This window comes from Oncorhynchus keta, chromosome 34, assembly GCF_023373465.1.
Source record: "Oncorhynchus keta strain PuntledgeMale-10-30-2019 chromosome 34, Oket_V2, whole genome shotgun sequence".
In the NCBI taxonomy this organism is placed as follows: Eukaryota; Metazoa; Chordata; class Actinopteri; order Salmoniformes; family Salmonidae; genus Oncorhynchus; species Oncorhynchus keta.
Window position 1 is genome coordinate 32,807,735 of NC_068454.1, and position 125,201 is coordinate 32,932,935.

Here is a 125,201-nt window from a genome sequence, read left to right on the forward strand (position 1 = left end):
GTTGCTGATAATGGGCCTCTTTACGCCTATGTAGATATTCCATTAAAAATTAGCCGTTTCCAGCTACAATAGTCATTTACAACATTAACAATGTTTACTCTGTATTTCTGATCAATTATGTTATTTTAATGGACAAAAAGTGTTTTTCTTTCAAAAACAAGGACATTTCTAAGTGACCCCAAACTTTTAACTGGTTCTGTATAATATCTGTATTGAACATCACATTTACACTATCACTAGCTATCACTCTCCTTTAGTGAAGGCTAGTTATAGTGTCTCACTGGTCTGCTCTCTTTAGAAAGTCCAGCCTCATGCCCTAGCTGTGGACCTGGGCTGTGGGACAGGTCAGAACTCACGCCTGATGGCCCCACACTTCCAGGAAGTGGTGGGCATCGACATTAGCGAGTGCCAACTGGAGGAGGCCAGGGCAGTGACAGGGTTCAACAACATCACCTACAGGTATTTGAATGTGTCTATGTGTGTGTTTAACCTTGCTATCCGTTTGAGGTCCAAAAGTCCTCACAAGGATATGTGGTCCTTCTGTGGCTCAGTTGGTAGAGCATGGCGCTTGTAACGCCAGGGTAGTGGGTTCGATTCCTGGGACCACCCATACGTAGAATGTATGCACACATGACTGTAAGTCGCTTTGGATAAAAGCGTCAGCTAAATGGCATATATATATTATATTATATTACAAGGATAGTAAAACAAGGAAAATGTGACAAGTGGGGACATTTTGCCATTCCCCATACATTAAGAAAAACTGCTATTTTAGAGTTTGGTTAGGGTTAGAATTAGGGTTTAGGGATAATATGATTTTGAATGGGAATAAATGTTTTGGTCCACACTTGGCTCGTAAAACCAATGTATGTTGTTTAAAGATAACAGTGATGACAATCTGCAGAGACGGTCAATTACACACAGGACAAAGGTCAGCAGGAGCTTCCCACTTCCATAGGCCCCTAGTTAATATGTTAGTTTATGTAGAAATCCTCAATGTTTGGTGCTGTGTCTTAATACTTACTATACAGGAAAGGGACAGCTGAGGAGCTGCCGTTTCCGGATGCTTCTGTGGACCTACTGACTGCAGCCTCAGCGGCCCATTGGTTTGACCAGCAGCGGTTCCTCTTGGAGGCAGGCCGGGTCCTGAAGCCTTGCGGCTGCATGGCTCTGCTTGGCTTTGCTGATAACTTCAGACTCCATTACGGCTCATGTGGGGACAGACTCACTGACATCTGTGATGAGGTGAAAAACACAGAACTAGAATGCCATTCTATTTTTATGGGGACAAACCAATGCCACTTAATCTGTTTAGTGTGTCATGTTTATTTTCATTGGGTACTAGGTACAATAGTTGTTATCATCTACAGTATGCTTACAAAATGTTTGTTAGTTTCCTGACTGAGATTTGACTTTGCTATCCCCAGTTCAAGAAGGTGCTGTTACCATACACCAGCACACAGGTAGCCGTGTCCAACACCAAACTAAAGGAGCTTTACACTGCTATCCCCTTCCCTGACAAAGAGAGGTAACTCATACAGCCTCTGTGAGAACCCAGTAGAACAGCCTGTTAAATATATACACATACATACACAGAAGTAATGTACTCGCATCTAGTGACTCAGGTGGTCAAAATCAAATGTTGTACTCAATAAACTGCAGGAGTATTCAATATTATGACTTACTTGACTTAAACCTCTTGGCCCCCCTGGGTAAATAGGGCATCCACTATGACTCTCCTCTCAATTCAACAGTGTGTGGGTATCTGTTCTTCTTTCAGAATTGAGTGTATCCCACTGAAGCAGCAGATCTCAGTGAGGAACATAGTGGGCTTCATGGAGTCCTTCTCCATGTACCAGGCCTTCCAGAGGGCCGAGCCTGATGCTGCCACCGCACTGCTGCAGAGAACACTTGACAGGTAACAACCCTGATCAATCAACGGATGACTGAATGACTGAATCAACCAATTACTGATTGGAATGGATGAATTAATGAACTAATGAGCTAATTAACAAATTAACCTGGTGGAGTCGCTTGATAAACCGGTGTGTCGGTCTAAGTTGCATAACAAAAAAAATCCCCATCAAAATCTGTCAGTTTACGCTAGAGATACGCATCCGCAAGTGTCACACTTCTGCATCTGCAGTGAAAGGTAACAGAGCTAGAGCCGTGTTTGTCAGACCATGAGACATCCCGAAAATCATCTGTAGCGTCCGAACAGTTTGACCTACAAACTATTGACCATTGTACCACTCTCATGAACACAATGGTGTTCTCTTCTTTGCTCTACGATCCCCACAAGTGCCAGGAGTCTCGTCTGAAGTCCGTACCGTCGATGTGCTAAATTCTGTTTGGTAACGTCCAGACCATTTGGGCTACAATCTAATGGACGCCCACAAGTGTCACGGGACTGGTCTGAAGGTAACCAGTACCGGTTGAAAAAACGGATGGAAGTGTGCAGGTAGTTTTGTGCCTACCCCAAAAAAGGGGTTAATTAAATATGTGTAAAAAATATATTTCCAGAGTTTTTAAATTTATTGTATTATTATTATTATTATGTTTTTTTGTATTTTACACACTTTTCCCCGTCTCATCGCTGCAACTCCCCAATGGGCTCAGGAGGCGAAGGTCGGGTCACACGTCCTCTGCAACATGACCCGCCAAACCGCATTTCCTTACAATCTCCCGCTTAAACCGGAAGCACCAATGTGTTGATGGAAACACTGTTCAACTGACGACCGAGATCCGGGAGGCCGCCTCCAGCCTTAGACCGATGTGCCACTCGGGAGGCCCCATACCTGAGTTTTTATTTATTTATATCTCCTAGATTTAGGACAGACACTTCAAAACCTTGTTTCTTCTGATACATTTTGACAGTCCTTTTAGCCATTTATGAATGTGTTATTCAATGTGTTATTCAATGCATTTCTATCGGCTTTAGTAGTCATTTTCCAAAATAAATACTTCAAAAAATCATATATATATTTTTTTTATACCTAAAGGGGTCCTAAAATTCTCAATCAAATAGCTAAATGATCCATAGGTATGACCAATTTAAAACAATGCCATCTGTCAGTCTTAGACTAAAGATTAAATGAACAAAAAAAATATGTGTGAGGAAATGAACAAATAATCAAAATAATTCATTCTATTTACTTGTATGCCACTTTTATGGTCCATCCCACATGGAATTATTTTATCAAATATATTGACGTCATATTGCAGGTTTCTGAAGGAGATGGGAGTCACATCACCAGACACACTCATGGAAGTGACGCTGGAGTATTTCTGTGTCCTGGCGTCTAAACCGGAGTGAACACTCTTTACAGTGGGAATGTGTTTGTGTGTAGACAGATGTTTCTTAAGCTTGTATCAATCATGTTTAAGGTGTTGATAAGTAGTCTTCTGTTCACATAAGATGTCATTGAAGTCCCTTTGGTTGTCTCTTTTATGCATTGTACTGTAGAGCAAACTATTAGCCTTAGTCACATCATTATAAAAATGCTTGCCACATTTAGTATCTTCCTTGGCTGAGATTGACAATAAAATGTGTCTGTAGACACAATTGTAACTTTTGAATATGATTTAACTTCAGGGCCGTATCAAGTGTCTCAGAGTAATATTAGGGGTGTGGATTTTAGGATCAGTTTTTCCTTTTAGATCACAATGAAAAATATAATATGGACAAGGGGGTATCTGATCCAAGATTAGCACTCCTAATCTGAGACAATTGAAATTTACGCAGCCCAATTCTGATCTTTTTTCTTCACTAATTGGTCTTTTGACCAGGTCTGAAAAAGATGTGGTTGTGATTGGTAAAAATATCAGAATTGGGCTGACTGTCTAAACGCAGCCATACGGCCGCAGATGGTTTTGTTGCTTTCTTTTTAATATGCTGTATGCATGGGTTCAACCCAATTCATTACATTATACCAACTGAAAGACCTTGGGTCGGTTCTTGGACCAGTCCTTCAGATATTGTAATAATAATATATGCCATTTAGCAGACGCTTTTATCCAAAGCGACTTACAGTCATGTGTGCATACATTCTACGTATGGGTGGTCCCGGGAATCGAACCCACTACCCTGGCGTTACAAGCGCCATGCTCTACCAACTGTGCTACAGAAGGACCATATTGTCTGTTTATAATTAACTATTTTAGTGAGCTGGTAGGAGTAGTGCAGCTCAGTACAAAGCCTATTGTTGTTGATCTATGGCTTAGTGATCAGTTGGAATAGGGTTTTTATCTGAGGAAGGAAACTGAACTCATCAGGCTTTTGTATTTTCTCACATCAATCACAACAGAGAAAACACCCTTTGGGGAAACAAGGTTCTGATCCCTCCCTCTCCCATCTCCAGGGGACTTCTTATTGGTTCTAACACACCACACAGCTCTCTTTGAACCCATGTAACCCTGGCTCCCTTCATAAACATCCTCATTAGCAAACCCACATTCCTTATGAAGCCGCTGCACCGCCCCTTTCTCTATCTCTCTCATATTAGCATGGCCAAGCACCTAGTGGTTTCCCTGAACTGGCCCTGTGAGGTAAGGGAATCTCCTGATCACATTCTTTAATGTGGCCTCCACACCCCAGTGAGAAAGAGTTTTCCTGAATTTAAAAAAAAAACTTATGAATAGCACGTCTATTTCTGGGTTGGAGAACACCTTTTGTATTCCTGTTGTTTTTTCCTGTAGTACAGCTCAGTGGCATGGCCAATCGTCTGTAAGGAGCATGAAGGTAAGGAGCATGCTGCCTCCTACTGGAAATAAAGTTTGTGTCCTTCCTGAAGAAAAGGTAGGATCAGTTGTGTGTATTCTTCCCCCAAAAATGTACCTAGAAAAAAATCTAAATATAGAATAATGTATCTTTCGCCTCGGTTTCATAATTTTCCTTCAATTCGCTAGAGGATGAATGAATCTCACAGAAGAAAGACTCCGAGCGGGCGAAACAGCGTCCCCTGTCTCTACATGTGAATTGTCCTGCTGAAGGAAAGGGAAGCGAGGTTGGATTTGTCGTATTTTTCAAATCGCATTGAGGGCATACGTCAATGACAGAAACAATTTGAATTGTTGCATCTCGTTGTGTTACTGTTCTTCAGTGTCTCGCTAGCTAGCTAAATTTGGGCCTTTCCAAAATTAGTTATGGATGTAGATAGGGATTTGGACTTGTGGTTTTACTTAATTCTCCGTACTGGCCAATGATTTATAACGACGATTCTGAACTAAACATGAATTCATACATTGTTGTACTACTGACTTGAGAGGATGGAAGTTCAATATGTAGCTCGGCGTAGAAGGCTAACGTTAACTAGCTAATGTTGCCCATTGATGGAAGATAGGCTAGCGAGCAAGCATTTAGCCAGGTAGCCTAGGATAACAAAAAACCTAAATATTGTATTGTATGACATAGTGATAGACCGTTTCGTCAACATGAGAGGTGGATTGCATTGGCGTTTCTCTACATGTAACCATATTCGGCTTACGTTCATTTGACCAAATAGTTGATGGTATCTTTTAGTTGTCACTGTATTAGACTTGGCAGAGATGATTTGATGTTGAAATGGTGCTGGCATACAAGAGGCATCTCCTGTTTTCTTTGCGACTTTCGGTAATTGTGGTTCTAAATCAATAGTTGTTTAGTGGTCCGAAAACGGCGGAAACATTAACTTGCTTGACCATGCTGTAGGTCATGCAATATTCTTTGTGGACTTCACCGGACTGAGGTTGGTATCCGGTTTTGTGATAAAACAAAGGTGTAGTTGAATTTATTCTGCCACTGTTTTGTCTCCGCCTTTAGGCCACCAAGGTAAATGACAGTTTCAGGTTGGATATGCGACAGATATTCGCCTATAGTTTTCCTTATGTCCACCAACAAGCAGTTAGGGACCATCAACATAGTGACAAATCACATTTTTCACATTTCAATAGCTCTTTAACCATTACTCCAAACACTTTCAAAACTGGTTGTAGCTTACCCGATGGCATAGACACACATTGTACACCCTTTAGTTTGTCCATTGTTTTTGAATTTTTTTAAATCTCACATGGTTTTACATTAATTTTTCAAAATGTAGAATTTCAATAGCTCCTTGGTCATCTGACCTAGTGACATCCAACAAGGTTCAGAATGTCCACTCAGTGGGCCTACACATTGTTCTTCCTTTATTTTTTCCTTTTTCATCTCACGTGGTTTTACTTGAATTTTTCAACATTTTACAATAGCTCCTTGGTCATGTGACCTAATGTCCGCCGACTACTCTTCTATATTGCACACTCTTGTTTGTGTACTGTAAAATCACGCGGTGTAACGTACATTTTTCATAGTTTCGAATTTGCAATAGCTCCTTGGTCATGTCAATTACACACCTAAGAAGCGTGCAGTGGATATACACCCATATTGCATAACATCTAGTCATGTATCTTCTATATTGTTGTACATTAATATTAGTTTGACAATTAGGGGGTTCAGTCCAGTGTTGTTTACCCTTTTCTTTAATATTTATCTACAATAAATGGTAGTTCTAAGTACTTATGTTTAACAATAGGAGAGCGACAGATATCTCCTTTCGTCGTTAATATCAACCATAAAGGAAAAGGGCAAAGTACGAGAGTCATGCTATTAATTGTCCAAAGCAGGGATGGAGAGTGAGGTAGGCTGGTCAATACATATACTGAACATGTAACCACAGTAATGGTGGCCAGTAAAACAATGAATATTGACAAATTAAACATTGTAGAACTTTAATCTTTTCCAACATGTCAACAGACACTTAACTTCAAGTGTTGGTTATTACTGCATTGTCGGAACTAGAAGCACAAGCATTTCGCTACACTCGCATTAACATCTGCTAACCATGTGTATGTGACAAATAAAATTTGATTTGATTTGAAATAAGTATGAAACATTTCACCGTGTTAACTTTCTCTTTATCCCTGGTTGATGTACATTTCAGAGCCTCTTCAGTGTGGATGGGGTATAGCATACATTAACCCTGGTTGATGTACATTTCAGAGCCTCTTCAGTGTGGATGGGGTATAGCATACATTAACCCTGGTTGATGTACATTTCAGAGCCTCTTCAGTGTGGATGGGGTATAGCATACATTAACCCTGGTTGATGTACATTTCAGAGCCTCTTCAGTGTGGATGGGGTATAGCATACATTAACCCTGGTTGATGTACATTTCAGAGCCTCTTCAGTGTGGATGGGGTATAGCATACATTAACCCTGGTTGATGTACATTTCAGAGCCTCTTCAGTGTGGATGGGGTATAGCATACATTAACCCTGGTTGATGTACATTTCAGAGCCTCTTCAGTGTGGATGGGGTATAGCATACATTAACCCTGGTTGATGTACATTTCAGAGCCTCTTCAGTGTGGATGGGGTATAGCATACATTAACCCTAGTTGATGTACATTTCAGAGCCTCTTCAGTGTGGATGGGGTATAGCATACATTAACCCTGGTTGATGTACATTTCAGAGCCTCTTCAGTGTGGATGGGGTATAGCATACATTAACCCTGGTTGATGTACATTTCAGAGCCTCTTCAGTGTGGATGGGGTATAGCATACATTAACCCTGGTTGATGTACATTTCAGAGCCTCTTCAGTGTGGATGGGGTATAGCATACATTAACCCTGGTTGATGTACATTTCAGAGCCTCTTCAGTGTGGATGGGGTATAGCATACATTAACCCTGGTTGATGTACATTTCAGAGCCTCTTCAGTGTGGATGGGGTATAGCATACATTAACCCTGGTTGATGTACATTTCAGAGCCTCTTCAGTGTGGATGGGGTATAGCATACATTAACCCTGGTTGATGTACATTTCAGAGCCTCTTCAGTGTGGATGGGGTATAGCATACATTAACCCTGGTTGATGTACATTTCAGAGCCTCTTCAGTGTGGATGGGGTATAGCATACATTAACCCTGGTTGATGTACATTTCAGAGCCTCTTCAGTGTGGATGGGGTATAGCATACATTAACCCTGGTTGATGTACATTTCAGAGCCTCTTCAGTGTGGATGGGGTATAGCATACATTAACCCTGGTTGATGTACATTTCAGAGCCTCTTCAGTGTGGATGGGGTATAGCATACATTAACCCTGGTTGATGTACATTCCAGAGCCTCTTCAGTGTGGATGGGGTATAGCATACATTAACCCTGGTTGATGTACATTCCAGAGCCTCTTCAGTGTGGATGGGGTATAGCATACATTAACCCTGGTTGATGTACATTTCAGAGCCTCTTCAGTGTGGATGGGGTATAGCATACATTAACCCTGGTTGATTTTCAACAACAAAGACTGCACTTCCAGTTTGTGTTCTTTACTCTGTTGAACTCTTTTGTCTTCATTCCTAGTTACAGCACATGGAACCTCAGTTGGCATGCAAAACAAAGTGTAACACGTTATAAATAATATCAATGCAGTATGACGAATTAGCCATCCATTGTGTTATATCATAAATTGCCATACATGCTGTCACTGTTGTCAAAAGATTTTAAACATATTAAATAAAGTTACTAACCCAGTCAGTCTTTGGGCCACATCCAGGTTCTTTATCAGTGGGCCACATCCAGGTTCTTTATCAGTGGGCCACATCCAGGTTCTTTATCAGTGGCACACATGAAGCAGTTGTTGGCTTTGTTGAACTCTGAAATCATAGGCATGAACTGAACATATGGCTCTCCCACACATCTACATCAAAATAAAGAATTTACATTCACTTTGAATTAAATGTCATTACCAGACATTTTTAGTATATCCTCAGCAATTTCTTTTCGCAGTTGCTCTGTGTGTTTTTGAAGGTTCTATATCAATTTGGGAGGGGATGTTGGGGAAGTTCTGTGCAACTTCCTTGGCCATCTACACCACAAAATAAAATATAGTTTTTTAAAAACCTAATTCTCTCATAACAGCTAACCATTCATTATTGAAAATATAACTTTCAAACCTGCATTATAAAGACCCCACAGCTGAAAGTGTCCTGCTGCATGGTGTGAGTTATTTCCCCTCATTTATACTTTATGTCCACCCAGTCGTCTTTTCCATGGCAGGATCTTCTCATTTTGAAGTATTCTCTTTTTTATGTCAAAATAATGTGATTATGATTAGTTATAGGTGAATGAATACACAAGCCAGATTTGAATGCTGTTTTCCTTCATTTGTTTAACACTATAATCTAGTAGTAATTTATTAGTAGAGGTCATTTCCTTTATGCCCCATTCTACACACAGCCTAAATTATAGGCACTGAACCATTTACAGGACAATAAAAGTAGCATATAGGATCCAACCCTATCACAGAGTGAATAAATGTACAGTCGTGGCCAAAAGTTTTGAGAATGAGATTAATTTTAACAAAGTCTGCTGCCTCAGTTTGTATGATGGCAATTTCCATATACTCCAGAATGTTATGAAGAGTGATCAGATGAATTGCAATTAATTGCAAAGTCCCTCTTTGCCATGCAAATGAACTGAATCCCCCAAAAACATTTCCACTGCATTTCAGCCCTGCCACAAAAGGACCAGCTGACATCATGTCAGTGATTCTCTCGTTAACACAGGTGTGAGTGTTGACGAGGACAAGGCTGGAGATCCCTCTGTCATGCTGATTGAGTTCGAATAACAGACTGGAAGCTTCAAAAGGAGGGTGGTGCTTGGAATCATTGTTCTTCCTCTGTCAATCATGGTTACCTGCAAGGAAACACGTGCCATCATCATTGCTTTGCACAAAAAGGGCTTCACAGGCAAGGATATTGCTGCCAGTAAAGATTGCACCTAAATCAACCATTTATCAGATCATCAAGAACTTCAAGGAGAGCGGTTCAATTGTTGTGAAGAAGGCTGCAGGGCACTCAAGAAAGTCCAGCAAGCGCCAGGACCGTCTCCTAAAGTTGATTCAGCTGTGGGATCGGGGCACCACTAGTACAGAGCTTGCTCGGGAATGGCAGCAGGCAGGTGTGAGTGCATCTGCATGCACAGTGAGGCGAAGACTTTTGGAGGATGGCCTTGTGTCAAGAAGGGCAGCAAAGAAGCCACTTCTCTCCAGGAAAAACATCAGGGACAGACTGATATTCTGCAAAAGGTACAGGGATTGGACTGCTGAGGACCGGGGTAATGTCATTTTTTCTGATGAATCCCCTTTCCGATTGTTTGGGGCATCTGGAAAAAAAGAAGACAAGAGAAGACAAGGTGAGCGCTACCATCAGTCCTGTGTCATGCCAACAGTAAAGCATCCTGAGACCATTCATGTGTGGGGTTGCTTCTCAGCCAAGGGAGTGGGCTCACTCACAATTTTGCCTAAGAACACAGCCATGAATAAAGAATGGTACCAACACATCCACCAAGAGAAACTTTTCCCAACCATCCAGGAACATTTTGGTGATGAACAATGCCTTTTCCATCATGATGGAGCACCTTGCCATAAGGCAAAAGTAATAACTAAGTGGCTCGGGGGAACACAACATCAATATTTTGGGTCCATGGCCAGGAAACTCCCCAGACATTAATCCCATTGAGAATTTGTGGTCAATCCTCAAGAGGCTGTTGGACAAACAAAACTCCACAATTCTGACAAACTCCAAGCATTGATTATGCAAGAATGGGCTGCCATCAGTCAGGATGTGGCCCAGAAGTTAATTGACAGCATGCCAGGGCAGATTGCAGAGGTCTTGAAAAAGAAGGTTCAACACTGCAAATATTGACTTTTTTCATCAACTTCATGTAATTGTCATTTAAAGCCTTTGACACTTATGAAATGCTTGTAATTATACTTCAGTATTCCATAGTAACATCCGACAAAAATATCTAAAGACACTGAAGCAGCAAACTTTGTGGAAGTTAATATTTGTGTCATTCTCAACTTTTGGCCACGACTGTAGAGCGTTTGTAGACTTTAAGAAAAATAAATTAAGTGACAGTTTCATCAGTACATGCTTAAAGAAAGTCATATCACAAAGATCACAGATGACAGTGCCCACCAAATCTATGACAATAGAGAATGAATTGTAAGCACCAAAGTGTGTTTGTCAAAATAATATCTGAAAATGTCAGTTGTTGAACATAACACTTCTATTTACAATAGCAATTTATGATATATGCAGTTGAGGAATATAACATGTACCAACACTACATGTAGGACGGATATAAGACATTCCCACATACAGTGTTTTAAAAATATATTTTTATTTCACCTTTATTCAACCAGGTAAGCCAGTTGAGAACAAGTTCTCATTTACAACTGCAACCTGGCCTAGATAAGGCAAAGCAGTAACACAAACAACACAGAGTTACACATGGAATAAACAAATGTACAGTAGGTGCTGCTATGGTGACCAGTGAGCTGAGATAAGGCAGGGCTTTACCTAGCAAGGACTTATAGATGACCTGGAGCCAGAGGGTTTGGCAACGAATATGAAGCGAAGGCAAGCCAACAAGAGCATACAGGTCGCAGTGGTGGATAGTATTTGGGGCTTTGTTGACGAAAAGGATGGCACTGTGATAGACTGCATCCAATTTGTTGAGTAGAGTGTTGGAGGCTATTTTGTAAATGACATCGCCGAAGTCAAGGATCGTCAGTTTTACGAGGGTATGTTTGCCAGCATGAGTGAAGGATGCCTTGTGAAATAGGAATCCGATTCTAGATTTAATTTTGGATTGGAGATGCTTAATGTGAGTCTGGAAGGAGAGTTTACAGTCTAATCAGACACCTAGGTAATTGTAGTTGTCCACATATTCTAAGTCAGAACTGTCCAGAGTAGTGATGCTATGCAGGTGGGCAGATGCGGGCTGCGATCGGTTGAAAAGCATGCATTTAGTTTTACTTGCATTTAAGAGCAGTTGGAGGCCACGGAAGGAGAGTTGTATGGCATTGAAGCTCGTTTGGAGGTTAGTTAACACAGTGTGCAAAGAAGGGCCAGAAGTATACAGAATGGTGTCGTTTGCGTAGAGGTGGATCAGAGAATCACCAGCCGCAAGAGCTACATCATTGATGTATACAGAGAAGAGAGTCGGCCCAAGAATTGAACCCTGTGGCATCCCCATAGAGACTGGCAGAGGTCTGGACAACAGGCCCTTCTATTTGACACACTGAACTCTATCTGAGAAGTAGTTGGTGAACCAGGCGAGACAGTCATTTGAAAAACCAAGGCAGTTCCTTCTGCCGATAAGAATACTGTGATTGACAGAGTCGAAAACCTTGGCCAGGTCGATGGATAAGGCTTCACAGTATTGTCTTTTGTCGATGGCGATTATGATATCGTTTAAGACCTTGAGCGTGGCTGAGGTGCACGCACGACCAGCTTGGAAACCAGATTGCATAGCAGAGAAGGTACGGTGGGATTCGAAATAGTCGGTGATCTGTTTGTTAACTTGGCTTTCGAATACCTTAGAAAGGCAGGTTAGGATAGATATACAGTGGGGCAAAAATGATTTAGTCAGCCACCAATTGTGAAAGTTCTCCCACTTAAAAAAATGAGAGGCCTGTAATTTTCATCATAGGTACACTTCACCTATGACAGACAAAATGAGAAAAAAAAATCCAGAAAATCACATTGTAGGATTTTTAATGAATTTATTTGAAAATTATGGTGGAAAATAAGTATTTGATCAATAACAAAAGTTTATCTCAATACTTTGTTATATACCCTTTGTTGGCAATGACAGAGGTCAACTGTTTTCTGTAAGTCTTCACAAGGTTTTCACACCCTGTTGCTGGTAATTTAGCCCATTCCTCCATGCAGATCTCCTCTAGAGCAGTGATGTTTTGGGGCTGTTACTGGGCAGCACGGACTTAAGCAGGGGGACAAGTACTGGCTTAAGCAGGGGGACACGTCTGGCACTGCAGGATTTGAGTCCCTGGCGGCAGAGTGTGTTACTGATGGTAGGCTTTGTTATTTTGGTCCCAGCTCTCTGCAGGTCATTCACTAGGTCCCCCCGTGTGGTTCCGGGATTTTTGCTCACCGTTCTTGTGATCATTTGGACCCCACGGGGTGAGATCTTGCGTGGAGCCCCAGATCGAGGGAGATTATCAGTGGTTTTGTATGTCTTCCATTTCCTAATAATTGCTCCCACAGTTGATTTCTTCAAACCAAGCTGCTTACCTATTGCAGATTCAGTCTTCCCAGCCTGGTGCAGGTCTACAATTTTGTTTCTGGTGTCCTTTGACAGCTCTTTGGTCTTGGCCATAGTGGAGTTTGAAGTGTGACTGTTTGAGGTTGTGGACAGGTGTCTTTTATACTGATAACAAGTTCAAACAGGTGCCATTGATACAGGTAACGAGTGGAGGACAGAGGAGCCTCTTAAAGAAGAAGTTACAGGTCTGTGAGAGCCAGAAATCTTGCTTGTTTGTAGGTGACCAAATACTTATTTTCCACCATAATTTGCAAATTAATTAATAAAAAATCCTACAATGCGATTTTCTGGATTTTTTTTCTCATTTTGTCTGTCGTAGTTGAAGTGTACCTATGATGAAAATTACAGGCCTCTCTCATCTTTTTAAGTGGGAAAACTTGCACAATTGGTGGCTGACTAAATACTTTTTTGCCTCACTGTAGGTCTGTAATAGTTTGGGTCTAGAGTGTCTCCCCCTTTGAAGAGGGGGATGACCGCGGCAGCTTTCCAATCTTTGGGGATCTCAGACGATATGAAAGAGAGGTTGAACAGGCTAGTAATAGGGGTTGCAACAATTGCGGCGGATCATTTTAGAAAGAGAGGGTCCAGATTGTCTAGCCCAGCTGATTTGTAGGGGTCCAGATTTAGCATCTTTCAGAACATCAGCTATCTGGATTTGGGTGAAGGAGAAATGGGGGAGGTTTGGGCAAGTTGCTGTGGGGGGGTGCAGAGCTGTTGACTGGGGTAGGGGTAGCCAGGTGGAATCCAAGCCCAGCCTTAGAAAAATGCTTATTTAAATTGTCGATAATCATAGATTTATCGATGGTGACTGTGTTTCCTAGCCTCAGTGCAGTGGGCAGCTGGGAGGAGGTGCTCTTATTCTCTATGGACTTTAGTGTCCCAGAACTTTTTGGAGTTTGTGCTACAGGATGTACATTTCTTTTGAAAAAGCTAGCCTTAGCTTTCCTAACTGCCTGTGTATATTGGTTCCTAACTTCCCTGAAAAGTTGCATATCACGGGGGCTATTCGATGCTAATGCAGTACATCACAGGATGTTTTTGTGCTGGTCAAGGGCAGTCAGGTCTGGAGTGAACCAAGAGCTATATCTGTTCCTGGTTCTACATTTTTTTTAATGGGGCATGCTTATTTAAGATGGTAAGGAAAGCACTTTTAAAGAGCAACCAGGCATCCTCTACTGACGGAATGAGGTCAATATCTTTCCAGGATACCCGGGCCAGGTCGATTAGAAAGGCCTGCTCACTGAAGTGTTTTATGGAGCGTTTGACTGTGATGAGGGGTGGTCGTTTGACCGCGGACCCATTACTGACGCAGGCAATGAGGCAGTGGTCGCTGAGATCCTGGTTGAAGACAGCAGAGGTGTATTTAGAGGACAGGTTGGTCAGGATGATATCTATGAGGGTGCCCAAGTTTACGAATTTTGGGGTTGTACCTGGTAGGTTCCATGATCATTTTGGTGAGATTGAGGGCATCTAGCTTAGATTGTAGGACAGCCGGGATGTTAAGCATATCCCAGTTTAGGTCACCTAACAGTACAAACTCAGAAGATAAATGGGGGGCAATTAATTCACATATGGTGTCCAGGCCGCAGCTGGGGGCTGAGGGGGTCTGTAACAAGCGGCAACAGTGAGAGACTTATTTCTGGAAAGGTGGATTTTTAAAAGTAGAAGCTCAAACTGTTTGGGCACATGTTCATGTTTAATGTTCTGAGGCTGGTTCTCCATAGTGACGGGACAAAGGAATTTGTCTGTGGCCTGAGATTTACCAGGGGCGTGGGGGGCCATAAAACCCCCCACATCTTCAGACCCCTAGATCTCTCCTCTGTTGGAGTTGAGAGATAATCTGTAGGGTAGTGGTCTCCTATAACCTGACCTGATCAAGACAGTCATGACCCACCTGAAGCTGATTAAACAGCATGATCATTACAGAGGTGCACCTTGTGCTGGGGACAATAAAAATGCCAAACTAAAATGTGCCGTTTTGTCACAATGCCACAGATGTTCCAAGTTTTGAGGGAGCGTGCAATTGGCATGCTGACTGCAGGAATCTCCATCAGAGCTGTTACCACAGACCACGTGTAACCCTACCTGATGAAACTGAGGAGGTCTGTATTTTGTGAGGAAAAACTCATTCTGATTGGCTGGGCCAAGCTCCCAAGTGGGTGGGTCTCTGCCCTTCCAAGAGCACCCATGGCTGCACCCCTGCCCAGTCATGTGAAATCCATAGATTACGGCCTAATGAATTTATTTAGATTGACTGATTTCTGGATTTCTTTCCTGTAACTCAGTAAAGAAATTGAAAATGTTGCGTTTGTATTTTTGTTCAGTAAAGTTACAATGGCAAAAATTATTGCAATACATTACAATACCAGACAAAAGTTTGGATACACCTAATAATTCCAGGGTTTTTCTTTATTTTTTACTATTTTCTACATTGTAGAATAATAGTGAAGACATCACAACTATGAAATAACGCATATGGAATCATGTAGTAACCAAAAAAGTGTTAAACAAATAAAAATATATTTTAGATTGTTCAAAGTAGCCACCCATTGCCTTGACAGCTTTGCACAGTCTTGGCATTCTCTCATCCAGCTGAGTCACCTGAAATGCATTTCAATTAACAGGTGTGCCTTGTTAATTTGTGGAACATCTTTCCTTCTTAATGCATTTGAGCCAATCAGTTGTGTTGTGACGAGGTAGGAGTGGTATACAGAAGATAGCCCTATTTGGTAAAAGGCCAAGTCCATATTGTGGCAAGAACAGCTCAATTATGCAAATAGAAACTACAGTCCATCATTACTTTAAGACATGGTCAGTCAATCCAGAAAATTTCAAGAAGTGCAGTTTCAAAAACCATCAAGTGCTATGATGAAACTGGATCTCATGAGGACCGCCACAGGAAAGGAAGACCCAGTGTTACCTCTGCTGCAGAGGATGAATGCATTAGAGTTACCAGCCTCAGAAATTGTATACCAAATAAATGCTTCATGGAGCTCAGGTAACAGACACATATCAACATCAACTGTTCAGAGGAATCAGGCCTTTATGGTTGAATTGCTGCAAAGAAACCACTACTAAAGGACTCATAACAATGGACATTAAACCAGTGTTTTTTTTATCAGTGATTTACTTCGAATTCAAGGCACAATTAACCAGCATGGCTGTTTTGATGTCTTCACTATTATTCTACAATGTAGACAATAGTAAACATAAAGAAAAACCCTTGAATGAGGAGGTGTCCAAACTGTGGACTGATACTGTACATCAATGCATGTTTCATTCCTGCGTTTACATTTTTTTGCTGCAGAAAAAGATGGTCTATTGACATTCTCATGCCTTTACAAATGTGTGCATGTACTAACAATGTCACATACATGTGTATGACGTTGATGTGTCCTGTTTGACAGAGGGGCATGCAGGCCTTTGACCTGGCAGTAGAAGTAGGCTGTGGGTCGGGTCAGGGAACTGTGCTCATGGCCTCCTCACTTCTCCTTGGTGTTGGGGACCGACGTGATCCCTGCCCAACTGCCCTGGAGCATGTAACCGCCCCTAACATCTCCTACAGGTCAGAGTCGCCGCCCCTAACATCTCCTACAGGTCAGAGTCACCGCCCCTAACATCTCCTACAGGTCAGAGTCACCGCCCCTAACATCTCCTACAGGTCAGAGTCACCGCCCCTAACATCTCTTACAGGTCAGAGTCACCGCCCCTAACATCTCTTACAGGTCAGAGTCACCGCCCCTAACATCTCCTACAGGTCAGAGTCACCGCCCCTAACATCTCTTACAGGTCAGAGTCACCGCCCCTAACATCTCCTACAGGTCAGAGTCACCGCCCCTAACATCTCCTACAGGTCAGAGTCACCGCCCCTAACATCTCCTACAGGTCAGAGTCACCACCCCTAACATCTCTTACAGGTCAGAGCCATCGCCCCTAACATCTCTTACAGGTCAGAGCCAACCCCAGAGGGGAGAGGAGAAAGGTGGACTGGACCTGAGGAGTCAGGTAATAATTATTTTTAGGCCTACTAGACTTGTAGGTACACAATAATTTTATTCAGTGTGAAATTGACATGGATTTACCAATACCGTCTGAGGGGTGGTCAAAACCACAGTGTGATGGGGACTGTAGGGTTAAAGTCCTTTCTTGATGGGGACACGGTGAAATTAGGCCAACAGCCAAGCTGGACAATGGGACTCTTGTCTGCTCAGACTTGTGCATGTTTCCCTCTGGTGACCACATAAAGCTACAACTTCCAATACTATTCTGGAACAGTGCCATCTGAAATACATCTCAGGAACCAAACCAAATCACAAAGTTGTCTGCAAATGCTGGCCTGGTTCCCAATCGGTTTGTGCTCTTTTGCCAAGTCCTATTGTGAACTACTAAAGAAAGTCCCAGAGGAGACCAGGAGACTGTCCACAGACGTCACCCACAGGTTGGTCCCTCACAACTTAACCTCCCAATGCCTTGTTGATGCTGGTTGTGCTGTTATATTAACTTTTATATTTCGTAATTGTGTAAAAATATCAAGGTGTCAGTTAACATGATATCACAGAAACAAGAGGACATTGGGCCTCAAAGCAGAGGGAATAGTATGTACAGGGAAAAGTACCTAGCATAGCACTTTCAGTCTCTAGAGGTTTTGCTTCGTGGATACAAGCTTGTTTAGATGACTTTCCAGCATGGGTTTTCATTTTGCGTGTGTGTGTGTGTGTGTGTGTTTATGCCTCTGTATAGGAGGGTGAAGTCAATCACACAATTCTCTATTTACAATTGCTATATTCCAATGATGCAGTGTCTTTAACTTCAAAATATTGTCATGACATTTTATTGTTGCCATTATTGAATGTGTCTTTTTGCGTCTGCTTCCATGCCATTTGTATAGCTGCTACCTGCGCTCGAATAATCTCTCCTGAACAGATCCCCTTTTACATAATCACATGCAATTATATGAGATTTTAGTTCTGGGTGTTTCAAATTAGCACTCTACTGACTATGGTGCCGTTCCAACTATGGTCACTAGAGGTCAGTGTTTAATCACAGTGATCTACAGTAGCGACACAACCTCTGAAAGTGGCATGTTTTCCCCCCACACACACAGACTGCCTTGGAGAAGTATATGTCCACATATTCAGATTATGAGCCAGATCATACCATTACTTTCCACGTCGTTGCATTTGATAAGCATTAATGGAGTTTCTGTGGGGCCAAGTGAAGATGCGCTGACCTAGAGAAACAGAATAGTCTGTGGTTTGTATTAGCTCTACATATCAAATATCCTAGTGATTCATTTAATTTTTTTATTTTTTTAAATCACAAAATATGTGAATTCCGCTAGAGAGGTATTGTAATCTGAAATAATGTGGCACCAGGTGATATAATCATAGTAATATTTAATGGCAATATAAATGTTTCTTTACCCAAGTATACATTACTGTCACGTTCTGACCATCGTTCGTGTGTGTTTTCCTTGTTTTAGTGTTGGTCAGGACGTGAGCTGGGTGGGCATTCTATGTTGTGTGTGTCGGGTTTGTCTATTTCTATGTTTGGCCTGATATGGTTCTCAATCAGAGGCAGGTGTTAGTCATTGTCTCTGATTGGGAACCATATTTAGGTAGCCTCTCTTTATTAAAGATGCACAAAACTAACCACGCTGCATTTTGGTCCGCCTCTCCTTCCCCAGAAGAAAACGTTACAATTACATTGATCTCCCATGACACTAGTGTCAACTTTCCCCAAGGCAGAGGAGCTGGTCAATTCAAGGTTTTATTGGTGCTCTATCCATTACCTGCGATAACAATACATATGTATTTTCCATATTGTGTGATATGCATAAAGTCTACATTTTTCTTGACATATAACATTTGTTTAATTGAAAACAATTCTATAACAAGGTTAAATGAAATATCATACACCCTCAATGTTTTCTGCAGGATATATATGATAATCCACTGTGAATATCAGATGAATAACTACAGTATGCATCTACAGCAGACAGACGCTTTGTGATTGATTTCCATTTCGGAAAGATGCTCGCTCAATGGCTTCACAAAAGGTGCTATGTTGCAAGCCCACCTCAAGGCTGTATACTAATTACTATCATTCTCAGTAGTAGAGAGATATCAGTGGCAAATGGTAGTGCAGTAAAACAAGTTTTACTATTCAGTGTGATAACGCAGACCCTGTACAGCACTATTACAGTGGGGAGAACAAGAATTTGATACACTGCCGATTTTGCAGGTTTTCCTACTTACAAATCATGTAGAGGTCTGTCATTTAAAAAAAAAAATCATAGGTACACTTCAACTGTGAGAGACGGAATCTAAAACAAAAATTCAGAAAATCACATTGTTTGATTTTTAAGTAATTAATTAGCATTTTATTGCATGACATAAGTATTTGATCACCTACCAACCAGTAATAATTCCGTCTCTCACAGACCTGTTAGTTTTTCTTTAAGAATCCCTCCTGTTCTCCAATCATTACCTGTATTAACTGCACCTGTTTGAACTCGTTACCTGTATAAAAGACACCTGTCCACACACTCAATCAAACAGACGCCAACCTCTCCACAATGGCCAAGACCAGAGAGCTGTGTAAGGACATCAGGGCTAAAATTGTAGACCTGCACAAGGCTGGGATGGGCTACAGGACAATAGGCAAGCAGCTTGGTGGAAAGCCAACAACTTGGTGCAATTATTAGAAAATGGAAGAAGTTCAAGATGATGGTCAATCACCCTTGGTCTGGGGATCCATGCAAGATCTCACCTCGTGGGGCATCAATGATCATGAGGAATGTGAGGGATCAGCCCAGAACTACACGGCAGGACCTGGTCAATGACCTGAAGAGAGCTGGGAACACAGTCTCAAAGAAAACCATTAGTAACGCACTACGCCGTCATGGATTAAAATCCTGCAGCGCACGCAAGGTCCCCCTGCTCAAGCCAGCGCATGTCCAGGCCCGTCTGAAGTTTGCCAATGACCATCTGGATGATTCAGAGGAGGAATGGGAGAAGGTAATGTGGTCTGATGAGACAAAACTAGAACTTTTTGGTCTAAACACCACTCGCCGTGTTTGGAGGAAGAAGAAGGATGAGTACAACCCCAAGAACACCATTCCAACCGTGAAGCATGGAGGTGGAAACATCATTCTTTGAGGGTGCTTTTCTGCAAAGGGGACAGGACGACTGCACCATATTGAGGGGAGGATGGATGGGGCCATTTATCGCAAGATCCTTTCCTCAGTAAGCGCATTGAAGATTGGTCGTGGCTGGGTCTTCCAGCATGACAACAACCCAAAGCACACCGCCCGGGCAACTAAGGAGTGGCTCCATAAGAAGCATCTCAAGGTCCTGGAGTGGCCTAGCCAGTCTCCAGACCTGAACCCAATAGAAAATCTTTGGAGGGAGCTGAAAGTCTGTATTGCCCAGCGACAGCCCTGAATCCTGAAGGATCTGGAGAAGGTCTGTATGGAGGAGTGGGCCAAAATCCTTGCTGGAGTGTGTGCAAACCTGGTCAAGAACTACAGGAAACGTATGATCTCTGTAATTGCAAACAAAGGTTTCTGTACCAAATATTAAGTTCTGCTTCTCTGATGTGTTAAATACTTGCAAAATACTTGCAAAAAACCTGCAAAATCAGCAGTGTATCAAATAATTGTTTTCCCCGCTGTACTTCTCAGGCTACCTATGTTACTTTCTATTGTTGTAGCTAGCCAGTTAGTGAATCTGTCTGTGTTAGCCATGTGTTCTGACTCTGATCCTGTATGACACTATCCACAGATGCCCAAAAGTGACAGACCTCTAGTCTTCTTCAACTGGGTCATATGAGTCTGTCAGGCCTCTGGTAAAGCCTGGTCCTAGACCATTAGATACAGTCCACGTCCTGAAGTTATGACCATGATCTTATATGACACACAGGTTTTACTCTGGTCCTAGACCAGTAGACTACGGTCCTCATCAGGTTGTCACAACATAATCTTGTATGACAGACAGCTGTCACTCTTCTAAAGGGCTGTCCTGTCCCCTGTTAGTGGAAACACTGTCTAGCGAACACAATGAAAACTGTGACACATATCAGCCAAATTTGCAGTAGGGGTCTGTCTACACCCAGATCTCACCTTATCGTCATACCCTTTTCCTAAGCAACATTGGCCTATATAGTGCCTATCTTAATATTCTGTAAACTGAATCCTGGCAGGGAGGAAGAGGCAAGAGAGAGTGCTGGTGACTTTCATTTGTAGCAGGAAATGATGTTGGCTGCAGTGTTGACTGACTGACTGGTTGGCTTGTTTCTAATCTAACTTGGGTCAAATCCACATTGGGGTGTAAATATTAAATTGTTTTCCCCTGCCTGCCAGTATCACAGTGTGTTGAAATGTCACAATGGTGGTCTGACCAGCATAAATACCATAGGCAAACACAGTTTGACAAAATACTGTTTTTGATTGCCTATTAAGTTAGAGTTTTTGGTTCATGACTGATGACACTGACTGTATAAAAAATAAGTTTCCATGCCTGTTATCATCATTTCAAAATGAAAAGACTGCAAATACTCAATAGCAGAAATGCAATGAGTTTTTTTCCTTTCACCATCTGAAAACAAGCTTTGCCCTCTGTCCTGTTCTATAATTCATTCTTAGGATGAAAACAGTTTGTATTTTTGCAGAGGTTTTATTTGTTTAGCTTATGCTTTTTATTAATTCAGTGAATACAATTTCCTCAGACCCGAAATGCAATAAAAATAATCCATCATTGGATATATTTGATTTAAAAGTCGGTCACCTTCTCTTTTCAATGGCTCAGCCTGGGTTCCTTTTTTTCTTTATTCAAACATGGCGTTGTCCATTGTTATATGCTCATATCATCTGTTCATTCCCTTTGAGATATTTTTTTATGATACAAAATCATGGAAAGTCTCTCACAGCTCTGTATTATCACCAATATAAATAGGGATGAATGAAGATCTCTCTGTGTGTATAAGCCTGCATGTGTGTATCTGTATGATAAGATGTAGAGAGAGAGAGAGAGAGAGAGGATGTCACGGGAGCTTGTCCTACCTGTATGGGCATAGCGGGGGACATAATTACCTCCATCTGTAGAAACAATCACAGAAGAAACAGTAAATAACATTGCCTTAGGAAAATATGCCTCTCAATACCCCTTGAGTCCATCACAATGTTTGGTAAAATATAGCCAACCAGAACATTCAATAGAAAGTGGGTTCCACTCCTGGAACAAAATAAGCAGCTTGCTGTGCCAGATTTCCACCCCCACAAATCATGGAAAGTGTGTGTGTCTGTGCATGTGTGTGTTTGTGTGTGATATAGGGCAGGGAACAGCAGGTTGTTTCTCATCCATACTTTCTCTCAATAAGGGGGCCAAACTGGGGCAAAAGAGGGATGAACTCCTATCCTTCAGTCCCACATCACTTCTGGAGCCACAGTCACACCAGGGGATAAGAGCGAGTCCAGACCAGGACCAGACCACAGGAGTAATACATGTATAGATACACCCTCAGTTCTGGGACATTTATTGTCATTGGGGCCGCAGAGTCTACAGAATAATGCTGACTCATAAGAACAAAAGTATAATAAATCTGACCCCTAGCCTGCTCTGTGGCTGTATATCGTGGAAGTGGATGGCCATTAATCAGACACTGACTTGTCGTGTTGTTTGAGAGAGAGAGCAGACCCTCATTGTACCAAGACGTATTTGCTTTGTGAGAGAGCCAATTGGCTAGTAGCTCTATCATGGAACTGATGATGACATAGAGGGGAAAGCATTGACATCTCATTCAATGTTGGTGAAAAGATTACGCTTTTAAGAAAATAGATTGAATTGCATTCTTATGTGTTGTTCACAGCAGCAGATTTCAACAAACAAAAAGTATGAGTTCCTCACTTCAGCAATGACTGAAATGCCTGAATACTGCTGAAAACCCCATAGATGCTAAATAGGGATTTTAGAGATAAGAAATACATTGTTTCAGCTACTGCACCGAGGCCCTTCTTATCATTATTCCCAAAGTGTAAACTAAGGGTGGCAGCCTTGCTGAAGAAATAATCCCTTTGGAAAGGGTGGGTAGCTGAAGACCATTGTGTCATTGTTAGAATGAGCGGTTCAGGATTGAGGGATTCTCTGCTGCAGATGCACTATGATATGAAATGCAAAGAGGAACTGGCTGGCCAGCCTCCTGATAACATCTTTCCAATTATAACAGCACTTCTCTCCAACATCTTCGTCTGATTCCAACAAGTGGCAAAAACAACATAGAAAAGCAGTGCTGGCTCGCGAAACTTTTTATTTTAGGTTTATTTGGATCGTGGATTGCTCCTATTCTCTCATGCTCATAATTTCTGAGTTTTTATTTAGCTCTGCTGCCTGTAACATTGGGTAAAACAGAAAAGTTATGACTTGGCATTAACAGACAGTGAAGCCTCATTCATGAGACACCAAATGCTGGCCTTGACAGTCAGAGCAAGAGGGCACTGTTGCTTGGGAATCAGAACTGACATTGGTACGGAAACCCAAACACTCCAAGTCTTGTGTCAGTGTATGTGAATATAGTAGGCTTATGTAGCATTGTGAGGTTTGGGTCATTTCTAGTGTTTAGAAGTTAGCTGAGGCTGTTAGCTTTTGTGAATGGGTGAGGAGAAGCAAGGTTTTTCCCACAATAGTATTTACATTTTCTAATAAAAAAAAGTAAAATGTTATCTCTATTGACTGTTTTGAGGCCACCCACTGGGCGGTCCTGGAGGACAGCGCCGATGACCTGGAAGAGGCAGCGGATACCGTCTCTGAGGACATCCGTTTCTGTGAGGATCTCATTATTCAAAAGAAAGTCAACATCTTCCCCAATAATGAACTGTGGGTAACTTAGGAATTAAAAGAGTTCCTCAACCAGAAAACAAATGTGTTTAAACCAGGTGGCAGGAAAGAGGAAATGAAAAATATTAAGGCAAATCAAAGGCAAAATCAAGTAGTGAAAGGCAGCATACAAAGACAAATTAGAAACCCTTTTCAAGGACAAGGACATTTGGAAAGGCTGGTAAGTGCTACATATCATCACAGGCTACAAACCAAAGAGACATTGTGTGACCGTCGAAAATAACCCTGCTTTTGCAAATCCTTTGAACAGTTTCTATTGTACAGTTGTGGCCAAAAGTTTTGAGAATGACACAAATATTAATTTTCACAAAGTTTGCTGCTTCAGTGTCTTTAGATATTTTTGTCAGATGTTACTATGGAATACTGAAGTATAATTGCAAGCATTTCATAAGTGTCAAAGGCTTTAATTGACAATTACATGAGGTTGATGCAAAGAGTAAATATTTGCAGTGGTGAACCTTGTTTTTCAAGACCTCTGCAATCCGCCCTGACATGCTGTCAATTAACTTCTGGGCCACATCCTGACTGATGGCAGCCCATTCTTGCATAATCAATGCTTGGAGTTTGTCAGAATTTGTGGGGTTTGTTTGTCCAACAGCTTCTTGAGGATTGACCACAAGTTCTCAACGGGATTAAGGTCCTGGCCATGGACCCAAAATATTGATGTTTTGTTCCCCGAGCCACTTAGTTATCACTTTTGCTTTATGGCAAGGTGCTCCATCATGCTGGAAAATGCATTGTTCGTCACCAAACTGTTCCTGGATGGTTGGGAGAAGTTGCTCTCGGAGGATGTGTTGGTACCATTCTTTATTCATGGCTGTGTTCTTAGGCAAAATTGTGAGTGAGCCCACTCCCTTGGCTGAGAAGCAACCCCACACATGAATGGTCTCAGGATGCTTTACTGTTGGCATGACACAGGACTGATGGTAGCGCTCACCTTGTCTTCTCTGGACAAGCTTTTTTCCAGATGCCCCAAACAATCGGAAAGGGGATTCATCAGAGAAAATTACTTTATCCCAGTCCTCAGCAGTCCAATCCCTGTACCTTTTGCAGAATATCAGTTTGTCCCTGATGTTTCTCCTGGAGAGAAGTGGCTTCTTTGCTGCCCTTCTTGACACAAGGCCATCCTCCAAAAGTCTTCGCCTCACACCTGCATGCTGCCATTCCTGAGCAAGCTCTGTACTAGTGGTTCACCGATCCCGCAGCTGAATCAACTTTAGGAGATGGTCCTGGCGCTTGCTGGACTTTCTTAGGCACCCTGAAGCAATTGAATTGCTCTCCTTGAAGTTCTTGATGATCCGATAAATGGTTGATTTGGATGACGGCATGTGTTTCCTTGCAGGTAAACATGGTTGACAGAGGAAGAACAATGATTCCAAGCACCACCCTCCTTTTGTAGCTTCCAATCTGTTATTGGATCTCAATCAGCATGACAGAGTGATCTCCAGCCCTTGTCCTCGTCAATACTCACACCTGTGTTAACAAAATAATCACTGACATATCATGTCAGCTGGTCCTTTTGTGGCAGGGCTGCAATGCAGTGGAAATGTTTTTTTGGGGATTCAATTTATTTGCATGGCAAAGAGGGACTTTGCAATTAATCTGATCACTCTTCTTAGCATTCTGGAGTATATGCAAATTGCCATCATACAAACTGAGGCAGCAGACTTTGTGTCATTCTCTTAATTGTGTCATTCTCAAACTTTTACCCACGGCTGTAGGTTTGACGTGTGATTTTACATCGCAGCAGAAAGTGTCCTTGGACAGTATAGACAGCATACCAGCTGTTGATATACAGATCTCTGTGAATGACGTCAAGCAATACTTTCAACGTGTCAACCCACGATAATCATATGGTACCGACGGCGTCAGCAGAAAGGCACTTCAGGCATGCGCAGACCATCTCGCTTAACTGTTCCAGAAGATGTTCCAGCTGTCACTGAACATATGGCCAATTTACCACAGCTAAGGGTTGTTCTTATTCATCACTCAATGCGGAGTAATATAATAATAATATATGCCATTTAGCAGACGCTTTTATCCCAAAGCGACTTACAGTCATGTGTGCATACATTCTACGTATGGGTGGTCCCGGGAATCGAACCCACTACCCTGGCGTTACAAGCGCCATGCTCTACCAACTGAGCTACAGAAGGACCACGTGCCTGGAAACAGCCCTTAGTGTCATGCCTGCACCCGCTCCCCCTCCTTGGTGCTCGAGGGAGTCAGGCTGCCGATCACTACGCACACCTGTCACCATCATTACTCACATGGGCGCTCATTGGACTCACCTGGACTTCTTCACGTTGTTGATTGCCCTCTCTATATCTGTCTGTTCCTCAGTTTTGTTCCCTGTGTCAGCATTATTGTCGTAATGTTGTTTTGTTCCCCCCATCCAGACGCCGTTCTTGTTTTGTTTGATGTCCGTTTTCCATCACTCCCTGTACTTACTTCTCATCTTCAGCGTCGGTCCTTACACTTAGCCTTGGTATATTTACCATATACCACAAACCCTGAGGTGCCTTATTGCTATTATAAACTGGTTACCAACGTAATTAGAGCAGTACAAATAAATGTTTTGTCATCCCTGTGGTATACGGTCTGATTTACAATGGCTTTCAGACAATCAGCATTCAGGGCTTGAACCAAAGGGTTTGTGATATATGGCCAATATACCACTGCTTAGGGCTGTGTTCTAGCACTCCGCATTGCATTGTGTATAAGAACAGCCCTTAGCCGTGGTATATTGGCCATATACCAAACCTCCTCTGGTCTTATTGCTTAGTTAAAAAAGGCAAATAGCCTAATGAAAATGTTATTAATTGACTTCAATAGCTTGTTTAACACCATCCAACCCCACTTACTGGTGGGGTTTCCTTGTGAACCATACTCAACAAGTAAAGTTTATCTCCGCCTTCTCTACATCTAGAACGGTGAACACGGGAGCCCCTCAAGGTTGTGCACTTTCACCGATACAGTACAGCCTGTACTCAAACGACACAGCCCACACATTTCTTTTAATATACAGATGACACCGCTGTTGTGGGTTTCCTCCACCCAGACCAGGCCTCTGTTCAATGTTTTGACAGAGAAACTGCAAAATGTGTCTAGTGATGCGCAGATAACTTTCTTGAAATAAACGTTAAGAAAACAAAAGAGAAGGAAATTGATTTCAGATTAAACAAAACTCCACTACCCTCTACGAAGATCAATGGGGATTCAGTCAATAGAGTGACCACCTATAAGTACTTGGGAATTGAAATAGACAATAAACTGAAATTAAATGACTGTGCCTTTGCAAAGATGAAGAAATTGCAACAATGTTTTTTTAACACAAACTGAACCATTATAAAGTCGACTGCCATGTCTTACAAATGTTCTATAAATCTGTCCTGCAGGGTTATGAAACCATCTTAGGCCTCACAACCCTCTATCTGAGATACCTTCTGCAGCCCTCATCCTCCACATACAACACCCGTTCTGCCAGTCACATTCTGTTAAAGGTCCCCAAAGCACACACATCCCTGGGTCACTTCTTTTTTCAGTTCTCTGCAGCTAGCGACTGGAACGAGCTGCAAAAAACACTCAAACTGGACTGTTTTATCTCCATCTCTTCATTCAAAGACAAGACTCAATCATGGACACTCTTACGGACAGTTGTGGCTGCTTCGCATGATGTATTGTATTGTCTGTAACCAATAATGTTTGTACCATGTTTTGTGCTGCTACCATGTTGCTGCCATGTTGTGTTGCTACCATGTTGTTGTCATGTTGTGTTGCTACCATGCTGTGTTTTCATGTGTTGCTGCCATCCTATGTTGTTGTCTTAGTCTTCTCTTTATGTAATGTTGTGGTGTCTCTGTTGTCGTGAAATGTGTTTTGTCCTATAATTTTATTACATTTTTTATTTTTAATCCCAGCCCCCATCCCTGCAGGAGGCCTTTTGCCTTTTGGTAGACCGTCATTGTAAATAACTGACTTGCCTAGTTAAATAAAGGTGAAATAAAAACAGAGTGTGCTGTCCTTTGGTCCGATATGCATGTTTTTAAACATGCGAGTGCAAGACCAAGTCAAGCTTCAGCGCTTGATAAGGACAGTGGTAAGGATAATTGGTATAGATCAAGAATCAGCTACCAATCTGTACACAAAACTCATCCTCCTAAAACTTGAAAGCATTTTACAGGACAGTACTCATCATCTTCATTCAAAATTCAGTCACAACAGCAGCCGGACAAGAGGAAAGAGACTTCTTCAAAGTAAATTAAAACGGATAGCTATATAGACTATTTTATTCCAACTGCCATTAGGCTGTGTAATAGATAGTATTTTGGTCCCTCGAGTATACAGTATATTGCACTTTCACTTTAAATGTTTAGCTAAAGCACTTTGAATTAATTATATTGTGTCGTTTCTGTGTTTTCATGTTTTATGCACCGTCTCTTTAAGCATATGAGCATATGTGCTTCAAATGACAACATATTGTGAGATAAAGCCATGATGAACATGCTGGCATATTTTTCCAACAAATAATCACCTTACCATTTAAAAAAACAATAAAATATTGTGTTGTCTACATAACATAATAATGATGTGTTACATATTTTGCCCAACTGTGTTGTCTATTTCATTTTATTTGTCTAGCGGAACACATGTTTTATTTGATATTTGGCCGGACAACAATAACTTAACGGAACAATCCCTGCACTTCCGTTAATGACACCGGCAGCGGAGTTGTTACAACTGATTGTCAGCTTTTTTACATTTCAGTATTAACATTTCTCATTATATATTTGAGAGGTTGTTTGGCGACGGAAATCCAGTTTTAATCTGTCGCTGCAGGTGCAGCAAGAGGCTTGATTCCGAGTGTCGTTGATTATGGTGTAGAGGGAGCGTTTCTCTGAGACAGCAGGTAAACAACGGGGCAGACATTAGCTAGCATGTTCGCCTAGCTTGCTAGCAAGCCAAGTGACATTTCATTCGATAAAAACAATAGCTATATAACTAGATATATATGGTAGAAACATAGCTATCACCCTTAGGTGTGTTTTTATGAATCGCTCCAGTTGTCATCCCAGTCTAACATTGTAACACTGAAAGTTAGTGCATATTTCGATAGCTAACGTTGGCAAGCCAGTTGGTAGCTACGTTTCCTGCTACCTACCTAGGTTTCTAGCGGCTAACGTTAACATCTTAACTACTCTACTATGTTGGTATGTAGCTTACTAAAGTTAGCTAGCTAAACTAAACCCATAGCTAACTAGATTGCGGGAGTGATTAAATAAGTAGCTTCCTAAATATTTACTTGTCTAGCTACCTAGTTAGCTTCATATGTGATGTCATTGCATTTTTAGCACTACAGTAGCTAACTTTAGCTACTACACAGGAAACATTGTATAAAGTTAGCTAGTTAACGTTAGCTAAATGTGTTTACTACACTGATGTCACAACTAATCTTAGTTAACGTTATGTATCAGGGTTTTCTTGCTGTGTTAACTAGCTATGCTTTAGCTATCTGTGCAAGTATCGCCTTCCTTGCTTGCCACACCCTAACTAAGTCCTGAGTTTCACTTATTGTTTATTTGTCAAAAGCATCCTAATCCTGGCATTACATAACTATATGGGGAGTCTTCGCTTGTTGACTGCCTGCCTTGGTGCAGTGCAGCTCTGCCCTGCTTTCATATAGCTGAGAAACTAGTAGCCTGGAGACCCAAAGGTGAATTTTATTGGATTCAACGTCTGACATAAATGAGTGCTAGGAACAGGCAAACGTTTCCTTGCACTATCTCTACAAACCAGAATGTTGAATACAATGATATTTTATCTTACTTTACCTGTTGTCTGTGGTTTCCACGGGAAAGTATAATTCAATCAACTTTTCAAGGTGCTGGTAGTGCTTTCAGATTTCTATCACCTGAAGCTTGTGCAGACCCATTTAAACCTGGCAAGTATCCTTATGTGGCGTGCATGTATTTTCTTCTTTTGCCCATGCTTCAGGTGATAGAAATCTGAAAGCACTGCCAGTACTTTGAAAATTGTATTTCATTCTACTTTCCTGTCGATATATTGTCTCACATTCCTACCTGCAAAAGGACCAACCGGAAAGTAAGTACAATGCAATGAAATTAAGAAATAAAGACACTGGTAGCTGTGCTATGGGAAATTAACAACCAATCTATTGTGAACATGCTGTGGAATTGCTTACATTGTCTGTCTGTTAACATAGCTAGGACAAGTGGCTTTTAAGTTAGGCCTAAATGTAGGCTCTGTGCAGACTGCACTTTGAGCTAGCTTCGTGCCGCAACGAGAGATTTTGATGGGACATTGGGCCGATACAGATCGTTGGCTATGTGTAGATCCAGTTGTATTAGCTTCCATTAATGTGGGTTTTTTCTTTCCTTTTATAGAACCACAAGATTACTTCTTTGTTGTATGTGTGTACAACTGTGTGGTGGTGAGAATAAAACTCTGGATATGGAACATCTGCCTTGTTCTTGCCGGACAACCTGTAGTGAGTCAGAAATGTAGTCAATCAGCATTAAGTCACTAGCAGGTAAGGGAATCTATAGCCAACCGCTCAGATGGCTCCACCAAGCCATTTTTACATGCCCAATGTCCCAACAACAGAATCCCTTGTCGGGGGACAAAGCTACAGTACGTGAGCCTGCCCTGTAGTGCTGGCATGCAGGCAGTGACAGCTGAAGCAGGTGGGGGTCATACTTGGCACATTTCATGGACACACTGATATCTGATACCTAGGCCTCTGTCACTCCTATAAACACAAGCACTCGCTCTACATAGGCACAGGCAGCCTAGTGCGGCAGGGCCTATTCATTTTAAGATTTTGGGAATGATTTTCTGGTTCAGGTGCAGACATCCCAGGCCTGGTGGTTTTTGTTCCTTTTACATTCAGAACAAGGATGATTTGATGGATTGAAACAACTTCATCATAGTCTGGTATAAACTCTGCCTTGAACTTGTTCAAGAACGGACTTGACTGCAGTTCTTAGTGCAGCATGAATGCATGCCGATTCAGACACATTCCTTTGTTTGAAACTGAGTAGGCTAGTCAGTCAGTGATTCTTCAAATCAAGCTGAACTATTTTAATTAACCCGGGTAGTAGTCCTAGCCAAATATGACATCCACTAAGAGAATAACCCTATCAGGATGGCCAGTCTCATAGCGGGCGAATGACTCATACAGAAATGACAAGTTGGTCACTGAGCCGCTGTATTGTTGTGCTTCTGTGCTGCATCACCCCCGACAGTTTGTAGTCTGCTGCCAAGCATTTTGGGGGGATTTCAGCAACACAGCTCCTCAATGGCCCTAAATAACAGTGCATCCAGGTCTGTTGACAGTGTTTTAAACCTGCATCATGCCAACCATCTTCTCATTGTAAGACTGAGCTGACTACTGAGAACACAGTAAACAAGCTGATTAAAGTCAAGAGTCCAAAGGCCCATACAAGCTTCCCTCAATTGATCTAAGCTCGTGGGTGGAGTTGGATTTTTGGAGCATTGGACACCTTTTAGCCCTTTTAAATTATAGGATTCGCATAATATTCGACAAATATAGTACTCAACATCCAATATGGACCAAACTTCTTCCTGCCATTGAGTAAAATGTGTGGTAGCCAATAAAATGGTCCAAAGCCACCCATGGTCCCCCTCACACACCATGCCAATCCCACCCCAACAACCACGACAGTATTATTTCTCTGTATCTGACAAGTCGTTTGGAGCTCCAGCTTGAAGTATAGCTTTTTCATCCTTTGAAGTGTATTCCTCGTGATTTAAATGTTTTTATTTATTTTTATCCCCCCCCCATTAGAGAAATGAGCCATTGAAGTTGCTGACATCATTTACCATAAATCAGTGTGAAAGTGGTTTCCTGTGTTTATTAAATGGATCACAATATTTTCTTTGCAAATTTGTGTAAAAAAAACAACCTTTAAACAGGTCAACATTCACAAAGCCGCTGGGCCAGAGGGATTACCAGGACGTGTACTCAAAGCATGTGAAGACCAACTGTCAGGTGTCTTCACTGACCTTTTCGACTTCTCCCTTACCGAGTCTGTAATACCTACATGTTTCAAGCAGACCACCATAGTCCCTGTGCCCAAGGAAGCGAAGCTAACCTGCCGAAATGACTACCGCCAGTGGCACTCACGTCAGTAGCCATGAAGTGCTTTGAAAGGCTGGTCATGGCTCACATCAACAGCATCCCCCCCAGGACACCTTAGACCCACTCCAATTCGCATACCGCCCCAACAGATCCACAGATGACGCAATCTCAATCACATTCCACACTGCCCTTTCTCACCTGGACAAAAGGAACACCTATGTGAGAATGCTGTTCATTGACTACAGCTCAGCGTTCAACACCATAGTGCCCACTAAGCTAAGGACCCTGGAACTAAACACCTCCCTCTGCAACTGGATCGTGGGATCGTGGACTTCCTGACAGGCCACTCCCAGGTGGTAAGAGTAGGCAACAACACATCTGCCACGTTGATCCTTAACACTGGGGCCCCTCAGGGGTGTGTACTTAGTCCCCGCCTGTATTCCCTATTCACCCACGACTTGGCGTGGCGAAACACGACTCCAACACCATCATTAAGTTTGCTGACGACACAACAGGCCTGATCACCGACAACGATGAGACAACCTATAGGGAGGATGTCGGAGAACTAACTGTCAGTGTGGTGCCAGGACAACAACCTCTTGCTCAATGAGAGCAAGACTACGTAGCTGATCGTAGACTACAGGAAAAGGCTGGCCGAACACACTGTTTTATTTAACACATTTACGTTAAATAATGCAATCGACTTCAATGGCTAATTTCTCCAAACGGGAAATATAACATCACCAACTTCACATGGATTACATTACGAAGGATGACACGGAGACATAACTGATACTGTATACAGGTTGTTGGGGTGGGATTGGTGTGGGGTCCGTTGGCAGCTTTTGATGATTTTATTAGAATCCTCATTGTTGGGAAGAATTAGACCAATGGTCCAAATCGGATGTTGGGTTATATATATATTATATTATATAGATGGATGGATGGATGATTATGTGAGTTCGGTGCGATCAATTAGTTTAATTTCTTTAATTATATTTCAACAAAATAATGTTTCAGGAATGCAAATGTTACTTTTCTAACTACAGTGTAAACTCTTTATTATTTCCTCTTAATTAGCCTGGCTGGGATTAGTCTACTCATTGTGATCAAAGGCGGGAACAGCTGGGAAGTTAATACTACCTCTCCCCTTAATGTTTTTAAGCAGTTATGTCGTTTTCTGTTATGTCTGGGACAAACATGAATTAGACTAGGACGAATCTGGGTCCATAAGGACTGACTTGGGAAATGGTTACTGTTGGTACTTGGTTTGAAAACAACACCTAACCTCTATGCCTTTACCCTAGCCTGCCTCCTGCCCAAGCCACTTGGACATTGCTTACACCTAGCCCATATCCAACTGCACACCTAAAGGGAATGCAAGGTGTAAGTTGTTAGCTAGAGTTGTTCTTTTGGACAACAGTGTTTCTGTTGGCTGAAGGTCAAGTGCTGGTTGGTTGGTCTCTTCTCTGTGGTGGTAGAATGTAGCCTAGGGAAGTGATTGAGGAGAAGTTCAGCCCATTAAAACACACAGAGGAGCTATCAGACATGGTCTTTGTGTTTTAGAGTAATGCTTGAATTAACTCTGACTTAAATGACTAATCACTATTAAACTGTCAAACTCTATGTAGGCTAAGCAACAGCACTGGCGAAAGTACAATGGAAGGTAGCTCCACAAAGAAGTCTTGTTATAACTGAATACCACTGATTTTGTGGTCTCGCATGAGTGTTAACATCAAGTAGCTGACTTGGGTTCTGGCTGCCGGTGGCCAAGCTAAGTGATTTTTGGATTAATTCCGTTAGACTGGCGCAGTGGCACACCTATCAGACATGTTTCACATCACATGTAGTTCCTATCGACAGTGAATGTTGCAGGTGCATGAATAAGTCATCAGGTTATGTGATTGAGCAGCCACTGCTGTTCTCGGCAACTTTGTTGCTGCAGTGGCTTTTGGGGGATGCAGTGACTTTTTGAGTCCCAGGGGTGCTAAGTGTCCCAAGTCCCCTGCAGGCCCAGTGGAAAAGAAGCCACAACTAACACACCCAGCCACACGCTGGTGGGACAAAGGGCTTTGTGGGTAGCAGTTAGCACCTGTACATGCTCTGGCAAGACCTCACTTCATGTAATGTGAACATCAAGCAAAGGGAAGTGTATTCAGGGTTTTGAGTGCTTATTTCGTTCTTTTATTTCTCCTTTCATGTTGTCTATAGCCTACTACTATTATGAATTGGTCATATTTTATTGTAATATCACTACATCCCTGTCTCTTATGCATCATGTCACACACTGATCCACTGCTGTTATTGTGTGTTTTCAAGAGAGAGCGTAGGGTAGCCATGCTGACGTTGGCCAGTAAACTGAAGAGGGACGAGGGAGTGAAGACTGGCAGGGCCCCTGGGGGCCCCTCCGACTCCTCTCACAGGGTCTCTATCAGGGACCGGCTGCTCATCAAAGGTACAACACACATGACCTTCTATAAATGTATCTACCCATCTCCTCCAGTTAGTCTTTTCAGACTTCTAGCATCTGGGTGAACCTAATGCTCTTCTCATGAATTTCAAAGAAATTCAAATCTGTCTGTCTTTCTTTTTTAATCTTTTCATACTGTCTTCAGTTCTTTACATTTTGATCCCTGTATTCCTCTTGCTCACTCTTCTTCTCTATAGTCTCACCATCCCAGTCCCTTAATTGTCTGTCCTTGACCAATCTCCTCTAATTTTATTCCTCAACACTCCATGTTCTGTTTCAAGCTCTGTAGTTCTGCTTTCTTTAAAAATCCATTCAAATTCAAGGTCAGAAGCCCATCTAATGCAAAGGAGAATGGATGTCTTTCTGTTCAGTCACTGTGGATGTTCTTTCATCAGTCTCTTCTCTGTGATTCCTCCAAGTATTGTTTTTTTCTTTCTTTGAGTTACATTAATGGCTTTTATTCTTTTTGTTAATTTCCTGTGTTGGTCAAGACAAATTCCCCCTCAAGGGCAGAAAGAGTTGTCAAATTCTCTCTGTCATTTGAGTTGTCTGTTATGTTTGGATGCTCTTAGCCTACACAGTGCAGAGCCGATACCGTCGCAAGGTCACATTTTACCACTTCCTCTAGAGTTTCCTGAATAGCTAGCTAGAGTCAAACATCTCTGGTTGTGCCTCTCTGTCTCGTGATTGAGGAGGTGGGCTTTGAACGTTAGCAGAACAGGAACACTGTCCGGATGTAGCTTCGTCGTCATCCGCTCCTCTAGACTCCCTGACAGATTCGCATGTGTCCTCCCTCCTCTTTCTCCACCTCCCTCCTTCTCCACCTCTTTGTCTGTAGCTATTACTGTTTTGTGTCTTACCACTGGGGCATAATGTCCAAAGTTTATCCTCTTTTAATCATTCACCCTAACATCCACTGAAGGCAGTTTGCCACAAAGTACACAGTCCAATACTCCCTCTGAGGGAGGGAACATGCTTTTCTTTCTGTAAAGGTGTGGAGCTGAAACTGCGTCAGTCCAATGAATTGAATTGGTGGAAATAGCCCAGTACCCATTCATAATACATATGTAGTACAGACAGTCCATTCACAATTCTGTCATGATTTATTGTTTTAATATTGCTTGCACAGCACTGTATCGAAGCTCCTAAGCTGTACCTAGAGCAAGATAAGTTACTTCTCACCTCAGCACCGGCAGAGATGGTAAGGAAAGGGCAACACAAAAGAGTAACCCCTTCTCTCCCCACAGGACTCCCTAGTGAGGTTGAGGTTACAGTTACTGTACAGTCATCTGAGTTGACCCTTGTATTTATTTACTTTTTTTGCACTGTCTCTATGCACATTCTCAGGGCCCTACACACACACTGACACTCCAACACACATACAAGCACTCATTCCATAATTTGCTCACACACACATAAACTCAGCAAAAAAAGAAACGGCCCCCTTTTTAGGACCCGGTCTTTCAAAGATAATTTGTAAAAATCCAAATAACTTCACACATGCTCATTGTAAAGGGTTTAAACACTGTTTCCCATGCTTGTTCAATGCGCCATAAACAATTAATGAACATGCACCTGTGGAGCGGTCGTTAAGGCACTAACAGCCTACAGACGGTAGGCAATTAAGGTCACAGTTATGAAAACGTAGGACACTAAAGAGGCCTTTCTACCGACTCAGAAAAACACAAAAAGAAAGATGCCCAGGGTCTCTGCTCATCTGCGTGAACGTGCCGTAGGCATGCTGCAAGGAGGCATGAGGACTGCAGATGTGGCCAGGGCAATAAATTGCAATGTCCGAACTGTGACACGCCTAATGGGCTGACCACACCGCATGTGTCGCGTGCGCAAGCGTTTTTTATTTTTTTGTATTTAACCAGGTAGGCAAGTTGAGAACAAGTTCTCATTTACAATTGCGACCTGGCCAAGATAAAGAAAAGCAGTTCGACACATACAACGACACAGAGTTACACATGGAGTAAAACAAACATACAGTCAATAATACAGTATAAACAAGTCTATATACGATGTGAGCAAATGAGGTGAGATAAGGGAGGTAAAGGCAAAAAAAGGCCATGGTGGCAAAGTAAATATAATATAGCAAGTAAAACACTGGAATGGTAGATTTGCAGTGGAAGAATGTGCAAAGTAGAAATAAAAATAATGGGGTGCAAAGGAGCAAAATAAATAAATAGGGAAGGGAAAGAGGTAGTTGTTTGGGCTAAATTATAGGTGGGCTATGTACAGGTACAGTAATATGTGAACTGCTCTGACAGTTGGTGCTTAAAGCTAGTGAGGGAGATAAGTGTTTCCAGTTTCAGAGATTTTTGTAGTTCGTTCCAGTCATTGGCAGCAGAGAACTGGAAGGAGAGGCGTCCAAAGAAATAATTGGTTTTGGGGGTGACCAGAGAGATATAGCTGCTGGAGCGCGTGCTACAGGTGGGTGATGCTATGGTGACCAGCGAGCTGAGATAAGGGGGAACTTTACCTAGCAGGGTCTTGTAGATGACATGGAGCCAGTGGGTTTGGCGACGAGTATGAAGCGAGGGCCAGCCAACGAGAGCATACAGGTCGCAATGGTTGGTAGTATATGGGGGTTTGGTGACAAAACGGATGGCACTGTGATAGACTGCATCCAATTTGTTGAGTAGGGTATTGGAGGCTATTTTGTAAATGACATTGCTGAAGTCGAGGATTGGTAGGATGGTCAGTTTTACAAGGGTATGTTTGGCAGCATGAGTGAAGGATGCTTTGTTGCGAAATAGGAAGCCAATTCTAGATTTAACTTTGGATTGGAGATGTTTGACGTGGGTCTGGAAGGAGAGTTTACAGTCTAACCAGACACCTAGGTATATGTAGTTGTCCACGCATTCTAAGTCAGAGCCGTCCAGAGTAGTGATGTTGGACAGGCGGGCAGGTGCAGGCAGCGATCGGTTGAAGAGCATGCATTTAGTTTTACTTGTATTTAAGAGCAACTGGAGGCCACGGAAGGAGAGTTGTATGGCATTGATGCTTCCCTGGAGGGTTGTTAACACAGTGTCCAAAGAAGGGCCAGAAGTATACAGAATGGTGTTGTCTGTGTAGAGGTGGATCAGAGACTCACCAGCAGCAAGAGTGACATCATTGATGTATACAGAGAAGAGAGTCGGTCCAAGAATTGAATCCTGTGGCACCCCCATAGAGACTGCCGGAGGTCCGGACAGCAGACCCTCCGATTTGACACACTGAACTCTATCAGAGAAGTAGTTGGTGAACCAGGCGAGGCAATCATTTGAGAAACCAAGGCTGTCGAGTCTGCGGTGATTGACAGAGGCGAAAGCCTTGGCCAGATCAATGAATACGGCTGCACAATAATGTTTCTTATCGATGGCGGTTATGATATCGTTTAGGACCTTGAGCGTGGCTGAGGTGCACCCATGACCAGCTCTGAAACCAGATTGCATAGCAGAGAAGGTATGGTGAAATTCGAAATGGTCGGTCATCAATTTGTTGACTTGGCTTTCGAAGACCATAGAAAGGCAGGGTATATAGATATAGGTCTGTAGCAGTATGTCAAGAGTGTCCCCCCCCTTTGAAGAGGGGGATGACCGCAGCTGCTTTCCAATCTTTGGGAATCTCAGACGACACGAAAGAGAGGTTGAACAGGCTAGTAATAGGGGTGGCAACAATTTCGGCAGATAATCTTTAGAAAGAAAGTGTCCAGATTGTCTAGCCCGGCTGATTTGTAGGGGTCCAGATTTTGGTGGTGTGTCGCAGCATCATCGGACTGAGCTTGTTGTCATTGCAGGCCATCTCAATGCTGTGCATTACAGGGAAGACATCCTCCTCCCTCATGTGGTTCCCTTCCTGCAGGCTCATCTAGGCTCATCCTGACATGACCCTCCAGCATTACAATGCCACCAGCCATACTGCTCATTCTGTCAGTGATCTGCTATGGCCAGCGGAGAGCCCGGCACTCAAGAGAGTTCTCCCATTGAGAACGTCTGGAACCTGTTGGATCGGAGGGTGAGGGAGGGCTAGGGCTAGCCCCCCTCCACACAGAAATGTCTGGGAACTTGCAGGTGCCTTGGTAACATCTCACAGCAAGAACGGGCAAATCTGGGGCAGTCCATGAGGAGGAGATGCACTGCAGTACTTAATGCAGCTGGTGGCCACACCAGATACTGACTTACTTTTGATTTGGACCCCCCTTTGTTCAGGGACACATTATTCCATTTCTGTTAGTCACATGTCTCTGGAACTTGTTCAGTTTGTCTCAGTTGTCGAATCTTATGTTCATAGAAATATCTACAGATGTTAGGTTTTCTGAAAATAAGCGCAGTTGACAGTGAGAGGACGTTCCTTTTTTTGATGAGTTTACATTTATACTCAACTTTTCATACAATCATCATATACACTGCTGCTACTCTGTTTATCATACAGTATATACTGATGCCTAGTCACCTCACCACTGTACTGTACATCTCCCTCCATCACTCCAGTGTCCCTGTCCATTGTAATTATGGTTCTGGAACTGACCCTGTATATACTTACTTGTGTTCTTATTTTTATTGCTTGTTTTGTTTTTTCTAATGTTTAGTCCTATATTGATTACTGTATTTTTGGATTTGGAGTTTGCGAGAAGTACACAAGTACAGTGAAATGCCTGTGACATTAACTTGAAACTGTAGACAAACTGACTGTGGTACAAATTATTTGCTGAACTGTCCGCAGGTTTATCAATCATATTGTCTTTGTTTTGATTCATTTACAACCTGATTTATGAGATAATTACTGTAGCTACCATTTCATAATATTTGTTTCAGTCATACATTCAGCCTATGAATGATAAGGTAACTTTTTTTGCAGGGGTGTCTAGTAAGTTTGTAGCATTCCAACAACACAGGGCTGAGAGAGAAGGTAAGGGAGCGTGGGATATGATGTTGTTCCCTTAGGATTTGGTGCACACCACTGACTGCGCTCTCCTAGCTACCCACACAATCAGGATTCTTAGTTTTAGTCTGACGTGTGTCTCTCTCTCTCTCTCTCATATTGCAGAAGTTGCAGAACTTGAAGCCAACCTTCCTAGTAAGTGTATGCAGTGCAACATAAAAAAAGTTGCGGATTCATGTGAATGATGTGTTTGATGTTCCCATGGCTCATTAGTAACTGAAGAGTCAGTTGCAGGCAGCGGTGGATGGCTCGGCTGTAGTGCTCCTGTCTGAACACCAGGGGGAGATTAAGAGCCACTGGAAAATGGATGATGATCATAGACCAGTTACTTCTTACTTTTGTAGCCAAATACAGTGCTCCATTGATATATACACCACCGGTCAAATGTTTTAGAACATCAAAGGGTTTTTCTTTATTTTTACTATTTTCTACATTGTATAATAATAGTAAAGACGTCAAAACTATAAAATAACACATGGAATCATGTAGTAACCAAAAAAGTGTTAAACAAATTCAAATATATTTGAGATTCTTCAAATAGCCATCCTTTGCCTTGATGAAAGCTTTGCACACTCTTGGCGTTCTCTCTCAACCAGCTTCATGAGGTAGTCATCTGGAATGCATTTCAATTAATGTTGCGTCCTATTAAAAGTTAATTTATGGAATTTCTTAATGCGTTTGAGCCAATCAGTTTTGTTGTGACAAAGTAGATAGCCCTATTTGGTAAAAGACTAAGTCTATATAATGGCAAGACATCTCAAATAAGCAAAGAGAAGGTCAGTAATTACAGAAAATTTCAAGAACTTTGAAAGTTTCTTCAAGTGCATCTGCAAAAACCATCAAGCGCTATGATGAAACTGGCTGTCATGAGGACCGCCACAGGAATGGAAGACCCAGAGTTTCCTCTGCTGCAGAGGATACGTTCATTAGAGTTACTAGCCTCAGAAATTGCAGCCCAAATAAATTCTTCAGAGTTCAAGTAACAGACACATCTCAACATCAACTGTTCAGAGAAGACTGTGACACTCAGGCCTTCATGGTTGAATTGCTGCAAAGAAACCACAACTGAAGAGACTTGTTTGGTCCAAGAAACACAATGGACATTAGCCCGGGGAAATGTGTCCTTTGGTCTGGAGTCGAAATTAGACATTTTTGGTTCCAACTGCTGTGTCTTTGTGAGACACTGTGTGGGTGAACGGATGATCTCTGCATATGTGGTTCCCGCTGAAGCATGGAGGAGAAGGTGTGGGGGTGCTTTGCTGGTGACACTGTCAGTGATTTTATTTAGAATTCAAGGTACACTTAACCAGCAGGTTTACCACAGCATTCTGCAGTGATACGCCATCCCATCTGGTTTGGTCCCATTATCATTTGTTTTTCAACAGGACAATGACCCAACACACCTCCGGGCTGTGTAAGGGCTATGTGACCAATAAGGAGAGTGATGGAGTGCTGCGTCAGATGACCTGGCCTCCACAATTCCCAGACCTCAACCAAATTGAGATGGTTTGGGATGAGTCGGACCTCAGAGTGAAGGAAAGGCAGCTAACAAGTGCTCAGCATATGTGGGAACTCCTTCAAGACTGTTGGAAAAGCATTCCAGGTGAAGCTGGTTGAGGGAATGCCAAGAATGCCTTGATGACAGCAGTGCACAAAGGGTGGCAATTTGAAGAATCTCAATTATAAAATTTATTTGGATTTGTTCAATACTTTTGGTTACTACATTATTACATAAGTTATTTGATAGTTTTGATGTCTTCACTATTATTCTACAATGTAGAAAATAGTAAAAATGAAGAAAAACCCTTGAATGAGTAGGTGTTCTAAAATGTTTGACCGGTACTGTGTTATCATAACATAGAGATAACAAAGATAGTGTAGACCAAGATTTATAATGTACACATAGATTAAAAAATAATTAAGATAACTATGTACATTTCCCAGAAAATATCAATTCAAATGTAAATGTTGGCTAATAACAACTGAGAGATATGCCCTTATCCTCTCTCTCCCCACCTTAGGTACGTGTAAAGCCAGCTTCCCTGATGAGAACAAGCTACATCACTTTCAGCTGGCTGTCTCTCCAGGTAAGACCCCACCAGCCCCCATCTCACTAATAGCCAACCTGTGTGTATGTAGACCTACATAAATAACAATTGTATAAAACAAGTGTGCAGTGAGCTAGTTACTAGGATAGTAAGGTATGATAACAGTCTGGAAGCTGTTTCTAATCCCTTCAGTCAACCTTTAGAAGTAGGCTCTTAATAAGTGGCAGCGCTTAAGTAATTGTATTCTCCAAACCGTTGACCTCCTCTGAGAGTTAAACTGGATCAGTGAGGTCAGGAGGTCAAGTCTAAGATGGACTACATCAGCGATTTCTCTAATTGCTGCAGACTGCAGTGCTTTTAAAGGGCATAAACTCCATGCCAGCTGAGTATCACACTGATAAAAATAAAATCATGTGCTGTTCTTTCTGACTATTGTCACCATTATCCAAAGTTGTAGCTCACACCAATGACAAGCTGTACCAGTACAAACTTATTATTGAGTATTCTATAGTCCCCTATTGAGAACTGCTCTCCAGGCAAAAGTTCTGCTTCTCAGGAAGGTAATTGAGAGTCCTGGATCACGTCTGTGACAGCACGTCCTGTTCTAGCCTAAGTGGTTGTTCCCTGTATTTAAATGCAGGCTGTCTCCAGCAGGATGGCAGGCAGGCAGCCATCATTATTCCCCAGGCAGGTCCTGTCTTAGAGCGCTGCCTAGTGCATACCTGCCCTGTATACTGTAGTCTGAAGACGTACTGTTACTGGAGCAGCCTGGAATTATTCATGCCTTAGGAGACTTTGTTCTCCTAACTCTGTGTGTGTGCCTGCTTGTGTGAATTTCATCACGCACACACCCACCCTTCTCCAGGTATGTGCACCTCATTTATTCTCTTGCTAAATGAGCTCAGTTCCTTCCTTTAGCCTTCATAAAGTGCAGTATCAGCAGATTCTCTGATACTGCGCTGTTGGTTGTCACCATTAGAGCAGTGTTGTTCTGGAGTATTCAAAGACAGCCTGTTTGGAGGTCACAGAGGGCAGTGTGGTTTAGCTGGGGAGTGAGTAGTAGGAACTGGGGACAGGATAGCTGTTGTTCTCCCTCTGTGGAGCCAGGAGACTTGGCTATCTGCCCCATGCGTTTAGCCTGCCCTGTCCAGGCTCAGGAGGATGGGCACAGCAACATGCATGTTTAATGCAGTGCATTTGTAATGTTTTGCCACTTTCCTCACATCTGCTGCATTTTTTTTTCTCAGACCTTTTTTGTTTTTAAAGAGAGCCTTTACTATTTCAGTAATATCTCCGTGTCAGCAGGGGGCACCTGTAATGCTCAACTCTGTTAGAGCTTAATCTAGCATGGAGATAGTGGATAGCATCTCATTTCACCAACTGAACTGTTTTAGAACCAAGCTCCTCAATACCTTGCATGGGTTGTAACATTGAGGTGCCTCCATAGTCCCTGTTCGAGGGGTGATTTAACAATTACCTTCATGCTGTACTTTGGTACGACAAGATCCAAAATGTCCCTATGCTGTCAGGCCCGCACTCCTCGAGGTCTATGAAGTTTTTGGTTGAAAAGATTCCGATTGGGAGCACCTAAATAATCTGCTCTGCACAAAGCCCAGGGCTAAGATCATGCAGTGTGAAAAGCCCTCTAATACTAGCTCCTCATTCACAGTCTGTGTCAGTGCCCCAGAGCACGATTGAGAGGACCGCCCAGCCCCAGCAGTTGACTCTCTTTCAATTCACAGCCTGTGGGAATGATAATGGTGATTAATTGCGGAATGACCCGTAGATAAATTATCCTTCGAGTTTCTACTACACAGGTGATTGTTGGCAAAACCCACAGGTTCTCCCGGCTTCTCCCAAGAGAAGAGGTAATGTCATGAATTTGGATGTGGTGTGTTTCGGAGCCACCTCTCTATCACCTCTCTATTTCTGCAGTGCTTTCAGCCAGTCACTCTCAAAAGGCATATTTTATATGCTGAGCAGTCATTTTAGTGTGTGTGCGCGTCTGTTTGTGCACGGGTGCTCTCTGAGCCCTTTTAACGCTGAGTCAAGTGTATTCTCTTCTCTTGAGCCGGCTATTGTATTAACTTACTAAAGGCATGGCTCCCCTGCTCTGGAGTTGACCTCTAATGACCGGTAGAGAGGTGAGTGACTGTCTGGGAGTCTCAGCCTCAGAATTACAGTGCCTAAGGATAGTATTTAGACCCTTTGACCTTTTCCATATTTTGTTAGGTTACAGCCTTATTCTACAATTTAATACATTCCCTCAATCTACATACAATACCTCATAATGACAAAGCAAAAACAGGGTTTTAGACATTTTTGTGAATTTATAATAAACTGAAATATCACATTTGCATAAGTATTCCGACCCTTTATGCAGTACTTTGTTGAAGCACCTTTGGCAGTGACTACATCCTTGAGTATTCTTGGGTATGACACTACAAGCTTGGCACACCTGTATTTGGGGAGTTTCTCCCATTCTTCTCTGCAGATCCTCTCAAGCTCTGTCAGGTTGGATGGGGAGCGTTGCTGCACAGCTATTTTCAGGTCTCTTCAGAGATGTTCAATCAGGTTCAAGTCCGTAGCTCTGGCTGGGCCACTCAAGGATAATCAGAGACTTGCTGCATGCTTAGGGCCATTGTTCTGTTGGAAGGTGAAACGTTGCCTCTGTCTGAGGTCCTGAGCGCTCTGGAGCAGGTTTTCATTAAGTATCTCTCTGTACTTTGCTCCATTCGTCTTTGCCGGCCAGTCCCTGCCGCAGAAAACCATCCCCACAGCATGATGCTGTTTCTTTCAGACGTGACACTTGGCATTCAGGCCAAATAGTTCAATCTTGCTTTCTTCAAACCAGAGAATCTTGTTTCTCATGGTCTGAGAGTCTTTAGGTGCCTTTTGGCAAACTCCAAGCGGGCTGTCATGAGGAATGGCTTTTGTCTGGCCACTCTACCATAACGGCCTGATTGGTGGAGTGCTGCAGAGATGGTTGTTCTTCTGGCAGGTTCTCCCATCTCCACATCGGAACTCTGTAAATCTGTCAGTGACCATCCGGTTCTTGGCCACCTCCCTGACCAAGGCCCTTCTCCCCTGAATGCACACTTTCTAGGAAGAGTCTTGGTGGTTCAAAAGGTATTCCATTTTAAGAATGATGGAGATCACTGTGGTCTTGCGGACCTTCAATGCTGCAGAAATGTTTGGTACCCTTCCCCAGATCTGTGCTTCAAGACAATCTTGTTTCGGAGCTCTACGAACAATTCCTTCGACTTCATGGCTTGGTTTTTCCTCTGACATGCACTGTCAGCTGTGGGACATTATATAGACAGGTGTATGTGCCTTTCCAAATAATTTCCAATCAGTTGAATTTACTACAGATCTCCAATCAAGTAGTAGAAACCTCTCAAGGATGATCAATGGAAACAGTATGCATCGGAGCTCAATTTGAGTCTCATAGCAAAGGTTCTGAATACTTTCTATTTTTTATTATTAATACACTATCCCTACTTTTGTAAATATATATTTAAAAAAAATCTGTTTTCGCTTTTCATTAAGGGGTATTGTGTGTAGATTGCTGTTTTCGCCTGCCATATCAGTTCTGTTATACTCAGACATTATTTTAACAGTTTTAGAAACTTTAGAGTGTTTTCTTTCCAAATCTACCAATTATATGCATATCCTAGCTTCTGGGCCTGACTAACAGGCAGTTTACTTTGGGCATGCTTTTCATCAGGACGTGAAAATACTGCCCCCTACCCAAGAGAGGTTAAAGAAGAAATGTCTTTGTTTCTTGCCGTTTTGAGCCTGTAATCGAACCCACAAATGCAGATGCCTCAGATACTCAAGTAGTCTAAAGGACAGTTTTATTGCTTCTTTAATCAGGACAACAGTTTCAGCTGTGCTAACATAATTGCAAAAGGTTTTTCTAATGATCAATTAGCCTTTTAAAATGATCAACTTGGATTAGCTAATACAACATGACATTGGAACATAGGAGTGATGGTTGCTGATAATGGGCCTCTGTACGCCTATGTAGATATTCCATTAAAAATCATCTGTTTCCAGCTACAATAGTTATTTACAACATTAACAATGTCTACACTGTATTTCTGATCAATTTGGTGTTATTTTAATGGACAAAAGATTTGATTTTCTTTCACAAACAAGGACATTTCTAAGTGACCCCAAACTTTTGAACGGTAATTGAACGGTAATGTACTTACCACACCATCATCTAATTGGACTTTCCTCTATACGTCCATGCTTGTGGTTAAATTACTCTATCATAACATTTTGTCTGTCATATCTAGGGCGGTCATACTTAGTGGCGTGTTGCTTAGGGCACTATCCTAAGTTGATAACTACAGCTGTAAGGCACCAGCTTCGGACAGTCTAGAGGGATGACCTATGGACAGTGGCGTAAACTACTTAAGTAAAAATACTTTCAAGTACTACTTAAGTAGTTTTTTTTGTGGTATCTGTACTTTACTATTTATATTTTTGCCTACTTTTACTTCACTGCATTCCTAAAGAAAATGATATACCTTTTACTCCATACATTTTCCCTGACACCCAAAAGTTCTTGTTACATTTTGACAGGAAAAGGGTCCAATTCACGTACTTATCAAGAGAACATCCCTGGTCATCTGCCGTTGATCTTGTGGACTCACTAAGCACATGCTTCGTTCATAAATTAGATCAGATTTTCCTAATATAAGGATTTTGAAATTGATACTTAAGTATATTTAAAGCCAAATACTTTTAGACTTTTACTCAAGTAGTATTTTACTGGGGTATTTAACTTGAGTCTTTTTCTATTCATTTATCTTTACTTTTACACCAACAACCAAGAGAATGAACTAAAGAGAAAAAAAAACAGAACAGCAAACAACAATGCCAAAAACGACACACAAAAAAGCGAAGGACATCAAGGATAACTAAAATCATAACAGCAATGCCAACTGTATATGTTTGTGTGCATGTCTGGCACATACATGAACAGTGGGGCAAAAAAGTATTTAGTCAGCCACCAATTGTGCAAGTTCTCCAACTTAAAAAGATGAGAGGCCTGTAATTTTCATCATAGGTACACTTAAACTATGACAGACAAAATGAGAAAAGAATTCCAGAAAATCACATTGTAGGATTTTAAATGAATTTATTTGCAAATTATGGTGGAAAATAAGTATTTGGTCACCTACAAACAAGCAAGATTTCTGGCTCTCTCAGACCTGTAACTTCTTCTTTAACCTGTAGTGACACCCCAACCCGTGAACGGGACCGATGTCATCATCTGACACTACTTAGCATAACGCAACGGACATAAATCTTCCTAGAAAATATTCCTATTCATGAAAATCACAAGTGAAATATATTGGAACACAGCTTAGCCTTTTGGTAATCACCCTGTCATCTCAGATTTTCTAAATATGCTTTACAGCCAACGCTAGACAAGCATTTGTGTAAGTTTATCATAGCCTATCATAGCATTATGCCTTGCTAGCAGCAGGCAACCTTGTCATTTGGATAATCCAGAAGAAGATTGGGAGAATGTCATATGGTCAGATGAAACCAAAATATAACTTTTTGGTAAACTCAAATCGTCGTGTTTGGAGGACAACGAATGCTGAGTTGCATCCAAAGAACACCATACCTACTGTGAAGCATGGGGGTGGAAACATGCTTTGGGGCTGTTTTTCTGCAAAGGGACCAGGACGACTGATCCATGTAAAGGAAAGAATGAATGGGGCCATGTATCGTGAGATTTTGAGTGAAAACCTCCTTCCATCAGCAAGGGTATTGAAGATGAAACATGGCTGGGTCTTACAGCATGACAATGATCCCAAACACACCGCCCGGGCAACGAAGGAGTGGCTTCGTAAGAAGCATTTCAAGGTCCTGGAATTGCCTAGCCAGTCTCCAGATCTCAACCCCATAGAAAATCTTTGGAGGGAGTTGAAAGTCCATGTTGCCCAGCAACAGCCCCAAAACATCACTGCTCTAGAGGAGATCTGCATGGAGGAATGGGCCAAAATACCAGCAACATTGTGTGAAAACCTTGTGAAGACTTACAGAAAACGTTTCATTGCAAACAAAGGGTATATAACAAAGTATTGAGAAACTTTTGTTATTGACCAAATACTTATTTTCCACCATAATTTGCAAATAAATTCATTAAAAATCCTACAATGTGATTTTCTGGATTTTTTCTTCTTCTAATTTTGTCTGTCATAGTTGAAGTGTACCTTTGATGAAAATTACAGGTCTCTTCTTTTTAAGTGGGAGAACTTGCACAATTGGTGGCTGACTAAAATATTGTGCACTTTGTACGAGTTGTCAGCAGCTGCGTTGTTTGTAGATTGGCTGTAACCTTTCAACCAAATCTCCTGGTGTTTTTGCTTCAAAATGCTTAGTGACGGTCATGGCCCGCATTTTCCACAGCGTCCACGTGTGGGAACCGTTTCAGTAACTGCGAACTGAGACGAGGATATCTTTGGGCGATATCACACAGTGTTATACTAGTTGGAGTTACCGGGTCAGTGGCGGGACTGAAGCTGTTAGTTTCATTGTTACGGGGTCTGTCGCCCTCAAAGCGTAAAATGTATCATCGGAAGCAGAGTCCACTCTGAACATTGATACTTCGTTTCCTGAGACTGCTGCACTGCTTGCAGAAGTGTCTGAAGGAAGTTCATCTTAGCTACAGTATTGCATGATTCCAATGAGGATGGAAGTTGCTCACTCAGACTGCTTCCTCGAAATCATGAAAATAATAGTCTGAGGTTTGCTGATTTGTATGTGTTGAGATATTGTAATATCAGCTTGAGTCAGATTCTGTACCAAGAGGTATCAAAAAAGTATTTGTCCCCAAGGGTCCTGTTGACAGATACTCCTTGTGGATGACTGTGTTGCAGCAAACATTAGGAGAACACAGTGTGGTCGGTGGAGGCAGCACGGTTACTTGTGACCATAATTGGTTGTTTTTCCAATCAATCAGTGGCACCAAACGATCCATCAAGCCTGCTCAGAGTAGCAGGTGTTCAGTTTTGTGGCTGGTAACATACACAGGGTGAACAAGCGATACGTTTTGGAAGTGTAGTTTCAGCATGAGTCGCTTTGTGAGTGGCAAAGTAGTTTGAGTGAAACCAAAGTTTAGTGAGGTTCACAGCCCTTTTGAGATCATTTTATCCATGTTTGAGAGATGAGTGTTATTGTCGAGCCGAATGAATAGTGCATCACAGGGCTCTACACAATTCTTTCCCCCAAGGAGTACATGTGCTCTTAAATGAAAAAATGTAGGCGCACCCAGAAATTGAGGCGCACAGTGTAAAATGTTAAAGTAACAAAGAATTTATTACATACATATTTATACTGCTTGTGTGTGTGTGCATGTACCAAGGGGCACACATCTATGCAACAGCACATACCACCAAAACCACACATTGACCCATGCCTACTAGTCGCAAAGGATATCAGTTGGCCAGCTGCTTTTGTATGTTTGCCGTCTTGCACGCTAAGAGGTCAGCCAGAGGTCCACAGCAGGAGTGGGATCAAACTCCTCGACTGAAGGTCCCTCCAGGCTGATCCTCATCAGGTCTTCCCTGGTTGAGACCCCAAGGCAGCTTCTTGTCGAATTCTTAATCCGGTTCTGCGCAGAGAAGCCTCGCTCACACTGGACGGCTGAAATGGGCAGCACCAGCATAAGCTGTACCAACTCCAGTATGTTCTAGGGAAAATATGATATCTTTCAATTTCATTTAAACTCTTACCATTTAACTTATCAAAATCAAACATAGAAGGATACCATACATAGCCACTCAGGACTGTTAGCCTGCCTTGTAATCGTGCCTGTAGGGGTCCTTTGTCAACATGGTCTCCCACAGGCCACTGTAGGACTTGTCCTACAGCTCCTGCCACTCAAAGGTGAGAAGGCTGGCCTGGTCGTCTGGCCATGTGTTAGGGTTTAGCACTCTGAAAGACTCCACTGCGGTCTGGACACCCTCATCCTTCAGCAAACCACCAAACCTGGCTTTGAGATCATCCACGCTGATGTTGATGGCCGCCTCCATGTGCTGCTTCAGTTGGGCATTGGTGAGGTCTTTGAAGACTTTCAGATTCCTCTTCAGTGTTATTCCCTTTAACAGAAATGACACACACACACACATAGAGATTCACACCAACACACAATGAAATGTCTGGGCATTTGTCTGTCTTATATATATATATATTTTTTTAAATAAGACTTCTCCACTGCATTTCCCTCCTTCTCCTCGTTGTTCTATTAGGCAACGAATACATTGATTCTCACACTGAGAATATGTCTTAATCATCGATTTTAATCATCGACTTCTCTTGCATCCTAACAAGCTGTCATCCTAACACACCTGGAATCTCCTCTCATCACCCTGCTGCTGAGCAAGCATGGGCTGGATCTTCTCCAGCATGCCTCCTGCTTTTGCCCTAAGCTTTAGTGCTTCCAGTCTGGTCACTGTCTTCCTCGAGTCTGATGTGGCTTGGGGGAGGATCAGGTCATTCCTTTGCAGGGGGATGCTAAGTATAGCTCCTCAAACATGTCTGAAAGAAAATGGCAGAATACACATACTCCATTTCCCGTATTATCTGTGAAGTAGTGAGTAAATAAACTGTCACCTGTTCAATTACTTGATTCTGACAGTTTATTTGAGTCTTGTGGTATTACATTTTCTGTGTAGAACTTACCTCCTTTGCCCGCCCTTGAACTTCCGCTGTTGTTGATGCTACGGCCAGGTGCTCCATGTGCTGCAGAACAACGGAGTACTGGCCTTTGTCAGTGGCACGGTCCTTGTCTTTTCCATGCTGCAGGAACACTTTTTGAGGGCTCTGTAGACATGGGGGATCCAGCAAGTGCCCTTGACGCTAGAGGGTGTGCAAATATCCACACAGCTCTCTCGCCCGAAAACATAGAGCTCTTGTTTGGATTTTCCGCTGAAGTGATACATCTTCCATTTCAGATTCAGAAGATCGTACACGGCAGACACCTTTTGGCTCTTTCTTCTGAAAGTATTGCCAGCCCTAGCCTGTGAAAGTCAGAACAGAATCTTCCAAACAATTCAACCCCCTGTCTCTTGTGCCAGCAGAAAACAATAATTCTGCGGTATTTACCATTCCAGCACTTAGAGCACACACACACACACACACACACACTGTTTAACATTCTCTGCTTGCAAATAAAACTCAATCATAGGTTTGTAACTAATAAATTATCTTTGTGGCATACAGTGGATTGGAATTATATGCCCCCCTGCCTCTCTCTGCAGATGGGCAATTACTCCCCCATTGTGGCCCATGTTCACGGAGGCACCATCTGCCCCGAAGGAGATGCAATTCCTCATCCATGACCATCCAATGAGCAAACAGCACGAAATGCGGCCTTGGTGGCATCCAAAACACCTCGAATGACAACACAAAAAAACTATTCTACAAAAGTATTTCTGACAAACTAAATTCTATCTCCATTACGAATAATGATTCAACTTTACACAAGAATAAAGCCTGTAAAGAGAAACAACTTACCAATGGCATGGGAGTGCTCAAGAGTCTGTCTGACCAGGAGATTGACTGGCTTCCCATCTCCCAACAAGCACATGAAGACAATATCGCATTCGTTGTTGGATGTATCAGTGTCTCCGTCTATTAGAATGGCAAAATGCTTTGCGGCTTTCAGCTTCGCTGACAGGCCCTCTCATTATGTCAGCAATTTTACCAATCATCTCCGCACATCTTCATTGTCATATGTGGGATTAATGTCAACTCCGTTTTTGTGGTCTGATAAGCGGCCCAAATTTGATGAAAGGTTCTTCTTTCGCAATGAAGTATGCAATGTTTATCTTTAATTTCAGATGCCTCCTCTTCTCCTCCTCAGACAGCAGCACTTGCCTTGCTGACACAGTGCCTGATGGTTTCTCCTGTCTCAACAGGGACCGATATCTGTACTGGATATTCCGCTGCGAGATCTTATGTTTTGTTACATTATCTCTTTTCAGATGCGGGTTTCCTGACACGAAGGACTTGCTGCCCGCCTGTTTCTGCCCTCTACAATATTTGCAGAACATGACGTTGTTTTCGAAATCTAGCAATGGTATCATTTTGAGCAAATTCGCATTGAAATCTATATGTTCTCCTTCCGCCAGGCTACAGTGGACGTTGAAGTGACAGCGAGGGTCACGGTAGCTTCGCTAACATTGTTCTCAGCAGCTTAGCTAACATTTTTCTCAGCATCCCTTACGTTAGCTGCCATGTCAACATTAGCCGCCTCAGGTAAACCTTGTGAAGAGGGTTAGTTAGTTAGTTAGTTAGTTGAAACTTGCGAATCCCCCTCGCTGGATTCCTCTTTTTCACTTAAAATAAAATGGGTTCATTTTTATTGATGACTGCACGTTAACTTATAGCCTATACCGATTATTTTTTTTCCAGTGTTCACCTTTCTCTCACTCTGACTGACTGGACTGCGTCATCACAGAACTCTACTGTGGTTGGCGTATACCGCTTGTAAAATGTGGGACTTGTAGTTTTTAAACAATTCGCAGCGGGGGTGGGGGGGGAATCGATTACGGTTGGTTGTAATCTTTACTCACACACTGCTCGTAAAAGCTTTTTCTGGTTCGTGCACATCTATTTTTAGGGCCATATGCAAGTGAAATACTCTCACTGTAGAGCCCTTCATCATGGGTTAAGCAGTCCTCCAGGACTGTTTCCATGTAGCGACTTACAGAGTTGTGTTTTGTGGTCATATTCCCCACAAAGTGGAGGGGTTATTCGCACCAATGTGATGTGCCATTTGTGTTCATGGTGAAAACAGATCGGAGTTTGTGTGGAATTGGCTATAGTGATGTGGTTTACCTTGTGACACATCGTTTGTGTCTATAGTCGAAGCTTGTGGGCTTGTTTCTAGATCGAGTGGGCCCTGGATAGGGTTACGAGTGAGAGCGGGGGTAATTTGATTGTTTACATCCTTGCTAATGGTGTTAATTTCAGCAGACCTTTTGGCTCTTTCTCAAACGTTTTTTTAATCTTCTGTACTTCTCTTAACTTCTAGAGTGCATCGGTTTACGTTTTGATCGTCATTGAACTCTTTGTTACCCATGTGGGTTGTGGGCAGGATCATAGTGACCAGGTTGATTGTAGTGGTAGTCTTTTCACTGGCAATGTTCTTTATAGTTATTTTGACCTCTGTGGTTGTTGGTATCGTGGTTTTGTGGTAGATATCATTGTTGTGCGTCATCACTCCACGCTCCTATCCCTGATGCCGCACCCTCTAACTGGAGTGAGTGCTCCTGCTCAATATTGAAAACCGAGATGTCAGGGCTCTTAGCGCGGCTCACTTTTGATGCCTCAAAAGTTGTTCTCGTCAGCTCTCTGAGTTCTGAGATTGGCAAACCAACGTGGGCTGTAGGGCCCAAGTAGTTAATGAAGTTAGGATACATTTTCTACAGAAACATTTGTTTGAATGGTAATAACTCTTCCATTCCTGTTTCAGTGAGTAGTTTTGCACGATTTGCTGTTGTAGACGGACTAACCATGTCGTTTGTTTCAACAGATAAACCCTGTCAGTACCCGTTGCGTTCAGGTAGCCGTCAAAGGCGTCCTCCATGTTTGCTAAGAACGTATGTGTCGTTTGGCTTCCCTGGAACGGGGTCAAAGGTGCAAAAGTTTTTGATTTTGTCAAGGTGTTCCACGCTAAGAGCGTTTTGGCTTTGTTGGTGACGAGGCGCCATATTACTCTGTGCCGAATGGCCAAGAGGAAAAGACTAGGGACACCTGAGAGAGGTAAAGTCTGAAACCTTCTGTCGTCTTCACTCCTTTGTTTACCGAGCTCAGTTTGCAAACTTGGTTGCTTTGATGGGTAGTCACGCTGTAGCGCGTGACTGTTCTGGAGTTTCTCCAGGTGGTACCTAAGGGTGGTATTCTGCTGAATAGCAGAGTCCAGTTTGGAGCTTAGAGTGCTTATTTTAGACACGCGAGTGTCATACTTGCTCCGTTCGGCCACATACTTAAATGTCATGGTTTGCAGGTAAAAGTCTTGAGTGCGGAGGGAGAGATTCAGTAATGAGATTTCCTCTGCTTGCTGAGATCATTTTGTCTGTATTGGGTTCTCCCATCATTCATTTGGTCAGCAACTTCAAGGAGTTCTGCTGTTTTGTCATCCAACTTGTTCATTGTGTTCATTAAATGATCTTTGGTCTGCAGCATTTGGACTAGAACATTGTTGCTTTGAGTGTTGTTCATCAAAGCATGTTATCAAGTTACACGCCCCTGTTTGTAGCTAACTCATCCATTTTATCTAGTTTGGTGTGGACTTCGTCGGATTTTATTTTGGCTAAATCGAGTTGTTCCTGTAGATGTTCGAGAGTTTGCTTGTTTTTCGTCAAGTTTTAATTTCTTTGTTCCTTTCTTCGGCTAGCAGTATCTTTTCTTTTTCGGCTTTTGTCATTCGTTTCCTGGTTTTCTCCCCCTGTCCCTTCATCTCAACCTTTTCTAGCTTGTGCATCTGCTGTGCACCGCGGTACTGCATCTATGTCAATCTCTGCTGACGACCATACTTCAGGGCTAAACTGGAGATAACTTTTACAAACCTGATGGTTTGTTTTGGATGGCGTTATTTGCATATTATTTCTCTTTTTTTTCACTTATGACGTTGTGATCTAACATTCTCAGCCCTTTGGCAGAGCTTGGGTTTATGTTGCTGCTGAGTTCAGTGACCAATCAATCCATGGGAGAGGGTTCACTTATTAGCAGGGGAATGGGGGACAGCCCCTTTGATGGCTTGATTATGAATTTTTTTACTTTTTGGTTTTGACTCGTTGGAAGCTGCAAAACGATTTAAATAAATGTATAGACGTTAATGACTCATCAATAGTGGATCATTAAAGTAGGAGTTAGACTTCAATGAACTTGCAAATTGAATTGATTTAGCCTATACAGGTATGATTAATCATTAACATTGCTATCTGGGAATTAAACTTTAACCTGAAAGTGTCGCTGTATCTAGGTTAAGATTGACAAGTTTAAAATGTTTCATTGGTTGGAACAAATTAATTGGATCCTTAGCTGAATGATCAACCTGGTAAAAAGGTTTGTTTGGCAATTTAACTTCCTTGTTAAATCGAACGAGACAACAATATCCAATCAGTTGAGATTGGTACGATATTATAAAGTGTAACCAGTTGTTACAGATGTGTGAACTTTTTGCCCCTGAATGCTGAAATCACACGGGATTCCAGAAAAGGCGGGACTTCCGTTGCCCAAAGCGCGTGATTTCCGCTGTAAAGAAAGGCGAATGGCTTCTCTCTGTTCGTTAGCTAATATTCTAATGCAAAGCTAGCCGTTCTTGTACAATAATTTTTAAATCAAGAACAAAAGGGACCCATTCAAAAGGGACCCCTTCAATTTCGGAATGGGGGTTTACTAATGACGTCTCACGTTCGACCCAATCTGCGTTTCTTGCTAGCAATGTTACTGGAACATAAAGAAATACTCGCCGTATCTACTCGCACTCATGAAGTGCGAGAGAGACCAATAATACTTCGTTCCAGACAAACAAATATATCTTGTCAAATTTCCTTAATTAGGCTGGCCATTGTGTCCTAGCTCTGGAAATTAATAATTACCCTACACACTCTGACCCTTTACAACACCGGAGTCAATCTCTCCCTGCTATCTGGGTCGAAAGGAAACTCTCACACTCAACGACAATCCTGCCTACTGCTCTTTTGGTGCATAACGTAATTTGCTACGCAATTCCCGTAGACTGAATTCAACAGTAAGGCCTAATTGTTATTAAAAATACATTTTTAAAAGTCGGAACCTCCTTGCATCTGCAAAACCCAGGCTTTGATCTACCTAGCTTCCGTTAAAGCAATCTCAGATGGATGAGTTAGTACATGCCGGTTTCATGATGTAGTTTACCCTAACGGTGAACCCAAAGTGAGGGGAGATGGCAAAACTGTTCCCTGGCTCATCCCCCTCAACCCCTGTCCCCTGTATTCTTACATCACTGTATATCTCAGTGTCTCTCTTCAGAACTGGGACACTGACAGCTTGGGTTCACTCAATGCTTTGTTCTGGGGTATGTGTAGCCATTATGAGTGGAGACCTTTCCCCATTTGTGCCTGGTTTGATATGAAGCCATTAGCAGAAATCACAATGCTTTTTTATACAGGGGATTAGCTCTAAACAATTGGAGCAACATGCTGGGAGTGCCTTGCCTGAATAGGCCCAGTCCAGTTTGGTGTTCTTATGAGATCATTGTGACGTTGAGCTCTGGGCCCGTATTTACGAAGAACAACTCAGATTAGGAGACACTGCTGATCTAGGATCAGTTTTGCCTATTAGTTTATAACAAACGGAAGGGGGGACCTGATCCCAGATCAGGACTCATCCTACTCTGAGACGCTTTATGAATATGGGCCCTGAAATGAATCACCTTTTTACTACTATATTCATAGTATGACACATTTAGAAACATACAGTACCAGTCAAAAGTTTGGACACACCTACTCATTCCAGGGTTTTTCTTTATTTTTTACTATTTTCTACATTGTAGAATAGTAGTGAAGACATCAAAACTCTGAAATAACACATCGAATCAAGTAGTAACCAAAAAAGTGTTAAACAAATCAAAATATATTTTATATTTGAAAACCTTCAAAGTAGCCACCCTTTGCCTTGACAGCTTTGCACACTTTTGGCATTCTCAACCAGCTTCAAGAGGTTGTCAACTGGAATTATTCTTTGCAAAATTTGAGTTGGGCCATCCGGACCTCAGTGAAGACCGAATACCGTTGGGGGAAATTAGTTTGACACCCCTGCTGTAATGTATGCATGGTCAGAGATGACAAGTCTGAGGAACCCTGGATACATCCCAAATGGCACCCTATTTACAAAGTGCCTCTGGTCACTAGGGAATTGGGCTCCATTTGGAACTCGTATGTAAAGCCTGTCAAATAATAACCTACAGGGGAGTGGACAGAGATCTATTGTGGATAATACAAGGACTCTCCTCTATGTTCCAATGTGATTAGTGTCAGGCATGGACCTGTATGCTGAGCATAACTTTAACACTCAGGGCCAGTGTATGCACGTGTGCTATGTCTAGACTAAAGGGTTGGCATTACCTAATGAATGTGTGTAGCAGAGAAAAAGGTTATCAGTTTATCCTGCTTTAACCCCCCCATGCTACTAGTTGTAATAGTAGCATGCACAAGGTGCAATTTCGAATTTGGAAATGCATGGGCAGTTTTCCTCTTGTTACATTGTCATTCATTGACAGACCTTAGAGAGGTTATAAATAGCTATCAGAAATGTCCGGTTGATCAACTAGCTCATGTTATCTTAAGTTCTAGAAAACCAGCTACAATATATATACAAAAGTATGTGGACTTCCCTTCAAGTTCACAGAATGGGATCGCAGAGTGCTGAAGTGCTTAGTGTGTAAAACAAATATTCTGTCCTCGGGTGCAACATTCACTATCGAGTTCCAAACATCCTCTGGAAGCAACGTCGGCACAATAAATGTTTGTTGGGAGCTTCATGAAATGGGTTTCCATGGCCGCACACAAGCCTAAGATCACCATCCGCAATGCCAAGCGTCTGCTGTAGTTGTGTAAACCTCGCAGCCATTGGACTCTGGAGCAGTAGAAACGCGTTCTCTGGAGTGATGAATCACTCTTCACCATCTGATAGTCTGACGGATGAATTTGGGTTTGGCGGATGCCAGGAAAACGCTACCTGCCCCAATGCATAGTGCCAACCGTAACGTTTGGTGGAGGAGAAATAATGGTCTGGGGCTGTTTTTCATGGTTCGGGCTAGGCCCGTTAGTTCCAGTGAAGGGAAATCTTACTCTACAGCATACAATGGCATTCTAGACAATTCTGTGCTTCCAACTTTGTGGCAACAGTTTGGGGAAGGTCCTTTAAAAATCTAAATGTATTGGTCACATACATGTATTTAGCAGATGTTATTGCAGGTGTAGCAACATGCTTGTGTTCCTAGCTCCAACAGTGCAGTAGTATCTAACAATTCACAACATACACAAATCTAAAAAGTAAAATAAAGGAATGACGAAATATCAAAATTAGGACGAGTAATGTTGGAGTGGCATTAACTAAAATACAGTATAATAGAATGCATTATATAGAAATGAGATGAGTAAAGCAGTATGTAAACAACATTATTAACCTTTTACGGCTGAAATACCGTTAACGGGATCGATTTGACAACAGCCAGTGAAAGTGCAGGGCGCCAAATTCAAACAGAAAACTCATAATTAAAATTCCTCAAACATACAAGTATTATACACCATTTTAAAGATCAACTTGTTGTTAATCCCACCACAGTGTCCGATTTCAAAAAGGCTTTACGACGAAAGCATACCATGCAATTATGTTAGGTCAGTGCCCAGTCACAAAAAACACAGCCATTTTCCAGCCAAAGAGAGGAGTCACAAAAAGCAGAAATAGATTAAATGAATCACTAACCTTAGATCTTCATCAGATGGACTTCATGTTACACAATACGTGTATGTTTTGTTCGATAAAGTTCATATTTATATCCAAAAATCTCAGTTTACATTGGCGCGTTATGTTCAATAATGTTTTGCCTCCAAAACATCCTGTGATTTTGCAGAGAGCCACATCAATTTACAGGAATAATCATCATAAACGTTGATGAAAGATACAAGTGTTATTCATGGAATTAAATATATACTTCTCCTTAATGCAACCGCTGTCAGATTTCAAAAAAAGCTTTACGGCAAAAGCGCACCATGCGATAATATAAGTACAGTGCTCAGCCACCATACAGATACCCGCCATGTTGTGGAGTCAACAGAAGTCAGAAATAGTATTATAAATATTCACTTACCTTTGATGATCTTCATCAGAATGCACACCCAGGAATCCCAGTTCCACAATAAATGTTTGTTTTGTTCGATAAAGTCCATTTATTGTCCAAATACCTCCTTTTTGTTCCCGCGTTTAGTCCAGTAATAGTGTCCACGCCTTGTGCATTTCTAAGTTCAGACGAAAAGTCAGTTCTATTACAGTTTGTAGAAACATGTCAAACGATGAAAAGAATCTTTAGGATGTTTTTATCATAAATCTTCAATGATATTCAAACCGGACAATTCCTTTGTCTTTAGAAATGAAAAGGAACAGAGCTTGCGCGCGTGACTGAACTCGAGGCTTTCTGCCAGACCCCGGATTCAAACAGCTCTTATTCGCTCCCCCTTCACAGTAGAAGCCTGAAACAACGTTCTAAAGACTGTTGGCATCTAGTGGAAGCCTTAGGAAGTGCGATCGGACCAAATTTACACTGTATATTGGATAGGCAATCACTTGAGAAATCTCAGATTTCCCACTTCCTGGTTGTTTTTTTCTCAGATTTTCACCTGCCATATGAGTTATGTTATGCTCTGACATCATTCAAACAGTTTTAGAAACTTCCGAGTGTTTTCTATCCAAATCTACTAATAATATGCATGTCTTGGTTTCTGGGCCTGAGTAGCAGGCGGTTTACTTTGGGCACACTTTTCATCCGGACGTGAAAATAGCGCCCCCAAGCCGTAAGAAGGTAAGTGACTAGTGTTTCATTATTAAAGTGGCCAGTGATTCCATGTCTATGTATATAGGGCAGCAGCCACTAAGGTGCAGGGTTGAGTAACTAGGTGATAGCCAGCTATTGATGGCTATTTAAAAGTCTGATGGCCTTGAGATAGAAGTCTCTCGTCCCAGCTTTGATACACCTGTACTGACCTTGCCTTCTAGATGAAAGCTGGCTGTGGCTCGGGTGGTTGATCTTTTTGGCCTTCCTGTGACATCGGGTGCTGTACAGTGGTTACTCCTTTAAGTAACACTTTAGAGTACTTAAGCATTGAATACATTGCAAGATGAGGGATTCTCACAACAGTAGCTAGGCTATAAAAAGTCTGTCCTGCTACTAGAAATCATTGTATCTACCGTTCCAATTACTTTTAGAGTTTGGGAATTACAAATGTGTGCTTTTTAGTAAAAAAAAATTAAATTTGAGTTACAATCTTTAAATTATTGTTTTATGTAGGATGCTACATTTTTGACCAGTTGCAATTGTAAGTAGGCCTAATAAAAAATGTAATAAACCCTACTTCTATTAGGCTGTTAAGCGCCAGCCAGTTAAGTTATTTTATAAAGGTCTTGGCTCCGAAGAAATAGACTCAATTAAGCCCTCGTGTTGTTTGTAAATTCAAAAGGCACTCGCACATCTGAGCTATCTTTTTTGCAGGTGCATGGCAACAGCCGGATAAGATGAGGAAAAAGAAGGAACCCGCACACTGCTCTTGATCGTGTCACTGATCTTTAATAAGCTTTACGTATCGGTTATGGTCTTTGTCAGAGCTTTTGTGAGTAAAAAAAAAACATGTGCGTCAAATTTGTCATTGGAACCACTCGATATGATTGGTCATATATAAACCTTGGGACCCAAATGCATAATGAGAGCTGTAACTCCCCCTTGTGGTGGTCTGGAGCAATGAATCCGTGACGCTGGGTACCTCTAAGTCCCGCGGTGTAAGCTCACAACTTTTAAAGGAGGAACCTCTGAGGGTCTTGGAGCAGCCACTGGGATAAGTTTGATTGCCTTTGGGGGAACGAACAAAGGATCCAATTTGGGAAAGTCGTAATGCTGGTAAGTTACCATTGCCCTGATATCCAAAAGTTATTTCCGGCTGTATGTAGTAACACAAAATGCATTGTGGTTTAAAAATGTAAGAAATAACACCCCCAAAAAACGAAATACTGCAAAGTTGCTTAGGAGCTAGAAGCAGAGCTTCCATGTGTATCGGCACCATCTTACATCATACTGTTTCAGCATGAAAATGCCCCCATGCACAAAGTGAGGTCCATACAGAAATGCTTTGTCGAGACTGGTGTGGAAGATCTTGACTAGCCTGCACAGAGCCATGACCTCAACCCCATCGAACACCTTTGGGATGAATTGGAACGTTGAGTGCTATCCAGGCCTAATCGCTCAACATAAGTGCCCGACCTCGCAACTGTGGCTGAATGGAAGCAAGTCCCTGCAGCAGTGTTCCGACATCTAGTGGAAGACCTTCCCAGAAGAGTGGAGGCTGTATCAACAAAGGGGGACCAACTCCATATTAATGCCCATGATTTTGGAATGACATACTTTTGATCATGTAGTGGATCTAAATCCACAATTTTCTAATTGTGTTGTATCGCTCAGGCGTCATATTAACACACACAAAACATGGCCAAATGTGTAGAATTGTAGGAAATTCGCTTTAAATCTGCAACATTTTCACTCCTCCCAAAGCAAAATGTGTACAATTGAACTTAACTGAAAATGTTTATTTCTGCCAGTAAGAGGGGCGTGTGGAACTCTTTGGGATCACGTGGTTTGCGAGGTGGGGGATTTATTACTATGCCGATAAATGACCATATCCATCCGGACCTTTACCACCTAGAAAATGTGTGTAACCTGACCTACTAAAATAGGAGTTGAGTACCTCTGATCTATAGGCTAGTACCAGATGTGATGCATCATTAAACCTCTCCACGCCATACGGTTCTTGTTCACAATTTGTTCAAGATTTCACAATTTCCCCATGTTTCCATCAGTGGGTCACCTCTTTGTTGCTGTTATTCAACCATTACTATTTTCTGTCAGAATGATATTCATTGGCTCTTTGTTTTTAATTTAGTGGGTCTGAGGTTCACCTTGAAAGGGAGAGGGGGGGTGCAAGTCAATAGTAGGATGGTGTTCTTAATGTTTGGTACACTCAGTGCATTTTACATTTTTAAAAGTTATTCATGTATAAATTACCAAAGTTACAATAGGTTGCTAAAGATTTTCTGTTAATTACAAAAAATTAACATTATCTTTGGTAAATTACCGGTAGCTTTGCAACCTTAGGAATGGTGAATACAAGGCTGGCTTGCTGATTGAATGTTTACTGGACTTCAGTCAGTCTCTGAGGAGGTAGGATGGGGAAACGAGAAGTTTTTGATGAAGGCTATTGACTGAGGCATTTCGCCTTGAAGCAAAGTCCACAGGAGAGAGGGGAAGAGGGGAAAATGTTTCACAAATTAGTTTCAAACATCAATCAAATGTATTTTTAAAGCCCTTTCTACATCAACAGATGTCGCAAAGTGCTATACATGGAGCACATGCCAGATTTCCTCTACTGGTACGGTCCTTCTGTATGAGCTCTCCACATGGTTACGTCAGTATCGATCAGCATCGAAGACGAAGAGGTGCTAGACAACAGATATTTTGGGAGACTTGCTTAGGCTATTATCCGCTTGATCCAAAACAACTAAGGTTATCTTTCAAGTAAGCTGGGATATAGGAGATAATTGATTTGCAATTATTGTTTGCAAAGCATTGGAAAGCCTCCCTGGTCTTTGGTTGAGTCTGTGTTTGAAATTCACTGCTTGACTGAGGGACCGTACAGATAATTGCATGTGTGGGGTACAGAGATGAAGTAATAAAAACATATTAAACTCTATTATTGCACAAAGAGTGCCACGTATGTGACTTGTTAAGCAAATGTTTACTCCTGAACTTATTTAGTCTTCCACTTTGACATAATTGGGTATTATGCATAGGCCAGTGACAATCTCAATTTAATCCATTTTAAATTCAGGTAGTAACACAACAAAATGTGGAGAAAGTGTAGGCGTGTGAGTACTTTCTGAAGGCATTGTAGGTATCAGCCGTTGCTAGCTTAGTTGCAAATATCTGGATTAGTGGAATAGTGACAAAGCAGTGGACGGAAGCAACTCTGACGGATTACCAGGACGTGTACTCAAAGCATGCGCAGGCCAACTGGCAAGTGTCTTCGCTGACTTTTTCAACCTCTCCCTGACCAAGTTTGTAATACCTACATGTTACAAGCAGACCACAATAGTACCTGTGCCCAAGAAAGTGAAGGTAACCTGCTTCAATGATTACCAAAAGGCTGGTCATGGCTCACATCAATGGCATAATCCTGGATACCCTAGACCCACTCCAATTCGCATACCTCCCCAACACATCCACAGATGACTCAATCGCACTCCACATTGCCCATTCCCACCTGGACAAAAGGAACACCTATGTGAGAGTGCTGTTCATTGACTTTAGCTCAGCATTCAACACCATAGTGCCCACAACACTCATTACTAAGCTAAGGACCTTGGGACTAAACACCTCCCTCTGCAACTGGATCCTGGACTCTCTGACGGGCCGCCCCCCAGGTGGTAAGGGTAGGCAATAACACGTCTGCCACTCTGATCCTCAACACTGGGGCCCCTCAGGGGCGCGTGCTTAGTCCCCTCCTGTACTCCCTGTTCACCTACGATTGCGTGGCCAAACACGACTCGAACACCATAATTAAGTTTGCTGACGACACAACAGTGGTAGGCCTGATTTACCGACAACATTGAGACAGACCTGGCAGTCTCTGACCTCAACCTCTCCCTCAATGTGACCTATACAAAGGAGCTGGTCGTCGATTACAGGAAAAGGCGGGCTGAACAGTCCCCCATTAACATCGGTAAGGCTGTAGTGGAATGGGTCGAGAGTTTCAAGTTCCTTGGTGTCCACATCACCAACGAACTATCATGGTCCAAATGCACCAAGACAGTCGTGAAAAGGGCACGACAATACCTTTTCCCCCTCAGAGGAGACTGAAAATATTCTACAACTGCACCATCGAGAGCATCCTGACCGGTTGCATCACTGCCTGGTATGGCAACTGCTAAGGCGCTACAGAGGGTAGTGCCTGGGACCAAGCTTCCTGCCATCCAGGACCTATACACTAGGCGATGTTAGAGGAAAGCCCAAATAATGGTCAAAGACTTCAGTCACCCTAGTCCTAGACTGTTTTCTCTGCTACCGTACAGCAAGCGGTCCCAGAGCGCCAAGTCTAGGACCGAAAGTCTCCTCAACAGCTTCTACCCCCAAGCCTTCAGACTGCTGAACAATTAATCAAATGGCCACCCAAACTATTTACATTGGTACCAGTACCCCCTGTATATAGCCTCGTTATTGTTATTTTATTGTTACTTTTTTATTTTTTACTTTGTTTTATTTGGTAAATGTTTTCTTAACTCTTTAACTGCATTGTGCGTGAAGGGCTTGTAAGTATGCATTTCACGAAAAAGTCTACACCTGTATTCGGCATAAGTGACATACATTTTTGATTTGATTTACATGTTTTCAAAATGCGTACTGCCTCAAGCTCATTGTAAAGTTGTGTGTGATGCACTGATGAAGTCTGCCTTCCATTGCCTATGTTTTCAATGTTTGTAACAACAGCAGCTCTCGCGCTCTCGCTCTCAAAGACTGTGTGCTGTACGCGTGTTATGAATAAGATGCATAATGAATATACTGTACATGCCCCAATTTAAGTCCACACAATTATGCAAATTATCCTATAGACCGATAAGAACGACCAGTTAAATGTGCAGTACCAGTCAGAAGTTTGGACACACCTACTCATTTAAGTTTCATTTTTTAACATTTTTAAAAACCTGGATAACACTCGCCAGCCCAGCTTCCCTGCCCATCCACCGCTGCCCCCTGGACACTGATTTCTTGGCTACATAGCTGACGCACGCTGGACTGTCCATTAATCACGGTACCCCATTCTGCTTGTTTGTTTATCTGTCGGCCCAGTTGCCTAGTCAACGCCATTTTACCTGCTGTTTGTTGTGCTAGCTGATTAGCCTCGCCTACTGTTTTTAGCTAGCTTTCCCAATTCAACACCTGTGATTACTGTATGCCTCGCTGTATGTCTCTCCCAAATGTCAATATGCCTTGTATACTGTTGTTCAGGTTAGTTATCATTGTTTTAGTTCACAATGGAGCCCCTAGATCCACTCTGCATACCCCTGTTACCTCCTTTGTCCCACCCCCACACATGCGGTGACCTCACCCATTACAACCAGCATGTCCAGAGATACAACCTCTCTCATCATCACCCAGTGCCTGGGCTTACCTCCGCTGTACCCGCACCCCACCATACCCCTGTCTGCGCATTATGCCCTGAATATATTCTACCATGCCCAGAAACCTGCTCCTCTTATCCTCTGCCCCCAACGCTCTAGGCGACCAGTTTTGATAGCCTTTAGCCGCACCCTCATACTACTCCTTCTCTGTTCCGCGGGTGATGTGGAGGTAAACCCAGGCCCTGCATGTCCCCAGGTACCCTCATTTGTTGACTTCTGTGATCGAAAAAAAGTCTTGGTTTTATGCATGTCAACATCAGAAGCCTCCTCCCTAAGTTTGTTTTACTCACTGCTTTAGCACACTCTGCTAACCCTGATGTCCTTGCCGTGTCTGAATCCTGGCTCAGGAAGGCCACCAAAAATTCAGAGATTTCCATACCCAACTATAACATCTTCCGTCAAGATAGAACTGCCAAAGGGGGCGGAGTCGCAGTCTACTGCAGAGATAGCCTGCAAAGTAATGTCATACTTTCCAGGTCCATACCCAAACAGTTTGAACTACTAATTTTGAAAATTACTCTCTCCAGAAACAAGTCTCTCACTGTTGCCGCCTGCTACCGACCCCCGTCAGCTCCCAGCTGTGCCCTGGACACCATTTGTGAATTGATCGCCCCCATCTAGCTTCAGAGTTTGTTCTGTTAGGTGACCTAAACTGGGATATGCTTAACACCCCGGCAGTCCTACAATCTAAGCTAGATGCCCTCAATCTCACTCAAATCATCAAGGAACCCACCAGGTACAACCCTAACTCTGTAAACAAGGGCACCCTCATAGACGTCATCCTGACCAACTGGCCCTCCAAATATACCTCCGCTGTCTTCAACCAGGATCTCAGCGATCACTGCCTCATCGCCTGTATCCGCCACGGAGCCGCAGTCAAACGACCACCCCTCATCACTGTCAAACGCTCCCTAAAACACTTCTGTGAGCAGGCCTTTCTAATCGACCTGGCCCGTGTATCCTGGAAGGACATTGACCTCATCCCGTCAGTTGAGGATGCCTGGTCATTCTTTAAAAGTAACTTCCTCACCATTTTAGATAAGCATGCTCCGTTCAAAAATGCAGAACCAAGAACAGATACAGCCCTTGGTTCACTCCAGACCTGACTGCCCTCGACCAGCACAAAAACATCCTGTGGCGGACTGCAATAGCATCGAATAGCCCCGTGATATGCAACTGTTCAGGGAAGTCAGGAACCAATACACGCAGTCAGTCAGGAAAGCTAAGGCCAGCTTCTTCAGGCAGAAGTTTGCATCCTGTAGCTCCAACTCCAAAAAGTTCTGGGACACTGTGAAGTCCATGGAGAACAAGAGCACCTCCTCCCAGCTGCCCACTGCACTGAGGCTAGGAAACACGGTCTCCACCGATAAATCCATGATTATCGAAAACTTCAATAAGCACTTCTCAACGGCTGGCCATGCCTTCCGCCTGGCTACTCCAACCTCGGCCAACAGCTCCGCCCCCCCCGTAGTTCCTCACCCAAGCCTCTCCAGGTTCTCCTTTACCCAAATCCAGATAGCAGATGTTCTGAAAGAGCTGCAAAACCTGGACCCGTACAAATCAGCTGGGCTTGATAATCTGGACCCGCTATTTCTGAAACTATCTGCCGCCATTGTCGCAACCCCTATTACCAGCCTGTTCAACCTCTCTTTCATATCGTCTGAGATCCCCAAGGATTGGAAAGCTGCCGCAGTCATCCCCTCTTCAAAGGGGGAGACACCCTGGACCCAAACTGCTATAGACCTATATCCATCCTGCCCTGCCTATCTAAGGTCTTCGAAAGCCAAGTCAACAAACAGGTCACTGACCATCTCGAATCCCACCGTACCTTCTCCGCTGTGCAATCTGGTTTCCGAGCCGGTCACGGGTGCACCTCAGCCACACTCAAGGTACTGAATGATATCATAACCGCCATCGATAAAAGACAGTACTGTGCAGCCGTCTTCATCGACCTCGCCAAGGCTTTCGACTCTGTCAATCACCAAATTCTTATCGGCAGACTCAACAGCCTCGGTTTTTCGGATGACTGCCTTGCCTGGTTCACCATTACTTTGCAGACAGAGTTCAGTGTGTCAAATCGGAGGGCATGCTGTCCGGTCCTCTGGCAGTCTCTATGGGGGTGCCACAGGGTTCAATTCTCGGGCCGACTCTTTCTCTGTATATATCAATGATGTTGCTCTTGCTGCGGGCGATTCCCTGATCCACCTCTACGCAGACGACACCATTCTATATACTTTCGGCCCGTCATTGGACACTGTGCTATCCAACCTCCAAACGAGCTTCAATGCCATACAACACTCCTTCCGTGGCCTCCAACTGCTCTTAAACGCGAGTAAAACCAAATGCATGCTTTTCAACCGATCGCTGCCTGCACCCGCATGCCCGACTAGCATCACCACCCTGGATGGTTCCAACCTTGAATATGTGGACATCTATAAGTACCTAGGTGTCTGGCTAGACTGCAAACTCTCCTTCCAGACTCACATCAAACATCTCCAATCAAAAATCAAATCCAGAGTCGGCTTTCTATTCCGCAACAAAGCCTCCTTCACCCACGCTGCCAAGCTTACCCTAGTAAAACTGACTATCCTACCGATCCTCGACTTCGGCGATGTCATCTACAAAATGGCTTCCAACACTCTACTCAGCAAACTGGATGCAGTCTATCACAGTGCCATCCGTTTTGTCACTAAAGCACCTTATACCACCCACCACTGCGACTTGTATGCTCTAGTCGGCTGGCCCTCACTACATATTCGTCGCCAGACCCACTGGCTCCAGGTCATCTACAAGTCCATGCTAGGTAAAGCTCCGCCTTATCTCAGTTCACTGGTCACGATGGCAACACCCATCCGTAGCACGCGCTCCAGCAGGTGTATCTCACTGATCATCCCTAAAGCCAACACCTCATTTGGCCGCCTTTCGTTCCAGTACTCTGCTGCCTGTGACTGGAACGAATTGCAAAAAATCGCTGAAGTTGGAGACTTTTATCTCCCTCACCAACTTCAAACATCAGCTATCCGAGCAGCTAACCGATCGCTGCAGCTGTACATAGTCTATTGGTAAATAGCTCACCCTTTTCACCTACCTCATTCCCATACTGTTTTTATACTGTTTTTATTTATTTACTTTTTTGCTCTTTTGCACACCAATATCTCTACCTGTACATGCCCATCTGATAATTTATCACTCCAGTGTTAATCTGCAAAATTGTATTATTCGCCTACCTCCTCATGCCTTTTGCACACATTGTATATAGACTGCCCATTTTTTTTTCTACTGTGTTATTGACTTGCTAATTGTTTACTCCATGTGTAACTCTGTGTTGTCTGTTCACACTGCTATGCTTTATCTTGGCCAGGTCGCAGTTGCAAATGAGAACTTGTTCTCAACTAGCCTACCTGGTTAAATAAAGGTGAAATAAAAATAAAAAAAAATTTTACCAGGTAAGTTGACTGAGAACACATTCTCATTTGCAGCAATGACCTGGGGAATAGTTACAGGGGAGAGGAGGGGGATGAATGAGCCAATTGTAAACTGGGGATTATTAGGTGACCGTGATGGTTTGAGGGCCAGATTGGGAATTTAGCCAGGACACCGGGGTTAACACCCCTACTCTTACGATAAGTGCCATGGGATCTTTAATGACCTCAGAGTCAGGACACTTGTTTAACTTCCCATCCGAAAGACTGCAGTTAGTAGTTATTTTTGAATATCCCCAAAAATTCTAAAATAAATTGCAACAAAAGGCTGGCATTTTGAGTTTGGGGTGTTAAAAATAATTTATCGACAGGCTTTTGTCTCTGTTGACAATGCTGCCGTACAGGAATGCCTGCCTAACATGAATATTAGACTAGGCCTATATCTCCTTTGTAAAGATAATATTAATGGTAATATTAGGCTACTCTTTATTGTAATATTATATGTTTAGGAGATTTAGCCTATCACCAATTGTTGCTGTGTGGATAGCTCCTCTGGAATGATCTTTCAGTAGTCCACAAGATAAATGAGTTCTTCAATGGCCTCAGTATCAGTCTTTTCCTCTCAACACCTGTTGCTCTATGCAGCCTGTTGCAATATCTAGCTATTTTTAAACCGGAAGAATATGATGGCTCTGGATAGTTAGTCTTGTCCCTGGCCTAACCCCTGATGGAAAGACTGATAATCATGCCCACCATTACTAATTCATCCTATTTTACTATTAGCCACAAGACAGTTGCTCTCCGTTTACACACGTCCATAAAGAATGAAGGCCCTTTGTGTTGCCTGATTAGGTACTGCACTGCCACTAAACACAGTGCATTCAGGAATTATTCAGACCCCTTGACTTTTTCCACATTTTGTTTACGTTACAGCCTTATTCTAAAATGTATTACATTTTAAAAAAATCTTCATTGATCTACATGCAATACCCCATAATGACTTAGTGAAAACAGGGTTTCAGAATTGTATGCAAATTGTGCAAAAACACATACCTTATTTACATAAGTATCCAGACCCTTTGCTATGAGACTCTTAATTGAGCTCTGGTGCATCCTGTTTCCATTGATCATCCTTGAGAGGTTTCTACAACTTGATTGGATTCCACCTGATGTAAATTCTATTAATTGGACATGATCTGGAAAGGCACATCTGTCTATATAAGGTCCCACAGTCGACAGTGCATGTCAAAGCAAAAACCAAGCAAGCCACTGTCGAAGGAATTGTCCGTAGAGCTCCGAGACCGGATGGTGTCGTGGCACAGATCTGGGGAAGGGTATCAAAACATTTCTGCAGCATTGAAGGTCCCCAAGAACACAGTGACCTCCATCATTCTTAAATGGAAGAAGTTTGGAACCACCAAGACTCTTCCTAGAGCTGGCTGCCCGGCCATACTGAGCAATCGGGGGAGAAGGGCCTTGGTCAAGGAGGTAACCAAGAACCCGATGGTCACTCTGAAGGACCTCCAGAGTTCCTCTTTGTTGATGAGAGCACCTTCCAGAAGGAACACCATCTCTGCAGCACTCCACCAATCAGTAGTGTATAGACAGAAGCCACTCCTCAGTAAAAGGCACCGGACAGCTTCTTGGAGTTTGCCAAAAGGCACCTCTTAGACCATGAGAAACAAGATACTCTGGTCTGATGAAACCAACATTGAACTCTTTGGCCTGAATGCCTAAGAGTCACGTCTGGAGGAAACCTGGCACCATCCCTACGGTGAAGCATGCGGTGGGGATGTTTTTCAGCGGCAGGGACTGGGAGACTAGTCAGGATCGAGGGGAAAGATGGAAGGAGCAAAGTACAGAAAGATCCTTGATTTAAAAACCTGCTCCAGAGTGCTCAGGACCTCAAACTGGGGTGAAGGTTCACCTTCCAACAGGACGACGACACTAAACACACAGCCAAGATGACGCAGGAGTGGCTTCGGGACAAGTCTAAATGTCCTTGAGTGGGCCAACCAGAGCCCGGACTTGAACCCATTTGATCATCTCTGGAGATACCTGAAAATAGCTGTGCAGCAACGCTCCCAATCCAGCCTGACAGAGCTTGAGAGGATCTGCAGAGAAGAATGGGAGAAACTCCCCAAATACAGCTTGTAGCGTCATACCTAAGACTTGAGGCTGTAATCGCTGACAAAGATGCTTCAACAAAGTACTGAGTAAAGGTTCTGAATACTTATGTAAATGTGGTATTTCAGGGTTTTTTGTATAAATTTGCAACATTTTCTAAAAACCTGTTTTTGCTTTTGAATTATGGGGTGTTGTGTAGATTGAGGAAAAAAAAGACACAATTGAATCCATTTTAGAATAAGGCTCTAACGTAACAGAATTCGGAAAACTTGAAGGGGTCTGAATACTTTCCGAATACACTATATATCTAGCTTGTGACAGTAGGTGGCTGGTTTGTCCTCGACGTCCTGGTGGACAGAGAGCATTGTGGGACGTCTTGGTTGTTGTTTTTCCATTATGTTAGTCATACTGGCTGGCACTAATCTCAGCTGCTAGTCAAACATGGACATCATCTGAAGATGATATACCTGGGCCATGGTATGATCTTGCATTGCTACACCATTCATGGTCCAAATCCACACTTTAGCCTACTTCAAACCTAGGCTAGATTTCTGCCTCGTAAAAAATGTATTCAGAAGTACTTTGGGTGACACTTTTTTTACTCTTCTAAATGCTAACTCACGGTGCTCAAACTGTGTAATAATTGACCTGTTCTACTTAACGCACAGAGAGATCCCCATCTGGTAGGTGAGGCTAATCGTCCTGCTCTGTCTACCCAAAGAAATATGGTGTGTGAGATAGGAGCCCTAAATATTCCTTCAGTGAGAACCCTCTGCAGTTATTAGGACACAGTAGGCATGGAGAGAGCAGAGAAAAGACCACTGTATTAATATCCCCTGGCCTGCATCTGTGCCATCCTCATTCTCACAGCATTTTGTCTGTCATTATTCAACCCTATGCCAAATAGGCAGATGAGAATATTGTCCTAAATTTGCAAGGGAAATGCAGACATCACGCCAGGAATTGGATTGACTTTTTAACCTCTATGAGATGACTGAGAAAATGTGCTGGAATGTGTAGCTTGGTGTCAACCTAAAGGTGTAAAGGTAAGAAGGGGTTCTTTACCCAGTCGTATCTGTACACATCTGTGTTCTCGCCGTGTTAAAATAGTGTGTGGAAATCAATCTCTCCATCAAACCTGAGCTGTGTGAAGATGTCTGATCGGTGTGGGGACTGGAGAGAGAGAAAGTGGGGTGAGCAGGAGGGAAAACGTTGGAACGGTGTGTGTTTGCCTGTGCGTGCATCGCATGCATGCTGCGAGAGACTAGATCGGCTTTCAGACTTTAGAGCAGGGTCCTTTATGCTCCACAGGCTCAGTAGACAGTCTATTCTCCTGATACTGGTCCAGGCTATAGAAATGTAATAGGCTTTGGGGGCTGATCGCTCGTTCAGGGTATCCGATCCCTCTGGTTCTGCTGCACCCACCCTACATCTCAGTGAAATAGGTTTGAAGGAGCAGGGACAATGGTATCAAGGCTGTGGAATACCTGGACATGGAAAAGTTATGGCATTCAGTGTTCACAAAGGTGATTCAGCGCTCTGTGAAATGCAACAGTGTAGGTTGGTTTTATTTTATATCAAGCAAGTCCCTCTCTGTAGATGCTAATATAAGGAATCGAACAAATACATTGTTGCCAAACATGTAAGAGCATTTCACAGCATCCAAGTGCTAAGTGTCATTAAAAAAAGCTCTTATCTACAATCTTTGACTGCATGGAATCTTCAGTGGAGGCATCTGGTAGGCTTCTACTGGTGTGTGGGAGTGTCAACTGGAAAGGAACATGGCCCTAGACCACGTTCACTTCTGGCATCTTTGCTGTGCCATTTGTGCACTCCTGCACTTTATTACCCCTTGTACCCATGTGCCAGTGCAGCAGGAGGAGGGTTCTCTAGCCGTCATGCCTGCAGCACACTGGCTACCTCTGCCAGGAGATGGCCTGGCGATGCAGCTGCTTTTTTTTTGGCTCCGACTCCCCAGTCAGTGTCTCTGCTCTCTACGCCTACTGGCTCTGACTCATCACGGGTGATGCGGGTGATGGGGTCAGACCTGATGATTTCACAGTGCCTGAAGTTGTTTGTGAACCAGCCAACCTCCATATCCCACAGAAATTGCAGGGAAATCTGCCTTAACCTGAAATTATGGGTCAATTATAGCTTTTTAGAAAACTGTTTAGGTTGAGACACTTCCAGGTTTGAAGATGTTCCAATGGTCGATGCTTTATTATCCAGATAGCTCTGTTATTTCAATGATTTATTTATCCTCCGTAAGGTTGTACACATTCTGAACGCCATATAGCCTAACCAGTGTGTGTGTACGCCTACGCATGCGTGCACTAATAATAGGCTGCACAACATATTAAAAGTCGTTAAAGCAAGTGGCTAATATTTTTTAAGGGCTTAAGATGTGTTTAACAGAGCAGAACCTGTGTTTTCTCAGAAGGGTTCCAATGCTGATTCGTAATGAGTGTGTCTGGTGTCAAGCTGCTGCTAATTAGACCTAGCAGTCCGTTTCCTTCTGCTCGGATCAGGGTTAGGGAGGGAGGGAACAGCTCTGGTTTTATAGCCATCTCTCAATCACAGGTCCATCATGGCTCAGGATCACACAGGATTTTATTGGACGTCATCCCAATTATTGACCTCTTAAGACAACCCTGTGTGCCTAGAGAACAGCTCATTACTGGGACATGGTTGCTCAACCAGTGCGTTAGACTAGATTAACTTGAGCCTGGCCCCGCCATCAAACCTTCCTGCTGATAGACAACACAGGTCCCCCAGGAGACTGCTGGGAATTCCACCGGCTAAACTGCTGCTGCTCACTGTATCTCTCTCTCCTCTTCTTTCTCTCTCGTTCTCGCTCTTTCTCGTTCTCTATCTTTGTCTCTCTCTCGCTCCCTATTTCTCTCGCTCTCTTCATCTACAGATGAAGGCTACTATCAGAGTGGAAAATTCCAGTTTGAAATAAACGTCCCTGAAGCTTACAACATGGTGGTAAGTGGTCATGTCTCATTAGAAATGGTGTGTTTATGTGTTTGTGCGTGCGTGGTGTGGGGTCCGATTGAGGTGCTACTGAGAACAGGTGATGAGGGATGCAGAGGAGGACTCTCCGTTTAGTGGTTTCCATTTCCATTGCTAATTCTTAGTTTAATAACACCCGCACACACACCAGAGGCCTTACAATCATACAGTCCACCTAAGTTAGGACAGTTCAGGGTCATGAAATCATTCCAATCCTCCCTCCCATTTGAATGTCCCCATGGCCAATACATACCAGGGCTGTGTCTGAAATGGCACCCTATTCCCAACATAGTGCACCACCTTTGAGCAGAGCCCTTGTCAATAGGGTTCTCTTTTGGATTTAACGCAAAAGTTCTGTGGAGATTAAACCCTGGTGCTGTGCAGCACTGTGGGTAATTTACACTCTCCCAGTTTGCCTCCCGTCCACAGCTCCATCAGGACAAAGTGAGTACAGGTCCTCTCGGTAAACGGCCTGGCATGGAGTTGTAGGTGGCAGGGATGCAGGGTGAGTTACAGCCCAACACAGAACAGTCTCAGCCTTTAGTTTTCCCTCCATCCCTCCATTCTCTTCCTTGTTTTTAATGCCACCCATCCATCCTGGATGCCGTTTTATCTCACCTCCACACTGCTCGTCTTAATACACAAACACGCGTGCACGCACGCACGCACACACTCCTGTGTGTCATCAGGAACAGTCCAGGCTTTGAATTTACAGCCTGTTTATTCCAAAACCGTACGTTCTTGTGCTTTACAGCCTGTTTCTATTGAAGACCTTACGCTTTGTGCTTTATCTTAATGGTGACTTTGCAGCCTGTTTATACAACAACGCTGTGCTCTGTGCTTTATCTTAATGGAGGCTAATTAGACAGGCAGTAAAGGCTTTGTATGGATTTACCTGCCTTTTATGAGAGCTCATAAACAGCCTGAAAGAGACTCATAAAGAGCATGAGTTTTATTAGTATTTATTAGGCCTAGCCCCTAGATACTCAACACGTGACCATTCTAGCAAACTGGGCCACAGTTTTAAGCAAATATTTTCAATCGATATATTATTTATGCATTTTGAAATGACTTGATCCCAGCCTTTAATAATGAATTTGACTGGTTATTCTAAGCCTTCTCAGGTTGTTGTAAGGTGGTCAACTGAGGAGTTTGATAATGGTGTAAGATGACAGTAGGGTCGGCATTTTAAGGACTGGCCTCATTAGCATTCAATTCTGGTTATCTCAATTCCATTTTGGGACTTCAGACGAAACGTTTGCACTGCACATCACAGGACTTAGTTATTGTCATCTCCGAGTATTGGCATAGCCAACTGGTCACTTTTTCATGAATCTTTCCCTATCTAGTTCACCTTCGTTAGAAAATGGGCAACGGCTGCTTTAGGGAAAAGTAGTGGCTTAATGTTCCCGAGGCCCTTGCCTTTCTCACAGGCTTGACAACCTAACATAAGATAAACAAGATGGAGCAAAAGTTGTGATTTAGCAAGTTATTTCATTCAATGTCTCTCATGGAATATATCATTGTGCACGGTAAAAAAAAAGGCAAGATTTGTGAAATTGACTGGAGCAGAGAGTGGTATTTTAAGAAAAGTAAAGTCCGTTGTGAGCCCAAACACTTCCAAAGTGGTGTTGTCCTCTTATCAAATTGCCTAGCACTCTGTCTTCTAGAAGCCTCTTTGAAGAACTATTGCAGACCGACGCTTCTATTTCTCTCTCTATACAGTGTGTATAACGATGTATTTATCTCTCACGGTGCCACCCTCTTCTCACAGTTTTGAGGAGCACTAATGAGGTCTAAGGCTGACGTATGATCAAATAAACAATGTTAAAGAAGAAGGCACTGCTTTTTTTTTGTGGCGTTTTGTCTTGTTTGTTTTTGTTTTCATGTTTGGTTCAGTCTGGGGGAGAAACTATACAAGGGTTTCTTTTGAAGATTCTCAGCACCATATGAAAGTATGTCTCCTCCTGAGCTATGCTGTGCTTTGTATGTTGGTTTGTGGAGGTTGGTTTTCCTCAGGCAGTATTCCATACTGTCCCAATCAAACCTTGTGATAAAATGGGTCTTAACCTCTTCCTCAGGCTCAAGAGAGAGCTGGCTGGTGGACGAGATTAATCCTAATCTGTTCCATGTTTCTCTCCCCAGCCTCCCAAAGTGAAATGTCAGACCAGAATATGGCACCCCAACATCGCTGAGACGGGGGAGATCTGTTTGAGGTAATGAACTCTTTCTCACATTGCCAAACACTGATTGGCTTTCATCCTCTGTGTGTGTATTTAAAGGATGGCGATTCAGAAGTGGACTACATGGACAGATTCCAAAGTGTGGTTAGTGGACACAGGAGCCCCAGCAGTGGTCAAGCAGTTTTGTGTGTGTGTGTGTGTGTGTGTGTGAGATATATATGCTTGGGCTGGAGAGAGGAAAACATTTACAGGCAGATTTGATGTCTGACTAGTCTCTAGTTATTCTCAGAACCTTGGAGAGCAGCTAATGACCATACAACAAGAGTGCTGCTGTAAAAATGCATCTCTTTATGATAACAAACTGACATCTAGTCATCAGCACATGAAAGGTCAAGAAAAGCAGATATTGTAAGATGCCTGGCTGGCTGACTTTCTTTTGGGATGTCCAATCATTTACAGAGCAATAAATATCACAGGTGAGAATGTCATGGGGGTACAGGTCTGACTGTAGTAGTAGGCTATTTCTATATTGTGATTTCCGACTTGATGATGGAGATTTTGATTTCTTCTGGTTTCTATTTTCCCAGTTTGTTGCGGGAGCACTCCATCGACGGCACTGGCTGGGCCCCTACGAGAACATTAAAGGTGAGTCTCTAATCACTGTATCACCAGCACCTATAGCTCAGACTATCAGTGACCATCTTAATGAACCTCTGTGGTCCCAACGCCCCCACTCTTAAACTAGTAGTGGATCTTTAAATCACCGTTCACCCTCCTACCCCTGCTCTGAGAGGGAGCTGGATACTGCTGCAGGGGGAGGAGAACATGGGAGCCCTAGTCTAAAAGGAGCTTTGTACGTCATAAAAGTATGCAAAGAGTGGAAATTGCCATTCATTGTGGAAGTAGCGATTGCGAAGCGCTTTCAAAATCCCTTACCTGCTTCTTCAGGTTCTTTCTAAGATCTCAACAAGCACAGTGTGTTCTGTAAATTAAGCAGTAACCATGCCATTCTATTTCCCACCTGACTTTCTCATCTCTACTACTGAAAGAACACAGTCTTCTCTTGAAAGGAGGGCACTTTCAATTGTGTGAGAGTTTAATGCCATTAGCCCTAATTTCCAGTTGGTAGACTGCAAAACTGAGAATGTAGGATAAATCTCACTCGGTTTGACCTGGTGAACTTTGCTAAACTTTTCTCTGTTGTGGGGTGTGTGTTATTGAACCAAAGAAACTGTGATTTCTCTGAACGAGGCCCCATTCTACTCTGTGGTGGTGGTCTGCTGCTAACAGGTATTGCTCCTGAGGGAGTTGGCTCACTATGAAGCAGGGCTCCTTGCTTGAAAACCCCAATGGTTTTCCTTTGATAAATGGCACATGCTTGACCCGAGAGCCATGATGTTGAACATGTGCTATGCATTGAACTTGCTTTGCATTTCCAGATAGATTTAAGATCCCTTGTCAAAAAGTCATTGGGTGTTTCAAATTCCAAACCTAAAGTGAGGGTGGAAAAGTATTTGATCCCCTGCTGATTTTGTACGTTTGCCCACTGACAAAGAAATACCGGTCTATAATTTTAATGGTAGGTTTATTTGAACAGTGAGAGACAGAATATCAACAAAGAAATCCAGAAAAACACGTGTCAGAAATGTTATAAATTGATTCGCATTTTAATGTGGGAAATCACTATTTGACCCCCTCTCAATCAGAAAGATTTCTGGCTCCCATGTGTCTTTTATACAGGTAATGAGCTGAGATTAGGAGCACACTCTTAAAGGGAGTGCTCCTAATCTCAGTTTGTTACCTGTATTAAAGACACCTGTCCACAGAAGCAATCAATCAATCAGATTCCAAACTCTGCACCATGGACAAGACCAAAGAGCTCTCCAATGATGACAGGAACAAGATTGTAGACCAACACAAGGCTGGAATGGGCTACAAGACCATCGCCAAGCAGCTTTTTGAGAAGGTGACAACAGTTGGTGCGATTATTTGCAAATGGAAGAAATGCAAAAAACCTGTCAATCTCCCCCGGCCTGGGACTCCATGCAAAATCTCACCTCGTGGAATTGCAATGATCATGAGAAAGGTGAGGAATCAGCCCAGAACTACACGGGAGGATCTTGTCAACGATCTCAAGGCAGCTGGGACCATAGTCACCAAGAAAACAATTGGTAACACATTACGCCGTGAAGGACTGAAATCCTGCAGCGCCCGCAAGGTCCCCCTGCTCAAGAATGCACATATATATGCCCGTCTGAAATTATTCAATGAACATCTGAATGATTCAGAGGACACCTGGGTGAAAGTGTTGTGGTCAGATGAGACCAAAATGGATCTCTTTGGCATCAACTCAACTCGCCGTGTTTGGAGGAGGAGGAATGCTGCCCATGACCCCAAGAAACACCATCATTATGCTTTGGGGGTGTTTCTCTGCTAAGAGGACAGGACAATTTCACTGCATCAAAGGGACGATGGACGGGGCCATGTACCGTCAAATCTTGGGCGAGCACCTCCTTCCCTCAGCCAGGGCTTTGGAAAATGGGTCGAGGATGGGTATTCCAGCATGACAATGACCCAAAACACACGGCCAAGGCAACAAAGGAGTGGCTCAAGAAGAAGCACATTAAGGTCCTGGAGTGGCCAAGCCAGTCTCCGGACCGTAATCCCATAGAAGATCTGTGGAGGGAGCTGAAGGTTCGAGTTGCCAAACGTCAGCCTTAACCTTAATGACTTGGAGAAGATCTGCAAAGAGGAGTGGGACAAAATCCCTCCTGAGATGTGTGCAAACCTGGTGGCCAACTACAAGAAACGTCTGACCTCTGATTGCCAACAAGGGTTTTGCCACCAAGTAATGAGTAATGTTTTGCAGAGGGGTCAAATACTTATTTCCCTCATTAAAATGCAACTTCATTTATAACATTTTTGACATGCATTTTTGTTGTTATTCTGTCTCTCACTGTTCAAATAAACCGACCATTAAAATTATAGACTGATAATTTCTTTGTCAGTGGGCAAACGTACAAAATCAGAAGGGGATCAAATACTTGTTTCCCTCCCTGTAGGCCTATTAAAGATGTGTTAAATCTTTTCATATGACTTATGACCAGCACGTACTGCTTTTTTTACCATTTTCATCTTAATAGTAATATTCTAATATATTTCCAGACAGGAGACAGGGAAGTGACTTTGAAGTCAACCCTGAGGCCTTGATTGTGTCTCACTGGTGTTTCTCTTATCAGAAGCCACTGTGAGTCACAACCCAACCCAACCAATCTCTCTGCGTAGCGCCTACGTCACATCTTCCGTCTCCTCTCTTCCCCTTTGACACACTGAGATACAGTACCACTCGAATGGATTCAGTTTGTAGTGTCACAGCCACTCTATTTAGGCCCTGAGCTCAAAACTATTGATTACATTGACGGCGAGGGAGATGAGGTGACACTTAAAGGCGACAATATGTTGTTGTTGTGCGGTTGCTCATCTCCTAGACGTCACAGTTGCAATACCTTATACCACACACACACACACAGACACAGACACAGACACAGACACACAGGCACACGGAAAGACACACACAGGCACACGGAAACACAGATACAAGCACACACGCACATTCTCCCTGGCTCGCTCATCGTCTTCTGTTTCTGCAATTCAGGTGTAATTAACAGCTCTGATATCCCCATGACGACATCCTCAGGCGGTTCCCTGGCTAACTAACGTCTTACTTAGCTACCGATGACACCCACAGCCAGCCAGGGTCATTTACTGCATGATGACTATTTCAAAAGCCGTTACCGTGGCATGTTTAAAATTCTTATGATATGAAGTTATTCTCATTAGCCTGACTCAGTTCGTTTTTATGCTGTGATAACATCCAGAATAACCGCCAAGCCTAGCTAAGGTGTGTAAGAAGGATAGGACCTGACTTGAGGCAGTGATGTACAGTAACTATTAGAGAGAATAGGATGCACTGGAGGAATACTAACTGTCAGTTCTGAGGAAAAGATTGGAATCATTAGTCTTTAGGAGGAGGTGATTTAAAAGTCAGTCCCTAAAGTGATGGCCATGGTCTGTTTCCTTGCCTGTTCAGGCTCTTTCTACTGGACACCTGTGATTTTGCGTGTCAGTTAGCCAGCCTAGTAATTGAAGTAATCTGCTGCTGTACAAGGTCTGCTTTCCAAATGGCACCCTATTCCTTAAATAGTGTGCTACTTTTGACCAGCGCCTATACAGTGGGGCAAAAGTATTTAGTCAGCCACCAATTGTGCAAGTTCTCCCACTTAAAGAGATGAGAGAGGCCTGTAATTTTCATCATAGGTACACTTCAACTATGACAGACAAAATGAGAAAAAAAATCCAGAAAATCACATTGTAGGATTTTTTTATGAATTTATTTGCAAATTATGGTGGAAAATAAGTATTTGGTCAATAAAGAAAGTTTCTCAATACTTTGTTATATACCCTTTGTTGGCAATGACAGAGGTCAAACGTTTTCTGTAAGTCTTCACAAGGTTTTCACACACACTTGCTGGTATTTTGGCCCATTCCTCCATGCAGATCTCCTCTAGAGCAGTGATGTTTTGGGGCTGTTGCTGGGCAACACGGACTTTCAACCCCCTCCAAAGATTTTCTATGGGGTTGAGATCTGGAGACTGGCTAGGCCACTCCAAGACCTTGAAATACTTCTTACGAAGCCACTCCTTCGTTGCCCGGGCGGTGTGTTTGGGATCATTGTCATGCTGAAAGACCCAGCCACGTTTCATCTTCAATGCCCTTGCTGATGGAAGGAGGTTTTCACTCAAAATCTCACGATACATGGCCCCATTCATTCTTTCCTTTGCACGGATCAGTCGTCCTGGTCCCTTTGCAGAGAACTTGCACAATTAGTGGCTGACTAAATACTTTTTGCCCCACTGTATGTCCTTTAGCGCTCAAAAAGTACTACAATATATAGGGAATAGGGTGCCATTTGGGATGTAGCCTACTTACTATTGGCAGTAGCGAGACCGCAACAGGAAGAGACTGTTGCCGTGTCTGAATACTCATTCTTGTGTTCTAAATAGTAGGCTTTTTGGGTATGAAGAAAATAGAGCTTTCTTTAGGCAATGAACAACTACTCTGATAGAAAACGGCATCGATATTAGTCAGAAACATTTATTCTACTGTCAAAAAATGTACTACAAAGTGTAAATGGGGATCATTTTTGTCACAAGGTCAGTCTCGTCCAAAACAGAGTTTTGTAAGTGAGTTTGTCATGACTTGAGGTTTAGGTTTTGATTTCGACAACGCTCACTTGCCCACTAACACAAGATACACAGCTGTGGTCAATCCACTCTATCCATCCTACCGCAGAACACAGACAGCAAGAGAGACTTCCCAGCAGCGGTTCAGACATCCAGTGCCTTTTAGAAAGTATTCAGACCCCTTAACTTCTTCCACATTTGGTTTTGTTACAGGTTGAATTTTAAATAGATTCAATTCAGATTTTTGGGTCTCTGGCTTACACACAATACCCCATCATTTCAAAGTGGAATTATGATTTTTACAAATTTTCACTAATTAATAGCTGGAATGTCTTGAATCAATCAAGTATTCCACCCCTTTGTTATGGCAAGCCTAAATACATTCAGGAGTAAAAATGTGCCGAACCAGTCACAAAATAAGTTGCATGGACTCTTTGTGCAATAACAGTGTTTAACATTTATTTTTTTATGACAACCTCATCTCTCTACCCCACACATACAATTATCTGTAAGGTCCCTTAGTTGAGCAGTAAATACAGAGAGACTCATCCATGCTTTTATTACAAGCAAAATTGACTACTGTAATGCTCTCCTGTCTGCTCTAAGAAAGCGATTGGGAAAATGCAAAACATACAGAATGCTGCAGCGCGTGTACTGACCAAGACCAGACAGAGAGCACACATTACACAGGTTTTAAGGTCTCTGCACTGACTGCCTGTGAGTTTTAGAATACATTTTAAGATTGTTCTATTGGTTTTTAAATCAATCCACAATTGTGCACCCCAATACATGTCAGATATGCTTTTAAGTTCTGTACACAGTAGGTCCTTCAGGTCCTCTGGCACTGGCCTTTTAACTATCCCAAAGCCCAGGACCATGATGCAGGCTTAAGTTATTATGCCCCCAGTCTCTGGATCAGCCTGCCAGAGAAACGGAGGAAACTGTGGGCATATTTAAGAGATCTTAAAACACATCTTTAACTTTGCTTTTCCTCAGGGTGCTTTTTAGTTCTTCAGTTTGTCATTCTTTTGTTTTTTTAATATCTTAGGTTTGTTGTGTAGAAATATCTCAGCTTTTATTTTCACAATTGTTTTTATTAATTCATTTATTGACATTTAAATATCCCTTTGAGCATGGTGAAGTTGTTAATTTCACTTTGGATGGTGAATCAATACACCCAGTGACAACAAAGATGGACTATTTGCCCCCCCGTACACTGCTGCTACTCTCTGTTGTTATCGTCTTTGCATAGTCAGTTTTAATAACTCAACCTACATGTACATATTACTTCAACTAACCCCTTCTCGCACATTGACTCTGTACCGATACACCCCTGTATATAGTCTCGCTATTGTTATTTTGCTGCTGCTCTTTAATTACTTGCTACTTTTTTATTTCTTATTCTTGTCCATATATTTTTTTGAACTGCATTGTTGGTTAGGGGCTCGTAAGTAAGCATTTCACTGTAAGGTCTACACTTTTTGTATTTGGCGCATGTGACTAATAAAACTTGATTTGAACAAAGATGCAGGCATCTTTCCTAACTTAGTTGACGGAGAGGAAGGAAACCGCTCAGAGATATTCAAGCATAGTGGTGGCTACATCATGTTGTGTGTGATTGTAACCATTAAGGACTGGGGAGTCTTTCAGGATAAAAAAAAAACTTAATGGAGCTAAGCACAGGCAGAGGAAAACCCGGTAGTCTGCTTTCCACCAGACTGGGAGATGAATTTACCTTTCAACAGGACAATAATGTGACTCTACATATAAATTTGGTGTGCAAATTACATTGCGGTGCTAAGTACTCTCAGCCAGCAAATGCTATTTGTGTGTCTGAGCCATCAGCTGCCAGTAGCTGGCCCATCGGAACAAGCTCTCTATTAGCTACCAGTAGCTGGTCCATAGGAACAAGCTGTCTATTAGCTACCAGTAGCTGGCCCATAGGAACAAGCTGTCTATTAGCCGCCAGTAGCTGGCCCATAGGAACAAACTGTCTATTAGCTGTCAGTAAGAGGATTCAGGAGGGCTCTGGATAAATGAGCTAGACACTCCCTCAGCACCTAAGGTGTTGGCAGCTATAATAGATTTTGGTACATCTCATTCTCGCTCGCTCTCGCTCTGTCTTTCTCACAGGGTACACAGACCAAGATGTGAAGGAACTATCCCAGTCCTTTATGTTCCAAAGCTCCTACTCTAGTAAATCATGCAAGTCTATTTAAATGCTGGGAAAGCCTTTTGTTAGCCTGCATAGAATTTCAACTTTGCCTGTGCATATGTTGTTGCGAGTCTCTGACAACGTTGTGTTTATTAGATTCAGTCCCCTCAAAATATTACAGAACAAAATGTCACAGTGAGACTGGGTGAGTGTGATCAGCCTGCGAGATTAGCTAGATGAAAATAACAGGGATGCAATGCTTGCTCCTTTCAAATCTTACATTTTTCAGCTTCAGCCCCCCTCAAGATATTTTTTGGCTCAAAATATCCCAGCACAAAATGTCACAGCGAGACTGGATGAGTGTAATCACCCTCTGAGATTAGCTAGATGAAAATACAAGAAACGCAATGCATGCTGCTTTCCAATCACATATCTTCAATGTGACAAATAGTTCAGATGTCACCCCAAAGTCACACAACACGCCAAAGACAGTGCAGTCGGAAAGTATTCAGACCCCTTGACTTTTTTCCACATTTCTTTACGTTACAGCCTTCTAAAATGTATTAAATAACTGTTTTTTTCCTCCTCAATCTACAGACAATACCCCATAATGACAAAGCGAAAACAGGTTTTTAGAAATGTGCTATATTTACATAAGTATTCAAACCTTTTTGCTTTTGAGCTCAGGTGCATCATCTTTGAGATGTTTCTACAACCTAATTGGATTCCACCTGTTTATTTAAGGTCCCACGGTTGACAGTGCATGTCAGAGCAAAAACCAAACCATGAGGTCGAAGGAATTGTCCGTAGAGCTCCGAGACGACAAGATTGTGTCGAGGCACAGATCTGGGGAAGGATACCAAAACATTTATGCAGCATTGAAGGTCCCCAAAAACACAGTGGCCTCCATAATTCTTAAATGGAAGAAGTTTGGAACCACCAAGACTCTTCCTAGAGCTGGCCGCCCAGCCAAACTGAGCAACCGTAGAGAAAAAGAGCTTTAGTCTGGGAGTTGATCAATGCCAAGTGTCACATCTAGAAGAAAGCTGGCACCATCCATACTGTGAAGCATGGTGATGGCAGCATCATGCTGTGGGGATGTTTTGTCAGCGGCAGGGACTGGGAAACGAGTCAGTATCGAGGGAAAGATGAACCGAGCAAAGTACAGAGAGATCTTCGGGACAAGACTCAATGTCCTTGAGTGGCCCAGCCAGAGCCCTGACAGAGTACCCGATCTAACATCTCTGGAGAGACCTGAAAATGGCTATGCAGCGACGCTGCCCATCCAACCTGACAGAGCTTGAGGGGATCTGCAGAGAAGAATGGGAGAAACTCATTTACATTTACATTTAAGTCATTTAGCAGACGCTCTTATCCAGAGCGACTTACAAATTGGTGCATTCACCTTATGACATCCAGTTGAACAGTCACTTTACAAATAGTGCATCTAAATCTTATGGGGGGGGGGGGAGGATTGGGAAGGGGTGACCTGGCCAAGATAAAGCAAAGTGGTGTGACAAAACAACACAGAGTTACACATAAACAACAACACAGAGTTACACATAAACAAACAACACAGAGTTACACATAAACAAACAACACAGAGTTACACATAAACAAACAACACAGAGTTACACATAAACAAATGTACAGTCAATAACACAAAAGAAAAGAAAAATTAAAAAATCTATGTACAGTGTGTGCAAATGCAGAAGAGTAGGGAGGTAGGCAATAAATAGGCCATAGAGGCAAACTACTTACAAATTAGCATTAATACTGGAGTGACAGATGTGCAGATGATGATGTGCAAGTAGATATACTGGGGTGCAAAAGAGCAAGAGGATAAGTAATAATATGGGGATGAGGTAGTCGGGTGTGCTATTTACAGATTGCAAATACAGGTGTGCCAAGCTCCTAGCTTCATACCCAGGAAGATTTGGGGCTGTTATCGCTGCCAAAGGTGCTTCAACAAAGTACTGAGTAAAGGGGTGGAATACTTATTTAAATGTGATATATATATATATTAGTTTTTGCTTTGTCATTATGGAGTATTGTGTGTCGATTAATGAGGGAAAAATATGATTTCATCCATTTTAGAATAAGGATGTAATGTAATAAAATGTGGAAAAAGTCAAGGGGTCTGAATACTTTGAGTGCACTGCATCCCCTGCTCCATTAAATCTTTAATTCCATGTTTCCTAAAGGCTTTTCATCCAATTTGAACCATCGGTCTGTGCACCGATGGGTCAATTGAGCTTGGAATGAGCGAAACAAAAGAGACTATCATTCAATTCTTATGCGGTGACCCATGGCCAATCAATTGATTCAATCAGTGGAGAGAATGACTCCAGCCTCTGAAAGTCTTCTCTCAAACACAAGGCTATCAACAGTTATCAGTTGTTGTATCCTTGAGCGTTGAGGAAGTCTGGATTTCCTCTCCTGTCCTCTTCCCTCCTTTTCTCTGTCCTGTCTTCCATCCGTGACAAACAATACAGGCCAAAACATGAGTCATTTTGGCACTATGCCATTTTCATTATTTTTCCATTAAATTTCTCATCAGAGGTATGTGAAATTTGAAATGCACGTTTTGAGGTGGGGGGTTCCCTCCAATTTATGCCTTGGACACAAATCGGTATCGGATGAGTCAAAATTATTTGGGTATGAGTTTTAAAAGTGAGATTTACACAGGATAGTTACTTTTAAGGCAGAGCTCAAAGATTTCTTAAACCTGTTCCCAGACTATTGGCTGTGCTCTGCAGACCACAGTTCCTAACCTTGCACGATTACAGACTGAAAAATAGCCCATGGCTCTATCTGCAGGTGTAATTAATTCCATGGTTCCTGTCCTTCGACAGGTGGCCTCTTAGCCTCCTGCTTAATTGGTGTATTGACTAGGGGTGTGAACATTTAAACTGAATTGGGATCTTTAACTTTTAGAGAAAAATCTCTAACCGAAAATAACTTTATTTGTGTATTTTATTTTTTACACAATTAAAATCAGTTTGGTAAACCCAAATATACAACTAACAGGTCCAGATCATCATCATAAAGGGAAAACATTTTTTTAAACAATTTATTTTATTTGACCTTTTATTTAACTAGGCAAGTCAGTTAAGAACAAATTCTTATATTTTCAATGACGGCCTAGGAACAGTGGGTTAACTGCCTTGTTCAGGGGCAAAACGACAGATTTTCACCTTGTTAGCTCGGGGATTCGATCTTGCAACCTTTCAATTATTTGTCCAACGCGCTAACCACTAGGCTACTTTTTTTTTTCTTTCACCTTTATTTAACCAGGTAGGCTAGTTGAGAACAAGTTCTCATTTGCAACTGCGACCTGGCCAAGATAAAGCATAGCAGTGTGAACAGACAACACAGAGTTACACATGGAGTAAACAATTAACAAGTCAATAACGCAGTAGAAAAAAAGGGGGAGTCTATATACATTGTGTGCAAAAGGCATGAGGTAGGCGAATAATTACAATTTTGCAGATTAACACGAGTGATAAATGATCAGATGGTCATGTACAGGTAGAGATATTGGTGTGCAAAAGAGCAGAAAAGTAAATAAATAAAAACAGTATGGGGATGAGGTAGGTAAAAATGGCTGGGATGTTTACCAATAGACTATGTACAGCTGCAGCGATCGGTTAGCTGCTCAGATAGCAGATGTTTGAAGTTGTTGAGGGAGATAAGTCTCCAACTTCAGCGATTTCTGCAATTCGTCACAGGCAGCAGAGAACTGGAACGAAAGGCGGCCAAATGAGGTGTTGGCTTTAGGGATGATCAGTGAGATACACCTGCTGGAGCGTGTACTACGGATGGGTGTTGCCATCGTGACCAGTGAACTGAGATAAGGCGGAGCTTTACCTAGCATGGACTTGTAGATGACCTGGAGCCAGTGTGTCTGGCGATGAATATGTAGCGAGGGCCAGCCGACTAGAGCATACAAGTCGCAGTGGTGGGTGGTATAAGGTGCTTTAGTGACAAAACGGATGGCACTGTGATAAACTGCATCCAGTTTGCTGAGTAGAGTGTTGGAAGCAATTTTGTAGATGACGTCGCCGAAGTCGAGGATCGGTAGGATAGTCAGTTTTACTAGGGTAAGTTTGGCGGCGTGAGTGAAGGAGGCTTTGTTGCGGAATAGAACGCTGACTCTTGATTTGATTTTCGATTGAAGATGTTTGATATGAGTCTGGAAGGAGAGTTTACAGTCTAGCCAGACACCTAGGTACTTATAGATGTCCACATATTCAAGGTCGGAACCATCCAGGGTGGGGATGCTGGTCAGGCGTGCGGGTGCAGGCAGCGAATGGTTGAAAATTATGCATTTGGTTTTACTAGCGTTTAAGAGCAGTTGGAGGCCACGGAAGGAGTGTTGTATTGCATTGAAGCTTGTTTGGATGTTAGATAGCAGAGTGTCCAAGGACAGGCCGGAAGTATATAGAATGGTGTCGTCTGCGTAGAGGTGGATCAGGGAATCGCCCGCAGCAAGAGCAACATCATTGATATATACAGAGAAAAGAGTCGGCCCGAGGATTGAACCCTGTGGCACCCCCATAGAGACTGCCAGAGGACCGGACAGCATGCCCTCCGATTTGACACACTGAACTCTGTCTGCAAAGTAATTGGTGAACCAGGCAAGGCAGTCATCCGAAAAACCGAGGCTACTGAGTCTGCCGATAAGAATATGGTGATTGACAGCGTCGAAAGCCTTGGCAAGATCGATGAAGACAGCTGCACAGTACTGTCTTTTATCGATGGCGGTTATGATATCGTTTAGTACCTTAAGCGTGGCTGAGGTGCACCCGTGACCGGCTCGGAAACCAGATTGCACAGCGGAGAAGGTACGGTGGGATTCGAGATGGTCAGTGACCTGTTTGTTGACTTGGCTTTCGAAGACCTTAGATAGGCAGGGCAGGATGGATATAGGTCTGTAACAGTTTGGGTCCAGGGTGTCTCCCCCTTTGAACAGGGGGATGACTGCGGCAGCTTTCTAATCCTTGGGGATCTCAGACGATATGAAAGAGTTTGAACAGGCTGGTAATAGGGGTTGCGACAATGGCAGCGGACAGTTTCAGAAATAGTTTCAGAAATAGAGGGTCCAGATTGTCAAGCCCAGTTGATTTGTACCTGCCACCCTAACGCAACAACGCTGTAATGGTAGGAGGAGATATGCATATATCAAATGATTTTCCATGGATATAATATATATAAGTTACAAATCTTTAACAATAATAATGGCAGAGAGTGAGACAGGGAAGTGACTGCAGCGATGTCCTGTATGGCAATACTTAGAGAACTTAAATGAAAAGGTGGTGAAATGCAAACTTTGCGTGGTGGAATTGAGCTACAGTGGTAGCTTAACCATCTGAAAGGGAGGCACCATGGGACCCCAGCCATTGCTGGCAGCAGCGCAGGCCCCCCCGACAACAGACGTTAGACAGGTTTTTCACACAAACAAGTGCGAAAAGGGATGGCGTGAGAAAATCACAGCGCTGATTACTGAAATTATTGCAGTTGATTTGCAGCCATTGTCAATGGTAGAGCATGTCGGCTTCAATGGGCGCCGATGGCATATCTAGAACCAGACTACAAGATGCTACGTGATGTCCCGGGTGGAGAAATTGTACTATGATTGGTCTGCAAGTACAAAGTGCGAGCTCTCAAACACCATACGTGGTGTTAACAGATTGTTGGACGTCTATGAACACGCTGCACTGCAACGAGCCATCACATTGATGAGAAGTGGGGCATGAAGTCCCATGTACTGACCATTGAGAACATGGAGAGGCAGCAGAGAACCCAAAAGCATCATTAATCCCCATCATTGCTGAGTGGATGGGGGGCAGCAGCTGTTTGGTAGCCAGGACTGCAGTAGATTGAACTGCATCACGCCCCAGCTGTCATACTCAGGACCATATCTGCATTGTGAATTCACATGTCATTTTATGATTTATCGTTTTAACCCCCGAACATCAATGTCCACGCCCCCGCGGAAATCTAATCGCCATAATAAATCAATTCCTATGATGTGTTTTTTTGCATTGGATGTAACGCGCTTCTGCGTCGGCAGTGAAAGGTGACCGAGCTAGAATGGTGTTTGTCAAAATCGTCTGTAGCATCTGAATGGTTTAGCCTACAAAATATTACGATCCCTCTATTGACCCCTCTATGAACGAGACTCTCACGAACACAAAGTTTTTTGCAGTTTTTGCTCTACGAACCCCACAAGTGTCTCGGTACTCGGTACAGCTGATCTGCCAACTTCTATCTATAGCATCCGAACAGTTTGGTCAACACACTAATATGACCCCTTTGTGGAAAGGTGGGAGACTCTCACAAACACCTACATGTTGGTTGTTTTGCTCTAGAACGGCCCCAGGCCTCTGTCAAAAGAGTGTGCAAAGCTGTCTACAAGACCACGGGTGGCTACTTTGAAGAATCTAAAATATATTTTGATTTGTTTAACACTTTTTATGGTTACTACATGATTCCAAATGTGTTATTTCATAGTTGTGATGTCTTCACCATTATTCTACAATGTAGAAAATTATACAAATAAAGAAAAACCCTTGAATGAGTAGGTGTGTCCAAACTGTTTTTAACTTCAAGGGGTCTTAAAATTCCAAATCAAATAGCAAAATTATCTTTGGTATGACCTTCTTAAAACAATTCCATATAGCTTAGTATAACCCCACATCCCCCTGCTTAGACGAGGCTTACGAGAGTCTTATAAGTTAAACAGGAAAAAAATAGCAGTTTTAAATGTTAAGACAAATTGTACATTTGTCACATCCCTAGTTATTGACAGGCCAATATCCTATGTCCCTTGTCGATGAGCACTGAGAGTGTATGAGAGGACTGCACCTGACTGTTTTAACCACTGTGGGGGAGAGAGGGGGTGCTGGAGGACACACACACACGCACTAACACTGTCTTGTTGGGTAGATTAATCCAAGCAAGTGCTGTTTTGGAACATCCAGGTTACCAGATTTTGTATAATAAAGCCTTCAGACTGTTCATCCATACAGTACATCCTAACCCTAGCCTCGGGTGCACTGTTTGGGAGTTTATACCTCTGTTGAGCACCCTGCTATCTCCCTCTGTCCAGCACTTTTCCCTGCTACTCTCTGCACCACTCTCTCAGCCTCTCCTACTGTCCCCCACCAATCAATACAGTATGGATCACTGGCCCTCTCTCTGAACCTGTAGTCTACTGTGAGATTTGACTTTGTTCTGTGACCCGGAACTCAAACGTCTAATAACAGACTAGGGTAAAATGTTTTCCTCTGATTAATCCAGCCTACACACTGTAAAGAGAGTAGGGTGTGTGTGTGAGAGGGTCTTGATTGTGTTTGGTGAGAGTTTTACCCTTGACCACTGCCTTGTACTCCCCCTCGTGTGTGCTAAAGAATGATGAGAAATTGATTTCACTAGAGCGACATACACCTTTTATCAGGTAGTTGCGGTAGACAGAAGTGTATATTGTTACTTTGCAGTCCTACCAGGTTGCTTTAAATGAAGGTCAAACTAATTGTAGAAAAGAGCAGGTAAAAAAATGGAAGCTTTTTTTGTATTGTAGAAGTTGGCCTGGGGCATTCTCTATGATAAGTGTGTTGTGTTGTGGAGAGGGTGACACTGTCCCTCTACGCTGTCACCTCTCCTGTGCAGCACAGCTCCAACCCACGCAGCTACTGTCACCTTTCCCCTCCTCGACCAGGCAGCTCACACACACACACACACACACACACACACACACACACACACACACACACACACACACACAGTGCCTTCCGAAAGTATTCATACCCCTTGACTTATTCCACATTATGTTGTTACAGCCTGAATTCAAAATGGATTAAATGTTTCAACCATCTACACACACTACCCCACAATGACAAAGTAAAAACATGTTTTTAGAAATGTTTGGATATATATTGAAAAGGAAATAGGTCTGTAATCTCATTTACATAAGTAATTACACCCCTGAGTAATTTCTTGGCAGAAGCACCTTAGGCGGCTTTTAGTATGTTTTTATCAGCTTTGCGCATCTGTATTTGGGGATATTTTTTTCCTCATTCTTCCCTGCAGATTTTCTCAAGCTCTGTTAAATTAGATGGTGACCTCCGGGGAACAGCAATCTTCAAGTCTTTCCACGGATTTTCAATGGGATTCAATTCTGGGCTTTGTCTGGGCCGCTCAGGAACTTTCTTGTTCTGAAGCCATTCTAGCGTTGCTTTGGCTGTATGTTTGGGGTCATTATCCTCTAGGAACGTAAATCTTGGGCCCAGTCTATTGTCATTTGCACTCTAAAGCAGCTTATCCTCAAGGATTTGCCTGCATTTGGCTCCATTCATTGCCAACTCTATCCTGACCAGTCTGAATCCCTGCCTCTGGAAAGCATCCCCATAGCATGATGCTGCCACCACCATGCTTCACGGTAGGGATGGTGTTTGACATGTAATGAGCTGTGTCTGTTTCTTTTTCTCCAGATATATAGCGCTTTGCATTCAGGCCAAAGAGTTCCAATTTTTCTCTCATCAGACCACATAATCTTTTGCCTTATAGTCGAAGTCTTTCCCGTGCCTTTTTGCAAACTCCTGGTGTACTGTCGTGCCTTTTTTCTCAGGTGTGGCTTCCGTCTGGCACTCTCCAATGAAGCCCAGGGGCCGGATTCACAAAACATTACTTATGAAAAAACATAAGAGTTTGTAAATGCAATTCCTCAAAATGTTCTTAGGAATTCATATTGTTTTTTTAGGAACTTCGTCAATATCTTCTTATGTGGCATTGACGTTAGTGATGTGCTTGAATCCAATAAATAACCCTATGTGACAGGGATGATTGGATTTGTTTTTTTCGTTATATTTTCACACAGCCATCAGACTAGCGATGTCAAAATCAAAAATGAATAACCAAGAAAATATTTTTGAAGTGATGGTGGAGGAAATAGCAGCCAGGAAAAGGTTGCTGCTGGGGAGACTCGATAACTGCGGGGTCACTGCAGACCAAAAACAACGGATCGGTGTGAGTTGCAGAGTCCGTCTCTGCCGTAAGGGGTATGGCAAGGGACAGTGACGCCGTAAAGAAGTGGTCCGACATCAAGTCGGCTGCTAAGAAGAAGGGACTGCGACTGGTAAGTTAGTTAGCTGCGTTAGCTAGCTGACGTGTAAAGATATTATAGCTAACGACTTCAACGTTGGCCAAGTTTTCTTTGCAAATTGACGAGATAGCACTAGCTATTTAACACTTCTAGAATATTGTAATATATTGTTAATTACTAGCTATCGAGAATTTGTGTTCTTGCTGTATTTAAATATTAGGTAACCAACTGTGTCTGTGGCACAAGAAAACGTTCATGGTTACAAAAGTATCCATTTGTCTCAAGGTTTTAGTTGTCCTAAAGTTAAGTACATTTCCAAGAAGAAATCCTAAAGCATTATTTTTAAGAATCCCATTTCTTAACTTTTTTCTTAGGAAGAAACTTAGGATAAACCTTAAGACCATTTCCAATAACTTTATTGAGAAATAGCAACTTTGCTCAACTAAGAAGTAATTTCTTCTTAACAAGGTTTTGTGAATCCGGCCCCCGATTGGTAAAGAGCTGTGGAGATTGTTGACCTTCTAGCAATTTCTCCCATCTCAGCCAAGAAACTCTGTAGTTCTGTCAGAGTGGTCATTGGGTTCTTGATCACCTCCCTGTGCCATGTCCTTCTTGCCTGGTTGCTCAGTTTGGCCTTACAGACAGGTCTAGGCAGGTCTGCGTAGTTCCATATTTTTTTTTAAATTTCCCAATGATGGAGACCACTGTGCTCTTGGGAAACCTTCAACACTAGAAATAGTTGTATACCCTTCCCTCAGAGATCTGTGGACAGTTCCTTGGACATCATGGTGTAGTTTCTGCTCTGACATGCACTGTCAGCTGTGGGAGCTTGTATTGTGTTTTCTCATGTCCAAACAATTGAATTGGCCACCAGTGGACTCAAATCAAGTTGTAGTGACATCTCAATGATGATAAAAGGAAATTGGAGGCACCTGTGCTCAATTTGAAGTATCATAGCACAGGGGTGTGAATACTTAAGTACAGTTCATTCGACCCTTGACCTTTTACACATTGTGTTACGTTACGGCCATATTCTAAAATGAATTCAATTGTTTTTTTTCCCCTCGATCTACACACAATACCCAATCATGACGAAGCAAAAACATAAAAAATAAAAAAATGTATTTAACATAAACTGATATCATGTTTACATAAGTATGCAGACCCTTTACTCAGTACTTTGTTGAATCGCCTTTGGATGGGGAGCATCGCTGAACAGCAATTTTCAGGACTCTCGGAGATGTTTGATCAGATTCAAGTCCGGGCTCTGGCTGGGCCAATCAAGGACATTGAGTCTTGTCCCGAAGCCACTGCGTTGTCTTGGTTGTGTGCTTAGGGTCGTTGGTGAACTTTGCTCTGTTAATCATTCCCTCGATTGTGACTAGTCTCCCAGTCCCTGCCGCTGAAAAACATCCCCACAGCATGATGCTGCCACCACCATGCTTCACCGTAGGGATCGTGCCAGGTTTCCTCCAGACATGACGCTTGGAATTCAGGCCAAAGAGTTCAATCTTGGTCTCATCTGACCAGAGAATCATGTTTCTCATGGTCAGAGTCCTTTAGGTGCCTTTTGGCAAATTCCAAGTGGACTGTCATGTGCGTTTTACTGAGGAGTGGCTTCCGTTTCGCCACTCTACCATAAAGGCCTGATTGGTGGAGTGCTGCAGAGATGGTTGTCCTTCTAGAAGGTTCTCCCATCTCCACATAGGAACTTTGGAGCTCTGTCAGAGTGACCATTGGTTTCTTGGTCACCTCCCTGACCAAGGCCCTTCTCCCCCAATTGCTCATTTTGGCCGGGCTGCCAGCTCTAGGAAGAGTCTTGGTAGTTCCAAACTTCTTCCATTTAAGAATGATGGATACCACTGTGTTCTTGGACTTTAAATACTTTTTTTTGGTACCCTTCCCCAGAGCTGTGCCACGACACAATCCTGTCTCGGAGGTCTACGGACAATTCCTTCGACCTCGTGGCTTAGTTTTTGCTCTGACATGCACTGTCAACCGTGGGACCTTATGTGTGTGCCTTTCCAAATCATGTCCAATAAATTGGATTTAGCACAGGTGGACTCCGATCAAGTTGTAGAAACTTTCAAGGATAATCAATAGAAACAGGATACACCTGAGCTCAATTTCAAGTCTCATAGCAAAGGGTCTTAATAGTTACAGGGGGGAGAACAAGTATTTGATACACTGACAATTTATGCAGGTTTTCTTACTTAAAGTATGTAGAGGTCTGTAACTTGTATCATAGGTACACTTCAACTGTGAGACGGAATCTAAAAATGTTTTTTTTTTAAAGATTCCAGAAAATTGTCATGGCTTTAGAAGCTTCTGATTGACATCATTTGAGTCAATTGGAGGTGTACCTGTGGATGTATTTGAAGGCCTACGTTCAAACTCAGTGAAAATCAAAGAAAATCAGCCAAGACCCCAGAAAAAAATTGTAGACCTCCACAAATCTGGTTCATCCTTGAGAGCAATTTCCAAACGCCTGAAGGTACAACGTTCATCAGTACAAATAATAGTTCACAAGTATAAACACCATGGGACCACGCAGCGATCATACCGCTCAGGAAGAGGACTCCGTCTGTCTCCTAGAGGTTAACATACTTTGGTGCGAAAAGTGCAAATCAATCCCAGAACAAGTTGTAACAGATCAAAATGTTTAAGTCAAGGGGTATGATTACTTTTTTATTTTTTTATTTTACCTTTATTTTACTAGGCAAGTCAGTTAAGAACAAATTCTTATTTTCAATGACGGCCTAGGAACAGTGGGTTAACTGCCTTGTTCAGAGGCAGAACGACAGATTTGTACCTTGTCAGCTCGGGGATTTGAACTTGCAACCTTTCGGTTAACTAGTCCAATGCTCTAACCACTAGGCTACCCTGCCGCCCCGGTGGGGGAAAAAAGTATCAAATTGTCATACTTGAGGAAAAGTAAATATACCTTAAAAGATGACTCAAGTGAAGGTCACCCAGTAAATTAATATTTGAGTAAAAGTCTAAAAGTATTTGGTTTTAAATGTACTTAAGTATCAAAAGCAAAAGTATAAATCATTTTAAGTGTCTAATATTAAGCAAACCAGACAACACTATTTTCTTGTTTTTTATTTATTTACGGATAGCCAGGGGCACAGTTCAACACTAAGACATCATTTACAAACAAATCATTTGTGTTTAGTGAGTCCAGGGATGTTCTCTTGATGACTGTGTGAATTAGACCATTTTCCTGTTCTTAAACAAGTACTTTTGGGTGCCAGGGAAAATGTAAGGAGTAAAAAGTACATAATTTTCTTTAGGAATGTAGTGGAGTACTTTATTTAAAAGTAGTTTAACTTAAGTACTTTACACCACTGACTGTACACACGAACACAGTCACTCAGACGCACAACATCTGTGCAAATAGATAAACAAAGCTAAATGTGTGTGTATGCCTATCTCACACACAAAGACAGCATACTTGACTCATTTTGGAGCGACAGCATGCCTGGCAAAAATAGTTTTTTCTAATTTGTCTATCCATCCTATTCACCACTCACATGCCCAACACTTACTTCTGCCAATATAAAGTGCTCTCATTTCTCTTTCATAACCTCAGTTCTTCCTCCTCCACAATTTCTCCCACGGTCTCACTATTCACTGAAAATAGACTCCTTTGGCTTATGCAAGTTATGTTATCCTTATCACTTTGTTAGTACGGGTTAGTTTCCCTGTAGGATATCACCTTAGAAATAACAGGAACAGAGGAAGAGCAATGACTGGTGACTGTCTTCCTATTTGTTAATGTGTGTTGTTGGTTCTCTTATTCATCATTCTAAACGGATACGGTAGGCTATCTGATGGACGGTGCATTGATAACAAGTCATAGGCCACTCCTCCCGTTTATTGTTATTTCTCATGGTCTACATCAAGCTGTGGGTCCTGCATTAGAATCCAGTCAGATATTTGTAAGGCATTTAAACATCAGGCTAATTATGCACAGTAGTTGTTTCAAGGTCAAGAGCTGGATCTTGTTTAAAAAAAATATCCCAGATGGGGGAATCAACCGTATGGAGATATAAGATCATTAAAATAGAGGGCAGGTCCTGTAGAGAAAGGTATTGACTATATTTCATTTAAATGCAAATCCACCAACTGTCAAACATGGCCTCTGCCAGCACTGCAGTTTGCATCACAGCCCAGGAAAATATTTGTTTTTATTCCAAGTACGTTTATTTCTTCACTTGCAATCAATTGTCTTCTGCTTTTGGATGGCACCATCCTTTATTTTATAATGAAATGGCAAAGTGATAAGAGCAAATTGGGCCCATCGCCTTTGAAAAGCAGATATATGCCTCGCAGAAAACAATGTGTGGTTACTACCATTAGAAATCGCCGTTAGGGTTGGTATCCATTAACAGTAGTGTTTCCTTGTTCTAATGAGCCTTTCATTCTCATCCTCCCCTTCAATGCATTGACTGTCTTTGGTTTAACCCCATCAATAACAAGCCAAATGTATTGAACACACAGCATGCATTTTGTATTCGTGTATCATGATCTGTATAAATAAGCACCAATCCACAAATGTAAAAATCCGGTAAAAATCAGGCCAGCTAATTCAACTATTTGGGCCAGCTAATACAACTGTACACCGCAATAGTGTTGCAAATATAGAGTAATATAGGGCTAGGGTTTCAATTATTTACGTTGGACTTAGTGGTTAACATATTATGGCTACCACACTATAATTTCTACAACCTTGAAAGGCAGGTATCAACATGGCCGAATGAGAGGCTGCCAGCGATTTTATAGAAATCGCTTCTACGGGTACACATCTTTTTCAATGAATTCAAGTCCCTTTCTACGCGTGAGAACATTCATTTTCTTGTTGTTAAATTCCTGCCAAAAGTCAGGTGACCTAAGCGCTTCCAAATATGGATTTGCATATCTGTCATGTTTGCACATATCTCCTATGAGCAAATCTTTATGCCAGTCATTTTAATTAAGACCCTTGGAAATGACCTGCATACCTGCAGGTATACCTTTTTTTGGAATGCAATATATCGATTTACAAATACAAATCAAAAGGTGTTTGTTTGTGGATAGCGATTTACATTTGTGCATTGCTACTAATTTGTACAGATCATGATACACATACAACATGCATGCTGTGTGTTCACAATACATTTGGCTTGATATTGATCCCGTACATCACTCCCTGTGGGGTCTACTTGATTTAACCGAGTGTTCTTGATTTAACCTTATGACTCCCTGTGGAGTACACTATATTTGACCCTTTCATTCCCTGAGAAGTGTCTTCATGTTAACCCTGTTACTCAAACAAATACGTTTGGAACTGGACAGGGCTTTGGATCATTATTTTCCTCACAAATCTCAGCTCATAGCCAACTGACAACTAAATAGAAAACAAAAACATGTTGTTTTTCCCCCCCCATCAGTTTGTTTATTCTCCAGAATGTGTCAATACGTATTAAACCTCCATGTGGCACAAGTCTATGGCATTATTATTTGGCAGGGGAATAGAGTTGAATGTCCACACTGACGTCCTCGAAGTGAAGCTAGCATACATTAAGAGCTATTTTGTAAGGGTAATTGTTTACACGTCGCCCGTCGACATCTCATTATGTTTAATGATTCATGAATTAACACACCCTTTGCAAAGACGGAGACGCTCAATTAAAAGAGCCAGTGTCCTCTTTTTCTTTTTTTCTTTTTATGTCCTCAAAATATATATGTTAATGACTACCCATCATACCGTTCTTCTGTGTTTTAATCATCAAGGATATTTGCCTAATACGTTCCCAGGGGCAAACCACTTGCATAATCAGAAAATGTTCCATCTTCATTAGATACAATAGAACTAATCAGATGATATCCAATTAGGGCATTCAACAATTTTGTTTGTGTTAATTTGTTGGCTCAAAAAAGTTCACCGATTTGGCCTGGTTATTACTGACAAGTTTTAGTTTGACTTTTAATGGGACATACAACTATGATGATCTATGGATGTCTGCTGATGTTTTGTCTGTTGCTTCTGTGTCTTTCAGGATGTAGTCTGGGGATTGAACTCCTTGTTTACCGTAAGTACCTTTTTTTTTTTTTAAATCAAAACTATTTGACATCTACAATTTCTTGTTACATTACAGCCTTATTCTAAAATGGATTAAATAAAAAAATTAAAAAAGAAGAATCCTCAGCAATCTACACACATTACCCCATAATGACAATACAGAATTTTGGGGGGGACATTTTTGCACATTTATTAAAATAAATTAAAAAAAATACCTTATTTTACATAAGTATTCAGACCCTTTGCTGTGGGACTTGAAATTGAGCTCATGAGACTCGAAATTGAGCTCAAGTTCATCCTGTTTCCATTGATCATCCTTGAGGTGTTTCTACAACTTGGAGTCCACCTGTAGTATTTTCAATATATTGGACATGACTTGGAAAGGCACACACCTGTCTATAATATATTGTCCCACAGTTACCAGAGCAAAAACCAAGCCATGAGGTCAAATGAATTGTCCGCAGAGCTTCGAAACAGGATTGTGTCGAGGCACAGATCTGGGAAAGGGTACCAAAATATTTCTGCAGCATTGAAGGTCCCCAAGAACACAGTGGCCTCCATAATTCTTAAATGGAAGAAGTATGGAACCACCAAAACTCTTCCTAGAGCTGGCCGCCCAGCCAAACTGAGCAATCGGAGGAGAAGGGCCTTGGTCAGGGAGGTCACTCTGACAGAGCTCTAGAGTTCCTTTATGAAGATGGGAGAACCTTCCAGAATGATAACCATCTCTGCAGCACTTTATGGTAGGGTGGACAGACGGAAGCCACTCTTCAGTGAATGACAGCCTGCTTGGAGTTTGCCAAAAGGCACCTAAAGACTCTGACGGTTTTGTATTTATTTATTTAACGTTTCTTTAAGAACAAATTCTTATTTACAATGATGGCCTAGGAAGAGTGGGTTAATAACGGCCTTTTTCAGGGGCAGAAATACACATTTTTACCTTTTCAGCTCGGGGATTCGATCTAACTACCTTTCGGTTACTGGCCCAATGCTCTAACCACTAGGCTATCTGCTGCCCCAAGATTCTCTGGTCTGGTGAAACCAATATTGAACTCTTAATCCTGAATGCCAAGCGTCACATCTGGTTGAAACCTGGCACAATCCCTACGGTGAAGCATGGTGGTGGCAGCATCATGCTGCGGGGATGTTTTTCAGCAGCAGGGACTGGGAGACTAGTCAAGATTGAGGGGAAATATGAAAGGAGCAAAGTACAGAGAGAGATGATAACCTGCTCCAGAGTGCTTAGGACCTCAGACTGGAGCGAAGGTTCACCTTCCAGCAGGACAACGACCCTAAGCACACCGCCAAGACAACGCAGGAGTGGCTTCGGGACAAGTCTAAATGTCCTTGAGTGGCCCAGTTAGAGCCTGATCACACATCACTGGAGAGACCTGAAAATAGTTGTACAGCATTGCTCCCCATCCAACTTGACAGAGCTTGAGAGAATCTACAGAGAAGAATGCGAGAAACCCCCCCAAATACAGCTGTGCCACGCTTGTAGCGTCATACCCCAGAAGAGTCGAGGCTGTAATCACTGCCAAAGGTGGTTCAACAAAGTACTAAGGGTCTGAATACTTATGTAAATGTGATATTTCAGTTTTATTTTATTTTTTGGCACAAAATTCTAAAAAACTGCTTTTGTTATTATGTGCTATTGTGTGTAGATTGATGAGGGGGGAAAAAAACAATTTCATCCATTTTAGAATAAGGCTGTAACTTAACAAAATGTGAAAAAGTCTAGGGGTCTGAATACTTTCCAAAAGCATTGCATGTTAAAATGTGTTTCTATGCTTATGACAACAGGTATAGACTGAGTTGTTACTGTAAAGCCTATCTATTTTTTTTATAAAACCATACAAACCTGTTTTTATGAGCAATTCCCCAAGCATTTTCTGTGAACATTGAGGAGAAAGCAGGTAGGTAAGGAGAATGAGCGTGTTAAGTGTTCCAGTAAGCGACTGTTGTTGCTTGGTTGATTGGGTTGATAGCATCTCTTTCGCTCCTCTCCTGGCTGCTTCCCACAATGATGATGCAGCCTGATGCTCAGTCATGCCCTGAGGCTTAGCTCTTAATCAGGAAGTGAGGCGCTCTACACACAGGCCTAGCCGCCATTTTTATCTCCTTAATAACACACCGCGCCTCGCCCGCCGCGCACGCCGTCTCTACGGCAACCGGCTAATTACACGACTTTGTCTTTTAACTTAAATCCAGGGTGACATTGCATACTGCCAGTGGCTGTTAGTCAGGCAAATGTTGTCTGATACTGTTACGTTTGTTGTTTTCACCTGGGTTAGCGGGTTTTAGTTTATCTGAAACTGTTTTTAGTGAACTTTTGCTGACTCAAGCTCATTTTCTCTTTAATTTCATTCAGGATCTACTGAACTTCGATGACCCATTGAACATCGACGCGGCCGAGCATCATCTGCGCGATAAGGTAACGACACCAACCAGCCCACCTGAAGGGAGGTCATCTTCCCTATGTCCTGTCCATGACCTTACATGGGCAGCAGTAAGTAGGACGTGTTTAGAAGGTCTGAAAGCTCTAGAAGTGGAATGTGGGGCTATTCTGTAGAACTCACTAATGACCACTTTGTTCACAATCATTGGGTACTGTGTACTGTGTAATCTGTCTCACTGTGTGTCTAAGTAGTGCCCTATATAGAGAATTGGGTGCCATTTATGATTCACGCTCATTCTGCCTGGGCTATCCATGCCCGGCAGGAGACAGACCTCTCTGGGACCTCTCCATCCCAAGTGTTGCTCGGCTGGGGCTTGCAGTACTCCCCAGTCCCCAGACAGACAGTGTATGCTAAACTTCAGAGAGCAAGAGCAACTTAGTATGTCAACAGCAGGGCTATGGTTTAAGATCATGCCTGATGCCTCATTACTGTTTATAATATATAATATATGCCATTTAGCAGACGCTTTTATCCAAAGCGACTTACAGTCATGTGTGCATACATTCTACGTATGGGTGGTCCCGGGAATCGAACCCACTACCCTGGCGTTACAAGCGCCATGCTCTACCAACTGAGTTTGCCACTCGCAGCGGGTCGATATCTGCAGTCTTCAGCGCACCCTCTTCGCCTGTGTAGAGTGGAGTCTAATATGGTCACTCTGGTTGGTTTCACACACCAACACCCCCAAGCCCCGTCCAAAAACCCAGACTGGGCTAGCGGAACATAAACCAGAGGAAAAGAAGCCAGAGAAAGTAAGTGAAGGACAGAATAGGCCAAACTAATGTTTGAGAGGAGATGAGGCAAGACCTACAGGAAGTATTGATTTCAATGGATGGTTTCCTCTCGTCTCTTCAATCCTGAGCCGTGTTCCTTCTAACATGCTGATTTCACCGGGCACACGCGCATTGTTGATTTTGTCCGTCTACACCAGACGTGATCAGGACATGAAATCAAAACGAACTGTGAACCAACTATATTCATTTGGGGACAAGTCGTAACAGATGAAACATTCATGGACATTTAGCTAGCTTGTTGTTCCTAGCTAATTTGTCCTGGGATATAAACATTGGGTTGTTATTTTACCTGAAATGCACAAGGTCTTTTTTTCCTGGATCTTTGTAGAATTTTGAGTCACACATAAAATTGTGTGTTCTCTACTACGACAATGAATCCACAGGTAAAAGGGAAAACTTTGAGTAATCTCTCCTCCTTCAGTCTTCTTCCTTCCGTCCTCCTTTTCATTCTGCTTTTTCGTCTTCCATTTTCTTTTTCTTTTCTTTCTTTTTCTTTTCTCCTTCTCCTTCTTTCTCCTCCTTTTCCTCCTTTCTTCTTTTCCTTCTCCTTTCCCTTCTCCTCCCTTCCCTTCTTTCTCCTCCTTTTCCTCCTTTCTTCTTTTCCTTCTCCTTTCCCTTCTTTCTCCTCCTTTCTTCTTTTCCTTCTCCTTTCCCTTCTCCTCCCTTCCCTTCTTTCTCCTCCTTTTCCTCCTTTCTTCTTTTCCTTCTCCTTTCCCTTCTCCTCCCTTCCCTTCTTTCTCCTCCTTTCTTCTTTTCCTTCTCCTTTCCCTTCTCCTCCCTTCCCTTCTTTCTCCTCCTTTCTTCTTTTCCTTCTCCTTTCCCTTCTCCTCCCTTCCCTTCTTTCTCCTCCTTTCTTCTTTTCCTTCTCCTTTCCCTTCTCCTCCCTTCCCTTCTTTTTCTCCTTTTCCTCTTCCTTATAATAATTACAGATTTATAATTTTGACGAAGTGTGTACTGGCTATGGCGTTTCGAGGGACCTTTATTTATTTTTTCCAAACAAAGGGTATTTTAGTTACTATGAGAGGCACAGACGTTCACTTTGCCTTGCCAAGTTCTGCTAGGAGCAAACCAAACCTAGTATGCAGACGCCTGGTTGTTGTTCATAGGAGCCTTTCCGACCAATTACAGAGAGAGTAGTGGACACAGTGGGCTTCCAAACACTCAGGGAAATATGTCACTTCCTTTTAACTACACTGGGATGTTTTTTTGTTGCAAAGGTGAGTTAAAATAAAAGGAAGGGAGAAAGATGTCCTCTTGTGTTAGAACAGTGGTTCCCAAATGTTTTTGCTTCGTGACCCAACAATTGAGCTGCCTTTTGAGTCGAGACCAACCATAATGGTTGAGCGGTGAAAAAACCTCAACAGACCAAATAATAAGTAAAAAAATATCATCTTTGCAGCGGAGAGAGGATGTTGTTGTTTTAATGCGAATTCCCTGCAATTCTATACATTTTGCTGTGGAGCTGAGAGAAAATGTTGATGTCTTTACGTTAATTTCTGGGAATTGTACGCATTTTGACATGGCAAATGCTGTGTTCTTATGCTCAACATTTTAATAAAATCAATAGGGACCTGATTGTATAACCCACAGTTTAGGAAGCACTGTGTCAGACCACCTTTAGTTAAGTTGCCATTAATACACTACTGTAACAGGTTCCCCTTGATAGTATCACTGTACCTACAGTGCTTTCAGTATTACAGTCTGATTTAAAAATGTATTCAAAATAAATAAAAACTCACCCATCTACACACAATACTCCATAATGACAGAAATAGGTCATTTACATAAATATTCACACCCCTGAGTTAATACATGTTAGAATCACCTTTGGCAGTGATGACAGTCTTTCTGGGTAAGTCCCTAAGAGCTTTGCACTCCTGAATTGTAAAATATTTTAGCATTATTCTTGTCAAGTTGGTTGTTGAGCATTGACAGCCATTTTCAAATCTTGCCATAGATTTTCAAGCCGATTTAACTCAAAACAGTAACTAGGCCACTATTGGTAAACAATTCCAGTGTATATTTGGCCATGTGTTTTAGGTTATTGTCCTGCTGAAAGGTTAATTTTTTCTCCTGTAACTCCCCAGTCCTTAATGATTACAAGCATAACCCATAACATGATTCAGCCACCACTATGCTTGAAAATATAGAGTGCGCTACTCAGTAATGTGTTGTATTGGATTTGCCCCAAAAATGTACTTGCTTCGCCACATTTTTTGCAGTATTACTTTAGTTCCGTATTGCAAACAGGATGCATGTTGTGGAATATTTTTACTCTGTACAAGCTTCCTCCTTTTGTTGATTCATCCTCAGTTTTCTCCTATCACAGCCATTAAACTCTGTAACTGTTTTAATGTCACCATTGGCCTCATGGTGAAATCCCTGAGAGGTTTCCTTCCCCTCCAGCCACTGAGTTAGGAAGGATGTCTATCTTTGTAGTGACTGGGTGATTGATACACCATCCAAAGTGTAATTAATAACTTCACCATGTTCAAAGGGATATTCAATATCTACCTTTTTATTTTTTTAAATGTTGCCTTTTGCGAGGCATTGGAAAACATCCTTGCTCTTTGTGGTTGAATCTGTTTGAAATTCACTTCTCGACCTTACAATTATCTGTATGTGTGGGGTACAGAAAAGGTAGTCATTCAAAAATCATGATGAACGCTATTATTGCACATAGAGTCCATGCAACTTATTATGCTACTTGTTAAGCAAATGTCTACTCCTGAACTTTTGACTTCCCATAACAAAGGGGTTGAATACTTATTGATTCAAGATACAGTGCCTTGCGAAAGTATTCTGCCCCCTTGAACTTTGTGACCTTTTGCCACATTTCAGGCTTCAAACATAAAGATATAAAACTGTATTTTTTTGTGAAGAATCAACAACAAGTGGGACACAATCATGAAGTGGAACGACATTTATTGGATATTTCAAGCTTTTTTAACAAATCAAAAACTGAAAAATTGGGCGTGCAAAATTATTCAGCCCCTTTACTTTCAGTGCAGCAAACTCTCTCCAGAAGTTCAGTGAGGATCTCTGAATGATCCAATGTTGACCTAAATGACTAATGATGATAAATACAATCCACCTGTGTGTAATCAAGTCTCCGTATAAATGCACCTGCACTGTGATAGTCTCAGAGGTCTGTTAAAAGCGCATAGAGCATCATGAAGAACAAGGAACACACCAGGCAGGTCCGAGATACTGTTGTGAAGAAGTTTAAAGCCGGATTTGGATACAAAAATATTTCCCAAGCTTTAAACATCCCAAGGAGCACTGTGCAAGCGATAATATTGAAATGGAAGGAGTATCAGACCACTGCAAATCTACCAAGACCTGGCCGTCCCTCTAAACTTTCAGCTCATACAAGGAGAAGACTGATCAGAGATGCTGCCAAGAGGCCCATGATCACTGTGGATGAACTGCAGAGATCTACAGCTGAGGTGGGAGACTCTGTCCATAGGACAACAATCAGTCGTATATTGCACAAATCTGGCCTTTATGGAAGAGTGGCAAGAAGAAAGCCATTTCTTAAAGATATCCATAAAAAATGTTGTTTAAAGTTTGCCACAAGCCACCTGGGAGACACACCAAACATGTGGAAGAAGGTGCTCTGGTCAGATGAAACCAAAATGTGAACTTTTTGGCAACAATGCAAAACGTTATGTTTGGCGTAAAAGCAACACAGCTCATCACCCTGAACACACCATCCCCACTGTCAAACATGGTGGTGGCAGCATCATGGTTTGGGCCTGCTTTTCTTCAGCAGGTACAGGGAAGATGGTTAAAATTGATGGGAAGATGGATGGAGCCAAATACAGGACCATTCTGGAAGGAAAACCTGATGGAGTCTGCAAAAGACCTGAGACTGGGACGGAGATTTGTCTTCCAACAAGACAATGATCCAAAACATAAAGCAACATCTACAATGGAATGGTTCAAAAATAAACATATCCACGTGTTAGAATGGCCAAGTCAAAGTCCAGACCTGAATCCAATCGAGAATCTGTGGAAAGAACTGAAAACTGCTGTTCACAAATGCTCTCCATCCAACCTCACTGAGCTCGAGCTGTTTTGCAAGGAGGAATGGGAAAAAATTTCAGTCTCTCGATGTGCACAACTGATAGAGACATACCCCAAGCGACTTACAGCTGTAATCGCCGCAAAAGGTGGCGCTACAAAGTAATAACTTAAGGGGGCTGAATAATTTTGCACGCCCAATTTTTCAGTTTGATTTGTTAAAAAAGCTTGAAATATCCAATAAATGTCGTTCCACTTCATGATTGTTTTTTTTTATTTATTATTATTTCACCTTTATTTAACCAGGTAGGCTAGTTGAGAACACCTTTATTTAACCGGATAAGCTAGTTGAGAACAAGTTCTCATTTGCAACTGTGACCTGGCCAAGATAAAGCATAGCAGTGTGAACAGACAACACAGAGTTACACATGGACTAAACAATTAACAAGTCAATAACACAGTAGGAAAAAAAGGGGAGTCTATATACATTGTGTGCAAAAGGCATGAGGAGGTAGGCGAATAATTACAATTTTGCAGATTAACACTGGAGTGATAAATGATCAGATGGTCATGTACATGTAGAGATATTGGTGTGCAAAAGAGCAGAAAAGTAAATAAATAAAAACAGTATAAAAACAGTATGGGAATGAGGTAGGTGAAAATGGGTGGGCTATTTACCTATAGACTATGTACAGCTGCAGCGATCGGTTAGCTGCTCAGATAGCTGATGTTTGAAGTTGGTGAGGGAGATAAAAGTCTCCAACTTCAGCGATTTTTGCAGTTCGTTCCAGTCACAGGCAGCAGAGTACTGGAACGAAAGGCGGCCAAATGAGGTGTTGGCTTTAGGGATGATCAGTGAGATACACCTGCTGGAGCGCGTGCTACGGATGGGTGTTGCCATCGTGACCAGTGAACTGAGATAAGGCGGAGCTTTACCTAGCATGGACTTGTAGATGACCTGGAGCAAGTGGGTCTGGCGACGAATATGTAGCGAGGGCCAGCCGACTAGAGCATACAAGTCGCAGTGGTGGGTGGTATAAGGTGCTTTAGTGACAAAACGGATGGCACTGTGATAGACTGGATCCAGTTTGCTGAGTAGAGTGTTGGAAGCCATTTTGTAGATGACATCGCCGAAGTCGAGGATCGGTAGGATAGTCAGTTTTACTAGGGTAAGCTTGGCGGCGTGAGTGAAGGAGGCTTTGTTGCGGAATAGAAAGCCGACTCTTGATTTGATTTTTGATTGGAGATGTTTGATATGAGTCTGGAAGGATAGTTTGCAGTCTAGCCAGACACCTGTCCCACTTGTTGTTGATTCTTCACAAAAAAAAATAGTTTTATATCTTTATGTTTGAAGCCTGAAATGTGGCAAAGGGTCGCAAAGTCCAAGGGGGCCGAATACTTTCGGAAGGCACTGTATTTCAGAGTTTCATTTTTCATTTGTAAAAATCTCAAAAAACAATTCCACTTTGACATTAAATAGTACCAGCAAAACACCAGTCAATGTCAACAGTGAAGAGGCGACTCCGGGATGCTGGCCTTCTAGGCAGAGTTGCAAAGAAAAAGCCATATCTCAGACTGGCCAGTAAAAATAACAGATTAAGATGGGCTAAAGAACACAGACACTGGACAGAGGAACTCTGCCTAGAAGGCCAGCATCCCGGAGTCGCCTCTTCACTGTTGACGTTGAGAATGGTGTTTTACGGGTACTATTTAATGAAGCTGTCAGTTGCGGACTTGTGAGGCGTCTGTATCACAAACTAGACACTCTAATGTACTTGTGCACCTGTTGTGCACCGGGGCCTCCCAGTCCTCTTTCTATTCTGGTTAGCGCCAGTTTGCACTGTTCTGTGAAGGGAGTAGTACACAGCGTTGTACGAGATCTTCAGTTTCTTGGCAATTTCTCGCATGGAATAGCCTTCATTTCTCAGAACAAGAATTGACTGATGAGAGTTCTTTGTTTCTGGCCATTTTTGATATATTATCAAAAATATAATTTTTTATATAAAATATTATATATATATATTATATAAAGTGTAAAGTGACTATGCATCAAGGACAGACGCGTTTTGCCAGCAGCTCTTCGTTGTGCGTCAAGCATTGCGCTGTTTATGACTTCAAGCCTATCAACTCCCAAGATGAGGCAGGTGTAACCGAAGTGAAGTGGCTAGCTAGTTAGCGTGCTAATAGCGTTTCAAACGTCACTCGCTCTGAGCCTTCTAGTAGTTGTTCCCCTTGCTCTGCATGGGTAACGCTGCTTCGATGGTGGCTGTTGTCGTTGTGTTGCTGGTTCGAGCCTAGGGAGGAGCGAGGAGAGGGACGGAAGCTATACTGTTACACTGGCAATACTAAAGTGCCTATAAGAACATCCAATAGTCAAATGTTAATGAAATACAAATGGTATAGAGGGAAATAGTCCTATAATTCCTATAATAACTACAACCTAAAACTTCTTACCCGGGAATATTGAAAACCACCAACTTTCATGTGTCATATGTGCTCATGTTCTGAGCAAGGAACTGAAACATTAGCTTTCTTACATAGCACATATTGCACTTTTATTTTCTTCTCCAACACTTTGTTTTTGCATTATTTAAACCAAATTGAACATGTTTCATTATTTACTTGAGGCTAAATTGATTTTATTGATGTATTATATTAAGTTAAAATAAGTGTTCATTCAGTATTGTTGTAATTGTCATTATTACAAATAAATAGATACAAAATCGCCCGATTTAATCGGTATCGACTTTTTTGGTCCTCCAATAATCGGTATCGGCGTTGAAAAATCATATACGGTCGATCTCTACTAGAAAGGCAGGAACCTAGAGAGGAACCAGGATCTGAGAAGTGGCCGGTCTTCTGGCTGTGCCGGGTTGAGGTTATAACAGTACATGGCCAAGCTGTTCAAACGTTCATAGGTGACCAACAGGGTCAAATAATAATTATTATTATTACAGTGGTTGTAGAGTGTGCAACAGGTCAGCACCTCCGGAGTAAATGTCAGTTGGCTTTTCATAGCCGAGCATTCAGCGTTAGAGACAGCAGGTGCGGTAGAGAGAGAGAGTCGAAAACAGCAGGTCCAGAACAAGGTAGCACGTCCGGTGAACAGGTCAGGGTCCCATAGCCTCAGGCAGAACAGTTTAAACTGGGACAGCAGTCATCAGGCCAGGTAGTCCTGAGGCATGGTCCCAGGGCTCAGGTTCTCTGGGAGGAGAGAGAGAGCGAGAGAATTAGAGGGAGCATACTTAAATTCACACAGGACACCGGATAAGACCGGAGAAATACTCCAGACATAAGACTGACCCCAGACACAAACTATTGCAGCATAATGGCAGTGAGTTCGGCCCCAATGGTGTAATGGGCTGTATGCACCACCCTCTAGCACTGAGGTCAAGGACGGTACATTTGCCATAAACAAGCGGTGATGCAGCCAGTCGAGATGGTGCAGCTGTAGAAATTTTTGAAGAGCCAAGGGAACATGACAAATATGTTCAGCCTCCTGAGGGGGAAGAGGCGCTGTCATGCCCTCCTCACGATTATGCGGGTGTGTGGACCATGTTAAATTCTTAGTGATGTGGACGCCAAGGAACTTAAAGCAAAGGAGCAGGGGTTCATGTACTCTGCATACTCCCTCACACTAACACAGATATGCACATTAGTTGTCCCAGCTGCCTCTCGCAAGCCCCTGCCGAGTGTGACGTCCACAGTTTGTGGTTCTCGACGTGAGGGCCGTGGCATTCGTGAGTGTCCAATTTCTTGGTCTCCCCTGACTCTGTAGCTCTCCCCTGACTCTGTAGCTTTGTGGCATGCCGACTGAACATCAAGTCTTTGTGCGGAGGGAACTGTGAGATGTGTGTCAGAGGGTACTGGGAAACCACGGCTCACACGTCCGCCACATAGCATACTGATGCTAAATGACCATGTAATCACCATACTGATGCAGCGGTCTCCCAGCTGACTGTCTCGTCACAGGAAGCTTGGCCTCAAACTCTCTCTTTCCCTCTCTCTCTCTGAGAGGAAACTAGGGCTTTTAATAGTAACGGAGTCATGTTGCAGCAGTGGTGTTGCAGAATCCCCATCCCACAGTAGGAAAAACAACAGCCACCCAGTCAAAAGGATCTGACCTCCTACTGAGAAACAGACCTTTTTCCAGCTTTATTGTTGGTTCAGCAACAACCGTAGAGAGAGTAGGCTTAAAGTGGAACTCCCCCAGTGCTCAATGCTCTCTGACTGCATTGTTATTCTATTGTCAGCTCGAGGGGTTAGGGGCGGGTGGGGGTGGGGGGGGAGGCATACAGTAGTGCTGTGGAAGGTGGAACATACCAGAACGGAACAGACTGAACCCACACGGGGCTGCCATTTGACTGTTGACCTTAAAACTAAAGAGGCCGATGATTAGCCAGGCATGATGACTTTCTTGACCTTATCTTATGTCTTTGTCAGCAACACAAAAGCATATTGGACTTATACTTTGTCATGTCATTGTGGTACATGTCATTGTGAGGTCCAAATGTATTTGGACAATGGCACATTTAGTTGTTTTGGCTCTGTACTCCAGCACCTTGGATTTGAAATGATACCATATGAGGTTAAAGTGCAGTCTGTCAGCTTTAATTTGAGGGTATTTTCATCCATAACGGTTTAGAAATTACAGCACTTTTTGTACGTAGTCCCCCCATTTGAGGTGTTTCAGATTATGTTGTGCCCAATAGTAAATGGAGTGTGTTATTTTAGTCACTTTTATTGTAAATAAGGAAATATGTTTCTGAACATTACGGATAATCATGAATACATGATGAGTGGGAAAGGCATAAATATCATACCCCCACAAAAATGCTGACCTCCCCTGTTATTGTAAAAGGTTACCATGTCTTGGGGGTATGATCTTTGTGCCTCTAACTTTCTCACTCATTATTCACGATTCATTCAGGATTATCCGTAATAATGGTACCATCCACATGAATGTAGAAGTGTTCACTTTTTTTTTTGTCTCCAAAATGGAACAGTAATTACTTACCATTAATTTCAATTGGGCACAACATAATCTGAAATACAACCAAAACAAACTGCAAAGGATTCCAAGTCTTGTAGAGTCACAAGCTTGATGTAGTCATTGTGTGTTAGGTATATCGGACCAAATACTAAACTATTCAGACCCTTTGCTATGAGATTCGAAATTGAGCTCAAGTGCATCCTGTTTCCATTGATCATCCTTGATGTTTCTACAACTTGATTAGAGTCCACCTGTGGTAAATTCAATTGATTGGACATGATTTGGAAAGGCACACACCTTTTCTATATTTTTATTTTACCTTTATTTAACTAGGCAAGTCAGTTAAGAACAAATTCTTATTTTCAATGACAGCCTAGGAACAGTGGTTAACTGCCTGTTCAGGGGCAGAACGACAGATTTGTACCTTGTCAGCTCAGATTTGAACTTGCAACCATCCGGTTACTAGTCCAACGCTCTAACCACTAGGATACCCTGCCTAGTGGTCCCACGGTTGACAGTGCATTTCAGAGCAAAAACCAAGCCATGAGGTCGAAGGAATTGTCCATAGAGCTCCGAGACTGGATTGTGTCGAGGCACAGATCAGGGGGAGGGTACCAAAGCATTTCTGCAGCATTGAAGGTCCCCAGAGCACAGTGGCCTCCATCATTCTTAAATGGAAGAAGTTTGGAACCACCAAGACTCTTCCTAGAGCTGGCCACCTGGCCTAACTGAGCAATCGTTGGAGAAGGGCCTTGGTCAGGGAGGTGACCAAGAACCCGATGGTCACATTGACAGAGCTCCAGAGTTCCTCTGTGGAGATGGGAGAACCTTCCAGAAGGACAACCAATCAGGTCTTTATGGTAGAGTGGCCCGATGGAAGCCACTCCTTAGTAAAAGGCACATGACAGCCCGTTTGGAGTTTTCCAAAAAGGCACCTAAGGAACTCTGACCATGAGAAACAAGATTCTCTGGTCTGATGAATCCAAGATTGAACTTGTTTACCTGAATGCCAAGTGTCACGTCTGGAGAAAACCTGGCACTATCCACACGGTGAAGCATGGTGGTGGCAGCATCATGCTCAGGGGATGTTTTTCAGTGGCAGGGACTGGGAGACTAGTGATGATTGAAGGAAAGATGAACCGAGCAAAGTACAAAGAGATCCTTGATGGAAACCTGCTCCAGAGCGCTCAGTACGTCAGACTGGGGCGAAGGTTGAACTTCCAACAGGACAACGACCCTAAACACACAGGCCCTAAGTCTTTGAATGTCCTCAAGTGGCCCAGCCTGAACTTGAACCCGATTGAACATATCTGAAAATAGCTTTGCAGCGACGCTCCCCATCCAACTTGACAGAGCTTAAGAGGATCTGCAGAGAAGAATGGGAGAAAGTCCCCAAATACAGGTGTGCCAAGCTTGTAGCGCCATACCCAAGAATACTCAATGCTGTAATCGCTTTAACAAAGTACTGAGTAAAGGGTCTGAATACTTATCTAAATGTGATTTTTTTTTTTATACATTTGCAACAGTATGGGGTATTGTGTGTAGATTGCTGATGAAAAAAAAAGATTTAATCCATTTTAGAATAAGGCTGTATTGTAACAACGTGGAAAAAGTCAAGGGGTCTAAATACTTCCCGAATACCCTGTATACCTGAATTTGTCCAAATACTTTTATTTCCATAAAATGTGGGGGGGCTATGTACAAAAGTACTGTAATTTTGATCCTGATGTAGATGACAATACCCTCAAATTAAAGCTGATCACCTCTACTACAACCTAGTAATTGTATCATTTAAATTCAAATTGCTGGAGTACAGAGCCAAAACAACAAAAAATGTGTCACTGTCCAAATACTTTTGGACGTCACATTAACTATTGCAATGCCACAGAAAATGGTAGATTTAAGGTTGGCCACAGCAAACTTGACTGATATGATTAGTCACTCAGGTATTCTAGCATGGTCAGCCATACTGCACCATTGATGATCCCCAGTCCGATGGTTTAACGAAGGCCTTGCATAATGATCTTTTGAGGGACCCTGTGGTCTTCTGACTGCATCCTAATGCAGATCTATGGCTCTCCAACCACCACAGGACCAGTATCTTTACTGTGCTAACAATCTGTCTCACACTGGATCAATAGCCAATCAACTGGCTGTTTGTTTGCACGTGAAAACAACCCAGCATCCACTTTACTGGGTCTGGCTCGACATGGTTCTGGATGGTTGAACCATGGTGATCTTTAGCGCTTAGTATAGACCGTGTCAGTTTTGTGAAGTGAAAACTTTGACGGTATGGAAATGTTGTAGTTTTGTCAACTTTCTTTCTGTCAATAATTCCTTGAAATCACTAGCTCATCTGGCCTCTGTGTGATCTGTTAGACTATCTAGTATTTGTAACACCTTGCTGGCTGTGGGCCACCTTCAGCGCTAGTTCTACCTGACGTGATCTGACCTGAATCGGTACAAACTGATCACGTTACCAGGTGAGCCCGAGGGCTCTGAAATGTTCTATCCCTAGTCCTGATGGGGAGGAAAGAGGAAGAGGGGGATTCGAAGTGATAGAGTGCGAGATGAGTGCCATCAGGAGGTCTCGTTTTCTACCACTCCACCCCTTCCGCCCTCCCACCCCTGCGGTCTACCCTGACAGCGTCTGCTGAGTTGGTGTTCAGGGGATGTGATTGCCTTTTACATAGCTTGACTGCTGTTCCTACCCTACCTGTAGCAGTGGTGGTGTGTGCAGCTGGTCTAGCACTTTAGGTGCTGTCCCGACACAGTAGTGTCTAAGCATTGTGGTTGCCCCACCTAGCAATCTTTAGATGAATGACTATGTAAATGTAAAGGACATGGAGGAGAGGAGCCATGCAGCCCTGTGTTCTGAAGTAACCTTGTTTGGTGTTACAAATCATGTCACAGGGTTACTGAAGGCCATTGATTGGTCAGTTTGGTTTCTGAAAACGTCTGAATGGCCAAACCAAAGAGTGACTGAGGGTTTCAGAGTGCATGTCATCTCTGCCAGTCGTGTGTAATAGACATGTCCCTGGGAGTCAAAACAGTGACATTGATGCGATCTGACAGGAATTCAACTTGTCTCTTTTCCTGTATTCGCTGTAGCAGGGAAGGGACAGTATGTAGTTTTGACCTATTCCCTGAGGAAAATGGTTTATTAATCTGCAGGACTAGGTTGAGTATATCTGCACTTTTACTTTTGAATTTGTTTGAGGACATTGACTTGTTTGTCAAAGAACTGTTCTGGATGTCATCATTCATCTCCATTGTTATGTTGTGTTATGTCATGTCGTAGTATAGCCTAATATAAATCTCCCCCCAAATATCTGTTTCTTTGTAACATTCTGCATACAGAGGTATATCAAAACGCTTTTAGCCAGGGAAAAAAGGTAAGGCCCACACGACCACAAACCCTTCAGATTGTTATAATGGGGCAGATTAATACGCAGAACTACGTAGGGGGGGCTATTTCAAGCTCTGTGCTGCGCTCAGCTCACTGCCAAAATATTTAGCAAGGCTGCAGAGTTATGTAAAGTGTGTGTGTGGGGGGGGTGCAGCAGTTGAATCCCCAAGGTCTCAGCTTGGAGTGTTCCGGGCTCCCTGTTCTAACTGTTCGTTCTAAGTCTGTTCTGTCTGCCTAGCTGTGCTGAGGGCTCTTTAACGTAGTGATGTTTTCTTTGCTCTGTTGCTATAGCCTGACTGTAAAGCTGGAGCACATTCCACCCAAGGTGAAGTACAGCCATTTGCATTAATTCATTTACCTCTTGAAGAGGTGTTTTGAACAGAAGAGGTGTTTTGAACACTGGTGTACCTGCCTGCTGGGAGGATGTGAGCTAATTCAGTAGGAAAGGTTACATGGTTCAGTTCACTAATGGATGGCCGCTAACACTAGTCCGTCAGTCAGTGTCTGCTTCAACTACAGGCTTTGTTTGGTTGGTTTCCGCACTGCTTTCCTCCTTCATATCAGTGTCTGTCTCTGTCCTCCCCACGTCCTTGGAGTGTCACAGAAGATCAACGTCATAATCTACCCCCCAGGTCATCTGCTCTCTGGCTTTCATCTGCCCTCTGGACTGTAGAGACCCAGTAGGATGGATTAAGACTCAAAAAGCAGGTTACTCACCAGCCGTCTGATTGTGATATTCATCCCCATTTACATACAAGCTTTCATGCAATGTCAGACAGAGAGCGTGATCTGTAGAGCTAATTGTTTTTCCCTGAGGGTAAAGTAAGCTATTGAGTAGCAGGCACAGGCTCTTTTTAGATGGCATGCTAGGAACTAAGTCTTGTACTAATTGTAAGTCTCTCTGGATAAGATCGTCTGCTAAATGACTAAAATGTCAATTGTAAGTCGGCCACACACACTGTCCTTAAGTCGTCACCATTTTAAAGCATTATGTCTCGCACTTATCTCCATAAGTTGTTGTTGTTGTCTGAGACTCTTCTGGCCTTTTCCAGCCCTGACCAAGCCTCATTCTGAGCTTATTCTCAAAGGACTTAATCCTATCTTGGGAAACGTGCATCTTTGAAACTGGAGCTTGATGGGTAAATAATGCGTTGATGTCCCTGTGCAGATTGGAGGAGAGTTTACAGTTGCTTCTTTCACTTGCCTTGGCTCCTGATACCAGGGCTGTGTAGTCTTTTAGTGGAATCCACCCCCTTCTACCCTCATCAATTCCCAATCGAACCCAAATCCTGGACCACTAATGAGAAGAGAAGAAAATAGGCTTTTGTTGGATGCGTTTGTTGTTGCTCTCAGAATTGTGCTGTGCTGTGCATGACCTGAGCTGGTGTGGTTTAATAAAGCTGGCCCTGAAAAAGGAAAAGGGCAGGGGGCAAGCTGACCCAGGAGAGACAAACAGAGCCAAGGATATCAATCGCCTTGAGCTGCTCCTGCCACCTGTGCCGCTACGTACGCTGCCATGCCAACCTGGCTCCATTTCTCCTCTCAATCATCTAACTGTCCCCAGACAGGCTCATGGGAATTAATTTAATTAGACTTTATTTCATTTAAACTCCACGCACAGAGTACACACACTCTCTCTCACACACACACACACTCTCTCACACACACACACACACACACACACACACACACACACACACACACACACACACACACACACACACACACACACACACACACACACACACACACTCTGGCCCAGGCTTTAACTCTCCAGTTCTGTAGTGGAGGTACTGCACTATAGTGTTCCATACCATTCAGAAGGATCAATTAGGCCCAGATACTGTGTATACACCGGCTGGGGAAACAGAGGTTGTCACAGACAGGCAAAGATGGGTTGTTCACTGTGTTCCTCCAGACTCCCTGTAGACTGGGGTTATTTACAGCCTGGTACTGGGTACAGAACAACAGGCCAGCAGAGCTAATTGAGGAATCCTGAGCCCTCCTGGGTTCCTCTCAGGCATCTTGTTGTTGGAGGCTGTTTACCCGGAGCCAGAGCTTTAGCAGTGCAGCATGGCCCTCCGTATCTACCTCCATCTCCACAGTCTGGCAATGGGGACCGTATTCCCTGGCCGGACGAACGCTCTGCGGGTAATGTTTTCATAGCTCTTGCTGTAGCCGTGCCCTCAGTGGTCGTATCATGTTTTGCTTGACAGGAAGTGCGCAGAGTTTGTTGGTAATGTTTTCATCCCACTGTATCACTGCCATCAACCCCTGATGCAGCTTACTGCATTGTTATTGAATGTCTCGCTCAGTCATTTAAACTGATGAACACACTGTATATTGGCCTAAATATTTTCAGTGCAGTTGGAGGTAAGATGTTTGTAAAAAAATGAAACAAGGATATACAGTAGATCCAGAAAAGCTCACTGATGTTGTTTGTGTGTCTTGTTCTAGGAGGATTTCCGTAATAAGGTTCAAGATTACATCAAGCACTATGCCAGATGATGACTGCGTCAGCTGCGCCGGCTGCCTGCAACCCCCCCTTTCTTCGACTGCGCAGCTGAACCCCGCCCCCCAACGTCTCGTCAACCAACCAACCGCTGCACATTGCTGACACGCCCTGACTGCAATACAATGACGCTGAAAGAAAAAAAAAGATTTACAAGAAAAATTGTTTTTTAAAAGTTTGAGGGATTATGCTTTAATTGCCCTGAGTGGCCTAGAGTAATCATGCTGCGTCACCGCAGGGATTGTCCAATGACGGGCCCTCTCTGTGTGTCTGAGCCAATAATAGTGAGCGCATGTGGCAGTGAGGACCTGGGATTTAACCAATCCACTTAGCTGTTATTTAAGAATTGATGAATCAAAGAGAAAGATTATCTGTTAGTGTTTCTCAGTTCTAGTGCCTGCCATGTCTGGTTGCAAAGAAAATGCACACGAGCACACACACACACACAGAATCCCTTCACACACATTGCAAAGCAAACGCACTCAACTAGTAACTCAACACACAGCACTTGGTTGTGCATGCACACCCACCCAGCCACACAAAAACACACACAGCTGGAAAAACAACATCTCTGTTATGTCACTCATTCAAGGCCTGCACTCCCCCGCCCACACCCACCTCATCAGACAGCATGTGAATGACAAGTGCCACCGACCCAGTCAGTCCCCATTCCACTTCACTCAGCGTACATCTGAAATGGCACCCCTTTATATTACCCTACTTTTAACAAGAGCCCTATAGGCCCTGGTCAGAAGTAGTGCACTACATAGGGAATAGGGTACCACTTCAGACACGCCCACTTCCTGTCTGTTCTGTTCACACATCCACAGGGGGAACACAATTTACCGGTGCCCCAGACACAATGTAACACTGTCCAGATCAGGCTCCTAGGAAAAGACTCTAGCTGTACCACAGTACAAGTTCTACCACCACACCTGAACCTTGACCTTATCTCAGCTCCCCTGACCTCTGGGGAAGCCAAGCGTAGAGGGCACTGTGCCTCTGATAGTCTGTCTGTCTTGCTCCATCCCTCCATCCTGACGTTTCTCCTTCCACTCTCTTAGGCCCCACAACCCTCATGCATTCTCCTCTGCCCCCATGGAGGTAGAGGGAATACGAGGGCTCTCTTCTCTGCTAGGTAGTGTATGAGAGTTCTCTGTTTTGAGGCAAGTGAGTGGGGTCTTCTCTGTATGCATGTCCTCATGTGTCTGAATATGTGTGTGTGTGTGTGTGTGTGTGTGTGTGTTTCTGAGAGATATGTAGATCTTTGAGTGTGTGGGTTTGTTGCTTCGCTTTGCCTGGGCTGGCTTTGTGCCTGTATGTGTGCATATTGGAACGTTAGATTCAGTGTCATCACTGTATTAAAAAAATAGTATTCACATGTTTGCATGAGGCAAAATGTATGTGGCCAGGAGGTGGTGTATTTTACAGTAGGTATGTTAGAGGTGTGTGTGTGTGTGTGTGTGTGTGTGTGTGTGTGTGTGTGTGTGTTCAAATGGACAGGGGTTCATGTGACTTGTTTTTAGCATGCTCTGGTTCCTAGCCCCACACTCCTTATTTTACTGGTCCAGCTAGCCTAATTCTCTGTGGGGCTCGGGAGGGTCTGTCTGTTCCTCAGTTTAAATCCTCCTTTTCTTTCTCAGATTGTATATCCATTTTTTAAGATATATTAAAGAGGATATAATAAGGAAAAACATTTACTTATTGTGTTTTTTCTTTCTTTCCACATTCAATGTCCTAATCACACATTCAATGTCCTAATCACACATTCAATGTCCTAATCACACATTCATGGATTGTAATTGCTGGCAACAATGTTAATTGAAAGTTTTTTTGCAATGTTATAACTAGTGGTGCAACAGATCACACAACTTTGCACTCCACTGGCCATCTCTCTCACACACATATATATACACACACTCCACTGGCCATCTCTCTCTCACACATATATACACACACACTCCACTGGCCATCTCTCTCACACACATATATATACACACACTCCACTGGCCATCTCTCTCTCACACATATATATACACACACTCACATATATATACACACACACTCCACTGGCCATCTCTCTCATATATACACACACACTCCACTGGCCATCTCTCTCACACATATATATACACACACTCCACTGGCCATCTCTCTCACACATATATATACACACACTCCACTGGCCATCTCTCTCACACATATATATACACACACTCCACTGGCCATCTCTCTCACACATATATATACACACACTCCACTGGCCATCTCTCTCACACACATATATACACACACTCCACTGGCCATCTCTCTCACACACATATATATACACACACTCCACTGGCCATCTCTCTCACACACATATATACACACACACTCCACTGGCCATCTCTCTCACACACATATATATACACACACTCCACTGGCCATCTCTCTCACACACATATATACACACACACTCCACTGGCCATCTCTCTCACACACATATATATACACACACTCCACTGGCCATCTCTCTCACACATATATATACACACACACTCCACTGGCCATCTCTCTCACACACATATATATACACACACTCCACTGGCCATCTCTCTCACACACATATATATACACACACACTCCACTGGCCATCTCTCCACTCACACACACATATATACACACACACTCCACTGGCCATCTCTCACACACATATATACACACACTCCACTGGCCATCTCTCTCACACATATATACACACACACTCCACTGGCCATCTCTCTCACACATATATACACACACACTCCACTGGCCATCTCTCTCTCTCACATATATATACACACACACTCCACTGGCCATCTCTCTCACACACATATATACACACACTCCACTGGCCATCTCTCTCTCACACATATATATACACACACACTCCACTGGCCATCTCTCTCTCACACATATATATACACACACACTCCACTGGCCATCTCTCTCTCACACATATATACACACACACTCCACTGGCCATCTCTCTCTCACACATATATATACACACACACTCCACTGGCCATCTCTCTCTCACACATATATATACACACACTCCACTGGCCATCTCTCTCTCACACACATATATACACTCCACTGGCCATCTCTCTCACACACATATATACACACACTCCACTGGCCATCTCTCTCACACATATATACACACACACTCCACTGGCCATCTCTCTCACACATATATATACACACACTCCACTGGCCATCTCTCTCTCACACATATATACACACACACTCCACTGGCCATCTCTCTCACATATATACACACACTCCACTGGCCATCTCTCTCACACACATATATACACACACACTCCACTGGCCATCTCTCTCACACACATATATATACACACACTCCACTGGCCATCTCTCTCACACACATATATATACACACACTCCACTGGCCATCTCTCTCACACACATATATACACACACTCCACTGGCCATCTCTCTCACACATATATACACACACACTCCACTGGCCATCTCTCTCTCACATATATATACACACACACTCCACTGGCCATCTCTCTCACACACATATATACACACACACTCCACTGGCCATCTCTCTCTCACATATATATACACACACTCCACTGGCCATCTCTCTCACACATATATACACACACACTCCACTGGCCATCTCTCTCACACATATATACACACACTCCACTGGCCATCTCTCTCACACACATATATACACACACTCCACTGGCCATCTCTCTCACACACATATATACACACACACTCCACTGGCCATCTCTCACACACATATATACACACACTCCACTGGCCATCTCTCTCACACATATATACACACACTCCACTGGCCATCTCTCTCACACACATATATATACACACACTCCACTGGCCATCTCTCTCACACACATATATACACACACACTCCACTGGCCATCTCTCTCTCTCACACACATATATATACACACACTCCACTGGCCATCTCTCTCACACATATATACACACACACTCCACTGGCCATCTCTCTCACACACATATATATACACACACACTCCACTGGCCATCTCTCTCACACACATATATACACACACACTCCACTGGCCATCTCTCTCTCACACATATATATACACACACTCCACTGGCCATCTCTCTCACACATATATACACACACTCCACTGGCCATCTCTCTCACACACATATACACACACACACTCCACTGGCCATCTCTCACACACATATATATACACACACTCCACTGGCCATCTCTCACACACATATATATACACACACTCCACTGGCCATCTCTCTTCACACATATACACACACACTCCACTGGCCATCTCTCTCACACATATATATACACACACTCCACTGGCCATCTCTCTCACGTATATACACACACACTCCACTGGCCATCTCTCACACACACATATATATACACACACTCCACTGGCCATCTCTCTCACATATATACACACACACTCCACTGGCCATCTCTCACACACATATATATACACACACTCCACTGGCCATCTCTCTCACATATATACACACACACTCCACTGGCCATCTCTCACACACATATATATACACACACTCCACTGGCCATCTCTCTCACATATATACACACACACTCCACTGGCCATCTCTCTCACACACATATATATACACACACTCCACTGGCCATCTCTCTCACATATATATACACACACTCCACTGGCCATCTCTCTCTCACATATATATACACACACTCCACTGGCCATCTCTCTCTCACACATATATATACACACACTCCACTGGCCATCTCTCTCTCTCACATATATATACACACACTCCACTGGCCATCTCTCTCTCTCACATATATATACACACATTCCACTGGCCATCTCTCTCACATATATATACACACACTCCACTGGCCATCTCTCACACACATATATATACACACACTCCACTGGCCATCTCTCACATATATACACACACTCCACTGGCCATCTCTCTCACACACATATATATACACACATTCCACTGGCCATCTCTCTCACATATATATACACACACTCCACTGGCCATCTCTCTCACACATATATATACACACACTCCACTGGCCATCTCTCTCACACATATATACACACACTCCACTGGCCATCTCTCACACACATATATATACACACATTCCACTGGCCATCTCTCTCACATATATATACACACACTCCACTGGCCATCTCTCTCACACATATATATACACACACTCCACTGGCCATCTCTCACACACATATATATACACACACTCCACTGGCCATCTCTCTCACACACATATATATACACACATTCCACTGGCCATCTCTCTCACACATATATATACACACATTCCACTGGCCATCTCTCTCACACACATATATATACACACACTCCACTGGCCATCTCTCTCACATATATACACACACACTCCACTGACCATCTCTCTCACACATATATATACAAACTCTCACACATTCCACTGGCCATCTCTCTCACATATATACACACACATTCCACTGGCCATCTCTCTCTCACACATATATATATACACACATTCCACTGGCCATCTCTCTCACATATATACACACACACTCCACTGGCCATCTCTCTCACACATATATATACACACACACTCCACTGGCCATCTCTCTCACACACTCCACTGGCCATCTCTCTCACATATATACACACACTCCACTGGCCATCTCTCTCACACATATATATACACACATTCCACTGGCCATCTCTCTCACACACTCCACTGGCCATCTCTCTCTCACATATATACACACACACTCCACTGGCCATCTCTCTCACACATATATACACACATTCCACTGGCCATCTCTCACACACTCCACTGGCCATCTCTCTCACATATATACACACACACTCCACTGGCCATCTCTCTCACATATATACACACACACTCCACTGGCCATCTCTCTCACACACATATATACACACACACATTCCACTGGCCATCTCTCTCACATATATACACACACACTCCACTGGCCATCTCTCTCACATATATACACACACACTCCACTGGCCATCTCTCTCACACACATATATACACACACACACACCACTGGCCATGGCCATCTCTCACACATATATACACACACACTCCACTGGCCATCTCTCTCACACATATATATACACACACTCCACTGGCCATCTCTCTCACATATATACACACACACTCCACTGGCCATCTCTCTCACACACATATATACACACACACTCCACTGGCCATCTCTCTCTCACACATATATATACACACTCCACTGGCCATCTCTCTCACACATATATATACACACTCCACTGGCCATCTCTCTCACACACATATATATACACACTCCACTGGCCATCTCTCTCACACATATATACACACACTCCACTGGCCATCTCTCTCTCACATATATATACACACTCCACTGGCCATCTCTCTCACACATATATATACACACTCCACTGGCCATCTCTCTCACACATATATATATACACACTCCACTGGCCATCTCTCTCACACACACTCCACTGGCCATCTCACACACATATATACACACACTCCACTGGCCATCTCTCTCACACACATATATACACACACACTCCACTGGCCATCTCTCACACACATATATACACACACACTCCACTGGCCATCTCTCTCACACATATATACACACACACTCCACTGGCCATCTCTCACACACATATATACACACACACTCCACTGGCCATCTCTCACACACATATATACACACACACTCCACTGGCCATCTCTCTCACACACATATATACACACACACTCCACTGGCCATCTCTCTCTCACACATATATACACACACTCCACTGGCCATCTCTCTCTCACACATATATACACACACACTCCACTGGCCATCTCTCTCTCACACATATATACACACACACTCCACTGGCCATCTCTCTCACACACATATATACACACACACTCCACTGGCCATCTCTCTCACACATATATACACACACACTCCACTGGCCATCTCTCTCACACACATATATACACACACACTCCACTGGCCATCTCTCTCACACATATATACACACACACTCCACTGGCCATCTCTCTCTCACACATATATACACACACACTCCACTGGCCATCTCTCTCACACATATATATACACACATTCCACTGGACAAACTCTCACACACTCCACTGGCCATCTCTCTCACATATATACACACACACTCCACTGGCCATCTCTCTCACACATATATACACACACATTCCACTGGCCATCTCTCTCTCACACATATATATACACACATTCCACTGGACAAACTCTCACACACTCCACTGGCCATCTCTCTCACATATATACACACACACTCCACTGGCCATCTCTCTCTCACATATATACACACACTCCACTGGCCATCTCTCTCACATATATACACACACTCCACTGGCCATCTCTCTCTCACATATACACACACACTCCACTGGCCATCTCTCTCTCACATATATACACACACTCCACTGGCCATCTCTCTCTCACATATACACACACACTCCACTGGCCATCTCTCTCTCACATATATACACACACTCCACTGGCCATCTCTCTCACACACATATATACACACACACTCCACTGGCCATCTCTCTCACACATATATATACACACACATTCCACTGGACAAACTCTCACACACTCCACTGGCCATCTCTCTCACATATATATATACACACACACTCCACTGGCCATCTCTCTCACATATATACACACACACTCCACTGGCCATCTCTCTCACATATATATATATATATATATATACACACACACTCCACTGGCCATCTCTCTCTCACATATATATACACACACACTCCACTGGCCATCTCTCTCACATATATACACACACATTCCACTGGACAACCTCTCTCACATATATACACACACATTCCGCTGGACAAACTCTCACACACTCCACTGGCCATCTCTCTCACATATATACACACACACTCCACTGGCCATCTCTCTCACACATATATACACACACATTCCACTGGACAAACTCACACACTCCACTGGCCATCTCTCTCACATATATATACACACACACACTCCACTGGCCATCTCTCTCTCACATATATATACACACACACTCCACTGGCCATCTCTCTCACATATATATACACACACACTCCACTGGCCTTCTCTCTCACATATATACACACACATTCCACTGGACAACCTCTCTCACATATATACACACACATTCCACTGGACAAACTCTCACACACTCCACTGGCCATCTCTCTCACATATATACACACACATTCCACTGGACAACCTCTCTCACATATATACACACACATTCCACTGGCCATCTCTCTCACATATATACACACACACTCCACTGGCCATCTCTCTCACACATATATATACACACATTCCACTGGAGAAACTCTCACACACTCCACTGGCCATCTCTCTCATATATATACACACACACTCCACTGGCCATCTCTCTCATATATATACACACACACTCCACTGGCCATCTCTCTCACATATATACACACACATTCCACTGGACAACCTCTCTCACATATATACACACACATTCCACTGGACAAACTCTCACACACTCCACTGGCCATCTCTCTCACATATATACATACACATTCCACTGGACAACCTCTCTCACATATATACACACACATTCCACTGGACAAACTCTCACACACTCCACTGGCCATCTCTCTCACATATATACACACACACTCCACTGGCCATCTCTCTCTCACATATATACACACACTCCACTGGCCATCTCTCTCACACACATATATACACACACACTCCACTGGCCATCTCTCTCACACATATATATACACACATTCCACTGGACAAACTCTCACACACTCCACTGGCCATCTCTCTCACATATATACACACACACTCCACTGGCCATCTCTCTCACATATATATATACACACACACTCCACTGGCCATCTCTCTCTCACATATATACA

General features: G+C 42.8%; 2 protein-coding genes across 3 annotated transcripts in view; both read left to right on the forward strand.

Moving 5' to 3' along the window:
• Nucleotides 1-3,571, forward strand: part of LOC118366966 (putative methyltransferase DDB_G0268948) — a 6,809-nt gene extending 3,238 nt beyond the window's left edge. For both annotated transcript variants that reach the window (XM_052493719.1, XM_052493720.1), the window contains 5 exons: nt 299-459; nt 1,032-1,245; nt 1,428-1,528; nt 1,781-1,918; nt 3,226-3,571. In XM_052493719.1, the coding sequence (XP_052349679.1) occupies nt 299-459; nt 1,032-1,245; nt 1,428-1,528; nt 1,781-1,918; nt 3,226-3,316 (705 nt within the window). In that variant the 3' untranslated portion in view covers nt 3,317-3,571. The remainder of the gene's footprint in view (nt 1-298; nt 460-1,031; nt 1,246-1,427; nt 1,529-1,780; nt 1,919-3,225) is intronic.
• Nucleotides 3,572-28,717: 25,146 nt separating this feature from the next.
• Nucleotides 28,718-117,830, forward strand: LOC118366968 (NEDD8-conjugating enzyme UBE2F). The gene is made up of 10 exons (XM_035749841.2): nt 28,718-28,947; nt 34,480-34,615; nt 39,665-39,694; nt 41,581-41,646; nt 73,093-73,160; nt 75,333-75,403; nt 75,958-76,015; nt 97,919-97,951; nt 100,313-100,375; nt 116,080-117,830. Exons 2-10 carry the CDS (start codon nt 34,498-34,500, stop codon nt 116,128-116,130), a joined length of 558 nt encoding a protein of 185 aa, XP_035605734.1. The 5' UTR covers nt 28,718-28,947; nt 34,480-34,497; the 3' UTR covers nt 116,131-117,830.
• Nucleotides 117,831-125,201: the final 7,371 nt, after the last annotated feature.

Coding starts and splice junctions, on each gene's coding strand:
- LOC118366968 (XM_035749841.2), top strand. CDS start 34,498: ATGCTGACGTTGGCCAGTAAACTGAAGAGGGACGAGGGAGTGAAGACT. Junction 73,161..75,332: donor CTGAAGCTTACAACATGGTG/GTAAGTGGTCAT, acceptor TTCTCTCCCCAG/CCTCCCAAAGTGAAATGTCA. Junction 76,016..97,918: donor CCCCTACGAGAACATTAAAG/GTGAGTCTCTAA, acceptor TGTGTCTTTCAG/GATGTAGTCTGGGGATTGAA.